General features: G+C 40.5%; 8 protein-coding genes across 13 annotated transcripts; 4 read left to right on the forward strand and 4 right to left on the reverse strand.

Annotated features, from left to right (window-relative positions):
* The first annotated feature begins 634 nt into the window (after positions 1 to 634).
* Positions 635 to 17,868, forward strand: LOC106909980 (uncharacterized). Its single transcript, XM_014976523.2, has 5 exons — positions 635 to 1,277; positions 14,946 to 15,137; positions 15,289 to 15,442; positions 15,517 to 15,702; positions 16,279 to 17,868. The coding sequence occupies exons 1-5, from the start codon at positions 983 to 985 to the stop codon at positions 16,613 to 16,615; spliced, it is 1,164 nt and encodes a 387-aa protein (XP_014832009.2). The 5' UTR covers positions 635 to 982; the 3' UTR covers positions 16,616 to 17,868.
* A 4,796-nt stretch (positions 17,869 to 22,664) lies between these two features.
* LOC106910002 (P2Y purinoceptor 4-like) lies at positions 22,665 to 24,742 on the forward strand. The gene is made up of 4 exons (XM_014976560.2): positions 22,665 to 22,900; positions 23,104 to 23,212; positions 23,869 to 24,084; positions 24,226 to 24,742. The coding sequence occupies exons 1-4, from the start codon at positions 22,700 to 22,702 to the stop codon at positions 24,612 to 24,614; spliced, it is 915 nt and encodes a 304-aa protein (XP_014832046.2). The 5' UTR covers positions 22,665 to 22,699; the 3' UTR covers positions 24,615 to 24,742.
* A 2,727-nt stretch (positions 24,743 to 27,469) lies between these two features.
* LOC106909962 (basic helix-loop-helix ARNT-like protein 1) lies at positions 27,470 to 43,722 on the reverse strand. 5 transcript variants are annotated; one of them, XM_088003155.1, is made up of 18 exons: positions 43,667 to 43,722; positions 42,962 to 43,072; positions 35,872 to 35,986; positions 35,694 to 35,732; positions 35,576 to 35,617; positions 35,256 to 35,413; positions 35,097 to 35,179; positions 33,559 to 33,651; positions 32,952 to 33,069; positions 32,717 to 32,866; positions 31,417 to 31,654; positions 30,856 to 30,962; positions 30,586 to 30,736; positions 30,449 to 30,504; positions 30,153 to 30,267; positions 28,994 to 29,072; positions 28,803 to 28,905; positions 27,470 to 28,196 (listed from the first exon to the last, which is right to left on the reverse strand). In XM_088003155.1, the coding sequence occupies exons 2-18, from the start codon at positions 43,002 to 43,004 to the stop codon at positions 28,048 to 28,050; spliced, it is 1,839 nt and encodes a 612-aa protein (XP_087859281.1). In that variant the 5' UTR covers positions 43,005 to 43,072; positions 43,667 to 43,722; the 3' UTR covers positions 27,470 to 28,047. The 5 variants fall into 5 exon arrangements, with proteins under 5 accessions (XP_087859281.1, XP_087859279.1, XP_087859278.1 ...); XM_088003153.1 differs by lacking the exon at positions 43,667 to 43,722 and having other exon boundaries at positions 35,890 to 35,986; positions 42,962 to 43,548; XM_088003152.1 differs by lacking the exon at positions 43,667 to 43,722 and having other exon boundaries at positions 42,962 to 43,547.
* Positions 43,723 to 49,850: 6,128 nt separating this feature from the next.
* Positions 49,851 to 64,091, reverse strand: LOC106909957 (serine/threonine-protein kinase 38-like). The gene is made up of 14 exons (XM_014976466.2): positions 63,704 to 64,091; positions 57,124 to 57,263; positions 56,688 to 56,739; positions 56,255 to 56,377; positions 55,690 to 55,773; positions 55,487 to 55,610; positions 55,258 to 55,412; positions 55,068 to 55,170; positions 54,892 to 54,953; positions 54,154 to 54,271; positions 53,878 to 54,001; positions 53,648 to 53,743; positions 53,468 to 53,559; positions 49,851 to 53,163 (listed from the first exon to the last, which is right to left on the reverse strand). Exons 2-14 carry the CDS (start codon positions 57,255 to 57,257, stop codon positions 53,039 to 53,041), a joined length of 1,392 nt encoding a protein of 463 aa, XP_014831952.1. The 5' UTR covers positions 57,258 to 57,263; positions 63,704 to 64,091; the 3' UTR covers positions 49,851 to 53,038.
* Positions 64,092 to 68,280: 4,189 nt separating this feature from the next.
* On the reverse strand, positions 68,281 to 72,455 carry med21 (mediator complex subunit 21). Its single transcript, XM_014976455.2, has 4 exons — positions 72,344 to 72,455; positions 71,855 to 71,969; positions 70,851 to 70,951; positions 68,281 to 68,894 (listed from the first exon to the last, which is right to left on the reverse strand). The coding sequence occupies exons 1-4, from the start codon at positions 72,383 to 72,385 to the stop codon at positions 68,715 to 68,717; spliced, it is 438 nt and encodes a 145-aa protein (XP_014831941.2). The 5' UTR covers positions 72,386 to 72,455; the 3' UTR covers positions 68,281 to 68,714.
* fgfr1op2 (FGFR1 oncogene partner 2) lies at positions 72,453 to 76,515 on the forward strand. The gene is made up of 6 exons (XM_014976449.2): positions 72,453 to 72,704; positions 73,502 to 73,638; positions 74,000 to 74,117; positions 74,207 to 74,349; positions 74,437 to 74,550; positions 75,802 to 76,515. Exons 2-6 carry the CDS (start codon positions 73,504 to 73,506, stop codon positions 75,937 to 75,939), a joined length of 648 nt encoding a protein of 215 aa, XP_014831935.1. The 5' UTR covers positions 72,453 to 72,704; positions 73,502 to 73,503; the 3' UTR covers positions 75,940 to 76,515.
* Positions 76,516 to 76,654: 139 nt separating this feature from the next.
* tm7sf3 (transmembrane 7 superfamily member 3) lies at positions 76,655 to 86,816 on the forward strand. Of its 2 annotated transcripts, XM_014976439.2 has the most exons (12): positions 76,655 to 77,247; positions 78,603 to 78,757; positions 80,461 to 80,611; positions 80,717 to 80,837; positions 82,208 to 82,379; positions 82,455 to 82,632; positions 82,712 to 82,798; positions 83,976 to 84,056; positions 84,150 to 84,302; positions 84,408 to 84,508; positions 85,336 to 85,498; positions 85,571 to 86,816. In XM_014976439.2, exons 1-12 carry the CDS (start codon positions 77,181 to 77,183, stop codon positions 85,822 to 85,824), a joined length of 1,683 nt encoding a protein of 560 aa, XP_014831925.2. In that variant the 5' UTR covers positions 76,655 to 77,180; the 3' UTR covers positions 85,825 to 86,816. The 2 variants fall into 2 exon arrangements, with proteins under 2 accessions (XP_014831925.2, XP_087859638.1); XM_088003512.1 differs by lacking the exons at positions 83,976 to 84,056; positions 84,150 to 84,302.
* Positions 86,817 to 87,449: 633 nt separating this feature from the next.
* On the reverse strand, positions 87,450 to 111,263 carry gas2l3 (growth arrest-specific 2 like 3). Its single transcript, XM_014976415.2, has 9 exons — positions 111,100 to 111,263; positions 98,850 to 98,905; positions 94,588 to 94,774; positions 93,715 to 93,833; positions 93,494 to 93,635; positions 91,704 to 91,767; positions 91,481 to 91,622; positions 90,257 to 90,361; positions 87,450 to 89,920 (listed from the first exon to the last, which is right to left on the reverse strand). Exons 2-9 carry the CDS (start codon positions 98,871 to 98,873, stop codon positions 88,583 to 88,585), a joined length of 2,121 nt encoding a protein of 706 aa, XP_014831901.2. The 5' UTR covers positions 98,874 to 98,905; positions 111,100 to 111,263; the 3' UTR covers positions 87,450 to 88,582.
* Between the last annotated feature and the right edge of the window lie 6,702 nt (positions 111,264 to 117,965).

The following is a 117,965-nucleotide window of genomic DNA, read 5'->3' on the forward strand; positions in this document are numbered from 1 at the left end:
TGCACTAAGATTTTTAAAACTGCAAAAGTTAGTCTTGTCAAAGGTTGAACAACACCAACAGCCTAACTCCGTAGTGCTAGCATTAAAGGTTTTGGACAACTAGCTATGACTTGTGGAACCGTGAAAAATGTGATTCTGTCATGATCCCAAACAGATGTTGATGCTCAGAGCGGCCTAGCTAAGGTTTAGGGCTTCACACAGAGCCAGGCTAGTTTGCTTAGCTTCTTTACTTTTGAAAACTTCCTTTTTAGATGTTCTTTCATAAGATTATGTCAGGATTGTATTTGGAAACAGAAACTGACTCAGACTTTTCAACCACGAACCCCTCATGTTAAGTGGTTTTCAGCTGCTGTTTTCATTGTCAAACCTCCTTCCACCAGGTGAGATCGCGCCTTCAGGTTGCTATTGAGGAAGCTAACATCTTCTCGATCTACAGTCTTCCCTTACAAGCGGCAGTTTGCACTGTGCTCTGAGAAACAAGCTTCAAGGGTAGACAAGGGACCAGGAATATCTGGACTTAAGGTTGCATGAGTTACAGCTCAGCAAATGAGTTGGTGTTACGCAACAGCTCAGTCAGCCCAGCTGGAGATCAGGAGGGAGAGAGTAAGCAAGCTGAGCGAATGAGTGAGCCCAGGGACAAAGAGTAGAAGGCTGGAGAGAGAATAACAGCGAGTGAGCAGAGAGCGGGGCAGATTACAGCTGGATGCGGCTCGTACGCGGACGTGCTGCCGTCTCTTACATCCCTTCTCTCTCTGTCATGCAGTGCAGCGAGATGATGAGGGGAAACACAGTTTGCTTCTATCCACAAAGGGTTTGAAGTGAAGGGCATCAAGAAGAATAAAGAAAAAGAAGATAAGAAGAAAGCAACCAACTTCCCCCCCAGTGAAGGATTTTTCCCTTTTTGTTTGCAGCCAGACGATGAGGCTGTGAGTTCAGGTCCTCGTCCCTCTTGCAGAGTTCTTCTTCTTCACTACCTGACACCATGCCACCGTGGGACAGATGGAGGAGTGGAGGCAGCTGCCTCTGGATGCTGCTGCTCCTGCCCCTGCTCTGCTGTCTGGTTCTGGCACAGGGCTCCACTCTGAGCCCAGAGGACAGCCGGTCCACCACTGCCGCGATGCTGCCAGAGGACTGGACCAGCACCATGGTGCCACTGCAGCCGGACCTGCAGACCGTAGCTCAAACGTCCACAGAGGAGCCGGCGGAGGTACCGACAGAAGACCAGACGGAGACGCCAACGGAGATGCAGACTCAGGTCTTCACCAACAACTACACAGGTGGGGTCTTCCACTAGTCAGCCACTCATTGAGAGTTTTCTGGGATTGTGTGAAGCTTTTTTTTTTTGTTTTGTTTTCAAACTTGGTTTAAGTTTATTTTAAAATGTGTTGTGACTTTTGACTGTCACACTAAAACGATTGGTCTTGGTGTGGCAAAGCCCGGCATTAACCTGAAGTAGTCTGCAGTCATGGTGATGCCAGCCGGGAAAATCAAGTTCTGATCGGGGAGTTCAGCAAATGCAAAACTTTCCACAGCTGAAAACAAACACTACATGAAATATAAATACACATTTATACATTTGCCTGAAACATTTAAACTATTTCTCAACAGAACAACACTGACTGTTTCCAGTGCTGTGCTGAGCAGTTTGTCCTCTAGAATGTTGCTCATACAAACATCCTCCCACTTTCCTCTGTAAGGACTGTCAACTCATCCCTAGTTTTAACTCATTTATTTAAATATCTGCATCTTTTTAAGGGTGCATTCTCACAAGCCCTGTTTAGACAACTTTAATCAAACTCTAGATCATTTGTTTTGAAGTCCAGTTTGTTTGGCGAGGTGTGAATGTGTAATCAAACTCTGATGCGGACCAAAAAAAGCTAACTGATCCAACTGCAAATGTAAGTCTCTGTTTGGCTGAAGTGAACTCTGGTGTGGTTTGAATGCGCATGTGAACACCAAACTGACCAGAGACCCCTTAAAAAGCAGGAAGCGGACTACAGTGCAGGGCATTCTGGGTAAATACAACCAAAACAAACGTGCAAGTCTAGCGCTACATGGAGAAATGGCTTGTGGTCTTTTGCCAAAGACGAAAGAGAAATCCTACAAGCACTAAAATCTGACGCCACTCTTATTTTTGTTTGTATTTCATGAAGAAGGAAGTTGCGTTCAGTGTCATCTTCAGAGATTTTAGTGTTGTTTCCTTCAGTAGTTCTTGGTGCAGCGCCACCACAGCCCAGGAGGTGAACAGATTTTTTTATAGGGTTCGGTTCATTTGACAGAGTGCAGTGTGAAATTGAACAAATATTATAATTTTGGTCCCCGATCGAACCAAATCTACCGACTGTCATGTGGGAAAAACACCCCAACAACCAACTTCCATCATAAACCTGAAAAGCCGAGCTACTCTCTAACATCTGGTTAATGCTATCCATTTCTGGAATTAAAAACAGTTACTTAGTTACTAGGATTGAAAAAAAGAACTGCAGCGCCTCACCAGCACTTCAAGCAAAGGTATGAGCCGAACACAGCTGGGTTGTATCTGGACAGCTGCTCTGCAGTGGTGAAGTCAAATAACTTTTAAAGTACTTGTTTATATTTATGGCATTTTTATAACAAATGAAGGCAATAGTTACTTGATTGTGCTATAAAATGGCACAATGTGCCTAGAAAACATATAATACCCCATTTATGTCGTAATCAGGCCATAAAAAGTATTAAAATGTTCCTCTGTAATGTCTTTTTGATTTTGACTCTGAAAACAGATGATGAATAAAGACTTTTATCAAATTATAAAAGGAAACACAAAGGGAAAGTTTTATATAAAACCTGAACATTTCTTAGAACCAAACACTGAATCTAACTTCAAACGGTACTCCACAAACACTGATTTCTTTAAAAACGACACAAAAAATGTCACAGAAATATATACTGGCTAATACAACTTTTATCCGTGTAAAAAAAAACAAGTGTAACTGACTATTTTAAAAGAGTTAAACATCTATTTTTGCTTTGTAATGCCACGCCATGATGATGTTTTTAGAGCATCGAACAGCTTTTAATCAAAACCCAACAGCTAAGTGAGTTTAAATTTCACCAACAGATTGATATTTCACATGTAAGGACACTTGCTTATATGCTAACTGGGACAGCAATGAGTGGGAATAAGTTGGCGTGCCGTCGGACCTGAGTGCTGCTTACTTCTTAATGAGGTTCCTTCTTAGTTTTAGACCTGGATGTGTGTGTAGCTGAAAGTGTTCAGCAGTGAAGTTGGAGGTGAGGCGCGCAGGAGCTCGCGTGCTTGTTGTCGGCGGCGGTGTGCTTCAGGTGTTGCCGTGGAAAACAATTCATTAAAGCTGGAGCTGTTCAGGCTGAAGGGAACGCTGCAGCGCCGCTCGCATGACTTCACTTCCACTGGAGCATGAGCTTCCACTCTCCTCTGTCGATGTGACTCGTTTTTCCTCCTTTTCCGTCATTTATTCTCCTGTCCTGCGTTTTTTCCGCGGCCACATCGTCACGTGCTTACGTGAACTGCCCAAAGCGGATCACAAAAAAAAAAAAAAAAACGTGCTCGGTACACACTCGTTCACTCACAAACACAAGAAACGGACGCTTAGACCGCAGAAATCTTCTTAAAGGTTTAGAGAGTAAACACAGTTGCTTATTTCATAATGGCAGCTTTCTGTCTAACCGAGCCAAAGTAAGCACTTTATGCTTTAACAGCACACACACACACACACACACACACACACACACACACACACACACACACACACACACAAAGAGATCAGCTGGCTTGCCACATTGCACCACATGCGTGAATTCCACCAGACCGGAGCTTCGGCTGTGTGAGGGCATTTCCGAACATTTCAAATCCCGAAGCTGTGATTAATATCAAAGTGTTCGTCGGACGGTAAACTACTTTGCTTCGTTCAGATTTCATTTGATTTGTTTGAAGCCGTTCTTTGGCTTTAGAGTTGGGTTGCAGCAGCAACACCGGGTTTATGTTTGGGACATTTTTGTCATTTTTAAATTGGCTTCCTGTACAGAACAATTAATTCCAATTAAATAGGCTGTCAGAAAGGCTTTTTCACCACCGGACCCCAGGGATTCTGTGACAAATGAAAGGCAGTCGGAGCTATTTCCCAAGGAGCCGGAAAACTTTATTTAATAGGCCTACATTTATTTTTAAAAAGCAATCATAGGGTCACGCAGTACTATTTGCACAACTTGGACTCATTTATTTGTGGTGGCTTTTGTTACAGTTTACAAAGCAGTGAAGAATATTTGCTCTGTTACAGATTTCTTTTATTCTTGTTTAGCTCCATCAGATTTGGATGCTTCACACCACTGACAATTTGGATTATCTGATTACTGCCTGTACTGTAGAATCATGACACCTGTTAAATCAAACTCGTCTGACGACATGATGTCGGCTCAAAACTTCAAAAAGTGACAAATCAGATAAAGAAGAAAAAGTCTAAGTTTTGGTGCTAGGATGAGGTGGGGGGCAAGGGGGTTTGGCCGAATCAAAATTAGTGTATTTTGAAAAACTGGTATGGAAACACTTAAGATTACATGAGTCACATGATCAACAACCAGATTTTAATACTGGTGGAAATGACGAAGAAGACAACAGGAAGTGGTAGGAGGATGATGAGTCAGCATGTTTTAATGACTCATCATATGAACAAACTTATTCACATGTGATTTTAATTCTGTTCCTTATTTAATGGAAACACAGCAAGTGTGAAATTGTGTTTATTTTTTACTTTAGCGAAACACTGACAAAGTTTTGAGCACGTTTGCAATGGAAATGCAGCAGCTGTTGTTCAGTGGAACTGACACAACTGCACACAAACTCTCATATTGGTAGATGGTTGAGGAACCTCCTTCATTCTGAGCCAGAATCCAGAACTTCACATGGCATTAAAGTTATTTTTTCTGGTTTGGAATGCAGACTTTCACACTTTTTGGAGAAAATGGACCATAAGTCTGGGCAAAGCTAAGATTCTCAGTCACAAAACGATGAAAGTCTCCTTCCAGGCTAGGAGTCAGTCTATTCCAGCAGGGGGAATACACTGCAGTAGAGAAAGGTTTGGTCTGTTGTGATTAAAGCAAAGCTGTCAATGTATCAGACTCTCTAAATTTTGATGTTTACTTATATTCCCAAGAGTCAGATCACGACCAAAAGAACCAGATCCCATATATAAGCAGCTATAATGTGCTTCCTTCGTTGGGTGGGTCCTTATAGATAAGGTAAGTCACCCAGGTAAGTCTCGGGGCAGAGTTACTGCTCCTCCACATCAAAACGGGTCAAGTGATGATGCTATGTCGGGTTCCACCCTGTGGAAGTTTTCCAGTACATAAGGCAGACCCAAAACTCCATGGAGAGACAATGAACTGATGGACGGACAGGCAGATGGATGGACGGATTGATGGGCGAACGGACTGGGGTTCTTCAGATAACACCTCAAGAGCCACAGTCATCCAACTTTTCGATGTATCCCTGTTCTAGCTCAAATCAAATAAATCAAATGAATGACTTATTACCAGGCCTTAGTAAAAATTCATAAAGTTCCAGGAAGTAATTTCTCTAAAAGTTTCTTGTGGATGTCTAGTTGGTAGAAGCCTCGGTTGGTGTTGGTTTGCTTAATGTCCTGGTGTTCCAGATTAGTGGCAAGCAACCTTCTGATAAGTAGTGTTTATTTCAGCTTTAGAGATGCGCTAAGCTGCGACATTAACACGGTAACACAACCTATTGACCTCAACAGTGTAGGCGAGAGGTAATGTTAGTGCTAATCCCCACATGAGGCCTCTCACTGACTGAACTATCTTTAATCTGTCCTGGCTGCAGTTCACTCATCTCTCTTTTACTTTTTTTATTTATTTTATTTCAGAATTTATTTTCCTTAAACATTATTTTTCTGTGTCTAGATTTTAGTCACCCAACTCCTCTGCTGATTCTAGATTCTAGGCATGACCAGGTGCCCTGTTATTGCTGTTAAGAGCTGAATAATTTAGCAGTACCATAAATACTGACCAAAAAAAAAAAAGAAAAAGAATTCAGATTTAGATTCATCCGCATGACAGTAAGCTGCTTATTCTTCGCTCCGAGTCCAGTAGGACGTTTGGCCAAAAGACTTAAATGTAGATGCTAACCCTTTACCGGGGTTTCAGTCAAATGAGTTTATGGTTAAAGCCAATTAGCCTTCTCTATTTCAGGTTTTTTCTAGCACTAACTATCCTGCTGACATGTTAACACACAGCAGAACGGATTTTCTCTCTGGAAGCAGATATATGTTAAAGCCAATTACCTTTGTCCATTCAAGGTTTTCTATTCTTGGTGCTGGATGCAAGACTTTGTGCGTGAGTTTCACCTTAGCGTCCAAAACAAGGACTGTAGACCAGAAATTTTGTTGCAACATAACTGGGAATGTATATTTTTTTAAAAACCAAGAAAACGGCTTCTGAAAACCTATCAGGAGATTAATTCTTCCCTTTGATTTTTACCCGTTTGTTGCTTTTACAAATCAATCTGTGTGTGGAATTGGTCTCAATCAGGCAGCATCACCTTGTTGATTTCAAACCATTTCTGTGTAGCTCTAGCTGGATGTTTTGGGTTGTTGTCTTGCTGGAAAATAAGTGTTCCCTTAAAAACTGTGATTGTAGCCAGAAACATTAATGGTGTGATAACACCAAATGCGTTTCTCGCGTCTGGTTTACATTCAGAGTTTATGTGGAGGCACAATGAGGGCCCGTCATGGCATTGGATGTGTCAAGCGGATCCAACGCGTCCGATAAATAGGCCAGCAACAGAAAACAATGGCTAGAGGGATTTTGACGGACCCTCAACACGCCTCCTCCACATAGACTTTGAATGTCAGCCAGACGCGCCTGACATGTAAAACGCTAGGTGTAGAGCAAAATGTCAAGCATCTGCATTCAAAGTGCATACCGGTCGAATTTGAAGCGTCAGACATGTTTTTGACACGTGTAACCCATTTGGTATGAACACACCACAATGAACCAGTGAACCAGCTGTCTTTGTATTAGAATCACTAGAAACAAACTCATGGCACTCAAGTGATTTCCACTCCACTCATCTTGAGACTAGCACCAATTAGTTGGACCTCTGTTGAATTAGGTCAGTTTTCACTATGATACTTGAGTTATTTTTGTCAAAAAAAATTGTAAAAAGTAACAAAAGGGTAAAACATCCAAGGGGGTGAATACTTTTTGTAGGCATTGTAACTGAACTTTAACCATAAACTTAAATTGTGAAGTTATACAAAGCTAATTACCCTATGGATGAACCAAAAGCATGGATGGACAGGTTTTCCTTTGTCCACTTCCCAACCAGAAACACACATAATCCGGAAAGGATTTTGAAGTGTGCCAGCTTAAAGGATTGTCAAGCCTCGGAGTGATGCGAAAAATTTACAGCAATATCCTCTGGTACACCACAGAGCAGGCGACTTTACTTAGACAAGAAGTTGCACCAGCCAATTCAGTCTCTTTGATGAGAAAAATCCTCATTGGTTAGACAAACAACATAACATGCCAGTTTTGCAAACCCTGCACACCAAAACAGAAGAGATGGCTTTCTATGTGCAGGAACTAAAAACTGTCAAGAATCATAAGTTAGGTGTAGTTAGTGGCCTCTAGTCCAGAACTTGTGATCCGTAGTGACAAGTTTACTGAATTGTGAGTTTTTAAGTTGGTAGCGATTTCTCATCCCTATAAATATCCTTTACAGCAAAAAAAAAAATTAATAAATAAAATCAACTCCCCCCCCCCTTTAAACGACAGCGTTGGGATTTCTGCCAGCCTGAATGGCGGGTAAAATTTCTTTGGATATAAACACACATGCCCCAAAAGAGCCGGAGGTATTTATGTCAGCAGCTCACACTGGCGTCACTTCAGGTCCCCGCCGGCTTGGAGAGCTTCGGACAAAGACGTCCCTCTGTCTGCTGTCTGTCAATCCAATATAGCTGCTGGCAGTGACTCCGCTTCGTTATTACCTTCCCACAGTTTAAAAGTGGCTGCTGAACAAAGACACTTAGTGAGGGACTGAATTGAGCCTTCCCCTTCCTCACTTCGGTGAGGCAGCGAGAAATTAAATGAATTGCAGGAACCAGGAAGGTAAAGATGTAGCACAGTTAAACTTGCGTAGAAAGTTGTATACTAACATGCCACAGTTCAATACTAGACTTAGGTTGATTGACTGTATAGGACAGATTTGCCACAATTATTACATCAACTCTCGATCCAAGTTTCTGTGCATGGAAACATTGATTTTTATTCATGGCATTCAGACAGGAAACAGGCAGTGACGTGCTAAGGTTAGGAATCTAACCCCAGACAACTGGTTCGTGTACTAATAGCCTATGAACATGTGGGTCTCACTCTACCACCATGCCAGCAATGTCACCTTGTATGACATTTTAAGTGAAACTTTAAAGGTCGGTCTACTAGTTTGGATAGATCAAAGTTTTCAGTGCATTTTCCAAAACCTTAAATGGCTTTGGAACCCTCTGATGTCAGATTGATATCAATTACTTTGTTTTTGGGCCTTGATGTGTCGCTTTCAAATCTCCTTTTAATCTACTTTATATTTAGTCAGGCAGGGTCTGTTAAAGTGAAATCTTCATTCTACAAGTATGGCAGCACACAAGCTAATGAAACTGAAACAAAAATACCTTTAATATTCACTGTACGTTTATTATTTAACCAGGGAGACAATTACTGTTTTGCTTCTCCTGCAACTTTTATATGTTTTTTTCCCCCTTTACCTCCTATGCATTGTTTGACTGATGTGTTAAAAATTAATTCACAAACCAATGAGTAAGCATTTCCATCTGCAACTGCAACGAAGGCTAATCACTGGCTGGAAACAAGATGGGCATTTGAAATATTCGCTTGTCAACAGTGCAGTTATGTTTCCACAAATTGGTAGTTGCCAAGGAGATTAATATTAACGTCTTTAGAGGTCGGGACTTTGGAGGTAGGTTCCTCACAATGTGGGCGTGAATATGGGTGGGAACATGGGCTGGACTGTGGGAACCTGGGTGGGCCAAGAACAAGGAGGAGCTGTACTCAACTAGGTCACCTGGCATAGTTGACATTGCTGGCTAGTTTACACTAGTTTCTCCAATATCTCTCAGTATATTTGATCGTTGCGGGTTTCCCAGTCCAGTTGATGCTGTATGTGTTCTTCCGCCACAACTGACAAAACCATTTGGACCTCAAGGTTCGACCACGGAACAGTCAATTTGCAGTTCAACATCTCGCCAACTAGTATGGTCTCACCGCGATTTGAAAATGGTGGTTGAGGTGTTGATGTAAATCCACGGGCCAATCAACAAATTTAGTCTGCTGCCAATCAAATTGCTTGTATTGTATACAAGCAATTTGGTTCAGCTTGTACCACCCCTGAGGTGGTTCCAAAAAATGGGGAAGAACTGCGCAGGATGGAGATAAATCTGGCTGAGGTTTACTGGAGAAGAACAGATTAAAGCCAGGCCCGTTGTACACACACCCTGTTACCAAGCTCTGGACCAGAGGACTTTGGTTTGCTTGCAAAATATAACCTTGGAGGTTTTCCTGGGTGAACCTGGCCCATAGTTCCCCTGGTTACACTAATTAAAAGCTCCAGGTCACTTTACACCGTCTGCTGCAACAGTGACGTTGGCTTTTTAGCTTGTGCTCTATTTACCTGGACAGATTATCTTCTGTCAGTTGAAGGTAAAGCTGTTAGTTAATGGAGAGAGAAAGTACCTCTTTCTCTCTCCATTGCATTCATTCTCTGTGTATGAAAGAATGCAAAGCATAAGAAGTATAAGGTGTTGTTAAATGGTACTGACTTCATGTTCGTAAATGAAAACTCCAGAGGTTGTAGGCAAAATACCCACGGCTTCATGTGTTTGCTTGGGGACATCCACTACGCAAGCAGAGACAGAGCTGAGGGGATTAGGTAATCAGTTGTGGTACAGCGCATCGGCGAGTGGCAACCGAAATAGATATGCGGATGGGGAGGACACAGAGAAATGATGTTTGAGGTCAGATCACACAAGAGAGCATCTGGAGCAGAGGGAAAACAAAAGCTGAGGAAGGGACACGTGGCAGGGGCACGTCAGCAGTCAGCCATGAATGCCATCATTCATTAGCTTCAGTTCCGACTTTCAGCGTCTAGTAAAGGCTGACTCAGATTATTTGTATGTTGGTGCATTGTTTGTTTGGAGTGTTTCAGATCTGTAATGTCCAACTTTAAGACATTTCTAGAAATCTTTTGAGTTGTGGCAGAGAAAGGGGAAATAAAGGTTTTTCAGAATGCATGTGATGGAAGAAGTCACGTGTTTTTAGACTTTACATTGGTATAAATATGTTCAGGTCGAACCATAAAGAAGAATGGAATATTCTGTAGTACGTTGCAAAAGTACAGCCTGAACTTTTCCACATTTTAGCAAGTTGCAACCGCAGAATGCCGTGCATGCTTGATTTCTGTTAGTCCAATACAATGTGGTGCATAATTGGAAAGTAGAATGGAAATGATACATGCAATTCAAACATTTTCATCAATAAAAAGTGACATGTATTTGTTTTCAAACACCTTAAGCCTCCCACAAACCCTCTAGGTAACCTGTTTCCCTCCTCGCCTGTGGTGGTGCTGTTTCTTTCTCGTGTTAAAAGAAACAACACAGAAGCCTCTGAAGAAGACACAGAGTTCACAAAATGTTAAACAGTAAACTGTAACTGAAATCCTACAACTGAAATCCAGATGTTATTGGTTGTAGGATTTCTCTTTTCTCTTTGGTAAAAGACCTGCAGGCATTTCTCTCGCTAGCGCGAGACTCAGACGTTTGTTTTGTGTATTTGCATTTACCCAGAATGCCCTGTGCTTTCGCTTGCTTCCTGCTTTCCCACTTGCAGTCACATATGTATTCAAATCACACCAGAGTTAATTTCATCCAAATTGAGACGGAGGTTTGTAGGCAGATCAGAGTTTGATTACGGATTCACACGCCTCCAAATGAACCAGACTTTCTAAGCAAACAGACTGGAGTTGGAGTTGGTTACTCTGAGTTTTATTTAGGAGCATCGGAGCAAAAAGACCTGCAAATGCACACCAAGAAATTTGGAAAACTATGATTTTCCTCCACCACTCTTTGTTAAGTTTGCCTTCTAAAATCCCATTAATGTTCATAAAAGTTATTAGTAGTAACTTGGCAAAATGTGGCCAAAAAAAAAAAAAATCAGGTTTTGAGAAAACTTTAGCAAGGTTCTCTGGTTTATCTGTGAAAGGTTTGTGGGAACAAGGACTAATCTTTATTTAATCACAGATTAGTCCAAGTGACTCTCCTGACAGAGACAAGTGGGGATAGTCATGAAGAAGAACGGTGCAGAGTGAATGTTTGGTTGGCACTACCGGGTTGCCGGGGTCGGATGTGTCAGAGTTGTATTAGTGAAGCAAGAGGATTAGGCAAATAGACCAAAGAGCTAAGTCAACACTCACACACACACGATGCTTGAGCTGATTTCAACCACTTGCTTTTGTCATGGACCCACAAATTGGTGTGAAGGAAATGTTCTTTAAATAATATTGGCATGAGTTTTAGGTTTTATTACTGCTGCTCCCCACCAGGAGCTTCAACCCTCAGGGAGACTTTGTACCTCTTTCTCTGGCCACTAAGGTATGGAATTGGGAATGTTATAGTTTATGTGATTAATTATGTTGTTTTTCTTCATCTAAACACACAAATAATTTTTAGTTCTTTTCCACCTACAGCCTGTATATGTGTCTCACTCTACTGCATTTTTCCCTAATAATTACCCAATATTAATATGAGTGATAATAATACCCACTGTACATAAAATGCACTCATGGAACATTAAAATGTCAATACAGTAACTCAACAGTAAAGCAGCGTACCCATTCACACTGATCCAAGTATACACGCACTATTCAGAACAAGCATTCATCAAAAGTGAAGAATGCTTGACCTCAAAGATGTGACAAGAGTATTTAGCCTGAGGAGAGGTCTCCACAATCGATTGCCCTGAGTTTCTTTTGTCCAGCTCACGCTCTCAGGTTTTCTACACTGAGTTAATGCATCAGGCAATGGTCCAACTCTTTCTGTCTTCCATAGGGTGTGTGTACCTTACCCTTACCCTGACCCTACCCTAACCGTAAGGCACAATATGAGAGCAGCAATCATCAAATTTACAACAAACTTTGAGATGGCTGTAAATACGTGACAAAGAAAATTCCAGCCTTTTCCCCACTAAGTGTAGATGAAGTCCAAGTTGCCAATAGTGTGTATGTATGAATGTGAGAATCAGTTGTTGAATGTGACTTGCATTACTTTGAGTGGTTGGAGTACATAACAATGCAATCGATTGTCTACTGTTGCTGTATGCCAACACCTTTAGGTGTTTTTTTTTTTTTACTTGTGTGACTTCAACACGTGGCATGGGACAATTTTTTATGTGTCCCATCTGAAGTCATGACAAAACAGCACTCCATGATGTTACTTTTTAATAAAAATTGATCAAGGCAAAACAACAAAAACTCTAAGCACCTGGCCCATATCGTTTAAGAGTTGCTTCTTTTTATTTCTGCAGTGACTAAATTATCCCATCCATCCATCCATTTTCTTTACACCCTTGTCCCTTATTGGGGTCGGGAGGGGTGCTGGTGCCTATCTCCAGCTAACGTTCCGGGCGAGAGGCGGGGTCACCCTGCACAGGTCGCCAGTCTGTCGCAGGACTAAATTATCTGTTTGCTCTATTCTTTGGTTGATGCAATAATCTGGTGATGGATCTAAATAAAATCCCAATAAAAGTAACAATAAATGGGGATTTACTGCACAGTCAGATAACCAATACATGAGCTCCCCGTTTGCCGAAAAGTGGAACGATAATTTACTCGGATGAATGTCACCTCCTTTCAGTTTAATATCCTGATCTTATTCAGATGCAAATTTCAGTCATTTTTATCCTTTTGGGCAGGTTTTAGATATGTCAAACACATGAAAGAGAATCCTAGTCTGTTTTCAGCAGTAGGAATTATGGAGGTGATGCACAGACCTACAAAGCACACCCAATTCCTACTTGAGTAATGATATTTTCTGACTGGAAAATCAAAGTGCGGAGAGTCATTCTACAAGTTAAAATTTTTCATCTCCGCTCCGCTTTATCTGCCTCGTCAGTTTCTGGCTCTGGACGTCTAGGCGTTCTGTTCCCTAACTCCTTAACTCTGTTACTGTTTGCTACTTATTACACCATATAATGCTCCAAACACTTCAAAATGATCAGTCCTAAAAGGTTCTGTCCCAGATACTGCATGTAGGCTAAATAACCTGGTTGAAATGATGCAAAAATGATCGATAATCCCCATGAAATCACTAAAAACCAGAGTTAAATGAGGATTTGGCAGACATTGTCTTCATGGTTCACTACAGTCAGTGATGGGTTTTCATACCGCATGTTATCCCAGAGATACAGTTTAGCAAGAGTCCAGAATGTGACGGCCATTAGTTTGAGGAGGCAATTACTTTTTTTAGGGCCAGGTTCACTCAACTTTTTTCTCCTGATAATGAATCTGCATTGTATTTTACTCAGGGTATCTTTGTCTAATGGTAAAATCGGTTTGATGATCTAAACCAGAGCAAAGAAAATAAAAGAAGAAATATGCAAGGGAACAGAAATGGGTTATAAATCCATCTTTAAAAAAAAAGAAGAAAAAAAAAGACTAAAACAAAAACTAACAGCCTGCCCATTTTTTCCCAGTGCTCTATCCTGTATCCCTATATGCACGTGTCTGGTGTGTGTGCTTTGACGTGACTGCCATCATCTTTGCACAAGATCACGGGATAGTCTCTCTCGCTGTCTCTAGCATTGCAGAAATCCTCCCATCTGTCACTCCTAATCAGCAGAGAGCAGCCTGCATGTTCACAGGGTCTTACAGTGGGATGACATAGGCCCACAAACACACTCATAAACGAGCACACACACTCCCAGATTACATTCATGCTGACACAGTAAGTAATAGAGAAGAATCCTGCTCCCCTCTGGCTATTACTCATTATAGCAACATCTGGAAACACGAAAAAGCCATTAGAACATTTACAATCTGCAGAAAACTTCCTTATTTATGATATAATTCATTACTTGTTTTTACAGTATAAATATCATGACGTGAATTATGTAAATTCAAGCTTTGCAAAATCATAATGCAATATTGCTACACAGGCTGGATCGGCATAAAAAATGGATTTCAATCTACTCATCAGTCCATCCATTTCTCCATCCAACAGTCACTGAGCAAGAGGTGGTATCTACAACTTGCATAGATCCCCAGTAATGTGGGAATATCCACAATAATTTTATAGAAATCTAACATATTTTCAAACGAGGAGGGAGTGGAAATGAAAAAGGAACTAGGAGAGTTCATGACAGGTTAGTGGATACAGCTGGGGTAAGAGGAAAAAGAGGAAGTGATTAACAGCTGGGAAGGGGATAATGATGGGATGAGGTGAGGTAAAAAAAAAAACAAAGAGAACTAAGAGAGAGAAAGACACCTGAACTTAACAGTAAACCGAAAGGTACACTAACCAAAAGAAACAAACCTAAAACACATTGAGACTAAACTGACACAAGGGATAAACTAAAGAAATAACCAAGAAATGATCAAAATATAGACTTGGATGAAGCACCAAGTCCAAACACTAATAGATCATAACCCAGTTTTAAAACACCCATACTTTCTTTGACATCTTGTCACAAGGACTTCCAACCACAAGAACAGCAGAGAAGGTCATTATTACCACTTTTACCAGGTATACCAGGTATTCCTGGTATACCTGGAATATCATCCACTTTACAGAGTAAAAATAAAAACAAGGGTCCACATGATAATGCTTGGTCTTTGTTTCCCTTTCAATCAGGTATGTCCTGCGTCCCCGTCCTGCCACCTCGTCGGGGTTCCTTCTACGTGGAGAGTGGAACAGGCATGTCGGTGGGCAGTGTGCTGGCCTTCTGGTGCAGGGAGGGATACCAGCTGGTCGGCAGCGACAAAATCTCCTGCCATGTCAGAAGCGGCAAAGCGCAGTGGAGCAACTACCTACCCGTCTGCGAAGGTGCATAGATCCATCTTTGAATGTGGTTATGTATACTGCATTATTAATGGTCAACGTCATTATCTTATGGCTCAGCCTTGAAGTCAATCCAGTCCAGAGGGAAAACAAATGATCGGAAGTGTTAATATAAGCATGTTTTATCTTATAACAGCGATCCCCAGACCGGAGGACCGTGGACTGAGAGTGGCCGTGTTGGCTTCAGTTGTGAGTGGCATCGTCATTTTCGCCATGTCCTTATCCTTCCTCGTCTGCTGCCTGCAGGAACGATCTAGCCGGGACCGTGCCAAGAAAGACTGCCGGAGCAGGTGGGCTTGGGCATTTGGCTGAGAGACATGTTGGCTTGTTCTCTAGTTAGCTGAAACACCTTTGTCTTGGTCAGACGCAGAGAGAAGAGATCAGGCCGCCGCAGTGAATGCTGGCTGGAGACGGAAGAGGGAGAGTGGGAAGCCTTCCCTCCACCCAAGATTTTCCACCTGTCCCAAAGGATGAACCCCCGTCTGGCACCCGACAGTCCCCTTTACCTGACAGGAGGCCTCAATGGATATGAGAACAGAGGATACCAACGGTAAACCACCATAACAAACCAAATCAAAATGATTTTAAAGTTTACATAGAATAATACCCAAACTCAAGATTTTCTACACCTGAACATAGTGTATGATAAACTACTTTGTCATACACTACCTTGTTGTCACACATTTGGCAATAACTGGTTTAGGTCTTTATTTTAGGAAGGAGACAATATACTAAAATATTAGATTTTACTCCTTGACTGCTAATGGTCAAATCTCATTGGCATTTTATGATCTGTTCAAAGAATGTGCTTCTGCACTGGAGACCGTGGTAGGAGTCTATTCCACACTCTGTCACTGAGTCCTTGGACCTACCTCTATCAGTGTGCCCCAGAGCAGCTGTAGCAACTATCCAGTAGCTTTCCACCATTAGCGTGTGACAAGCTTGAATTGATGAATGACTTAATGTAATGTGAAGAGCTTTGGGCTCCTCTCGACTTGATATAATGCTATGCAAGTACAAGCCATTTACCATTTGAGTCTTGGAACCTTAGACACTTTGAACTCAAACATTACATTGGCTTGCATTGACTAACCGTGTTCTTCTCGTTGTTCTGTGTCCTGTTCAGGAGTCAGGAGAGTCTGCTGAAGACCTCTCTGCCTGGACTCTACCGGTCTGAGTCCCAGCTGTACCCACATGTCGTCCTCCAGAGGGTTCCTACTCCTACTGCACCCTCTGCTCCTTCCGCTCCATCGGCTCCTCTGTACCTCCACCTTCCCCCGTCTTCTTCGGCAGGCTCCTCCCCAGCCCACACCATTACCCAAAGCCAGCCACGGATCATGGCGCAGTACCCCACGCCAACGTATCCGCCCAACCCCAACACAGCTGTGCCTACTTACCCCCACCCAACACCAGCTCCTATTTACCCCAATCCTAACCCACCACCTCAGAGGCCGTGGCAGTAGTTTTGTCTTCTGTTGTCCTGCTCTACAGGGTGTTCTAGCTGGCTATGCAGAAGAAGAGCAAAGAAAGAAAAGGCCCGAGTCACATTCTGAAGAAGTCCTTTTAGGTTTTCTTATTCCCGTTTTCTCTGTTGAAAATGCCCTGCTCCAAAGCAGACATGAAGGAAATGCAGCAAACAACAAAGTACTCCTTGTTACTGCATGCTTGAAGCACTTTTCCTACCGCCAGCACTTTACCAGTGAACAGTTGAGTTTTTTTAGTTCTACCTGAAATGTTGGTGAAACAGAAGGCCATCAGCAACATCTCTGCTTTCTTACAAGGAACTCTATCATTCCAGTAAACAAAGGACCTTGGGCTGGGGTTGTAATTTGTGCACTAACCTAATTTGTAAGAGAAACCTGCTGTAGTAGGTGTGTTTAGGCAGCTCTAAGCCATTTAATGTATTTTCTATCATTAACTGCTTTTAAGGAAGATCCCTATCAGCCTTTTTTCAGGTGTTGCTGATCTAATTAAGTTTTAACTAAGTGAAATGATGCTTATGTATTGACTAGAGCTGTGAGTAAGTTAATGATTGGAGGTCTTAATATTCTTGTACTTCCTGGACCTATGACTACAACCGGCACTGTGACTGAATGCTGCTGTTGTTCCAGCCACTAAACAAATCTATTTTGCACTATTTGTATGGATTTCAAAATATAGAGAGATCTTCTCAGTTGATCTTCAACACCAAAACAGTTCTGTTAATGTTTTCTCTGTGTGTTATCTTACAAAAGTCAGCACTCAAGTGCTTGACTGACTAGACATTGTGACATTCCCCAACAGGGGGACAGTGGTTTGCTTAGATCGAGTATATAGAGCTTTCTTTGAGTCCTACAGCACCAGAGTTCAAAGAGCAAAGTATATGTTGACGATGATCATTTTTAAGATAATCTCTGGTTTTATATAATAAAAGTGGTGTAAAAAAAATGCAAATCTATTGTTGATCCATTGTAAACTCTGTTGAGTTTGTGTATAAAGTCTAGCAGTATAGATTACAGTCCCTTGCAAAAGTAAACATACAGTCTCTCTTTCATCCTTCCACATTTTGGGTGGCAATGAAGTACAAGTTCACGACTGTCATACTTTTGGGGTATCTACTAGCTTTTTGTCTGCCCTTCTGTGCACAAATGCTCAAGCTCAATAGGAATTGGGAAGCAAGCATAGGATTTAGGTTGGGACTCGACTGATCTAACAAATAAAAGTGCTTTGATCTAAACTGTTCTGTTGTATTTCTGGATGTATGTTCAGGATCATTGTACTGCTGGACGGTGAGCAAGTCTTTTGCAGCCTCTAAGAGGTTTTCTTCCATGATTGCTCTTATACACTTATCCTCCGTCCATCTTTCCTTTAACTGTTAAAGTTGCATGAATCTGGAGACGGTTTGTTCAGGATGCTGTGCGATATTAAGCCCCTTCTCCATTGTCAACTTTCAGTCTAGCTGGTTAATGTCTGGTTTGGGTCTAGCCACATGCCTGTTGGCAATGTGTATCTCACTATATTGGGTAGGAATGTGGGAATGTGAGCGGACATTAGCTCTGGTCAATATGTCGATAATATCATTTTGTCTCTCTTTATATTCGTTTGTTACGCGTTGCCCTGAACCATTTACACTGTAAGCGCTATTCCGCAAGTACCGCCTATGCCTATCCAGTGACATAGAACTATGAGCCAATCAACGAATGCAGTCTGCTGCCAAACGAGTCGCTTGCATTCAATACCTGGCATGACCCGGCTAATCTTGGATCCGTCCAGGATCCTACCCTGACACGAATCTGTCTGGAACCGATTGAGGAAGAACCAGTTAAAGCCACGCCCATGGAGAGGAGGCTTTATCAATCTGACCAGAGTAACTTCGTCCATGTTTCCTGTGTCCCCAACAAGAGTTGTGGCAATAACTTCCTTCTTGTCATTCCTCCATAAAAGTCTGTTTGTCTGTATTGACTTATAATCATTCTTCTGACAGGTTCTCACAGCTGAACTGTGGATGTCTGCAGCTCTTCCAGATTTTACCACAGGCCTTTCATTAATCATGCTTCTCTGCTTAATATTTCCTATGGCAGCACATTTCTGCCAAAAACTCTGAGGAGCGTATTCATTTATTATTAGTAATTGTTTTACCACTTGTTGTGCTGCATTCACGGGTCTGTGAATAAGTGGAAATGTCCATGGTCAAAGCATGCTCTGTTGATTAATAAATGATGCTCTGTTGTGTTTCCTTAATACACCCCTCAGGATTTTTGGCAGGAATGTGATGCCATATTCTTCTTACCTGGCCAGTCATTTTATTTGCAATTACTAAAAAGCTAAATTTGGCACAGGTTGACTTAAATAATTAGATATCATTTTAAGGCGATTTGTTCCTTTAAATTTCATAATTGGTGTCAGAGTAAAGAGGCTTAGATGCAAAAGACAAAATTTTCTTTGTAAAAATTTAGCAAAGTCTTGTCTTCTTTTTCTTCCACTTTATAGTTATAGCCTACGTTGTTCTTGGTTTTCACATGAATTCTCAATGAAACATATTAAGGTTTGTGTTTATACCATGGTGAAATGTGCAAAAGTTCAAGGGGTTTAAATAGTTTTGCAAAGCACTGTAGATAAACTCCATAACCTTACGCTTTGTTTTGTTAGCTATTAATACATGTACATGCATTTAAGTTATATTTGGAAGTTTTTTCTCTTCTTTTTATTATGTTGGTACATCTTAAAACACAAACAAACCTGCTGCTTTCAGCTTTGAACCGCTTGAGCTGGATAGTCTTTAATTAAGTCTTAAAAGTGAAATGCTGTGTAAGATAAATAGACATAAATAAAACCATGTTCATTTCATTCATTCATTTCAAGTTATTATGTTCACCTTGTTTTTATTTCTGACAGTGGCAAACAATGCGGTTGGTCAGGCAATGGTTATAGCATCAAATATAAGTTGCTCTTCAAAGAAGTACCAAGTTCTACAACACGGCTCTACGAGAAAAAGTATTCACCCTCTAAACCTAATGACTAACTGTGCCACCTTTGGTTGCAAAAATTTCTGTCAATGTGGAGAAACATTTTATCCTGTCCTGTTTACATTCAGCCATATTTTCAAGCATGAACAGCCTGTTTAACGTCAACCCACAGCAATGTTATTCAAGCTTACCATGGTCATTTTCAGGATTGGAAAGCTGCAATTGAAAGCCAACTTCAGCTACGTATAATACAGTATCGCGTATCTATGTTTATGCTTGGTGTCACGTTGGATTACAGTCAATACTGTCAAAAGAACATGTCAAAGCTTCTAACGCTGACTCCTTCCAGATATTTTTTTACAACCATTCTCAAAAGAAAAATATCCAATAAAGCAAATGACCAGCCAGGCATGCTAGTGTATAGCCTCTCCAAAGCTAATATCAGCCTACCCAAGCTAATGGAAAGCAGAGGAAGTAGCCAGTCCAGTGGGTGACCAACCTCTGCATGCTAGTCACTAGCTTCTCCAATGCTAAACCAAGTGAGTAGTTGCTTTCTCATTTGTCAGCCCTGGTCTCTCTGCTTAACAATTTAATGTTGTCCCTAATGCTGTGCCATTCTTAATGATTTGCCATTCCTATGCTACAATCTTTTACAGCTCATCCATATTTACACTGATGTGACCCTCAGACACTGCTTTCCTTTAGTACACACAACCCGCTATGTGCCATGCATCAGAAAATACAAGGTTATAATTCTATCACAATGGCTGTCCATCTTTTCAAGCGACCCTATCTGCTTTCAGACATCTTGTGACTTTGCTTTGGTCTCCTTGTAGAGCAATGGAATTATTGTTTCCTGAAAGTTGCAGTCAAAGCAGCTCTTGTCCTAGTTGTTTTCTCATCACCACACAAGTTGCTGGTTGTATTTCTTCTTCAGGCATACTGCACCACTTTAAAGTCTAAGAAATTCTCTAAAGTTATCACTGAAAATGAAGAGTTTAGGAATATAATTCATAATCATTATTCAGTTTCCGTTTGGGATCAATAAAGTATTTTTGAATATCCATACATCTAAAAAGAGATTCCACCCCCAATCCCAATCAATCCAGACCAAATCTGCTGTTCCTCCAGCTCAAACGGGAGCGCTTCATTCCAGGAGTCATAACTTCACTTCACGCAAAAAGTTTTGCTTACAAAACTGTAAATTTGACCTGTGTGATTAAGTAACATCAGTCCATTAGAAATGGTTGCACTATTGCTTAGTTTTGATTGCAACATGGCAAAAAAAAAATCAACAACATTGCTACTTTATTGCTTTGTTATTTATGTTTTATTAAAATAACTTGCATTTAAGTACCATTATCTGAATGTGTGTGGATGTTTCATCTTTAGACAGACAAAACAAGAAGATGATTTTTGCATTTGGGGTGGGGAAAAAAAATCAACAGTGAACACCTGCTCATTTGTTTTGTGTCTGCTCGGTTCTATTGTGTTTGCATGATGTAAAGGCTGACAGTTTTGCAGGAGTGAGAACCGGCTGGTTAAAGATTGAGAAACATTTGAGAGGTAAGAGATCCTGTATTATTTTTTTTCCCGTTCACTTGCAAACAGAATAAAGAATTGCAGTATGAAAATCTGATTAAACTGCAAGTGATCAGCTGGCTGGTTATGTGTAATTTAAAGCCAATTTTTTCATGAATGTACTTTAAAAGCATTTTAAAGTAGCAGGTTAGGCGCTACTACTTAAACATAAACTTCATGCTAAATTAATGTTGCAACATTTCACAACAGAATGTTTTCAGGTAATTTTGGTTTACACTGTTTTGTCAAAACACTCCATGATATTTATCCTGCCAAAGCAAATTGTCCCAAAGACTGAAGCGCACCAGACATCCGGTGAAAAGTCTGAAAATATCCTCAAAACTCAGCAGGGAGGCTCAGCATGAGCGGTGACACATTTCTGCTTCCAAAAATATTTCTGCTAAATATTCTGTGCTGCGGTGGTTCCCAACCTGTCAGCACCTCGCATTTCTGATGCTACTGCCAAAGATCACGAGACTTTCAATACAAAGAGGCAGTCAAGTTCAGAATCGAACATGTGGGGAATCGTAATGCATGTAATGGAGCACATTATGAAAATTAATGTTGCGTGGGAAAGTACTTACTATCGACTACTGCCAAATGAGCGAGAACTGACTGTCCTGAGAGCGGGGGACGAAGGGATTATTCGACCTAATTTACGGGAAATTATTAATACGGGAGAACGATGGGGCAGAGGAGTAAAATACGGTAGTTTCCCTTCCAAAACGGGACACTTGACAGTCTGAATCGCAAAAATAAAAAATAAAGTTCAAGATATGGAGCAAAAACAGCCCTGTGTGGCATGAATTGCCTCCTAACAAGCAATGGCTTCAACAAAATGGCGCCTTAACAGCCTCAACAGCTACACGACAAACTGCAATAAAATGGTACATAAAACGGCAGTAGCACCTCTAAAAGAGAAAAAACAGAAAGTGACAACGGCATCATTACTTTAGCTTCGTACATGGAAAATAATACATTTCAGACATTAATTACCGAAAATCTTGACTCTTTAGCCATGTAGCCATCAACTTCGTCTTAGCCAACCAGCCCTGGCTCAAAAATGTCCTTCTCTTCCGTCTTTTCCCAGTCAGACCAAGTACACCTCGCTGGTCCTTCTCAGTCAGAGTGAGCCACAGCATACTCCAGACATGCAAGAGGTTTTTTTCAATTTTATGTATTACACCTAGCTGTATCACAACAGCACGTATGCTGACAAAAAAAACAACTACATCCTGTAGGTGAAATAAAAGCAAAACAGGATTTTCAAAATATATTTTACAGGTACTCTTTTTTTTCACCTGGTTACATATTGGTAAGGAAATTGTGGACTGTTAATGTCTGTATCCGGGGAAATGCTTAGACTTGTGTAGTCTTAGTCTACTTTGAAGGGAGTGCTAAGTTACATGACATATTTCAGAGTGGTAAAGTGTATGTTTGTGTTGCTAGTATCTCTATTATCACAACTTTTTGATCTAACAGAACTCTGTTTGAAGCGACCCTGGACAAAAGACTGCCAGCATGCTTCTTCCTGACATCTTCAACAATGAGAACTCCCGGCAGATTGACTATTTACACGCCATGATGGTGGACTGCAGTCGGCTGGGACTGAATAACGTCTGGTTCGCCACTGACATTTCCATCCTGATCATCGGGTTGGTGGCCAACGCTGCTCTCCTTTGGTTGTTTTTTAAAGAAAGGAGAATACTCTCTGCTTCACAGGTAAAAGAGATTTAACTAGTTTACAGTGAAGTAATTATGCATGTTAAATTAAACCCATGTTTCAGGAAAGGAAAGAAAAGTAATCCTTCATGCACCTTTGACTTAATGAGTTTGGGACTTGAAAGATTATTTTGCACCTGAAATTGAAGGAGAATTTCAGATTTTCTGCCTGAAGACCTGAACGAAACAACTTTGTTTTCAAGGTTCTTGGCGTGAATCTTGTCCTTATGGATCTGCTCTACCTCCTAATTATGCCTGTTGAGTTGCTTTACAATGGAATGATGGAACCAGTCAGCACAACTAATTATTCAGGTGAGGAAATGAAGACAAAGTTCCCCCTCTCTTTCTGGCACTCAATCTCTGTGTAAATAGACTTAAAATAATTTCATAAAAATGCATCCTTTAATTTGGATAAATTCCAGCTGTTGAGGGGTGCAGGGGGAAGACACCCTAATTGTCAAAAGTCTTACTTGACTTTGTAGGTTGGTCAGAGCTTCTAGGAACTAATTCATAACTTCCTGTTTCCCTGAGATGGAAATATGATGTGAGACAAAAGTCGTTTCTTTTAGCTACTACTGAAAACATGAAAGACAACAGTATATTGAAGTGTAGCCTGGGATCCATTTGGAATAATTTTGTGTGGCCCAATATCATAATCCAGCATGATAAACTGTTAAATGGGAAACATACCTGCAGTCTTTATAGGAAGAGACGGGTTATAAAAAGGATTTTACAAAAATTTTCACTTGTAGAATATGCAAATACTTAAAGGCCTTTTGCACATCCTGACAATGGGTTACAACAGTTGTTGAAGGTAAGTATTTGTACTGATCTGAGCATATGGTTGATTCATATTTAATAGAAGTGTTTTTTTTTCTGTTTATCCTGGCATTGCATTGCCTCAATATACTTCCAGCCTCCCAAAGGCTCTTATAAACCCATAACTCTCTTGCCATCCACTTTTTCAGTGTCCAGCAGGTCACCGTATGCAATTAAGATAACAAAAGACATCTTCAGTATGTTCAACCTGATTGGTTGTCCACTGCTGTTAGCCTGTATGTGCATTGAGCGCTATATGGCGGTGGTCAGACCGGTGCTGTACCTGAGGCTGAGCAGATGGGAGTATCGCATGGCTGTTTCTGGAACGGCATGGACGCTCACCATGTCTCTTTGTTTGGCCATTGGTAAGTGCTGGGGTAGAGCAGAAAAACTCTAGGTGTCACATTTACCAGAGCAGGAGCTAGATGCATTTTGGGATCTCAGATTTTGTCTGAAAATCTTTTCCCTCATAAGTCTTGTTAACTTTGCTTTCTTGCATTGCTCAGGTTTGATGCAAGATATGGTTAGGATGATGGTGCCTGTGTCTATCATCATATCCTGTCTCTTCCTGATAATGCTTGCCTCCCTCTGGGGTGTGGTCCGGTCACTATGGCTGAAAAGTTCTGCCCAAAACCAAGCCCATGGTGTGTCCTCCTCGAAGAGACGGGCAGCAAGTAACGTGCTGGCTGTGATGGTGCTTTCAGTGATGTCTTTCCTCCCAGTTCTTGTGATGTTTCCTGTTGTCCTTTATGAGTATTACCGGCATTCAACAATGAACAATGTGATGTGTACTCTCTTTGAATTATCAAGGCTGTTCCCTAAATTTGGTCTCATCATAGGTCCTCTGTTCTATCTGTCCAAGGCAAGACGAATAAATGTCCTTTGTAGGAAATAAAGCTTCTACAAAGGACAGTGAGATGAATAAAGGCAACTGCACCACAATCAATTAATTGAATTTGCTTGGTTCCCCTCTGATGTATTAAAATAACTTTTGGTGTGAAAATAAAACTGGAGTGAATTAAATATTCTGAAAAATTCTTTTTTACTGTCAAAGTGTTCATTGCCAGCCATCTGAATACAGCATACAAACATCAGAACATATGTTTTTTCATCGCAGGATATGACCAGTATCCATTAGTGCTCTACTTATATGACACATGCCAACATACATCATGAATCAATTTTGTTTTTGAATTGATGAAGAATTTCATTTCTGTTGATTTACAACACAAGCGATGTGTCTTCAAGGCAATAATGTCATGTTTTCAACATTTGAGGATCCAGTGTGTCACAACTGCTGTTTGTTTGCTGGTTGGAAAATAAAACAGATTACATCTTGATCCCAAATATTTAGCTTATTTTCCAACCCAGGAATCGTATTTGCAAATGTGAATTCAAACACCATCTTATGACAGATAAAAACAATCTGCAAGACAAGGCACATGAAAATAAACACAAAGCATCTGAGTGCTTGACTGAAAAAAACAAAAACAAACAACAACAAAAAAACATTTTTGCTTGCATGGCAAACCAAAGGAAAAAAATTCTGCCTGTAAGCGAACTGGAAAATACGAGTGAGACTAGTTCAGTGTTTTTCAAAGTGGAGGACTGCTAGGGGGCGCTGTGGGGCCTTCAGAAAGCTGGAGGGAAGATAAGGAGGGGAGGAGAATGCCGATTTTTTTTTTTTTTTTTGCCTTAATTTTTTCATCATAATTTTAGTTTTGTTTGTCAATATTTGTGTTTAGATTAAAATATAACTTAAAAAATATATTTAAATGTTATTTCTGATGCTCATTTTCTGATTGGCTGCCAGTCAAATTGATCAAACTGCTTTGATCCTCAAGCTAGCTTAGCGTAGCAAGAAAGAAATAGAAATGTTTCTGACAAGAAAAAGACGAAATGAACCGTCCAGCAGCCCAACTGTGGAGAACATAAGAACTGTGTGAATAAAACAATATATTACATATTTTCCAAAGGATTCAAATGAAAATGTGTATTATTTGGTAATAAAGATCTTTTTTGCAATATAATTTGGAGATGTGTTTTAGTTATATTATCTTTATCATTGCATTACAGCTATGTGTTACTGTTTTGCTGCAGCTGGCTTCTACTTACCCTTAACATTCCACTGACAGAAACGTATGAATGTTTTATAGAAAGCTGGTACAATTTGGCTTTGTTGCATAAATAAATGACAGTACTTTCTGTGCTGTGTCATTGTTCATCTGCCTTCACCGTGTCACCAAGATTTATTGGTAAAGATGTCTAAAAAGTCGTAAAATGAATTATTTAATGAAGTTGCATAATCTCACAAATAAGAATTTAGAATATCCCAGCCTTTAAATTGGATACATTTATTTAGTGGGGGGCATCCATGTCAAAAAATATAACTGTTTACATCTACGTTCCAGACAAAGTTATTGAAATTCCTAGTAATCCTCTAAAATTAATGCCACTGAAGTATTTTAAATTTGATTATAACTTCTAATTAGTAAAATATGACACTTTTTTCACCCTGTAGGTTTAAGCATAACATGACACAACAAGCTTGCTATGTAAGCTAGCTATTTGCTAGCTAGCTTAACCACCATGGGATTCAACTTACACCTCAACTGGTTGTTTTGGGAGTGATGTCACATAAAAGCATTTTCTGCACAACCATCACAAATGTAAACGTGGAGTTTGCTAAGCTTTTCTCGAACCTTTACTGAAGCCCTGTGTTTTGGTGAGACAAAGACAATGCCAAAGTCTTTGTTACAAAATGAAGAGTGAACATGTGGAAGAGCGCCTCAGGCCAGGTGTTGAATATGGTGGAGGATCTGGGCTGCTGTGGGTCAGATTCTCTTCCCAAAGTCCAGAGAACACTGAAAAGATGCTGTCAAGCCGTACTCTCCATTATCCAGGTATGTATGCTGCTTCTGATGTGCTTCCATTGTGGAATAGTCCATGTCTATTGGGAATAAGTGTGTGCCATTCACAGTGTGTCTGTATCAGGATTGGGATGTTATTCTTTGCGCTTACGTCACTGTCTCATTTTCAGTTTGTTTTCTTTAGGCTTTATGTGTGCTCCTGAATGTTTAGATAATTATAACAACTAAATGATTAGCTGAATCAATCAGTAAGTTGGACATGCCATCAGTTTCACTTTCAGTTTCAAGTATCAAGACGTCTGCATAGCACAGCACACAATATGGAGTGGCATAAAAAGGGTTAATGTAACAGATTTGTGAGCCATAGTTGGATCATTTTTGTAGCAATAGTGGACATGTATATGTATTTATATGTGGGGTTTTGTGAACTGTGTCAGTAATGTGGCAAAATCTTCCGACATGCCCAAAAAAATTTGTAGTAGCCAGTTTGTGTATGGTACAGTGTCAAGTGCGTAGTAAGGATGTGTGTCCAACCTGATCAGTGAGAGAAAAAAAAGTATGGAAAAGAAAATTGATAAAAAGCGGCAGAATATTTTCCTACAAGCAAGACAGATATACAAAATAACCTCAACCCTAGTCAATTGGGTTCGTACCCACAAGTGACTGTCCTGTGCTAATAACGTTGGGGTTTATTGTGATGCTTTATTGTTACTCATTTTAGAATAACAACAAAATTAGTTTCAGAATTTTTATGTATAACTAAAACTAAACCACATGTGGGTGATTGAGTCTGTCTTTTTAAACACCAAAATCTAGGGGAGCTAGAAGGATAAATATTCTTATTTCAACAATCTCTGAACACAAGTTTGCACAAAACACCTCCTTTTAGAACTTTTACTTGACAGTTGTTTTGCAAATAGGGCTTCAAAAATGCAAATAAAAACAACAACAAAAGAAAGACAATCATCCATGTAATGGAAAACATGACCGTTTTCACCGTGTACCAGTGGATACACGACTGTTCAAAGTTTGAGGAGTTTCTATAGCAGCACTCAATTTGTCAAGAGTCTCGTTCTTCTTCTTCCACCTTGGTAACTGATGGCAGCAGAGCAAATACTTTGTTCCTTTAGTTTTCTGTAGAATGTGTTGGTCTAGACCCCCCTTAGGTGCTAACGTCTCGCTGAGGAAGACTCTGCCTCACCACTGGCTCCAGGGGCACTTTACCCTCAACATGCTTCAAGCAAGAACCAAGAAACCAACAAGACGATCAGTCACAAAATTCTGTTCTCAAGTAAGACATGTTGCAACCTTTAGGACAAGTCCAGCACCTTTACTTGGTTGAGGATAGGTAAGTCTTCAGATAACAGTTTGTTAAACGGTTCACAGGTTCGTGGCATTTGGCAGAAAAAAAAAAGGGCACAAGAACTTTAGAGCGGGTGCTGAGAGTCCAAGCTCCCTCTAGAAAGGCCAGTGTAAATCCTCAAAGTCCCCTGATTGGCTCATGTTCACGTCCGTCTCCAGCAGGCTCATGATGACCGCCATGGCTGCCTCGTCGCTGCTGAAGCTACTGAGCCCTGGGACATCCAGGTCCAGCTGGGACGGCTCACCTGGGGGACAGCGAACAGGGATGAACTTCAGGAACTCTCATCGAAAACTTTCAGCAATGCTGAGGGCTTTGTTTTCAAGGCAAGTTATTGTCCCTGAATCCTGTCTTGTTTACTTGTAAGCAGGTACTTGTATGCTTTATTGGGTTTATTTGGGTGCTAATACATAATGTGTTACATTTGAACACAAACTAATACGTCTCAAGTTTCAAATCATGGCTGCCACCCATCTAAACACAATAGTTGCAATAGTAACAATAGTGACAATATTATAATAATAGTAATAATAGTAACAATAGTTACAATACTAATGACAATATTAATAATAACAATAGTTTACTTTCACTTTCAATGGTCTGAATTTTTTAAAATCAGTACTGAACATCTACTGACAAAACTTTGCAGTTGTGTTTAAATGCATACATTGTTGAGAAATAAAATATTAGCTTATACTGCTAATTGTTGCTAGCCTGATTACCTGATTACTTAAAACAGGTCGTTCAAACTATTAAATACCATTTTCCATCCATTGGAGTACCAAACATTGATTTTCACACAATTTTGATGTACTGAAGTTGTGTTTGAAAGTTGCCAACAAACTAAAACTACCTTCACTCTCAGGAGCTCCACTGCTTTTAGCAGCTTCCTTACTGGAATCAGCCTGGGACTGGGAGGTTGAAGAGCTGCCTGCTTCCTCTTCTCTGCTGGGAGTCTGCAAAAGTCAGAGGCACCTTAAAGCTCAAAGTTAAAGCAGAAATACGCTGTGGTTGACGGTCTTTAGTAGCAGTGAGGCAACTTACGCTCCTGCTGGTGAGTGGACATTTCTCCTGGACAGAACCAAATGGACTAGAAGCTCCACTCGATGGGGACGAGTTTGCCCTGTTAAAAATAGACATAAAACTCTGGTGATGTGTGCTTAAGGTATTCATACCTTGAAGGTCTAGGGCTGCTTGACTGGGGACCAAAATTGCAACATTTCTTACATTTTCAGTGCGGTTCACTTTCACACTGCACTATGTCAAACCAACCAAAACAATTGAAAAACCTGTTCTCCTCCTCGCCTGTGGTGGCGCTGCACTAAGAACCGTGGAAGGCAATGACACAAGTATATTTTGGAACACTTTCTAAAAGTATATATATTTTTTTGAAATATACTTTAAGTTCTAATTAAAAATATTATTAAAATTATACTTTGGATAATCCTCTAAAAATTACACTTTGCATATATTTGCAAAAATTTATATTTTTAATGTACATTCAAAGTGTACAAAGGATACCTTTATTTGTTCCAAAAACACATGTGATAGTACACTTAGTACACTTCAAACTGTGATTTTCTACAATTTATTTACAATTAAAATACACTAAGCACAAAATTCATTGTTCCAAAATAACATACTTCAATCATACTGATGATTAGTCTGGCTTCAACCATGCTCGAATATGCTAAAACTTTATATTCATACTATATTTATTTTTCACAAGGGAACTATCATGAGCCATTTCTCCCACTAGTTTTAGACTCGTGCATTTGTTTTCATTGTATTTACCCAGAATGCCCTGCGCTATAGTCCGCTTCCTGCTTTTGGAGCAGTCTGGTGCATTTGAACGGCACCAGATTTCACTTCAACCGAACCAAGACTGAGGTTTGTAGGCGGCGGATCAGATTTTGCTTTTTTTGGTCCACATCAGAGTTTGATTACGTATTCAGACTTCCTCAAGCACACAAACAACCAGACTGGAGTTCGATTAAAGCAGACTAAACATGGCTGGTGTGAATGCACCCTAAATCTGCCTTTCATGTGATTTTCTGTCACAACAGCCTTCATGTCTTTCTACATGGCTTATTGCTTATTTGTATGACTTGTTTGGACTTTTTTAATGGTACCATCCAATTATTCATGCTAGTTTTAAAAATATTAGCATTATTTCTCACATATCATACCAAATGCGTTTTACCTGTATGTGTCGCTCAGTTCGTTTGCGATCTGGGTCCCTATGCTGCCTGCGTAGATCATGGTGCCCACACCAGTGGAGAGGCCAGGAATCTCCGGGATTTGCTGTGCTTCTTCTGCTAAAGCAAAGCCTCAAAGAATTAAGTATTCATTTCCCTGGAATATTTTCACTTAATTTTATGAGGCATATCTATTCAAAGCTTCCTGCTTTTGGGAAGGGATGGAAAAACTATACATTCAAGTGTGAAAGGCAAGATCAAGAAAACATCTTGATTTTACAGTTTTGAATGAAAACCTCACCCTGAGTCGATTTCGAGCTGCCAGCCTCGTTTTCGTCTTTTGTGTGACCAGGCCCCCTGTTGGTGCAGAGCAGCATTGCAGCTTGCAGATATAATACATGAAACACGAACCCAATCTGAGCGGGGAAACACACTTACGAGATAACTCTGTTCGAAGAGACGATGAACTCGACTTCTTTGGTCCACGGATTGGTGAAGCTAAACCACTGGCTTTGGAGTGTAACATAGGGGCCGTGTTTTGTTTTGAACTTGTAGCACTGGGTCTCAATCTTCTCTTTGCTTCGAAGAACTGCACAAGACATTGGACTTCATCAAAAAGAACTTCTAAGGACTTCTAAATGATGCGTGAAAACCTTCTTCCAGGTGTTGAAAGTTGGGGATTTCTACGATTACAGTTTGCTCCATCACCTTGCCGGTGCTTCCCCGCCATGTGCTGCAGGTCGTCCTGGTGGAAGTACTCGTAACAGGAGGTGCCAAGAACTTCCTGCGGCAAATAACCAATGACTGTCGTGGCTCTGTGTAGGAAACAGAAGGAGTGGAATTTAACTATTCAGGCATTCTCTGTCTTTCCTACAACCACCCAAGATTGTGTCCAATAAAATGCATTCTAGCAAAAGCTGAACAGCAGCCTCAACATTTCACACCAGAAATTGGACAAACTTGAATCACTTTACATTATTGGTGTTGTGTAATTACTTCCCAAAAAAGTGAGAAGAGATTGTCATGTGATGCCATCAAGACGCACAGCTTCTTCTGAGAAACAACGGCAAAGACAGAAAGGATTATCTCCACTGACAGAGGAATCGACGCCACAACAAGCCTCTGCCATTCCTTTCTCAGCTGAACCGTGGCTTCAGAGCAAACCCGTAACCGACGGCGAGGGTGGTGGTGGTGAAGGGGTTTGTAGGGGATGGGGGGGAGGACAAGATCAATGGTGCGGATGGACGTAGTTAGAAAGTGGAAACTCACTGTTGATCTACAAAAGTGAACTTGCCGTCGATTGCACAGCGGGTTACGAACTCGGTGGCCTTGACGTTCACGTCGTTAGGGGGCTGGTGGGAGACGTGGGGGTGGAGGCGGCACACCGTCACCAGGCAGTTCAGGCTGGGCGTCTCCTTGTCGGCGGCGTCGCCCTCCGGGTCCAGCTGGCCGCTCGGCCAGGTCCGCATGTATCCGGTGCAGTGGAGGGTGCAGTACCTGTAGGGCTCTGTGGGCAGAAACAACGCGTGAGGTGACAACGCTCGACGTGTTTTAGTGGGAGTTTATGTTTGTTTGTTGGAGAAAGTTAGTGTTTAAGCAGCATCAAAAAAAGGAACAGAGATGCTTAAAGCAGGGTTAGGTTGGTTGGTAAGTAACCTCAGAGAGTTTGAACACCTGGTGGAGGCTGAGAAGGAGTTAGTGGAAGTTCACCTTTCAGGAGGACAACAACCTGAACCACACAGGAAGATTAATTAAAGCAAGAAATGTTAAAGAAAATAATAATAATAAAAAATATCAAAAAATGAAGATGGAAAGAAGAAAAAATGAACTCGAACCCACATATGTTAAACAATTACATTTTTGTCTTTGTCCTAGATCCGTTTTAATTTGTACCCATTTTTTGTTGTTTTTGGTGTTGGTTGTTCTAATATTTAATTGGTTATTTTGTAGATTAATGCCTCTGTTTGCTAGTGTACAATGTTTGTTTTGCATGAACTAATTGGTGAATTGAAAACAAAAAGAATCCTCCACATGTGCAAAGCTGATAGAGACAAAATGCAGCAGTAAAGGCAGTGAAACGTTGTTGTATGAAGGATTGGTGTTGAGTACAGATGCACACAACATTTTAAGCTGTGGTGCAAAATAAAAGCATGAGGCACCTGGAAGGTTACCGATTTCCCAATGTAGTGATCAGGTTGTACCACTAGATGGCGCCAGACCTCGACTCATGTCATTTCAGCAGCTCCTGGACTATTTCACTTGTTTGTTGTTACTCAGACCTACTTTTTGTCTTTTAAATTGTCTCTTTTTATTTTTAGTGAAAAGAGACAAAAAAACATTTTTTTAATATTTAGAGTCACTCACAAAAGTGGAACAAAATAGTTTTGACTGAAGAATATTGGGTTGTTTTTTCCCTTGTTTATGAACTGATGGATCCTATATTTTTATCTAGTTCCTCAAACTTTACTAACTCTTACTTCAGGCAGTTTATGAACATTTAATCCAAATGCAATGCGGTGCAGGCGTGCAGCAGATCAGCCATTTCGGAATCTGACAAACTGGAATTCACCTTTCTTCTTTGAAGCGGCAGGCAGCGAGTGCTTGCCTTCGTGCTTCCCTGTGACCCGACTGTGCTTCATGCGGCAGAAGAAGGATCGCCTGGCTCCGGTGGTCAAGTGGGACGGCCTGGCCGGGGCTTCGGCCTGGACCTGAACCCCCGCTGCACAGAGAAAACCACAAGTTCTGACACAAAGCACCTGATTCCCGTCTGGTTTGCTCTAGTTCGGTTTCGCCTGCAGTCTTACTGGAGGCGTCGACGAGGCACTGCTGGGGGAGCATCTCTGAGGACGAGAGCTGTTCCTTCACCTTGTGGATGTCTTTGGGGTGGATAAAATCGAACAAACTCTGGCCGGTCAGCTCCAACTGGAAGAGAAACGCATGTATTGATGATATTACTGACTTCATTTTGTAAAACTTATGGTGCGAGTAATTCAGCATTTAATCAGTACATATTCAATTTAAAGTACGACAGAGTTTAGGCTTTGTTTTAGTGGTTGAGTGAGTCTAACTCCAAATCAAAGAAATCAAAGATTATTCAGGGTTTGAAACAGATTGTAAAAGTTTGCATGCTCTTTGAATTTTCAAATTTTTCACGCTATAACTACAAACTTCAATATATTTTATTGGGAATTTGTGGGATAGAACAACATAAATTGATGCCAAAACAAGAAAAACTTCTTATGCTATGAATATTTTTTGCATGGTACAGCTGATCACTGCATTTTCATGGGCTCAGTGTAAATTCTCATTTGTGTCAAGACTTTATCAAAATTCTAGTTTTTTTTTTTAGTTTTTTTTTGTAAATCAAGCATAAATACTGACAACAAACTGTGCAGTATAGACTGAACAAACCTTGCTGAAGTTAAGGATCTTGGAGACAGACTCTGAGATGAACAGGATCTTCGCTCGATCGCACCTTACGACTAACAGGAAGCCATCTGCTGCCTTGACATGAAGACACCAAGAACATTGAGAAATAAAAAGCCGGTAAAAAGAAAAAAAAAAAAAGAGGAAGTGGACATGTTGTGGGAAAGTGTAGGCTACAGTTGAGGCATGTGACCGAAGCCATAATCCCAGACTAGGAAGACTGGCTTTAGTAAATCCAAGCTACAACATATGGGCTTCCTGTTCTGAGGAGTGTGAGAACAGATGTATCAAGCTTTTAAAGTTCAAAGGGGGAAACTGCCAATGTTGTAAGACAATGGAAGGGGTATGATGCAAGCGAGGAGAACTTATGGAGTGAGGTACAATGTTGCTGCACCGCCATTGAAAATAATCTGGTTATGGCGAGGGTTTAGGAATATGCAATACATGACTGAAAAAGCAACAACTCATGTCTTGGCTGTTCAACTGAAGACCAAAATTGCAACATTTGTTAAATTTTCAGCTGCTGCGGTTCACTTTCACACTGCACTGTGTCAAACAAACCAAGCCCATTGAAAAACATGTTTACAACCTCACCTGCGGTGGCGCTGCACCAATAAACACAGAAAAAAGCAACACAAAAACTTCTGAAGAAGACACTAAGAGTAACTTCCTTCATTCCAAAATGCAAACAAAAATGAAGTGGCGTCAGATTTTAGCTGTTGTTGGATTTGTCTTTGGCAAAACACAGCAAGATATTTTTCCATTTAGTGTTAGACTCAAGAGTTTGTTTTGGTTGCATATACCCAGAATGCCCTGCTCTTTAGGCTGCTCTCTGGCTTTGGATCGCTTTCCGGTCCGCTTTTCATTCACACATGCTCTCGAAACGCACCAGAGTTCACTTCTATTGAACCTAGACAAGAGTTTGCTTCTCCACATCAAAGATTGTGTAAACATTCAAACCTCCCCAAACAAAGCTAACTTTTTAGGCAAACGAACTAAAGTTTGGCAAACAGGGTTTCTGTGAATGCATCCCAAGTTGCTGTTTTGAAGCTAAGTATAGTTAAACTGAATGTTTTAATAAACTTGCCAGGAGAAAACATCAACTCTGAAAGGAACAGAACAAATTTTGGCTTTAAAATTTCTGATGAAAAATTGATAGTTGTAATGGAGCAATGTAACTTGGACAGAGAAAACCAAAGTGCAGATATCTGGACATAACAAACACAAACTCCTAATAACAACTATCAAACACAGTGGTGGAGGGTTGGTGATGTGTGTTTGTTTAAACTAAAGTAGTTTATAGGCTGTTAGTCAAAAATGAACTAAGCAGTTTTCAAAAATATTCCAAAAGTAAGTGAAAGGCCCATTGCTTAAGTGGAGTCATTCAAGGGGAAGCTGATCTCACGTTATCTAGTTACCTAGTTTTAAGAGCTAAGAAGTGGGTGACTTCATGTGCTGTCCTTGTAAATTGCACCAAGACTTTCCAATAATCAAATCAAACTATTTAGCTTTTAGAACTTTACCTTGAGCAGAAGGTGCCGAAGGTCATCCTGAGGCAGGATGGAAGGCTTGTGCTTGGCATCGGCAAAGGCACCGCTCGACCCAGCTGAAACCAAAGAGAATCCACTATTAGACCATCTTTACCGACATTTTAAACAGCAGTGCGAACTGTTATGAAGTACCTTTGAGGGCTTTCAGGTGTTGTACAGCTTTCCGAAGAACAGTTAGCTTGTCAAGTTTTCTTGCCATGGGCTGGCACGCAGGAATCATGGCGGAAAGCTCGTCAATGAGGTTGTTCATTTTGTCCCTCCGTCGTTTTTCAATCTGTCGGTGAGGCTCCCTGTAGGTACATATTTCCATCATTACTATCTAAATTTTGATGATTGTAAAATAAAGTGATAAATTCAGTGAAGAACCGATTAAGCTCATAGAACTCATTGAAGAGCCATTGACGTCAAAAGTTCCTTAACTACTCAGATGATCCACATGAATAGAGATTTACCTGAAGCATTTCATTTTGACTTGCTGATCCTCTCCCTCAGATCTACAAATGAAATGATCAAAATCAAACTTGATGTATCATCCATAATCAACATATATAACCTGAAGGCTGTGTGTACCTGCTGAGGTCATCCTCTAAGTTGAAGTTGAGGCTTTGCCTGTGAGATCAGAGACAATGTGAGTCATTTAATACTCCACAGAGACAATTTGTCCATTGGACAGTGTCACGTTTATGATACTACATAGGAGTAAAATGACACCAAGGTTGTTATTGCCATAGACAACACCCGCTCTTACTGTACACGGGTGTCTGACCTCTCCTCCACCTCCCCTTTCCGTTTCCTTGGCAGCTCGACAGATGGCATCGTGGATCCTGCTTGGATTGGGCCCTCCTCCTCTTCTGCAGCTCGATCTAATATGTGAGGACAAGCAGGACACGGATGTAGCTGCAAGTGAACACTGCAGTCTGGAGCCCAAAAAGGGCCCAGGCTGTGACATGGTATCAGGGTAACAGCAGGATGCAAAACGCAAATAGAGACAGTTGGGAATTTTGGGCAATAGTCTGATGGAAGATCTTGTGTTTGACATTCATTGGGAAAAAACTTTTCCGGTATCACATATTTAAACATTGTTGTGTCCTACTAACCATAGCGGTTTCTCATGCCAGCTGACTCTTGGATGTCAAGAAAAACATAAAGCAGAAAAAAATTAGGTACAGTTTTTTGCCTGCTGTGGTTCCTATTGAGGTTTATTCCAGGGTGCTTGAAAGTTAGTTAAGACCAACTGTTCAGTTTGATTTTCCAGTTCACAGGTTTGTAGCGGCTTATGACAGTGTCCCTAAAGACATGCTGTGGGGACTGTTGAGTAAATTGAGATGAGATGCACATATCACTTCTAGAGGATGTCTGGTCTCTAGTTTCCAAAAGCAAAAACTGTATGCTTGTTCAGGGTACAGAGTCAAATTTGTTCCTTCGGCATGTTCTCCACCAGGGCTGACCCTGAAACTGGTGGTGTTACTGGTGTTGACAGACAGGACATCCAGGTCCAAGTGTGGAGAGGAGATGTCCTGGTTTGAGAACTTCTGAGTCTCGTCGTTCAGAGGAAGCAGTAGTGTTACTGTCTTCAAGCAACAGCGCCCTGCAGTTACTAATCTCTTCAATTAAATAAACAACTTAACACATTGTAGTCAGGCAAGTGGCATTCTCCTGGCAACTGCCAAATCCAGACTTGCCCAATGGAGTGCCAAACAGAGAAAGATGATTAACCACTCCAGAGAACTGCTCTAGAATCCACTGGTGGTGTGCTTTGCATTACTAAATCCAATACTTTGAATTTGATGAGGTAAAGCTTGGATGCAACTTTTGGCCATAGAAACCTATACCAACAAGCTGTCCAAGCTCTCCAACTGGACTCACTGCACAGTCCAGTTGTGAAATTGTGATGCTTGAGAGCGTCCCGTTCTGTCATAAACTTGTGTAGAAGCAGATCGAGCCCGAGGGCTGTAAATAATACATCTGTAGCCATGGAAATGATTGGGTGACTCACTACTTTTGAAAATTTAGGGTAAATTGTCTTCGAAAACCCGCTCATGTTTATTACCCATCTCCCTCCAGATGTATTTCACTTAAAAAACACTAACTTCTCAAGAATCCTGCCATTTCCCCTCACCCTTTTACTCTTTTATCCTTCAGCTTCCAGCCACGCTACTTTCTCAAACACTCAAACTTATATGCTTTGCCTCAGTCTTGCTCTGGAGTCATCTGTTTCCAGGCGAACTGTGATGCGCCGACTGAACGCTGCCATTCAAAACCTCGAGCTGTGCAGGTTTGGGCTGTTAAATGGCACGTGTGCGTAAATAAGGTTTGCTCTGTGTCTTGCCTAATCCTTATATAACCGTTGGAACGCTGACCTACTTACAACTCTCGGGTGGACTCTTTAAATTGTGACATCCATTTACAAAAAATCAAACCTGCACGTGAGGAACACTTTATAGTGAGATAGCTGACTGCGACTGACCGACATAGTACCTCGGTTGAATTATTGACTGGATTTTTCATGGTTAATTGTAATTTATTAGGTGAATTAAGAAGATTGCCTTCTTTTTGAGTTTAATCCTCCAGAGAGGAAGCAGAGTGTCCCATCAGACTGTCAGTTCCCAAAACAATGTGTTCTGGAAACAAGATCGTACAATCGACTCATTTGCGCTTAAGAAATAATTTCAGGTCATTCTTAAAATGTACATCAACAAAGTATAACATATTTATTTATATAAATTAAAATTGCCTTAAAATTTGTTATGAGAGAACCTTTTTTCCCAGACAATGTTGATATTCTCTAAATTAATCAAATCATATTAACATGAATAATAATTGTCATAATTTAGTTCAAAGATTATAAGCATAAGACTGGACCCACTGGACTGTTAGCTAGTAGCTACCATCAAAGCGACCTGTGGTGGACTCATCACGGACAAAAAAAACACCTTTATTTTTACAATAATCACGTTTTATGAAAATAACTAAAAGTGTTATTGGACCGATACTATATACCATGTGCTCATGAAAAACTACTTCATTAACCTATCTTTCCTTAGGGTTAGGGTTGTTGTACATAAATTTACTTGATTATTTTTTTCAGAAGCAGTCTTACGGTTAAGTCGACTTTCTTTATTTCTTGTTATTCCCCTTAAATCATATTCTATTTTTATGATTACATTGTCACACAAAAAGGAAAAAGCAATAAAAACATACCCTTCCTGGAAATATTTCTTTTCACATGAGTGCAAATTAGCTCATGGTACAGATCGTGCTTTCAGGACAGATTTTGCAGTAACAACTACACGCATACACACACAGACACATGTTTGCGTGGCTATCTTTGTGGGGACTTTCCATTGACTTCCATTCATTTCTACAGCCTAAGCCTTACCTTTACCCTTTCCTAACCCTAACCAAAACTCAATTCACACCTTAGTCCTAACTCTGACCCCTGGCCCAAAACCAGGGTTTCCCCTTGTGGGGACCAGGTGTCGGTCCCCACAAGTGTCCCCACAACATAGGTCCCCCAACATAGTATGTGTCAGGAAAATCGTCCCCACAAGGTATTACAAACAAACGCACGCACACACACGCCCACGCCCACACACACACACACACCCACAGAACCTCGTAAAAGCGAACATGAGGTCAGTGCAACCCGATAGACATCACACACGGTAAACAGCTTGCGGAGTTCAATTGAGGCTGTCTCTTAAGAGCATGGGAGGGCTAAGTAATTGCTTCAGAGCAGCAATCTGAATAAAAATGGATTAATTATGAACTAAACATAAAATAAATTACTTTGAGATGTCATAGTGACCCCTCTCTGGCTCAAATGACACCTGGAAGTACACAGGAAGATTTAAACCAGCAGCGGGGAAAAAACTGAATTTCACTGACATATTTTCTTTAATCTTTCCGGTGCCGTTTAGTGGGTCACTGATGCACTAGTGGAAACACCAGCTCTCTCCTCCACCCAACATGAATCTGTGCAGCTGATCCAGCACAGCACACTGCGTCCTTCATCAGGTGGTTTTACCACCTTTATGTCATTCAGCTAAGGCTCTGTTGAAGGTTTCGTGCTTTGAACGAACATATATGGGCAACACTGAGTCACTCCAGCGGTGACAGGAGCACTGTGGAGAGGCCAGGCCTGCAGGGCGCCATGGTGACGACATACAGGAGGGGAGCGACGGGATGAGGCGGAAGCACGATTTTCGGTTTAATTCCACTTGAATACCTTGAGAGAATTTGTTGGTGGACAATAAACGACCTGATTTGGGTTTAAATGATGCACAGAGGAGTTAAAAATCCCTTTTTAACACAATGCAGCAACTCACTTTAGAATCAAAAGACCTTGGAAAATTGTCTAAGCTGCTTGACAACTGCCTGCACATGTCTTTAACTCACTTATTTATGCTAATTCACAAACAAACTTGCATAAGGTCCCTGCAGATAAAGAGACCCAGTCATGGGTAGAAATAGTCTCCAGTTTAGGAAGCTGTAAAATTATAACAGCTATAGCTTCAAGCACACAGCCAAGCTACAGCAGAAATACAGAAAATGGTAGCTTAATATTGTAGTACTTTGTAGTCAGGCATTTTTTTGGATTTTGAATGCTTGTTTTCCCATTTTCTGTCCACAAAGTGATCATGATCTTTACAGAAAGTGCTTGGAAATGAATAAAATAAGCAAGAAGAGGACAAAAACTGTTTCAGGTCTAAAGGACATTATTTACACCAGAACATTATGTGATTCCTCCATTCTAAGAAATCATAAAAAATGTTAACTTACGGTGAATTTATCATTTGTTCTTAATTAATACTTTACATCAAACCCATATAATGGGCCAGCAGCTATGAGTCCATTCAATTGTCATGCCAATTTTGACTGAAATTTTAACATGTTGCAAAAAAGAAAATGTGAATCAGGCATGTTTCCTTATAGTAGTTTGGAGAGAAATCAACCAAGCTACATAAAGCGTTATTTTGACACTACGTGTGGCTGTTATAAACCTCAAGCTGTGCAGGCTTGGACTGTTACATGGCATGTGTGTGTAAATAAGGCATCAGAACTTATTCAGCAAATGTGTTTCAACCTTCAACACGATGCTTCAAATGTGCATGAGAAAACGTGAATATAAGCACAGTTAAAAAGGGTTACACTTACTTTTTACAGTATAATCACACACTAAAAATTTGTAAAAAAAATCAGCCCTTTAATTTGACGATGGAGAAAAAAAAACATTGGATGCTTTCTACATATGACCTCATTTTTTCCCCTCAATTATTTGGTCGTAAATGTATTCATAGTCCGTGAACTTTTTCACGTTGCATATTAAAATCTTAAAAGTCTTCTTCGTTAAAAAAAAAAAAACACATTTAAGTCCACGTGACATGTGAAAGGTTCTCTTGGTTGAAGAATTCTGCGAGGCATTATACACAGGAAGTGCTAAGCATGAAACAATAAGCAGCGTTCTGTCATGGAGGTAGTGTAGATGTTGAATGCTTTCTTTCATTTATGCGTTGCTGACGTATTTAGCCTGATGTTTGATTATTAGTAATTTAAGATAACCAATAAACTAATAGGCTCTCTGCGTTTAGATAACCTTTAGATATTTGGCACTTAGCTTGCAGCTCAAACCAGTTTGATCAGCCAGTAGTTGAGTCTGCTTTGTTTCCTAGTAATTAAGTTTTTTCTGTTTAACAATTTGTTTGAGTTCTTGTCAAGTTGTTGTTAAGGCTTAAGAAATTGTTGGGTATTTTTTGGCATTTTGCTATAAATAAAACACACGTTCTAATTTGAAATTATCACCATTTCCTAATGCCAAATCTGTCTAATCTTTATTATTCCTGAATAATAAATTGACAAACGTTTGATAATATTAAGGTTGAAGGATTCCATGTAAAATGAGTGACAAAAGCAGCCAAAGTTGTTGTTTTTTTTGCTCTATTCAGACAGAAAATGGGCAAAAAGAGATAAAAAATACATCAAATGCCCCAAAATTAGGAATCAAACCCTGGACGGCTGGATTGAAGAATAATAGCTTCTACAAATTCAACAAGTTTAAAGTTATTTTTTTTGAAAACAACAAAAAATATGGATCAAGACTGAGATTTAGCTGACTTTTACACTCACTTCTGTTAAGAAAAACAAGGTTCTGGTGAAACATCAGGAAGAGTTTGAGTTATTCTTAGAGCTGCTATCTATGCGTCCAGGAACTGAGGCAGCAATTCCAGAGCCAGGTCTGTTTTAAGGTCATTGTAAACATGCTGCGAGACTCGGATGACTCATTATTCTCCAGCCCAGTTTGAGGTCATGATTTGATATCCGTGATGCCGGGAGCTGCTTTTGCACGACATGCAAGACTATTACGGAAACTAACACCAGTGAACCTAATTTATGCACAGGATACAAGCAAATTATAACTTTGGCAATCCGCTGTATATATTCACAGTTTAATTGCGGGTGAAGTTTCAATGCTTGAACAAGGATATGTAGGGGAAATGCACCTGAAAATGTTAAGTTAAATTATACTTAAGTAAAATATTAAAAATAAGCACAGTGTTTTTAGGCACTAGTTTCCTAAAAACACTGCTTTACACAGCTATTGGACAAGACACAGGAAGGAGAGAGAAATGGAAAACATGGAGCAAACGGGATCAATCCCAAGACAACCCTGTTAAAGACAACAGCCCATATGCACATGAAAAAAACAACCATACAGGCTTTTTTTTTGTCCAAGACAGACAAGGAGTTCAGCTTATTTAATTATTTTTGTCTATTTAAATCTTAATTTGCAGACATTTGAGTTGTTCTGTCATAAATGTAGGGTAGGCAGAACGTTTTCAACTTACAACTATTTATTTCTAATATGCCTGAAATAAACAAAACTCAACCAAACTTAATTTTTGGAACTGTTCATTTACAAGCACATTCCATTTATTGAGGAAAAGTCCATGTATTTTAATGCCAGGCTTCATTTAAACACTGCTGTTGAGTTTTGATATGACTTATACCGAATTGAGTTTTGAGTTGTCAGAACGTCACGTATAAATTTATCAAAACCCATTTTCAAGGGACATTCCTATGCCTGGAAGTATTGTGGGACTTTCTTCAGTCTTTTCATGCTTCACATTCCTGCACTCTTCCCTGAGCTGATTCAGCGGCTCTCGGCCACCGCAGGAACCAAGCTGCCTCCCCCTGCTGCATGGTGAAGGCAGCGCTGCTCTACTGATCTACTGACCCACTTTCGGGAGGAAGCCTGAAAGAGAAACAGTATCTCGTGGAAACACGTGACGCAGAGTAGCTAAGCTCTTGTTGGGGCAGTTCTTGGTGACGGTCGGGTCAAACATGAAGAAAGGCTCACCGCTAGCTTCGAGATAAAGACAGATATATAACAATGATTTAAATTGTAAAACTTGGGAGGTGCTATAAATTTCGTCATAGCGGTGTTGACGTGGTTGTTGCTGGAGCGTTGCCTGGTGAAGAGCCAACAAAGGCGCTTCATGCGCGTGCTTGCCGTTGGTCGGACATTGAATGAAACAAAGTGCGTGGAGCGCGCGACGAGATAACTCAACAATATAGTTCAGCAGTGTTAGTTTCATACGGAAAGCTACTGTGGCTAAACCCTGACATTAAGAGGGACACTAAACCTCACTGACAAGTAGCTGAATTACTCTAAACAATAAAAGAGTCAAAACAGACCTTTTAAATATTATGCATCTCAATTTAAATATGTTTATCGTTAGAAATTGGAAAGAAGGTGAAGCAGTTCAACAAAAATAAATACATAAAACTGTAGCATCAACTCAAAGTAAAGTACTGACAACCAGAGCATAAGGGCTAACCTGCCGGTTTGTCCGCCGTGCTGTCGGAGCCCCCGGTTGACATGCCTGCGGACTGGAACCGGTGCTCCCGGTGAAGGCTACGGAGAGCCGCCGCGCATGTTGAGACACCAGCTGTTGTGGTGTAATGCATAAAAGAGATGGTGGGAAGGAGGGAGCTTCAGATAGCCGGGGTGTTGTATAATTGACTTCATTTTTTTCAAACCCCCCACCTCCATCACCCTTCTCCTCCTCCTTCTCCTCCTCCTCGCGTAGTTCCTTTTTTTTTCTTTACACAGAACGATGTGAGAGGAGTGGAGAGGAGTGGAGTGGGGTGGGGGTAGAAACGTGAGGGATGTGTGAGAGAGGAACACCCATTTTCAATAGCGGACGGGGAAAGGAGGAGAGAGTTCACGCTGGTCTTGTCCTCCATTAGCTACCTATATGGTTTATTCAGGTCCATATTCGAAAAAGCTGCAACGTTCTGAGGATATATATTTTTTTCAAATGTAATTTAATAGAGTCAGTCACAGAAAAACGACAAAGTTTCTGCCAGTAGTTATTATTCTATGATTAAGCTGAACAAAATACATCTCTGACTGCAGTTTCGTGTGACAAGTAATCCATTTGAAGGGAAATTAAATGGCCTGACAGGAAGCGTGCAGTGAGCGTGCGGCAGTGCTGATAAATTCATTTTTGATTCATGCCGAATAGAGCCAGGTCACTTACGACAGCGCAGAGGGAAGATTTCCTCTTCCCCTCCCCGTGTAGTAAAACGTTTCGGTGACCTCAATAAGAGCCCCGAGCGCGTCACCCATCTGACGCCGCTGCAAGCTTTCTCGCTTCCTTCCTTTCGGAGCAACGAATGAAGTGATGTCTCACTCTGTTTCTTTTTTCAAATCAATTTTCATCCAAAAAAAATTATATATTATAAATCATGTTTGTTTGTTGTTGTTTTTTTTTTTTTTTGTTTGTTTGTTCTTTTGTTTTTGTCAAACTAAACCATTCCTATACCTGGTCATTTAAGATTGTTAAAATATTTATTTTACTAAATGCCAGTGTAATGACAGAAAGAATTTGTTTCACAATTACAAGTTCGGATACTTTGGAACAATTGACTACGGAAGAGGATTAAGGGCACTGAAAAAAATTGGCTTTTCTTTTTCTCAGAATTTTGACTTTACTCTCAGAAGTGTTTTTTTCTTAGATGATTAAATTCAGAACAATGAGAAAACAAATCTGAATTCTGAAATCCGAATTTCCATGGCCCTAATCCTCTTCTCTGATGAAGCGAAGATATTCACCTGTTTAGACAATGATGTGCTAGGGCACCTTTTTGGTTAGAAATGTGCAATTCAACCTGCTTAATAAAAGAAAAAAATTTAAAGATGCTTGCCGAAGCTACTAAGAGGCTGTCATTTTGTCATTTTTAGAGTGTAAGTCTAGTTCTTTAATATGCTTAAAGGAAGAAGTAGTTACTTCAAAAGCAACATATGGAGCTAGAGTACAGATTACAAATTCACCTGACAGGCATGAGACAATTTTTTTAACGTTTTTAAGTTTTAAGAGCCATAGCAACAGTTTTAATTATTTAATGATAGATTGTAGCATATTTTAACTAAATAGATTCTGAAATAATTACATATATCTTTAACATAATGGATTCAACTTTTAATTCACCATCTACATTTGCAATACTGCACTTAAGTATGTTTCAAACATTGATACATTACTTAATTATTTCACATATAAAATGTTTTTGACAGTCTGTTGGATTATAATAATTTTAGCTTTCAATAGTTTCAATCTAAGATTGTATCCATGCTAGGTAGACTGTAAAAGTAATTTTTTTTCGTCTGTTTGTGTGCTTTAGCAAATCCACAAACACAGTTACACAGGAGTCAAACGTGTTAAAAAGTTTTAATATGGAGTTTTTAGGTCTGTAAATGGGGAAGTACACAAAACAACGTGCATGGCAGCAAATAACAAAGATTAAATAGAAGAGCGTGGTCTGATTTAAACCCTGCTGTGGTCTGGAAGCAATAAAACACAACCTTTGAGCCACAGGAACATTTGGAAGGTTCTGCAGGGGTGGCATTGAATATGAGTACTTTGCAAATTGATTTATTTAGTGTTTTATAGTAAGCCTGATAAACTTAAGGACTTTTTGCTGGAGCATTTAGATTATTTCTTTTGAACAAATTCTAAAACAAATGGTAAACTGATTTTATATAGCAAATTCTAAAATATGAAGAATAATTGGGGGGGGGGTGGCGGGGAAACAAAAGTAGACTATTGTGTGGTTTAGTGAAAGCATTTACTTTGAGGAGTTTTGTAGGACAAAGGATCAGGAATATATATGAGGAGTGATAGGTCATCACTAGTATCGACGATCTTCGGCGCTCACCTACATAGTGTTATTCGAGACCTTTGCACGAGACTTTACGTAAGACAGAAGGCTGCACGTGCCAGCGAGAAACGTGCTGACCTATATATTATATAACTCGAGGGTCACGTGGCGGCGGGAGGCTCATTAACCCATTTATAAAGAGTCTGTGGAGAAAGTGCGGCGATTCCACGCACGCACTTCAGCTGCCCATCAGAACATCAGCGTGGTCAGGTGATACCGAAACAGAGACTTTACAAACATATTCTAATGTTTCAGAGTAGCAATGCTAGGAGTCAATACCAGTATTTCTTATAGGTTGACATATATAATAAATATTTAACTTATATCTAATCTACCTTCGTATTGAAATCATCAACATTAACATGATGATTTATGATTAAGGAGTGAAATGTTCTTTAACTGTCCTCATGACAGAGGAATGTTGCCCAGCAAATATTTCAATGTGGTTATTTAATAACTGATGAAGTAAATGTGAAGAAATTTGACAGTCAGTGTTTAAATATTAGGGAAAACAGCAGCCAACAACTGGAAGACAATGATAACTTACAAGCTCTACAGTGTTCTTCACACTGATTATTGGCCAGGAACAGTCAGCTGCTGTTTTTGAAAAGTTCCTTACATGAAGAGCCTTAGTGGAATTTTCTGTGATTTACTGTGTTTGAAACTCTTTTGAACACAGGGGAGGTTCCCTGAAGGTTACATTCAGCAACTACAGTGTGACCTTTGCGGAATCTTTCAGGAATCTTCTCTCTAAAGTAACTTGAATGTAAGTTAAGCAACATTCATGATGTTTCCCTGTACAAGCCTCCAGGGAATGTTCGAAAGTTTCAAAAATAACCTTCAGGGAAAATTCCTAAATCAGAAAGTATGTTAATTGCAATATTCATTGTTTGATTTCATTGCAGTCTTTAGGTAAAGTTCTTTGACAATTAGCTTCAACATTTACAGGGACATTTAGAGGACATTTCCTAGATGCCCCAAGAATATTAGCTTCAACAGTGTATGACTTTCTGGGCACCTTCAGGGAACATTCCTAAAGGTTTCCAGAAGGCAGCTGCAACACTGATAGAATGATGCTCCCTAAAGGTTCCCTGATACCTTCAACTTTCACAGTGCAAAATCCAAGATGTGATATTTCAGGAACTTCTGAGAAACATTCCATGAAACTTTACTGAAGGTTAGCTTCAATATTTACAGTTGGACCCTTTCTAAACCTTCACAGAATATTCCCCCAAAAGTTCCTGCAGCTTGGGGACCTTTAGGGAACACTCTCCAAAGATACCTGGAGTGGGAAATGTGAATTTTCACACCACACATAACCTCCACAGGGGATACCTAAGACTCTTTAAAGATTAAGTTCCACATTTACAACAGGGTCCTTTGGGTACATTACCTAGAGTTTCACAGAAGATTGGCTTTAAAATTCAGAGTGTAACCTTTTTACTGACTTCAAGGAATTTTAATTGGAGGTTATTGGCGATATTCACAATGTGACACTTTGAGAACCTTCACAAAATGCTCCCTTACTGTCTCTTGAGGTTCCGTGAGAGCCGACATCAAATGTTGTACTTTTTATATTATGACCTTCAAAGAACATTTACTAAAGGTTCCCTGAAGATGAACTACTCCATGATGTGACTCTTTGGGAAGTGTTGAGGAAAAATGAATATTTTTAGTGTTTAATACAGTTAATCTTACGACATGAGAAAAAGGTATATTGAGCATGGTTATTTTGAACAAAATTCTTAATTTAGAATAGGTTTGTGTTAATGATTTAATCTAAAACTATTGATGAGTAAGTTTTCAACTTACAGGAAGGAAAGATGGATAGAGATCAAATGGGAGGTCTGAGTGAGGCATATTGTGTTATCAGAGAAGGACAGGAGGCCATAAAATTAGCATCTGCAGGAAGGCAGTATCACTTGGATGAGCGTGGGAGAGAGAAGTTTGCTCTGTTCACTGAAGATCATCAAAAGTCTTCCAAACTAGCATCTGGGATGGTGTGAAGATTGGTGAAAATACTACAATATAGAATATCTAAAAACACTATCTAATTTGTAAGACATTTTTCTTAGTTATTAACAGCATACTCTGATTGAAAATAGTCCAATCATAGTTTTAGAATTAATCATTTTAGTTAGTGACTAATTCATTCTGAAATTGTAATATCTGTTAGTTTATCAGAATCAAATAGAAAATGTGTGAAAGAAAATGTTTTGTTTAGTATTGGAAAATTGCTCAGGTATACGGTGAAAGGTTCTTGGAAAATGATCGTGTTAATTCTTATACTCAGGATTGATTCTTTCATTTAATAGGTTAGAAAAAGGAATTTCACCTCATTCTGCCCCGCTGACTTTTGTGTTACTTCTGGTTTACAGCAAGAGTGATTCTTTTGAAGTGCTGAATGACAGGAAAACAAATGAGGTTTGTGGAGATAACATTTGCTTCAACTTCCTACAGGATTTTAAGTTTTTCTTTGAGGTATCTGAGTAGGGAGAAGATGGGAAAGATTCCAGATTTCACACTTATCTGTGAAATACCTATCTCTGTTTTTCTCTGCTCAGAAAGTCATAAATCAACAGGAGTTCAGGACAGTTAATGAGGAACTCTGTTCTTGGTTGTTTAGAAAGGGACAGTTGCTCTCTCAGAATTTAACAGGTGTCGAGGGAGGATATAACTTGAAAGAAAGTTTGAGACAGCTTCCAGTTGAACAAGCAGAGATACGCCTTATTTGAATATATTAAAGACAAGAATACGCCTTTACTATAAAAGTTTGTACACAGGAGTAACAAATCAGATTTGCTTTTGCAAATCTCCAGACGTCTTTGCTTTTCTTTCTTTCTTCTTCTTTTCCATTTGTCTCAGGTAAATGAATGTCTGTTTTAGTGTGTTTGAAGTGTCTGTGTTGTTGATGTCATGTCATACTTTAAATAAAAATAATAAACTCTGAAAATGTATGATGTGGAGCGTTGATTGTCATCTCTGTGTGGGTTTTGTTTCCACGCATGGAATCATTGAATCCTGGAGCACAAGAGAATATAACGAGCCAGAAGTTGATGATGTTATTCTCTTAACAGAAGCATGGAGGAAAGTTCCTCAAAGCTTTCCTTGAACATTAAAAGAATGTTCTCTGAAGGTTCCTTGAAGTCCTGCTTTAAACATTCAGTGTTACTCTTTAGGAATTTTGGGGGGATATTTGCCTGAAGGTTCCAGAAGGTAACAATCACAGTATTAAAACCTGGAAACCTTCAGGGAAAAGTCTGTAAAGGTTCTATGAAGTATGAAGTATGTTGTCAACTTTCATAATTTTCACTGGGTGGCATTCAAAGAACCCTCAAGGAACTTTTTTTGAATACTTCCTGGAGATTACCTCTGATATCCACAGTGTGGCCCTGGGGAACCTCCAGGGATTGTTCTCTAAAGGTTCTGTGAGTCAACTTTTACTTCCACAAAATGACCTTCAGAAGACCTTTTATCAGTGTTCAGTGTTCCCTAAAGGTTACTTCCATCTTCATGCGTTTAATTTTCTCCGCAGCTAAACTGAAAATTGGATACCACAGAATAAGACCATGACAACAGGGTCATAACAACAGGGTCGTAGCATAACGGCCCTATCACTTCTTCCTTGAGGTGAGTTTTTGAGTGCGCAAATAACCCGCTTGCTGTTGGCTTTCTGTTGTAACCTGATTTCGTGGTCCAAACCAGAAACCCAGTTTCCTAAATGGGGGTAAGGGATTAAGAGAAACCCGGTTAACTAGATTTGCAGGGTGGGATGGGACAGCGTGAATTCTTGGCCAATTCTTGACATAACATATTGAAGACTCACATGGAGGTCTGCTGCGTTTTCTCATAGCTGCCGGTTTACTACATACGGTAACTTGGGACACGGTGTCTTTTAAAGAACAAGAAATCTGTCTGGGAAAATATTTTTTAATACTACTGACTTGAAAATACCACTATTTATAAAATAAGTTGCATTGATTAACGATTATAAATGCTTGATTTTACTTTGATTTTGTAATTGAATCTCTACCATGCCTGGATTAAGTTGTTCTTATCCATTCATTCTTTCAGAAGGTCTTCACAAACAGAAAATGAAATAAAAGCTCGCCAAGAGCTCCCCCTAGTGGCTCAACAAGGAGAAAGTAAAGAGTTTTGATTCTTCATTGCGAAAACTTCATCTGCTACAGATTACGGTCTCATTTCATTCGGTTGGAACCTGGTTTCTGTTTATTGTCATTGCTTAGAAGGTAGAAAGGGTTCAAATTAAGTCTCAAGTAATTCATTTAGGACTTAAGTGTAAGAGAGATACTAGGAGACATGACCCGGTAGACAAGGCTAAGTTAAACCACATCACATTGTTGATCCCTGTTGACTAGAGTGAGTTTGTTTTAACAGTTGAGATGAAGAAGGAAAAGACTAACAGCTGTATCAATTTGGACAGTGGTGTTTGTTACATGGCCTGTGCCAAACAAAAAAAAAGGAATTTCCCAGAACAGTAAAGACATTGAAAACTTCAAGTGTTTATTTTTTATTTTATTATTTCTGAACAGTGTATCAACATAAAAAAAAAACTCAGCAACATGAATGAATATATTAATGAGCATCCCCTTCTCTTCTCCACAGACAGTAGCCTTCCAAGTGTCTACTGCAGTATGTACACATCATAACTCAGTTCTGAGCCGTGGAACCGGGGGGGTCTTCCTTCAACAGGGAGGGGAATACGGATCATTCACCTTTTCGGCTTTTATGTTGATTTTACCATACGATATAGTTGCGTTCATTGTCTCTTGACAAAAATGAAACATGCAGCATTACCCTTTAATAATCTGCCGAAGACTGTTTGTTACTCGGCAGTAAACTGGTTTGGTCCATCGCAAATGAATTGTCTTGCTTGATAAAAAAAAAGAAACATTTTCCTGAACCTTTTACTACCTCGTTGAAGAATCCCTTTAGTTAAAGTGACACCGTAATGGATTTCATGTCAAGTGTGGCTGTATGAAGTGAAATATAGCACGTATCGCAACTATTCACCCTCCGTTTTTCTTCTTCATGATAAATAAAACAAACACTGTCAATCCTAGCACAAAACAGACATTTGACACTAAACAGTGAGACACATCACCTCACAACACAAAAAGAGATCTTCCACTTCATGAACAAATTTCCCTTTCCTAGTCAGTCTTCAAGTCACTTCACTGTTTTCCCAGAGTTTTCTGGAAGCAGTTTTTGTTTCTGATTTAGACACCTCCGTGGGAAACTTTACCAGATACTGACCAAGAGGTTTGAATTTTCCAATTTGAGATTGTTTGACTGTGTGATACTGCTGGGAACTTGCACCTGGTTCGAAGCAAACACCCAATGCAACCTCCAATGTCATCAATTGCCTACACAAAGCACTCATTGTGTCTGGTGACCTTCTTCCACTGTTACAGATTGTTGGGTCCTCCATCAACTGCCTGGTAAAACTCGCTCTCTCTCCTCCTGAATCCACTGCTCCTTACCAATCACATCATCTACATACCAATTTACGGCATTTTTTTGTGGTCTACTTAAAAAAAAAAAGGGCTCGCAAACCTTAATACCCATAAGAGATGTCCGTGGACGTTCATAGGATTCTGAACTTTCTTTCTGTTTGTTGTTTACATCAGTGGCTGCGATTTCACATAAAACGCAGCCAATTAAAATACAGTGAATGTCTGTAAAAGGAAAAAGCCAATTTATACATTAAAAAAAAACACGAGCAGCATAAATAACACAAAAATATACAGATATCTGCCTTTAAAACCCTCATCAGTCCAACGTTGTGTAGCATTTTCGAGTGTAGTCGGCCAAGGCATTTGTAGCTCGACAAATAAATTACTTACATAGAAAATGTAAGAAAAGAATTAACACGGGGGCATTACAGAGAAATGATCAGAATGCTGAAGAACTACTTTTCTAGCAGAGGCCTTCAGAAACAGCTAGGAATCTTCCGTACACTTCCCAATTATAGATTTTCTCTTAGAACTCTTAGCGGACTTATAAGAAATGTCACTGAAATGTCACTGCCCGAACGCACATTTTGCTTTAGAAGTTTAGTAAATGGAAATGACTTCCTTTTCAAAGGTAGTTTCCTGTTAAGTGCAGAATAAGCGACGGCTACATTCGAACCACGGCACGTGATGATTAGAGTTCTTTGGTAACTCTGTAGTCTCCTCTTCTGAGACTCCATGGTTAAAGACTGGCTTTACGGGGGAGTGTTTTGTTCATTTGCGTGCTTGTGAGAGGGATCAAAAAAAAAAGTATTGAAACGCATCCTACGATGGACATAAAATGAAAAATTAAAAACTCCAAACCTAGAGAGATCACTCTCATGCTGTTTTTGACCTACTTTAGTTCCATTTTTACTGCTTAAAGAGTCTCCGGCTTTATTGTCTCGTCCATAAAAACCTGCCTTTGTATTATCACAACCCTCATAAATCACCGAAAAGACACCAGCTTATATATTTGCTTTTTGTTATACATATAATTCAAGCTGCCCCTTTACTTTTCTCTCAAAATCAATCAGCTTAATGCTAATCTAATCTTAATGAATGCCTCCTAATTAATGTTTCCTAAACTACAGTGATACATCTAGCTACTTAAAAAGGCACTTTTGCATGTTTTGTTGACTTAAGAAGCAAGAGGCCGAGCCTGCGACTCATTAAGTTGACCGTTTTACATCTTAAAAGGACACACAGCTATTTGGCAATGCTTCACACCAACAGATGCTAAGCAGAAGAATTATGAGTTTCGTCTTGTTGCTTTGCAGGGAGTTACAGCATCTAACCGACAGTACGCCAGTGTACCACCTTTATAAAGGAGGATTCCAGCAGGATTTGGGTATAATATTCCTAAAATATTATACCCCCAATGTGATGCTCTTACTTTTTTGATATCCATCCTCAGATGTTACATAACTTAAACAGAGGACGCTCAATTAAACCCCAAATAAAAGATAAAAAAGTGAAACTCACAAGATATAGACAACTCCAGATGTCTTCAGGCAAGACCGATTGTGAGATTCCGATTAAAAACACTTTAACGCCTACGCTGCAACAGCAGGCGGCGACAAACCGAACATCAATATCAAAATCGAAAAACGGAACTTGCTTCAGGTCGGAACTATAAAACTCACTGGAAATCGTGCTGGAATTCTCCGTGCAGCACAGCAGCGTGTGTGCTTCAGTAGTTCTGATTCTCTTCAGTCAACCAGATTTTGATTACAGTGTTGAGAGCTTTTAAGCGGACTTCAGTTTGCAGCTGTGTTAATGTAACCGCCAGTGTATCAACTATCAACTTGAGGATGCAGCAAGCAGGGATTCGTATTCAAGCCCCATTCCTGCCGTCAACTTTTAAGCTGGACATGCAGATATGCTTAATTAGTGTCCTAGTCAAAGAGCTGGCCCGAGAGCTATGGCTAGAGACAGCACACGTGAAATATAAACAACCGAGGTAATGCGGCGACGCTCCATCGTTTCCCAGCTCCTTCCGGCGGGGCGTTTTCTTGGCGGCAGAGCGGACCTATATAACTTGTGATGATGGTTACGTTTAGGCTGAGGGGCCGACGTCGCGGCGCGGCACCGGCGTGGCCCGCAGGAACCGGCGGGGGCCTGGCGGCCCGACCCTGTGTCCGTTAAACGTCTCTGTGTTTGTTTCCCTTGAGCGTGTCAGGCCTTTCCTGCCTTCATGTACGTGGGGATGGTGCCTCGCTGAGTCAGGCCCTCGAACCGTTTGTACGTGTAGTTCAGGAACACCCAGTCCTTTGATTTGAAGTCAGGCTCTGTTGCATTGGCTGTTCAAAACACACAGAAAATTTATTCAATGGACTTAGGTAGGCTAGTGATAAAGATCCAATGTTGGAAAGTAGGAGTGATGTCAGGGTTGTATTCTGCAACATCACCACCAGATGTCACCAGATTCTTCACACTGTGCCTTTAAGTTCACTTTGTTTTCAGTTAAATAATAATAATATTTACAACAGAGGTGACCTCATGCATGTGTGAAGAGAGGAGCCGCTGTAAAACTGAGTTTTACTACTATATAAACAAAAATAGGCTCTCATAACTGGTCAACATGAGACATCTGATATGACAAACCTGGCTGAAGGATGTCTGATTCAGGGAAGTCGTCAAAGTTTGAAGTGTCATCAATACTTTTGATTTCGATAGAAATGGCTGCCGGTCGCTCCCTGTGGACGGAGACAAGAGGTGTTCTGTCTTCTGATAAAAGTTTCATGTAAAGTGAGTCCGCGTTTAGAAAAGCACGTCTGTTTGTACCTGATGTGTTCCCAGTCCACGGACTCAAAGAATGGATGACTCTTGATCTCCTCTACACTCACAGCTCCGATTCTGTTCTCCGCATCAGTGCAATACCTTCAGTAACAGCCAACAGAAAATGAAAAGTGAAAAGCGAAAACAGAACTGAAAACTTATAAAAAGACAGCACATCCAGTTTCGGGGTCTGATCTTCCAGTGAGACTGGAATGTAGAAAAGTCAATGTTTGAACCTTAAAATCAAGTCTTTGGCCTTCTCTGAGATGGGGACTTCAGGTGGGAAGACGAGCGTTTCCTTCCAGTTCATGACCTTCCTGTAGGTCTCCTGCGGCGTCTCCGAGCAGAAAGGCGGGTAACCTGCCAACGACCCGAACACGCAACAGACAGAAGAAACGACGGTGACGCCTCAGCACCATCGACAGAGGTTTGAACTCCTACTTAAAGTCGTAGAGCGAGCTCAAACGTAAAGTGTATCAATCCCACAACACCAAGAAGAAGTCTGTTCTTACCGATGAGCATTTCATACATGATGACGCCCAGAGACCACCAATCACAGAGCTTGTTGTACCCTGTCTGCATGAACACTTCAGGAGCGATATAGTCCGGCGTTCCCACAGTGGAATAAGCCTGTAAGTAAGCCGCAACATTCAAAACCCAGCTTTCTAAATGGAAGATATGAAAATCACATCTAAAGCAGGGAACAGACCGGTCCGACTCACTCCCTTTAAGTTCATCGTATCGATTGAACAGACCAAACTTTTCTTGTTTTAACTTAGTCGGAATTACAAAGATAATTTTTATATGCTAAATGCCAGAAACCTCAGTGAGAACAGATTTTAGAAATGTTTTTGTAACTTTCCTTGAATTAAAAAGTTTTTATCTGTGTCATTGGTATTATCTGTCTTAAAAATGTATGACGTTACAAAGAGAAATTCTAAAAAGCAGTTCTCGCCATATTTTCAGGGATTTAGCAAATAGAAAAAAACCTGGTAATTCTAACTAAACTAAAACAATAAAAGTTTGATCTAACTTCAGACAGTGAGAAAAACATGTTTGTGTCTTTTTATTCAGTGTATGTAAATATCTGGTTTGAAATGTATAGACAACATGTGAAACCATGCTAGGAAGACAGCGATTTTAAATTAACTCCATCTGGAAAAGAACTGATCAAATTTGACATTTGCACAGGATGAATGCATGAAAACACCAAAACTACACATCAGCTTCAGTCTATGAAGGATCCGTACCAGCTGTCTCCTGTTCTTCTTCCAGGTTTCTGCTTTCCTCTTTGAGTTCATGTTCTGGAAAGCTGGGGAACAAAGAAGAGAAGCATTGTGCAAAACAAAATAGAACAATCTCAATTACATGTTGCTGCTTTTACTGATATTTGGTTCAGTCTACTTATGACTGATATGTGGCTCACAGAAATCACTGGGTGGGTTGTGCGTCAGGTTCCTGTAAAACTCCGTGCGATGAGCCTTCTTCAGTCCGGTGCACAAACCAAAGTCAGACAACTTCACGTGACCCTGGAAGCAAACGGACATTCAGTGACACTACGATCCTCGAACCGTACAACTCTGGAGTCGTTTGAGGGTCATGCGTTTGGTTCTGACCCTGGAGTCCAGTAGCAGGTTGTCAGGTTTGATGTCTCTGTGGATGAAGCCCAGCTGGTGGATGGAGTCAATGGCAAGGACCGTTTCTGCGATGTAGAACTGTGTGGCCTCTTCCGACAGGGTGTCCTTCTTCATGAGCAGCGTCATCATGTCGCCTGGCAACAGAAGGGCAGGAGATGTTTCTTGCTTATCGAATATCATCGGATGATGTGTAGAATGGGGTAAGCACCTCCAGGCAGGAATTCCATGATGAGGTAGAGGTTCCTCTTGTCCTGGAAGCTGTAGAACATCTTGACCACCCAGGCGCTGTCTGCCTCCACCAGGATGTCCCTCTCTGCGCGGATATGAGCCACCTGCAGGGGGAGCCGACCATGAACTTGAGAACACAGCAGGGTGTAATCTTGCATTTAGAACGGCAGAACCAGGAGTCACCTGCTCTTTCTCCAGCATGTCTGCTTTCCTCAGGATCTTCATGGCGTAAATGTGTCCTGTGTCCTTCTTCTGCACCAAACGGACCTAGACGAAGAAAAAGGTCTTGTTTTATTTAAACTTATCAGTCATTCAAGTTTTTTGAATAAAAAAATCAAACACATCATGTAGTCAATAGTTGTGAAAACCAATAGCAGATTTGCTTTTGATGATGTCAAGTCACTTGATCACTTGATATCCTCAAGTGCCATCTTGTTTCTCAATTGTTGACTGTATGATGTTTTTATGACTTTATTTTTGTGTTTTTATGGTGTTAAGCACTGTGAACTGCCTTGTTACTGGAATTTGCTATACAAATAAACTTGATTATTTCACTGATAGATATTGAATAAGAGGGGTCCTAGGATTGAGCCTTGGGGTACCCCATATGTGACTTCTGTCCTCTTTGATGAAAAGTTATCTACTGAAACAAGGAAATCCCTGTTCTTTATGCAAGATTCACACCAATTGAACTAACTGGACTTTTAGTTTCACTGAACCATTTCTGGACTAAAAAAATGTGGCCTACCTCTCCGAAAGCTCCCCTTCCGATAACCTTTAGAGACTCGAAGTCGTCCAAGCCGAGCCGCGTCCTCTTCAGACGCAGGAACTCCGTCTCCTTACGGGCGTGCTGGGAGCGCCGCATCACTTTCTGCAATGGTACAGAGACGCTGAGTTGGCCAAGTGGCTTCAAAAATTACAATTTTGGGTTTCTGAGGTGATTTCGTGTTTGTACAGTGTCTGAAGTAATCCAGCCCCTTGGACATCTTTACTGTCTATTCAGTTCATCTACAGCTGAATTTATGTAAAACGTAGGAAGCCAGTTGATTGTGCTGGATTTAATTTGTGGAAAAAATACAAATCCTGAGCTATTATAAGTTGGAATATCACATAAAATCCCAATAAATCTATTGAAATTTGTGGATCTAATATAAAAGAACATGAAAAAGTTGGATTTGTACCTCCTCGTCAGGCAAACCCTCCTCTTCCATGGCCTTCTCTAGCTTCTTCTGCCTAAAATGAGGAAGACGCCACATAAAACAGGTCATTCAAAGCATAAAACTCACAGTAAACATACATGATAAAACATTTCCAGTTTCTAGTTTCCTCCAAATAAGCCTGTGGATGTAATTGTTGGAGTGGAAGCTTCCAGAGAGCGATTAATGTAGGGTGTTGGTGTAAACAGAGACTCAGGTGTCTCCTACAGGAGTTCCCTGAGCAACAGATCAACCCTCAGGTAACAGGAGAGTGACAGGCGTTTGTTTTGTTCACACAGTCTCGGGGACGGTTGCCTTATCTACGAGCCCGAGCAGTGAAACTCGATGCTGTAAACAACAGCTCCGTTTAGCCTCAGCGACTCTCCCGTCAGCCGCTTGGAAGCCTCGTCCGGGGGCTTACCTCATCTCCCGCTCCTCGTGCTGCGTGAGGAGGGTGCTGTAGAAGTTCTCCAGTGTCAGCTTGGCCACGGTCACCCTCTCCCGGGTGTGGTTGCTCATGGGAAGGGCAGCTGCCGTCCCTCCCGTCATGGCCATGCTATCCTGGTGGACAACAAAAACACAAACAGATGAGTTGAGGAGGAAGCAGGTTTTGAGTTCTGGCAGGTTACCACGAGAACGGGTTAGGGCACTTGCTTGTGAGATTTGGAGCACTGGATTACAGTGTAGAGGTGTTTAGGCTACGTTCACACAGCACGTCTCGATGCTCAAATCTGATTTTTTTTTCGCTGAAATACTTTTTTTTTTTTTGCCTGCATGAAATAGATAGTCACATGCTGGATGGCTCACGGCCCATGAGGTTTTATTTCAGGAGTGCACATTTAAAAGTTTGAATAGAGTGGACTCTTTCAATTTTGATGGTCTTCGTTTAAACAGGGCAGGTCCAAAAAGAAAAAAGAAAACCCGGCAACACATTTGACAGCCAAATGATTCCCTTTCCCCTTCAAATACAGGGAAAAAGTGTTTGCGGCATCAGTTTTAATGATAAAATCACCTGAGTATTGAGGAAAAAATGGTGAACAAACCATGAACAGACATGCTAATCAAAAAGATCTTGATGACACTATTGGGAAAACATCCTGTTGACTAGAGTGTAAAGAGGATGGTGGAATCATAATGAGGCCAGCTGATAAATCAGTCAGTTTTTACATGAGAAACTGATCGTATTCACAGATCTTATCTGCCTAACATCAGCATCAGCAGGTCAGGCTTTTTGAAATATCAGTGAAAAAGAAAACTGCAACCGGTGCAGCCCTGCTCTGAAATAGTCACCATGATAAATTGTTGCAGAAATTATTGCGATAATATCGTTGGCTTGAGACCATTTTCAAATATTGTGTCGATAATGGCATAACAGTGCAAGTTCGCCCTCTCAAAGACAAATACAGGACATTAAAAAATAAAATATAGCCAAAAGCAATGGAAAAAACAAAATCAGCCTTAAAAAAGAATCATCAGAATTTAAATTGAGTTAAATTTTTTTTGCTGCAGTAAGAAAAATAAAATATCATCATTAATAATCAGTATGTTGCATTATTTTTGCAGCAGCATAAATAATTGTTGCTTTTCTATTTTACATAAATTAAAACCCAACTCGAAGACTACAAGACTGCTTAAAAGACAAACTAAGGAAATAAGTTGAATTTTCCTCCTGTTGAAGGAGCTGAATATTGATGAGAGCAGATTATGCAAACGTTACGTAAGAGAGGGAAAAAGGGACGAGGGTGGACGTGTATATCGCTAAAACATTTGGCGGCGCGCCATCAGAAAGGCGTGAATGGGTTAGATTAGCTCACAAAGACATTAAACAAGCCCTGCAGGACGGAGATAGGAGCCGTGTTTCGTCTATTCCCCCAGCCCTTTTCCCGTTTCGGCCCCGACGGTCCCTCAACAACAGGACACTTCCTGACTTCTGAGGGAAAAATCTCTGAATCACTGCTGCAAAGTCCCTGATTTGGAAGGAAAAAACGGGCTCAGGGTTCATTGAGTTTTGTCAACCTGGGTTACTGTAAGAAAGAAGCACAGCCCAACACTTCTTCTTCTTCCTTGGTTTAGGTTGTCAGTATACAAGAAGAACTAAAATCCTGCCGTTTTGATTGGATGCTGGTGACTGAGGGAGGTGAGTGGAAGAGCGGAGGCCTCTGAGGGGAGTGGAGCGATGAGGCCCACATCTAATGCACAGCAGAGGGGACAAAGCTGGCAGGAAAGGTGCTAAATGCAACCATTTAGGGTCCGACAAGGAAGCTGTGGCCGTAACAGCCGGTTTCTAGGCTTTTCTCTGCTGTCTGGCTAAGTCATGAAAAAAAATATTCATTACATCCTTCTTTGAAAGACTGAGCCCTTTATCCAATTATGACACCCTTTCTTTTCCTTTCAAGATAAATGTGTTTACATTTTCTAAATGTAACAAAAATATTACAAATTGCTTACTTTGGAACAAATACTGTTGTATTTGGAATTGAATAATTTTCAGTTTGGGCAATCATTGCTCGAGACCGGCCGATAAATTGAAAAATCTGATATTCTACCAATCATGACACAGGCTTTGGTGAGAGACGATGCCCGTTTCCATCTGTCGACTGGGAATGAAGGATGTGTCATCAACACATCAACAGGGGGCGATACGCAATACCCAGAGAGAGTAGAAACAAGATGGCAGATGTCCTCCTTGCCTCTGCGGCCCTTGTTCGCAATCATGCTCATTGTTTTTATTTCCAGAAAATGTACTTTCTTTTGAACATCCATCCATCCATCCATTTTCTTCCGCTTCATCCGGGATCGGGTCACGGGGGCAGCAGCTTCAGAAGGGAGGCCCAAATTTCCCTCTCCCCAGCCACTTGTTCCAGCTCCTCCAGGGGAACCCCAAGGTGTTCCCAGGCCAGCCGAGAGACATAGTCCCTCCAGCGTGTCCTGGGTCTTCGTCCCACCTCCTCCCGGTGGGACGTGGTCTTTTGAACAGATAATATTAAATATACGCTTACTGTTTTTATCTTCAGTTTGGTGAAGATAAAGGTGGAGATGACACCACAGTTCATGCTGAAGAACCAGGTATCCATAGTTTCCCATTAGAACCAGATTTGGCGCTCGGGAACTTCGTTTTTTCTGGTGATAATGCACAACACATCAGAAGCCATGACAGTGGGAACATTTCACCCCAGGCCTGTTTTTCTACGAGCCCGCCGCCGACAGTTTCCGGTTTTTCCTCATTAGGTGGATCCTGGCTGCGCGAGCCAAATAAACGCAGCTAGTGCGAGCGCATGCAGTGACGTTTGGGAAAACCTTATGGCTTCTTTCCATTGGGGAGAAGTGCGTACCTTCCTCTCATTCACGTTAGCGGAGCGGCTTGCGTTTCAGACTGACATAATGAGGAAAGTGTAACCGACTGGCTGTGGCATGACAGATTTTCCAGGCCGGGTTATGGGTTTATTTGGAAGTAATGCACTGCGTAATGTATGCTAACTTCCTATGCAGACAGTGTGTCTCTAGGAGGGCTACCGGTTTTTGCAGCCCTATGAATTCTGGTAACTCGTTGCAGGAGGAAAATTCATTATTGGGATCAATATCATTCTGCTTATTAAAGAAATATGATGCTCTTTGCTGCAGCTTGTTTAATTTCCACCGTTTACTCTTGGTCTGAGCATTGTTTGATGAAAACAGCCATGGCTCTTACCTGCCACGTGTAAGTCCGGGTAGAACTTGATTATTGCATGTGCTGTATGAGTGGAATTACATTTAAACTGAATGACTTGAGTAAAATAGAATGGTTATTATGGAATTTGGAACAATTCCTCCTGAAAGAACTGGTGTAACTGAGTCAAGTCCACTAATAGTTTAGTTTTATTTCATTGTGACTTTTTGTCTTATTCAGTAAGTTTTAATTAGTCTTTACAGTCGGTTTGATAGTTTTTGTTAGTTGTTAGTAAAATATTCTTTAGTTTTTATTATTTATACTTGGAGTTTAAGTTTTTTTTATACTTCGGTTCATTTTTAGATGCAGAATTCTAAAGGTCAAAGCATTGTGTTGTGATCGTGTTTACGTCGATCCGCTTTGAGGACAAAATGTGCCCAAGTCTTCAGCTGTTGTCTCGATTTTTCCAGAAAATGTTCTTTCCTTGTGATACAACCTAATTGGTGAAGTGCACCAGTTCCTCCCACAGCAAACCAAACCACGTGTTCTCAGGCTACCACTCTTCCCCTGCTTTTCTTCCAATCAGTGAGGTCCGACATTTCTGGTTTAGTTTTCACTGTGCAACTTCTACATTCAGGTATCTAAAGGGATTTATTTATCCACCAAACCCTTCACAATGCATTCAAAGTCAGCTCATGATGTTTGAAATTTAAATTTTAATACATTTACTTTCACATACAAGACCATGACGTGTATTTATGGTAACAAAAACCTTGCATTAAGTGTTCTCCTTTACAGAAATCCTCCATTTTTGATGTTTTCATTTCAACTGAGAACAATAATGTAACAAAAACAACATGGGCGGGTCCAGGTCAGATTGGCTTTTTTAGTTATGATTCAACTGTAAACAGCGGCTGCACACATTTTCTTGGGCGTTCAGTTTAGCTCCGCTGACATGCCATGATGATGTTTAAATTATTCACTCATCTAAACTTCGTTCCTGAGAAAGTTCGTGAGCAACTTTCCTGAGAAAGTCTGGAATCTGGAAAACCATTAAAAAGTTAATTTATTTCAGTTATTCAATTCAAAAACTGAAACTAATCATACAGACTTGTTACATACATAGTAAATATGTAACAGTAACGCATCGCAAATATATTTTCAAAACCCATACGAAGAAGCAAGACACACAGGTGGAAATGGTTACGAACTGGTCAGAAGGTGTTATATGGACGACCTGGGTCCAGCAGGATGTAGAAAATGAACCGGCTGTAAGCTAGTTGCACTCCAGCTGAGCTGCACGGCCCTTTAAATCCATCTGAAGGGACTGAATTTGGCTTGAAGTTAACCAGATCCACCCTGTAGCTAAACAAACAAGGCTGCACCACTCAGGCAATAACAAGGAAGGCATTATGAATGCAAGCAGACTGTTTAGAAGCTCAAGCATGCAAGCTTGAAGCAGCCCATTAAAACTAAAAACGACAGGAGCAGGGAGGGTACGGCATTACTGCTCTGACGGAACAGTTCCATTTGTTCAAGATGGCAACAAGACGGTTGTTCTGGTTACTCTGCAGAACCGCAGCAGTCCCACAGATTAAAAAGTATTTCCCCCTGTAACAAGTGCTGACACTTGGGGAATTATCTAGTGCAACAACTTTTTGACAGGATTTTAAAAAGCTTCTTCAAATCGCTGAGATCCACCGGCTTACGGGTAACCAGCTGAATCTAATTCACAGCAGTTTTCCCCCCTCCCAAAAAAAACATACAACAAAACGAACAAAAAGGCCTTTATCCTTGTAAAACCCGGATTTCTCAGAATGTGTAAAATTCTCCAGTCAGTCAGACGCGCTCCACCCTTACAGCACTGTTTTCCGTCTTGAATGAGGCGACTCATTTGTGACGCCACTGAGAACACACACGAGCTCACACGAGCAAAAACTCCCAAAACACCCAAACAAGAAAATGATCATCAGTCAGACCTGCTTCATGCAACCCAACCTACTGCTGTCTGAAAAAAAAAAAGAGTCCTTAATCATTTAATAAGACAATGATTATTAGGCTTATGCTCAGGAATGACAACTTTGTAATTCATCCACAACAAAAGCAACAGGAAACAGGCATATTTCAGATTCTAACCAAGTTGAACAACAAACATATCTGGTACATTTTGAATGTGTTGCACAGTTGCTTTAACTCGAATGATGCATGTTTAAGTTTGCATTTGTAGATTTTGACCTGCAGAGAGAATTACATTAACGTACCTGACCAGGTTTTGGTTTAGCAGATGGTTCTGCAACTCCTCCAGAACAACGCCACCCTGACAACGCTCTGCTGCTGTCTGTGTTCTTTATACATTAGACACAAAAATGTGTTTGCATTATGTTTTTTATTAATCTTGATCTCTAACTCTAAAAATATTTGCATGTGGGGTTCCTCAAGGCTTTGTTGTTGGGTCACTTTTATTTAGGGATGAGCCGGCTGCCAAAATCAAGATTTACACAAATTAAACCAAAAAAGAAAACCTCGAAAAAAAATAAATAAATAAAAAAATATGCAAAATTTTCTAATAAATTGTTCCTGTCAGCCACAGTCTATTGGCTGAAAGAAGACATTGTCTTTTTCCCTTAAAAACAGTGATTGTTGTTATCTTAAATAACTGTAATAATCAATATGCTGTATTATTTTAGCTGGAGTAGAACTGATTTGCTTTTGTTTTAAATAAAATTGGTCTTTTAGTACTTAACGTTGTATTGCAAACTTGAGGTATTTTAAGTGAGAAAATGACTCAGGCCCTTGTGTACGACATTTTGCAACACCTTATCAAAATCATCCTGTCTGAGATACAACTGCATTTGCGTGCATCTGGTTATTTACATCCATAAATACACATGTAGATCAAAGGTCCTCAAGGCTCCACTCTCGGGTCACTTTTTATGTAATATCCACACGGTTCCTCGAACTCAGACTGCATAAGATTACATCTCATACTATATGCTGATGATACAAGTTTCTATTTGAGTACCCTCATGCCCACAGTGTTTTATAGTGTCTGACTTAATGTATCTATAATATCAGTGAGTGCATCAGGCATAATGTTACACAGCAGTCATTGTTATTGCTTAACTAACCTACCAGCTTCTTCAAACTAGAATTAAAGCTATTCTTTTTGGATTTTGTTCATTTTTTTTCTTGTGTTTTTAATTTTATTTTATTTTCAGAGGCATTCGAAATTGCTTTGACGTCAAAATAAACTTGCCCTTACCTTATGGAGGTTCTATTACAAATAAGCACTGTTCAGACAGTATTAACATGGTGTATTTTACATTTCACATGCATTTTATTGTATTTTACCTACCTCCGTGTCCTGCTCCAGAGTCAATTATTGGCGTGCCGCCAGCACACAGCAATATAAGGGAAAAATATGTAAAATAATCCGGTCTGTGCCTAATAAATAGGCAGCTTCAGGCTGGAGGAACCAGTTAATATTGGCTATCCGTCAGAGACCTATGAGGATGAACAGTAAACATCACCGGTATCAACGCCAAAATCATAACAAAGCTCTTCTGTCGCTGGCAGCAACCTAACCTAAAATTATTAGAAAATATTTAACCGTCTTTAGCTGTCTACCCGACCCCCTCAAAATATCACCAGTCTTCCCGTTTCAGTCGCTACAAAACATAAAATAGGGACCGCTGCTTCCTGAGCTCGTCGGGCTCATCAGACGCTCTGGGCTGACAACGCAAACACGTCGACATGAAAAACGTGAGTGTCGGCCAATCAGCGGCGTCCGAAACCCGACTTATTTTCCTCTAGCCAATCACGACGCGGACACAACGTAGAGGAGCAGGTGCTTCAACCAATGAGAGTGCCTCTGCCGTCACACAACGGACGCAGGTTTATTCGGCTAGCTTGCTCTCCTCTAGGCAGCTATGAAGAATATACTGTACTACCTCCAGTTGTGAGCGTTGTTACATCATTTTGGGGGCTGTGGTTTTGCGGACCCCGGCTAAAAATAGCTAATGTGGCGTCACTGTGTTTAAGTTCAATACATAATTTAAAAAGGGATCGTTTTTCCATCTTACAGTGCTGAAAAGATTTCCACCTAATATATCATTTCACTGTTTGCTTTGAAGATATCTCACATCCTCAAACTATTTGAAAAACTATCAGATAAAATAGTTCAAGTAAATATTTTTTTTTAAGTTTTGAAATAATTATTTTCACCTATGAAGCAAAATAACCCAATCTGATCCTATGTGAAAAGGTAACTGTCTCCTTTATTAACTCAGGTATTAACATTTGATTGATATATGTTTTTCATTTACATTTTATTAGCTATATCCCAGCCTTATTAATGCTAGATGTGTAGAATGAAGAAATCATTTAAATAGAATATGTCTGACAACACATGAAATAGGCTAAAAAGGCAACACATTGTTCCTGAAGCTAAAGATCTAGACGTCTGGAAAGAGTTTCAAAGACATTTTTTAAGGTTTGGAACTCGAGTCAACAACAGTGAGAGTCATCAACCACAAATGGAGTAAATGTGGAACGGTTGTGAACCTTCCCACCACAGACCAGCCTACCTAAATTAAAGCAAGATTGCATCAACTACTCACCCAGTTAGTCAAAAAAAAAAAGAAAAAAAAACAGACACACACACACACACACGCACACACACACACACACACACACACACACACACACACACACACACACACACACACACACAAAAACAACAAAATACCAAGAAAATGGCTGACGATTTCTTGGCAAGTACAAAGACTTTCGGGAAAATATTCTATGGACTTAGCTTGGGGCTTAATTGAAAAACAAATAACAGTTTGGGTAGCTCTCTTTTCACAAAATCAATTAAATTGTAGTTGGAAAGCTTGCTTTCTGTTTTTAGAATCTGTTTGATATATGAATAAAATATGAGTGACAGAGCATTTTTTTCATGGCACTGCAAATGACACGGCAAATTAAGATCAGGGATTGATTATACATGTATGACTATTGCCGTTGACTGTAAAAGTAAGGCAGTTACACCAGATGGAGGTTTTGTGTACATTAACCTGAGGAATAAAACCATAAACCACGATAAGACTCCAAGACTTTCATTATGAGAAAATTTTCGGAGAACTTTCACACTTCTGACTACAAACGTATTCATTGTTTTAAACGAGGTAATAAAAATTAGGCCTTCAGTTTAAATCAAAGTGCAAAGCAGAAAGCCAGTTGGAAACCAGCCTACTTCCTCTAAAGGTCCAATGGGAGCGCAGCCACTCTATCAAGGTTGCTTTCGATGTTTCCTTGTAAAAAAACAAACAAACAAAAAAACATCCCAAAGGTCTTTAGGACAGATGTGTACGGAGCAACAAAAGATGGACCTGATTAGTCCTGGGAATCACAGATAAACACAGACGTATCACTGACAACCCAGTTCTGTTGACCCAAACAAAGCACACAGCAAGTTAAGAGTGGACGTTAACATTTTCCTGTCATAAATCTCCTTATTTGGACGGCTGGTTGGCCTTTTACCGTTAGAGCTGTGACGTCGCGGGATAGAGGAAAGGTGGGTGTTCCCTGCCAGCATGTCTGGGTGTGGTGAGCAACAGACAAGGCTGTTTTTATGTTTTTCGTATCAATGGGGCCCACTGAGCTGTGACACAGCATCTATATTTAGATTTGGCCGGTGCATTTTCTGGCCTGCAGCCCATGCTGCGTGAAGTTCAGGTTTAAACGGATTCAAGACACTCAACTGACCCACAATAATCAGTGGGTCATGTAAAAAGGTTGTCATTAAATTTATTAGTTTTAATAATAAAGTAATTACCAATTCCCTTTGCATTTATTGATCATCTGTTTTTTATTACACATTTATTTTACCTGGAATGTCCTGCTGAGATCCACAATACCAAAGATTTGGAGGGAAAAGTTCTTTTAATTCTTTAATACGTTATGCTTGAAGATGAGATTGATGGCTAATAGCATTTTGCTAGCAAAGTCTTTGGCAACAACAATCCCATTTATATATATTTTTGCCAATTGTAAAACACTCAACCGAAGGATTTATGCAAGGATAGATAAGGATAATTTCAGCTAATTTAAAATAAAAAAAAATTAAAAGTAGGAGATGGGACCAGAGACAGTTCCTTGAGGAACACCTAAAGATATTGTAAGCCTCTTGGATCAAATGAAATTAAAGCCCTAAAAATTGAAATAATTTTAGATATAGTCTCATCTGTCTACTTCTCCTTTTCTACCCTCTCAGCAGTTTGTTTTTCTAGCTCTGCTTTGCCCCTTTAGAATTATGAAATCTACCAAAATAAGGGCTCACTTCCCTAAAACTCTCACACTTTCATGATGTAAGTTTTTGTTCTACTTTCTGTAAAAGTCACGAGTTGATGCCCGCCTGTATATTAGGAAACAACAACTTGGAAAGAATCACATCAATTCAGAGGATATAAAAAAGAATACAAACCTGTTATCACTGCAGGGTTTTTGTGATGTAAAAAAACAAGTTAATTTTTAGGTCATTTTCAAACGCTTCCACCTCATTAATATGGTTAAACTAAAACATTGTTGAAGTGCATTTTGATTCAAACACAGCCATTAGTTATTGTATTTAAGTTTTGTAGAAAGTGGCTCAATGATTTAGGTAAATTTACCATTTCTGCAAATATATCATCTTTTTTTTTTGTTTTTGCTCATCCATCTTCTGGTGATGGATCTGATGGATCTGAATGTATGGCTGTAACCAGATATTTACGTATACATGATAAAAGATATGCAACCTTTTTATTCTTAGTTTGTCATGAACTTTTTCCTAATTTAGGTCAATGTGTATTTCCACATGTATTGGTAAAAGCCAAAATGAAATTGTTTCTATTACATTTCCTAGATTTTACTTTGTGAAGGGCGCCAGGAATTCTTCTGACAACAAAACGTTGACACATGATGATGCTGCCACTCCTGTACCTTACAGATGAGAGGCTGTTCTCAACCTTTCAATATTTATTTTCCTTGTAAATGCAACGATATTTATTTTAACAAAAGGTCTTTAAAAACAGAGCATCGTTTAAAAATGGTCTTTGTCTGCAGTGTTTCGCTCCATATTGTGACCTGGCTTTTCGTCTCTGATTGGCACATCTTGGTATTGAACTCATTTCACTGTGGATTAATGACACCTTCACTATCTTCAGCCAGGTTATTTACATGGTTGGTTAAATTCTGGGTTCTCCTTCCTGGACGGCATGATGGCCGCCCATTCCAATACAGCTTACACTTGAACACAACCGAGTAGATGAACGTACCACCTTTAGACATTTGAAAATCGAATAAGGATGAACCAGAATAGTGGAGCTTAACAGTTCTCTTCCTGATGTCTTGATTTTTTCCCCCATGATGTCACACACAGAAGAAGGCATTACCTTAAAACATATTTACAGAAGTGCCTCCTGGTGTTCAAATGGTGTAAATTCCCCTAAATTGCCATGACTACCACAATGCGTAACCTTAACTTTACTTATTTTGTGACTTCGGGCAGCACAGATGAGACAAACTTAAAAGTATTAGAGTAAGGTGTTATTCACTTTCTAAGGCTGTTAAAGAAAAGCTGCATCACTAAAACCTGACATTTTCACATAGGTTTGTAGATTTGTTTTGTCTTTTTAGGCCATTTTTTATAATGAGAGATGTTAGATCCGATACTAAACAGAAGCCATCTCTCAAAGGCATTTTAATGCAACATATGAAGCCATTAAACATGCTTTCAAGCTCTGAAGTTTGTCGTTTAGCACAGTGGGAGTGAACCCATCATTCATTTATAAAAGACAACAAACCCCCCCCCCCCCCGATGCTATTAAGACCTGATCCATGAAGTATTTATGTTGGACATAAATGAGATCAGCTAAAATAAAGTATAGGCTGTTAGTGGAAATGCTGCTCCGTATTTTTAATCACATATTTACATTGTAACCTTTTTCAAAGCAGACTGAAGTGTTTACATTTGTCAAAAAGCATAATATTGTCAAAAAAACAACAAATGAAATGTACAACATAGAATCTACATATATAACAGTGGACGTGTTGCTAGGGTGAATGTCCGAATTAACTTTTTTTTTTTTTTTTTACTTAAGCCAGCCAAAAAAATAAATAAATAAGAAAAACACAATTCAGAATGACTTCAATTATTTGATTTCAAAATAATGCTTTTAACTTTAAACTATATAGGAGAGTCTAGTCTTGTTCATCCCAGACACACGTTTGGCAGTGGAGAGATCTTCACGTTTTTGAAAAATAAACATTGGCCGTGTGGAAAAAAACAAAAACAAAAAAGTGTCCGTTGGTGGCAGGACGAGACGTCAGGACTCGGCCGGTGAAGGCTGGCTCAGCGCTCCGTTTCGGGTGCGCAGCTGCGACTGGGCGATGTCAGCCAGCGCGTTCTGGATCTTCTCCAGCAGCATGTCACCGCGGTACACCACCTCCTCCAGACGAGCCGCCGCGTCGTGGTTCTCCTCCTCCAGCTGACGGAGGCTGGCCGCCTGGCGACAGGTGACAGAGCTGCAGAGTCAACCGCTGCGTCGGATTTTAATCTTCTTTTACTTAAGAGTTAAGGATCTAAAATTGTGTTTTTGTGGGACTTATGTGGGGGGAAAAAACTCAAAGTGGTGTATAATGATGAAGTGGAAGGACAAATGGTACATTGGATTTATATTTTATTTTACAAATACAAATCTTAAACAGTGTGCTGTGCATTAAAACACAGAACATAACCCACTGGTGTCAAAAAAAGGAATTATTAAAAATGTTTTCTTTTTTGTTTGTTCTGTTATCCAATTGGTTGATTGTAATTTTGGAGATCAATACTTGTGTTCAAATAGCCTGTAATGTATTTTATTTTTTTTAAATGTGGCAAACATACACCAAATTTTTGTGATATGTCTGTCCTGGCTGGATTTTGACCTGGACTTTGACTGGGCCATTTCAGAACATGACGATCCAGCTCATGTTCTGAAATGCAGCCTTGGTTGCTCCTACAAAGACAAACGATGCTTCTTAGAGTTGGTTTTATTAAGAGTTATATGATTAAAAGTTTTGAATAAAGATGCATGCCACACTTTTCAGATTTCTACTGGTAAAAATTTTGAAAACCTGGTATTGTTTTCCTTCCATTTCACAATTATGCACTTACTTTTTGTTGATTTGTAACATAAAATTGAATAATTATTTATATGGACATGAATTCAAGAAGGCGGTTATGACTGTTTTGGGAAACAGTCATAACATAAATCTACATTTTACATATTAAAGCCTTTTGCTGGTGAAGGCTACCATCAGGACACAAAAGCAGAGCTCCAGCATACTTACAGCATGATCCCAACTTGATTCTTTTAGCCATCTTGGTAGTCATTCCATAAATATATCAAGCACATGCTCACATGACTTGCATTATTTTTACCCAGCGACCCCAGAAGGCTCAGGCATTCACGTTGGATCTCATGTATCCCTGCGCTTCCAGAAAAGGGAGCTACGCGTTAGCAGCGAGGCTAATTCCATCCACAAGCAGCCAAAACAGAGGCTGACAAAGAGCAGCTGTACAACCAGGAAGTGGCATAACGATATACAAATTTTGCAGAGTGATTGTTGCACAGAGTGACCTCGTATCAAAAAAGTTTACTCTGCGAGAGAAAAAAAAGGAACATTTCACTGGATCCAATTTCACAAGAATTTTTTTCCTCAACTGTCTGGCAACAACTTAGTGATGTGTTACATGAGAACCTTTACATCTCAAAAAGCAGGTAGAAAAACTCAAAGTACTGATCAGATAAGAACGACACAGCATCAGTGATACTCTGAAGAACAACAGTCAACATGGTGAACTTTGACTGTATGAATACTTTTGATGCATTTTCAAAATGAAAATATTTAGAAGAAAAACTGAAGTCTGGTTTGAAGTCGAGAACAAACTATTTCCCTCCCAGATTCTGGGGCTACCTAAATGGAAACCAACCCAGATGGCTCCCTCTGCTGGCCAAAAGCTGGAAATCCCCACCAGAAACCTTAATGGGATCCACGATTAGTTGTAACAATAAACTTTGAGAAATATTTATTTTTCCATGTAAAAACAACACAGTAAAAATACTGTAGATTGGTTGTTTTTTTTATAAATTTAAATAAAATATTGCCACATACACATCGCCATGTTGCTTACGCTGCCATGCAGCGACGTATGTTAGGATCGGTAGTGCTAGCTACATCTCCAACCAAAACAGCGATGAGTAACGCTAAACCTATTCAATTTAAACCGGGAAAAAGAGAACTATTGGGATGGAATTAGCTTACTATATTCTTTCAACATTTACAAACTAATATTTGCCATTTTAATAACTTTTTTTTTTAAAGTTTTTATTTTTTTAGCGAGTTAATCTATTTCCTGGACATACAGACACTCGTGCTAGACCGAATGAGCAGCACGCGAACTCCTGTTTAAAACTGACCTGCAGGGCCGCCGTAGACTCCTCGCTGGGCAGAGAGTCGATCAGAACGTCCACGTCTTTGGCTGTCCTGGCTATCAGAGCTGCAAACAGTTGAGCGTATTCTGGAAGAGAGAGAGAGAGAAAAAGAAAAAAAACATTGTAAACTAAAAACTAAAAAAATCTGTAAACGTTAATGAAGTGTGCAAAGGAGCATTTTTGTTCAACACAGTCTAAACCTTTTGCAGAATCACATTTTGGGATCATAAAGCCACAAACCTCATTGTGGCTTTGCAATTGTTAAAAACACTTGAGAACACTTGCATTTTATTAGTGTGGGGAGGCAGCAAGAGAGGAAGTCAACTCATTTATTTGATGCTCTGTTATCAAAATAAACTATCAAAGATTTACTTTTGAACAAAACAAAAGAAGAAGTAAATTTTAAGGGGTGAACTGATTGCAGTTTTCTGGATGAAAGCCGATTTTTAAAATTTCTGATCAGTCGTTTCCAATTTTTTTTTGTCTGAAAAGTCGCCAAATATAGTGACAAAGTGACTAAGTTAGCAGCAGCGGGACGACTGCTGCTAACTGCACATAGGTTGAAAGATATCTGTGGAGCAGAAGTATTATCCTGTGTTCAGCAGAGCCAAGCCAACATCTTATCATTCACAAAGCCGGTCCGCAGTGAAGCAAAAAGCTGGAGAAGAAGGTTTTGGATCAAAGCATGTGGATGTGTTAGAATGGCCTAGTCAAAGTCCAATTGAGATCTGAAAACTTGTGTTTACAGATGTCCTCCCTCCAAACTGGTTGAGTTTGAGCTACTTTGGAAAAAAAACAAACAAACAAACAAAAAAAAAAACACCAAATATGTGAATGTGGTAGAGACACACCTCACCTTTTAGATTTGTTTATGTTTGCTTTCATGAAATAAAACGTAGAAAACCTTACTTCATTTAGCTTCATATTTAAAACACTATTCTGTGTTAGCTTATGCTTGTGAGGCTGTAATGAACATGTACTGAGCCAACCTTCAGTGGGGTTTGCAGGCTGATCCTTGTTGATGGCCGTCTGGATGTTACTGAAAGAGGCAGGTGGAGCGCATTGCTGCAGAACGCCGATGGCGTTACAGAACTGATCAGCGAGCTGCAGCAGAAACAAAATCAATACAGAAATCGATTAGATTATCATTCAATACAACGCTGCAGTCCACCAACGATTCAGCGCCACCTAGCTTCAACCGAGTCTAAGTAGAGCTTCCAACACGATATGATATTCAAATGTGCCAATCATGTAAAGAAGAATATACTTTCTAAGTAAATTACATATAAACCATAGACTCGTGCATCTAGTGGTTAGCTGTGGCAGCTAGATAGCTTGAAAAGTCACGTATACTGTAGTTTTGGAGGAGTTACTACTTGCTATTACTGCTTATTTAATCAGAGCTATCAAGTTCTCGTCACATAAGCACAAAAAATGTCCGTTTTCTACAGCTTCTTTAAAAAGAGAGTTTAGCGAACCGAATTGACTGCGTCTTGAAGTTGCGTTAGCCGATCCGCCATCTTTTCTGTCACTACAGGAAATCGGGTCCTCTCTCGCGAGAGCGTGAGCGCAAACTCTCGCGGAAGTAGACAGGGCTGTTTCGGAAGAGTTCAGTTTGCTGTAGCTGAAAGCGGCTTCTTGACTCGTCGCCTGACAACAGAGCTAATGTGAATGTTTCTGTCTGCTTCCATTGTCGTCCGTGTTCGAAGGGAACGGGCCCACAACAGAACTTCAGCCGGGGACCAGTTTTAGTGTGTAGCTAATGACAGCCACCAAACGTCAACAGGAAGTAAAGAGGCTAGCTAACACTAGCGTCTACTTGCACTTTGAGCTCTTCAGGTATGACTTTCATATTTTACATATTTCCTGTTGTTTAAAATGAGCACTGAACAATAAGCAAAAACAGGGGCTGCTGTCAAACATTTTTTATTAATTGTTTAGTGTATTGTACCACTGCTAGATGGTATTAGTTTAGTTAGCATACCTAGCAACTGTCAGCTAAAGTCAGAAAATGAGGAGGTAGTTAAAATAAGCTAAGAATAGCAGTTTTTATCTTTGTAAAATATGCTGAGCTGTCTTGTATATTAATATAAAACAAGTTGATATTTCTAAATTGAAATATTATAGATAGATTAAAATTTGATAATAGAAATGGCGATTTCAGTACTTCAGTTCAAAAAGTGAAACTCGTATAAACCCATTAGACACAGTGTAAAATTATTTCTGATTAGTTTAATGATTGTGGCTTACAGGTAGTAACAAGTTGAGCACAGTTGAGCTTGTTCCAAAGTTAAAATGATCTTATGAGTTACAACTATATTAATAGCTCTCGGATAGATAAATAAGTAAATTGGATATGACTGTAACATATATTAATGATATTTTTCAGTACTGAGCTGTACCTGCACTTTTCACTGTGTTTCTAGAATCTGATTCCATCTTTCTTTATTAGATCATATAGTTCAGCAAATTAGAAACGGTTTTAGTAAACAACTTATAATGTTTCTCTTCCAAGAAAAGAGTGAGTTTTGAACATGTAGATGGCTCTGTTGTTAATTGTCCTAACTAATTCATTTTAGAGTGATCTCTTCAGACCTTCTCTGAATTTGTTCTGACTACGACTCGTCTCTCCTCAGGTATGAACTGCTCTTTAGAGAAGGTTCTGGCAGATGCCAAGTCGTTAGTAGAAAGACTCCGTAACCACGACAATGCCGCAGAGATGCTCATCGAACAGACAACCTCCCTCAACAAGCGGGTGGAGGCCATGAAGCAGGTAGGACACGAGTGTGTTGCTGGCTGAATGACCAAAAGCACTTCATTCATGACGGGGTTCACTCAGAAAAGCGGCCTAACTCCATAACTTTTATTTAATATTCTCATAAAACAAGTTGGTTTTAAACTTGCTGCCACCAGGGCGCAGTGTTCTCCCAGAAAGCTGGAGCATATTTTATATATAGTGCATTCTCCAGAACAAATGGGTCTGTGAACATTGGTGTACATATGAAATGGTGAAAGAGATAGTCATGATTTAAAAGAAGACTGCAAAATTAATCGTCAGAACAATCGATTACTAAAATAACGGTTTGCTGCAGCGCTGTATGAAAAGCTGATGACGTGTGATCTCCTGTTGCCAGTACCAGGAGGAGATCGATTCTCTTAACCAGGTTGCACGACATCGACCTCGCTCCAGTCTGGTCCTGGGAATCCAGCAGGAAAACCGTCAGATCAGGGAACTCCAACAGGAAAACAAAGGTAAAACACTTCTGGATTCACGCTCATTCTGTGTCCTCGGCCTCATTCTATAAGAAACAGGACCAAGCTTGTGTCCTCTCCTCCTGCAGAGCTCCGAACGTCGTTGGAGGAGCACCAGTCCGCACTGGAGCTCATCATGACCAAGTACAGGGAGCAGGTGTTCAGGCTTCTCATGGCCAGCAAGAGGGAGGACCCTGCCATCGTCACGCAGCTGAAAGAGCAGCACACCACAGTCAGCACACCTGCTTAGAGCTGATCCGCTGATGAGAAACATGCGTAAAAAATGTATGGAACTTGAATGTCCTTCTGCTCTTTCCAGGAAATGCAGGCGCACATAGACAAAATAAACGAGATGGCCTCGGTGATGAGGAAGGCGATAGAGGTGGACGAAGGCCGGGTTTGTGAAGACGAGGAGAGGATTAAACAGCTAGAGGTAACGCTGGACAACTTTCAGAAATTCTTAGTTTTACAAGTATTTTATACCAGAGTGACTCCTTAAAAACGCATGTTTCTAAAATTATAGCCTTAAAATGTCTTGAATTAGTTTTCAAAAATGTAAATATGCTAATCACAGATCTTAAATGTTGTTCCAGTGCCATTCAAACCTTAATGTATTTTTTTTTTTTGCCAAACTTTTCAGTCAAGTGAAAGTTTGAGTCTCACACAGATGTTTTTATCACATTCTGAGACTGGAGGCAGTTGGTAACTACTTGCTAATATACCCTTGCTAGTTAGCATCTAGTTTTTTTGTGTTCATCATGAGAACAAGTGTATCATCATTTGGCTGGAGGAAGTTGGTTTTTGCCACTGACTCCAATCATCCCCCAATTATCCACTATGTTTATAGGTTTTTTGTGTCTTAAATTTTTATTCAAGTTGGCATTAAAAAAAGATCTTAAAAAGTCTTAAATTTGCTGAAAGCTGCAGCTACCCATAATACCCAGAGGGAGCGGAACCAGATTCAGGGTTCACTGACTGCAGTCTTTTAAAAGACAGATTTTCAGATTCTGATTTTGAACAATACCATTTTTATTTCACTTAAGAAGTCGCTAAATATAGCAGTAAAGTTGCTAAGTTTGCAATAGTGGGGTGACCGTTGTTGGCTGCGCACATGTCAGCCGACAACAGTTGATATCAGTTTCACATGTAAATATCATCCAATCGCTGTTCTTCCAAAATCAAGAGAATCTGAATAATAGTTTATTTCACAGTTAACACAAATACAAAATAAGTAACATATTGTTCCCAAAGAGATCAACACTTGTAATAAATAATTACATAATAAATACATGTATGTATAATTTTTGATGATTAATTGGTGCACGTCTACACCAGATGGTTCAACCTACGTTACCAGATTTCTGTTTGTTTCTGTTGGACTGGGCCGTATGTTCCGCTTTCTGTCAGACAATACTGAATGAAAATGTACATTCAGGAGGTCATGACCTTAAGCTGAGGTCATGAGGTCAATAATCCAAAGCACACCAGCAGGTTTATCTCTAAGTGGCACAAAAGAATAAAAGATGATTTTCTTATGGTTTAATCCAGTCACACAGGAGGATTTTCAAACACAAAAAGCATTTTTAAGGTCTTACCACACCATGTTAGTAAGGTTTAACTCCAGTCTTTGACTAGACCATTACTAGTTCTCACACACGGAACCGACTGTGTTTGTGTGTTCCAGCTGGAGAACAGCGGACTCCGAGAGCTGCTGGGAATCAGTCGTGAGGCTTTCCTCGTCCTAAAGAGAGAAGAGGCCTCCGAGAACACATCGCTGTCTCCACTGCTGACCAGCGCCGACGTCAGCCTGCGGAAGAGCTAGAGCCCCGCCCCTTTACAGGCCGCCGCCGCCGTTCCACCCACAGACTCCTCAAGGCGAAGCCTCCTGCCGCATGTCGCCACCGGAGCCCCGTCTCTGTCTGCTGTCGCTGTAATGTTTTGCTTTCTTGTGTCAGTGTGGAGCCTGCGTCGTTTTAAAGTATGAATGAGTGACAGAATTATATAAATAAATCCACAGTGGTCAAACCGTGTGAGGCCATGTTGATTTAATGTAACATCTAAACAATCGTAGCACGTATTCCCCTGTTTCTGCCTCTGTTTTGGTTTCAGTGGTTGTGTGTGTATTCGCAACTTCTTACTTTCACAACTCCTTGTTATTGTTGTCAACGGATTTAAGGACAGGAAGCGAAACTTTGTCTGCTCAAAACATTGCCCGGAGAAGGAGCAGAAGTTCTCAGGTTCTTTTATTTATGGGGGAAAAAATAATAAAACTACAGTGTAAATATCAGCCTTTTACAGTTACAAAATAAATTAGCTTAAAAATAAGATGAGTTACTTGAAATATGTTCATTTACAGTGCTTTGCATTGTTTGTTTTACAAATAAAAATCTGAGAAGTATGGTGTGAATTTACTCTGATACCTCCAAGTGAAATTTGGTGTGTCTGGCTGCTTTCAAAATGTTGAATGGTCTGGTCAAAGTTCAAGAGAGAATATGAGACTTGGCTTGAACCTGTGTCATTTAAAGAAAAAAAATCTACTTTTTATGTAACCCAAATTCATCCAAGTTATAAAAATATCTAATGACTTTTGTCATTTAAAATGGCAAAATAATTTAATAAAAATAGTTTTAGAAAGGGGTACAAATGTAGAAATATATACCAAAATGTACTGTCCTCACATATTATTTTAGGACTTTTCCCACTTGCGTTCTATCAGTTGTTTTTGTCATTGTTTAATTATTTGATCTATTTGTAAAAAAAAAAAAAAGAAGAAGAAATAGGCATTTAATATTGAAGTTCACGTTAACTCTCGAAGTATCGCGGGATTAGGAGCGAGATTTCCAAGCCAAAACGAGCCTGTTGTTGAACCAGCACAGCGGTAGGGAGCAGAGAGAGGGAAACAAGTCGGGGTTTGTTGCAGGGAGCATACCTCAGCTGTCCACTATGTCACTATCGTGGTTGGTGAGACGAAAACACGGACGAGTTCGCGGTTTCCGGTGATTTTTCAACCACCGGCAGGTTGAAGAGGTTTTTATTTTTGTCGGGTAGATAAACCGGAGGGAAATGTCTCACTGGATGTGGGGTCCGCTGCTGCTCTTCTTCGCGTGTGAAGTACAAACTCAAGTGGAAAGTGAGTACAGTCACGGCTACGGCGTGTTAGTGTGTACTTTCCTCTCTTTTTTTTTTAAAGAATAAATCTTTTCACAAATCATTTTATCTGTATAAATCTGCTGAATTCATTGCGGTTTTTCCTGTTAAGCTAGCAGGACAAGTATTTCCGCTCGTGCAGAAAAGCAGCTGTAGATTAGCTAGCTAAAAAACTACATTTTAGTCCACTAACCTCACTATAAGAAATGGGTCGATAAAAAGTTAATTATAAAAGTTGCACGTGCCTGATGTCAGTGGAATAAAACTAAAGGAAAATCAATAAAATGCAGCAAACCACAGTCTATCTGGGTAAAGTAGTTTTAAGATCATATAATTGCACTTATAAGGAATTTAGAGGCAACAGCAGGTGAAAACAGTAGATTTTACTTTGTTAAACTAGATATTTTACGTAATTAATTTTTTAAAAGTCAAGTTAGTCGATCATATAGAAAGAGATGTTGGCATTGAGATTTGGTTTCTTCAGCTCATTCCTTCCAATCAGGCTGAGGAATGAAAACATCCATAGTTAACCAATTATTCTTGCTGATTTGTGGGAGAAAAACATCTTGGGAGGCAATGGAAGCAGATGATCAGATGATGCACTTAATTAATCTTGGTATATCTGAGGCTTGGCCTGACAAAAAATATATTTGTACTCATTATCAAAGAAAGTCTTCCATCAAATCTAGTCCATTAGCAGCAGTGGAGATTAAGAGAGCATTCAGACTGAACGGATTTTTGATTTTCTTGGAAACTGTTGAAGATCAACAACTGTCAAAGAGAAGAAATGTGAACATCTTGTAGCGCATGACAGCTTGAATTTCTTTGAGATGGGAAGTAATTTTGAATTAAAAACAATTGTCCAATCCCAATCTCTGGTCATTTGTAGTAAAAAAAAAACATTTCAAGCATAGAAAAGCAAACAAAACAATAATAATTAAAATGGATTATGAAGTATTGATGATCAAAATGGCAATGAAAAACAGTAATCCTCTCAGACAGGGAAAACAGGCCAAAGTGTCAGGTAGTTCACGCTAACAGTTCATACCAGGTGTCAAAGTTTTGCAGTGTTATTGTGCTCATTTTAATTTATCATTCCATTAACTGATTTATTAATAATTGTGACCGGCTTACTGTTGAACCCTTCAAAAACACTTCCGTAATCCAAGTGGGAAATTAAATGTTAACTCGTACTGTTCACGTTGTTGACGCTAGCGGGCCTTGCCAAGAGCTATCTCCTCTAGCAGCCTGTGTCGTAGTGCAGCAGTAGAAGACTCTGACTGAAGATTGTGATTCCTGGGCGTCCATGTGACCGTCTGTGTCGTGTTGTGTCCTCAGACCACGTGACCTTCCTGCCGGGGGCGTTCCAGAATGTGAACGTCTCTCTGAACGAGACGGTGGAGGCCGTGGTGACCCGGATCCCTCCGGACGTGGCCTTCATCACGCTGCAGTTCCACACAATGCACCGCAACGCCACGCTCTCCTATACCAGGGTGAGAGGAACAGACTTTTACCTTCATGCATCCGCTCACTGAAGTAAATTACATTTAGTAAAACCCGAGGAAATGGGATTTACTTACCAGATAAATGATGGACTGTTTGTGGCAGGAGCTTTATTTCCTTTAATGTTCCTGTGATTTCAGGTGTAGATTCAGGGAACCAGGCGAGTTAAATCAGCAAAACAAGTGCGTTTTTAATTTCTCCTGCTAATGCTTGGGGTCACGCAGTGCGCTAAAACCGTTCTGCTGCCACGGAATGAATGAATGAGGCTTTGTGAGGCGGGTCGGCTGACCCCCTGAGAGAAGTCCCAGTCAGCTGATGTACAGTCCTCAGGTCATGAGCAGCAGACGCAGCGTCTTCCACGAGATGGAGGGGGGTAATCAATCTTCTGGATGGGGTCCCAAGAGTCTCAGAGGGAAAAAGAAAAATCTCCCTGCGGGGTCAAGGTGGCAGGTCGGGGAATGTTCTGATTATTCTGGAAGAAAACAAATCTGTGATTAATTGCCTGCTTCAGACAGCAGAGAGGAAAACGACTCCAAGTCTGCTAAACTGGTCCAAATAAAAGGGGAAGTAGAGTTTTTCAGCAACAAGACAAAGTCATTCTAAAGATTTTAACTTCTTGTTTATGATATCTTTAATTAGTTCCCCCTTTTTTTTTTCCTTGCTTTGATTGATTACTTTAGTGATTTTTTTTTTTTTGGTTGTATCTACACCTTTCACGATAACAAATATTGCTGTACAACTTATAATTTTAAAGTAATGGCATAATAATGCAAGAACACATTCTCAAAGACCAACAAACTTAAAATTCTAATGAATATATAACAGTGAAAGTGGGACACAGTTAAAATATCCAAAATAAATAATGAAAACAGAAACAACAAATGAAATTATTCTTGATGTTTTGTATGCAAAATTGTTCTTCAAAAAAAGCTCTAATTGAGACCCAAGCACCAGACTGAAGACTTTAGTCATCCAGTTTTTGGAAATGGAGAAGAACAATAAATCATGCAAATGGAAATGATGAATCTCAAAAATCGTCTCTGAATCGAATTGTGATCATGAAAATTGGAATCAAATCCGTTGACATGGAGAGCAATCTGAAGGCGACACATTAAACTTGATCAGTTCTGGATTATTGAGTATTTCCTATAAATGGAGCCTCTGCGCTGGATCCGCAGTAGGCTGTGGTTGTTGCTGGAGTTACAATGAAGCTGTGAAGGAGAGGAACAACAACAAGCCGGTTTTTGTTGAGTCGCAGTTAAATGTTGACTGGTTTCTTTGTGGTCTGACAACACAGAGCCAGACTAGTCCCCAGTTACTGCTCTGGTGAAAATTGCGGTTTAAAAATCTCCTGATTGGGATACAGTTGTGATGGAAAAATCTTTCTGTAGGCTAAATAACTACCCTTTACTTAAAGTTATATTATTTTGATTAATGAAGAAATAACCAACCCTCTTCAGTGTGGAAGTTTAAAGAAGACTCAAACTCATTTGTTTTCAGTGCCAACAATATGGGGTTTTTTTTTATGTTTTTTTTTAAATTATTTTTATGCAGAGTTTGTTGTTTAAAACAAACTCTAGTCCATAACTTTAAATTTATCTTCAGCCTAACTGCTACTAACTCTGCTTTTTTCTTTAACAAGACTGATTAGTGCGTCTGAATAGAATGGATGAGCTTGACGTCTGTGTTCCAGATCCCAGATGAGGGTCTCTCCCTAACGGCCGTGGACTCCGGCCTCCTCTCGGCTCTGCAGCCGGCCCAAACCCTGCTCTCCTTGTTTCTGTCTTCTCCTGAAGAGGAACCCGTCTCTGGGACCGGAGTCTTCCTCTCTTACTCAAGCACTGGTAAGGAGAGCAGGAAGTTGCGCTCTCTCAGTCACAAAACGCGTTTCTGCAAAAGATTTGACCACAAACTGAGAAGCAAACTATTTATTTGGTTATATTTCCCAGCGCCGGTCCCTGGAGCCTGCAACCTGGAGTCCAGCCTGGACGTGGATCCTAACGTCTACATCAGCTACAACCTGTACGAGACCACCGTCCGCTTCGGCCCCGCTAATTTAGGATATGAGAGGTGAGGCGGAGAGAGTTTGCTTCACTTCCTATTTAGCCATTCTGGTTGCAGGCTTCAGTAACTCTGCAAACACACAAAGCAGATCAGTTTTTTTTTTTTGTTTGTTTTTTTTCATGAATATTTCTGAGTATTAAACCTTGATGACTAATTCCTTGGAAACATTTCCAATGGTTTGTGGACTGTAATGCTGCATTAGATCGAAACACAGTTTTTTCTTTTTTTTCTCTCAACTTGCCATGTCACCGAGGTTTAGCAAGCAGCTACATTAGAAACTACTTATCTGATTTGTTTTTAGAGAAAACAGGAAGTCAGTTTTAATTTAGATCAACATCTACACTGCAAAAAACACAAAATCTTACTAAGTGTTTTTTGGTCGAGTTTCTACTTCAAAAGTACAATTGAAATAAGAGAAAACCAACTTAAAAGTAACTTTTCTGCAAGAAATAGGAGCTTGTTTTAAATGAATAGTTCCTTAGTTCCACTAGAACTATTTCACTAATAACATGAGGAAAATTTCTTGCTATGAATTAAATAATCTACCAGTGGAACTAGTGCTTTATTTACTAATATGAAGGAAATGTTTACCTAAAACAAGCTCCTATATATTGTTGAAAAGTTACTTGTAGTTAGTTTCCTCTTTCTTCAAGTGTACTAAGATATTTGCACTACAAACTAGACCAAAAGCACTTGGTAAGATTTCTGGTTTTGCATCATAACTCATCACAAAGAATTAAAAAGCTGCAATTTTAACTCTGAAATGTTGTAAAACCGCCACGTGTTGGTGTCAGGAACTCGTTTTGCTGTCGGTTTGTGACTTCCAGACGTCTTACTGGTGCAGGAACGAAAGTAGAGCAGACTGATGCATGCCAGCTGTTTATCAGCGCTCGCATCGCGTTTGTGTCCCGCACTGACGAATGAAGTGAAAAGGCTTCAGTCAGTGTCTGCTTTGTCTGCACATGATGCACCAAAAATAATTAAACAGCACTGTTTACTGTGGGTAATGAGATCCACAATCACTTTCATGTGACAAAGATGTAAGGAAACTTTACTGTTTTCATATGAGGCAGCAGTCAGATCAAAATCAGTCACTGAGATTTTTTAGAGTTTACATTTCTGGGCAAAATGTGGTCGGCCTCAGGCTTCTCTAGTACGTTTAATTAGCTCAGAGGAAGCCGAACAAAACTGCACGATGTAAAGTTGTGTTAATTTGCTTATTAGTCTAAATTAAAGGTGCAGAAGAAAATCTGTTCTGTAGAGAATCTGCCATCAGAGAAGCATTTGTATTTTTAATAATTCTTTGATATTTTTTATTTTTATTTTAGGTAGATATAAGCTCTCATGTGTCTCTGTTTTCTTTTTTCCTTTGTCAGAGGCCAAACCCCTGCAGCCTGTGACGCATCAACAGCAAGCAACACGCGCTGGCGCCTGGAGTACGATGTCTACCAATACTTCCTGCCCGAGAGCGACCTATCAGAGAGCAGCCTGTTCAGCGGCCTCCAGGCCGTCGCCAACACCCGAGGCATGGCGGCGAGCGGCAGACTGGTGAGAACCAAAATGTGACGAGTAAACTATACGTTTAGCGACGCATCGACAAACAATCAGCCTGTTTCCTGTAAGGTGGTGACGCTGAAGTCGACGGATAAGACGGCCATGGCGTTCAACTCCATCCCCGGTCAGGGGGTCATCTACTCCGTCATCGTCAGAGACCCCATGTTGAACACCTCCGCCTCCTACGTTCCCGCCCACACCTACGCCTGCAGCTTCACCTCCACTCTGGACGGCTGTCAGACGCTTGGTTAGCATCTGTCGTAGCCACTGATTTAAAATCAGTGTTTTAAAGAGTTTATTTTAAGTTAGGTGTGAATGTGTTGCAGGAAAAATATCGACAAAAATCTTCTTCACCATAGCTGGCTTGGCAGGCTTGTTCGTCTGCTTCTTTGGCCATCGATTCTTCAAATGTGGTGAGTCGACACACTAACAGATGTATTCTTATCTTTGGGTGATGTTGAACCTGCTTTGTGATACTTAAAATGGGAATCCCTTGATGAAACTCTAATTTGGAGATCTAACAAATGGGCACCCTAACCAGGGATTTATGAGCGTTCTGCTGAGTCTACTGATTACATCTAAAATTCAAACTGCATTTTTGCAGAATTTGCAAACTTCCAGTTCTGGCCAGCATTATTACTCTGAAGACCTTATTTGGGGTTTGTACAGATGCTTGAAATCCTTCAAAATGCCTTCATTTCAATTAGGCCTCTTTAAGGTTTGGAAAGTTCTTGATTTCTGCAGAAAGTCCTTCAAATTGCTTGATATTCAAACTGAGCAGTTTTGTGATAAATTGTAATCAGATGTTTGATTAAAACCCCACATTTGGAAAACATTTACAGTTGAAACCAGATTTTTACGTACACGTAATTAAAGACATGCACATTTTTTTTCTCACATTTAAGTTAGATTGAAGTAAGTTTATCTTTAGGTTAGTTAGAATTACCAGTAATTTTATGTGACGTGAAATGATAGTTTAGTTTGCCATGTCACCGCTGTAGAATGTTGAATACTGCCACAAGACTTTGTTAATAACAGTAATAAATGATGTCATGTGGTAGGGATTGAAAATGCTTGACAAGTGCTTGAATTTTACTGTGTAAAGTGTACGAACCCTGCTTATCTTAGCAGGCAGTGAAGGAGTTGCACAAAACGCAGAAGTGAATGGAAGCAGCTAGAAGTCTTACTTCTCAGTCCATAGCTTGTTTTTCTGGTTTAGGAGTTAATTCTCAAGATGCTTCATGCCTCTCATCACATCCACCTAATGCTACACAGTGAATGGAAAGGGAGTGTGAACACAGATGTTTTGTATCAACAGAGGGCTCACGCTTATAAAAAACCGCTATAAAATGAGCCTTTTTTTAAACTGAGAAACAATATGCTAACAAACAACATCGTTGGTTTCACATGCTACATCACCATTCATGTATGTTTAAGAAAATTTTTAAAAAATAACTTACAAGCTATGAAAAACAATAGAAAGGCATGAACATATGATGAGGGTAACACTTTAGTAAGCCAACAGAGCCAATGTGAGTCAATCTACTTCCTGTTTGGGTTAATTTGTACTTGTCTCTTCCTGCGGTTCAGAGCTGTTCTGCATGGGATTCAGCTTTGCTGTGTTTTTCTTCTTCGTCCTCATCACAAGGACCACGCAGCTGGACTATGACAGTAAGACCCTCCTCCCAACTTCCTGACCCATTAACACAGTGTCAACAAGTTGGGATTTACTTATTTAAAAAAAAAAAATTTCTCCGCTCCCAGTCCGGCTGACCGTGTCCGCTGTGGTGGGCGTGGTGGGCGGCGTTGTCCTGGTGATGAGCTGGTGGCGCTTTGGCTCCGTCATGGCCTGCGTGGTCGTGGTCGGCCTGATGCTGGGCTTCCTCGTCGCTGCCGTCGTCCTCTTCACCCCGCTGGGTACAATCCCCCCCTCTCTCTCCGTTACAGCGCAGCCGTTCCTTATTGCTGTTTTTTCTCGTCTTGTTTTGATTTTTAAATCTGTGCGTTGCCGTTTGGACACAGGAGACCTCGACTTGTTCAGGAACTCGGACGTGGTTTTCTGGGTGACGTTCTGCTGCATCATGGTCACACTTCCGCTTTTCTTTGTGCGGTGGCCCAGAGAGGTAACATATTTCACACTCTGGTTATCTGACAGCACCTTGGTCTGGTGAGCGTTTCCTAGTTACCACAGATAGTGCAGCAAAACACCAGCCTTTCATTCACTTTGCCTGTGGCAGATGGAGAAGGAATGTGTTTTATAAATAAAAATGTGTGCTAATGTGCTAATTATGCTAGATTATTTTTAGGAGTATCAGAGTGAAGGGGGATTTGTAAAGATGTAAGCCACACTTTTCAGATTTTATTTCTGCAATGGAAGATGCTGTGGGAGAACTCGTCAGAGCTGTTAGGGAAGATTAATATAAATAAGTATGGGCATTGGTTTATTAAATAAACATGAAGGCCAACGTTTTTTTATTTTTATATGAAGCACCACCTTATGAAAGTTATAGGGTGTGAATACTTTTGCAAGCCAATGTATGCCTTTACTAATAACTTTATTAGTTTAGTGGATCAAAGTGGATGTATTGGTTTGTTTGTAGCTGTAAGCTACTGAACAAGTTGGTGCCATGCTGCCACCTGCTGGTAATTATGGTGCTACTGCAAGACGGTGGAAAAGGGATGAGATTATCAGAATGTACCGCTGGTGCCCCCTGGTGGGCAAGCAATTCATAGTCATTTGGAAAAACTGAACGTTTATGAAGTTTAGTTTTGTAGCTTGTAAGTTAGATGCTTCTAGTTTCTGTTTATCAGTGAAGGCAACATGAGTGCAAATCGTAGCTCATTCTTCTCCCACCCAGAAGATGTACAGAGGGTCAGAGGGCCACCAACCTGGCTAGATGTAAAAATGACCACCATGTTTGAGCTTTTCCTCACTTCCTGTTTGCTCCAGGGAAACATCGTGACGTGCGGCGTCGTCGGGGCCTACGCCGTGGTGCTGGCCGTCAATGCCTACGTCTACACCAGCCTCTCCTACATCACGCTCAACATCCTGAAGCGCTTCCTCAACAACAACTTCAGCGCCGCCTTCACAGACACACCGTTCCAAACCATCGGTGAGTTTTCATCGACTTGTTTCGGCACGAGCCGTGATCGGATTTTAACTGCATCGCTGTGTTCTCCTGCAGACTACGCCATGATCACGGTGTGGGTGGTGCTGGGTGTGTGCGGCGTGGTGCTGCAGCTGTACCGCGAGCGCTCGCGGCCCTTCTTCCCGCCCAGCCCGTACCTCATGTGGCTGCAGGAGCGCGAGCGCCGCAAGACCAACGTGCTGGACCCGAGCCACCACGTGCCCTCGCTGCCCGGGCGCCTGGTGGAGCGAGTGCGGCAGCTCATCAGGCGGAGGGAGCCGGCGGGCGAGCACACACCGCTGCTGCTGTGACAGACTGCCACCTGCTGGCAGTTTTGCAAAGTCGCGGCGCAGACGGACAGGAAATGATTCGATTACTTTTAACACTGACGATACGAGACTGAAGATCTGCAGAAAGACCAAAAATCCTTCAACCACTACCTTTTTACTCAGCTCTTTTTTTAAAGCAACACAGATTTTTACCTGTACAATGAAACATGGGAGCTGCCATCTTTCTTTCCTTTACTTCCTTTTAGATCAGGATCCAGAACTCTGGAGGCTTTGAAATGCTTCCTCCAATCAAGACTAAACATATAAGCAGGTTCTCCATCTGCAGACTTCGTCATATTTTGCACACTGGATTATATTAAATTATATGATGTTATATTGTTTAGTGCTGTGATGCAGTGTTTGAAACTTTACAGATTTGTTTTTGTTCATTTAAATGTTTTAATATCAGACAAAGGTAACCTGAATCAACAAGTGCTTCTCAGATCATGACTTCATTTATTTGCGGAAAAAAGATTATCCGAACCCAGCTGGCCCACAGCATCTCGTTCGCCAAGACTTTGACCATCAAAACATTACATTTTTTTCCCCTTTTGAAGTAACTTTGACAGGTCAGTCACCTCGGAACGCTTTCCTCCTTCTTTCTCTCCAGACTGAAGGATGTTATCTGGTCCTGATTGTTTCTGTCCTACTTCATGTTGCTAAGCAGGTTCTAATTAAGTTCATATTCAACAAATCTGACAAAAAAATGATTCATTAGGTCGTTAGGTATTTCCCCAGGTTATCTTTGATATTTGATCTGAGATGTGCGAATGTGACAACAGTTCATCGCAGCACCTGGTTGCCATGGCGTTTCTCAGGGGTTTTTACACACAGCTTTTCGACTGAGTACTGATGGTCAGATTTCTGAAGCAATTGAATATTTTTTGTTCAGACAAGCCAACATGTTTGTAAGATTAACCCATTTGAATTTTAATGTATTGATATTTAATAAAATACCTTCAATGTTTTTTGAACAGATTCTGTGATGTGATTTAACTGCACTGCCTAATAATACAGGAGTCGACACCATTTGTGGCCGTTAGTTGCTTTTTAATAAATGGGTGTTTTCCCTTCAAATTTTCCCAGTAAGGTTCACTTTTAAACTTTACCTAAGAACATTTTACAAAAAATATTTCATCCTTTGCTTTCTAGTACTTCAAAAAAAAAAAAAAAACTCATAATGCTGCCAACACCATGCTTAACAGTGGGTATTGGTGGTGAAAGAATTGTAATTTGAAAATGGGATTGAGACAACTTCTTGACTCCTTGGATTGTAGTCAATTTACTATTTAAGTCTTTAGTTAAAACATTCATCTTTGGTTTCCTAGTTTAAAATTTTAATGATTCTTACAATCCTAACTTATTGATCTTAAATGCTAAAGTATTGGCTAATCCAAAAACTGAACTAAATACATTTTCATTACCGTTTTTTCTGTACTATTGCAGTTTCACGTTATGACCACAAGAGGTCAGGAAAAATGCTGAAAAATCACCTGTAAAGGTCAAACTCTTCAGCTTTCTATGACCCCATTATAGAAAGCTGAGTTTATCGTTATTCTAAATCTCATGTCAAAATTCTCATTTTGAGAACAAAATAGTCAATGATCTTAAACCAACATCCATTTATTAATCAGACAAAAACAGACATTCAACATAAGTTTTATATAAAGTGCCAAGAAATAAATTTTGATAAAACACCATAAAAAACTAGAATTTTAGACCACAAAAAGAAATTAAATGACAAAAAACGTTTTACAAAGTAGATTCTGCTCTCAATGTTTGCTCAGTGTTTTTGATTCAGGAGAAAGAAAAAAAGGCATCTGATCAGTAGTTTTTCAAAAAGCAAGTCACACACCGTCCAAAGTGAGTCAACTGCTCGATGCGCCACCTTCTGGCCTCTGATACATTCTGCAGCCACTCAATTGTGGGTAAGAGAGAAGGAATGGAGGATTTCTGTTGAAAGGCACAAGGCAAGAAGGGGTCTGCAGTAACAACCTCCAGTAAGAGGATCTGGTGTTCAGAACATCCAGAAAGTATTCACAGCCAACTTTCCACATTATGTTGCAGCCTTGATCCAGAGTAAAGAAAAAGGCACCATCTGGTTGATATTACCCCATATTGTGAAGCACGGTGGTGGCAGGTTCATGCTGTGGGGAGGTTTTTCCTGTAACAGCAACTGGGCAAACAGACAAGTTAGAGTTGAAGCCAAATATGAATAATGGTTAATTTTGCAATTAGGTTGAGACAGAATGTGGAGAAACTGAAGCATCGATTACTTTTTAGGTGGCCTGACATCCAGTCGTTTTCACAAGCTGAAAATGGAATCTCAAGAAAAAAATAAAATAAAATTCAAGCATAATTTCTAGTCATTTTTCCAACTTTGGTAACCTGCTAAGGAAAGACAGAAGTTTATGTACAACTTGTGTTAAGCCAACTATATTCATGAGTTGGGTCTAAAAAGTTTCATGTAGTATGTTGAACACAATTTCCCTCTAAAACCCATTTATGATTTAAATCTTGTCAGAATTAAATGTAAACATTGTGCAAGTTTGAGTTTATTAATGTAAATCTGATCTCTAAAGAGACCACAGTTAGATAAAAAAAATTAAAGACTATTAAATAAACATTAAAAAGAATAATCAAAACAAAATTACAAACATGATCAGATTAGAGATATCAATGTAAAGTCTGAGCTCCAACAAGTGCTGCTGGTTTCATGAAGCCTTTAGATGGCGCCATTTCAGGCTCTCTGCTTCCTCCTAGTGGTCAATTCAAAGTACGGCTTGTCACTCCTGGCCTTGCTCTGTGGGACCTTCTCTGCAGCCTTCACTGGGTTTCTCTGAGAGGTTGTGGTTTGAGTCGTCGTTGCTTCAGGTTTCAGCATCGTCTTTGTGCTGGGGTTCCCCAGAGCTGCTGGTTTTTTCACAGTCCTCTGTGCTGTGGGGGGGCCCTTCTGATTACCTTTAGAGGAAGAGGAGGCAATACCTGGGACCGGCCCAGGGATGGCAGAGGCCACCTTGATTTTAACCTTTGATATGGAGCAGATAGAAGTTACTGTTGCTGGGGGCACAGCTTTGGAGCAAGGGGTCGGGGCACGGGAGGAGCCAGCCTGGGAGCAAGGGGTCGGGACACGGGAGGAGCCAGCCTGGGAGCAAGGGGTCGGGACACGGGAGGAGCCAGCCTGGGAGCAGGGGGTCGGGGCACGGGAGGAGCAGGGCGTCGGGGACTGCTGGGGTACCGTTTTTCGTACCGGCACAGTCCTTGTGGCCACCCTTGCCTTCCTGATCGTCTCCAGACGGAGGCGTGATGCTGGAGAGCCAGGGCGCCTCTGTGCAAGGCGGGAGCGCTGGCTGGCGCTCGAGGAAGGCTTAACGTCTTTGGGGGCAGATACGGTGGTGGGACGGGACATGTGCACAGCAGTGGGGGAGGTACATGGGCTGGAAGGTTTGGGGCATTTGGAGGAAGGCTCGGGGCAGACCGGGCTCCTGGGGTGGGCGGTAGGACCATGTGGCCGGGGCTTTAGCTTAGAGGCAGAGCTTGGTTCCACAGGGGAAGCTGATGGAGTCAGGGCTCTGCGGTGACTGCCCGGGCTGGGGGCCTGCCTGTAGGAGCTGCTCAGAGGTGAGGAGGGCAGAGAAGAGGAGCCTTTGGTAGGGACAGGCAGGGGGAGCTGGGTGGGCTTCCTGGGAGAGGACAGCACTGTCTGGAGGTTCTTCTTCGGTACCACAGCAGAACCTTTCCTTGCCAGGATGGGTGTGCAGGCAGGGGAGGGAGTGTATGACCGGCAGCTCTGTCCTACAGGGGGTCCAGATGCCGATGAAGAGCAGGACGAAGAGGAGGAGGCAGAGGAGGAGATGAGGCCATTAACTGCAGCAAGAGGGTCCATATGAGGGGGATTGGGTGGAGCGTTGTTGGCACGGTGACCCCCCAAACCAGGTGGGCCCTTCTGGAAGGCCAAGATCTTCTGCTCCAGTGTGGTGAACTGCAGCACCCGCAGAGGGTCATACTTTGTCAGGAAGCCCCTCAGGGTGTCCCAGCCCCCACCGACTCGCACCATCACGTGTTTGCCGTGCAGCATCTGAGGGAACAAACATTCCCACATCATCCCAAAGTCCACACCATGAGCTTTCAGGCAAGCAGTGACCGTTTTGCTTCAGCTCCCAAAATAGCAGATGCAGATTAACCCGTCTGCACTGAGGCGTTGTGCCCTGAATAGCAGCGGAGATGTGATGTAATCACCTTCCACTGCTATTGGCTAATGAGCTTACATGTGTCCAGCCACGGCCTGCGGCGATGAACTTGGCACCGCTGCAGCTGCCAGAACGCAACAGCTAGCAGCTAATCTCTGACACAACAACACAAACACTCAGAGCCGAGTTCAAACTGACCGGGACAGACAGACGGAGATACTCACTCTGATGAAGATGGTCTTATCGCCCAGTCTGTAGCGTCCCTCTGACAGGTACTCTATGGACACCTTGTTGGAGCAGTTACAGGGTGGGTCATCCATGCCGAGCTCCTGCAGGGGCAAACCAGCAGAATCATTGATCATCTCTGATATACACAGAAACGGTTTAGAGTCAATAAGGAAGATGGATCTTCAAGTGTCGGAACGAATCTCAGGACAATAGCTGTGCTTCCACCAACCATAGGACTGTGCTATATGACATTTGAGGTGTTTGTTGTTTTTTTTTTTTTGTTTTTTTTTTAAGAGCACCAAAATTGGTTTATTTGACAAAACTGCCATGGAAACACCTTTTTCACATCACACAAGTCACATGATCAACAACCGGATGATGCCCCTGGAGCAAACCACGAAGATAGGGAGTATTTGGAGGATCACGGTGCAGCACACTTTTCACTGACTCAAGTGAACAAACTTGGTTGTGTGATTTTTATCTGTGATTTTAATTTTCCGGAAACACCACAATTGTGAAGTTGTTGGTATTCCAATATTAGCGGAACATTTGACATAAAAACGCAGCTAATGCGAATAATGTCCAGCATTCCCCTCATTGTATCCCATAATGTCAGCACGGTTTGTTAAAAAATTCATTAAAAAATAACAGTGTGGATCTCTGCAGCTCCTCCAGTTCCATCAAGCCTTTCAGCTCCTATGAATAATCCTCCTCTTGATTGACCAATCAGTTTAGGCCATTTGTTGGGTCTTGATCACTTTAGTACAGGAAATGCATTACAGTTTGAAATTGAAACCTGACAAAATGTGCAAAAGTTAATAGGAAATAAATACCTTTGGGAGAAAAAAGAAAAAACCTTTTAAAGTATGAACAGCTCAGTTTAAAGCCAGATGCATTTGGGAATATGATTAATCCAACTGTGTCCGTTTTTAATCCAAGCCATTTCCCGCTTCACTGACTCTGGTTATTTTTAGAGCGGTCGTCTCCTCTGGGAGGAAAACAATCAACCCGACTGTTGCTGCTGCGCTCTCATCCACTCAACCAGACTAAATACGTAAACTCATCCAACCGGTTCCACAGCCCCCCCTTCAGGAGCGCTTCAACGTCTGCGCCCGCATGTGTGCGATGACGTGGCTCTGCACATGTGACTGAGTCAGAGCGCCGGCGGGGCGTCACGTGGATCAGCCGCTGTCGTCGGGGGAAACGGGGCCTGATCTCACCTCTGGCTGGTAGAGCGCCCCGTGCTGGCAGCACACGCTGAAGGTTTTCACCGCGGCGGGAGGTTCCTCCGTCATCAGCAGCGTCTCCTCCAGCTCGATCTCCTTCTCCAGCTTCACCAACACGGGCGGCTCCACCCCATATCTGGGACAGGCGGAGACGAGTCAGGACTAGGTGGCGCCGAAGAGAGACTCAAAGGGTCTACGTTCAGAGGGGCCAACTCACCTGGAGACGATCCGGCCGACCTCCAGCAGACACAGACACACCTGCCGAGGATCCTTGTGCAGAACTAGAGCAGAGAAAACACCCGTTGGCAAGAGGCGGCAGACAAACATTCAGGATAAAAAAAAAAAAAAAAAAAAAAAAAAAATGATAAAAATTATTTTAAAAATTCAAAATCAGATCAGGGCTTTCTCCAGTGTTTTATAAGCCTGGCCATCAGGCTTTACTCCCCCACCTGCATCATTTGTCTTTTTGTTTCTTTTCTAAATATACATCAGTGACATTAGCCGCATCTCCATTGACAATATCAATACGTAATTTGATTTATGTCAAATTCACTTAATGGAAATGCACCAATTTTGAAAAACTCATTTTTCAATAAAACTTTTTTGGTCATATCAAATTTACTTTTGCAAAGCTGCAATGGAAATACTTTTTTCCACCCATCATACGAGTCACATGGTCAGCAGCCAGATGTTGCCAGTGGCGCAAACCACAAACAAGAAGACGACAGGAAGTAGCTGCAGGATGACTGTGCAGCGTGTTTAACTTATTGTGTGAACCAACTTATTCACATGTGATTTTAATTGCGTTTCTTAACTACTGGAAACACAGAAACTGCAAAATTGTGGGAGGGTTTTCAATATTACCAGAGTATTGGCAACGTTTGTGCACATTTGTAATGGAAACTGCTGTACACACACCTGGGGTGAAACAAATGAAGTGCAAACAGTTTAATTCAATTTCTTTTATTTTTGCCATCTTTAAGACTTTAAAGCCGACAGGAAATTTGAAAATATTACTAGGTATCTAAGCGTTATTGGAAGACAACAGTACCTAAAGCCCAATGATAAACATTTAACTCAAAAACACGGCGGGTCGCTGGCTGGCCTTCCTAACGCCTCTACCAACAGGCCTAGCAGGTTCTCTGGTGGGAAACTCTGATCAGGAAAAAATAATTTGAGCAGCAGATGTTTGGGTTTCCTTCCAAACTGGGATTTGGAGTTTGATCAACTCAAATGAAGTGATCCCACTCGGAGTGATTGCTCCCGCCATCAGATCCCATTTAGCCACTAGGAGGTCCAGCTTAACCGGACTCTGCTGCTCAGATCTGTAGGGCTGAAAGCTTAAAGCTCAGATCTGCTCCGTTTGATCAGCTGATGCAAACCGCCTTGGTGCCGTTTTGTTCACCAGTGTTCTCTTTAAAAAAAAAAAAACTTTTGACCCGAGTGCAGATATACTTTTCAAATAAAAATCAGAAGTGTGGTATGATGGCTAACATTTTCACTTGACAATCAAGCATTACTTGCTGTTGGTCTCGCTTATAGAAACCTACTTTAAACTTTGCGGCAAAATGAGAAAAAGTGCAAAGGAAATGAGTATTTCTGCAAAGCAGGTAACGTTTAAATAAACTGATACATGGAGCGTCGAGAAAAAGTTTTTGATTTTCACTGTAACTTCTGTTACTTTTAATGAATCTACAAAAAGATTTTTAATCTGTGACTAATGTTAAAGATTATACCTTCAATTGGCCTCAAACTTGAATCTTTTCTTTACAGCTGCATTTTAATAAGTTACTCAACTTTCTTTGTAAAAGCCACAGCTAATTTTAATAGTTCACTAAATCTGGTGGGCAGGTCATTTCAAACGTCAACCTCAGAGGTCATGTCTGCAGGAATCCAGGCTGAAGCCTTCTTTCCTCTCCCGACTAGACATTAAACCTGAACATTTGTCTAAAGGTCCCAAATGAAATGAGAGTTTAGTCGTCTGGTTGGACGTGTTCTGGTGTTTACCGAGGCCCTCCGACTCAAACAGGTAGGTGTCGTCCACGCCGACGTGGCGGCACCAGGCCAGGAAGTTGGCTGTGTTGTCCCGGGCAAAGAAGGAACCTGGGGAGGCGTCGCGCTTACAGGCCACCTTCCTGGTAGGGAAGAGCTGGACAGGAACCGGACCGTCAAACTTATGTGGAAGCGGAATGCTAAAGTAAACATTTTGATGCGTTTTCACGTCTTACCTTAGGTAGCGCTGTGGGGCAGGTCTGGGCGACCTTGGTCTGCAGGGCGCCGATCAGCTGGCAGAGCTTCACGCCGTTATCCAGCTCCTCCATGAACAGCTCGGCTCTCACCTCCTCTCCTGGAAAAACCACAGAGCGGTTAAAAGCTACAAACCAGCGGAACATCTTCCCTTCTCTGCATGTTCCTGAACAGGAGGCCACATTAAACACCGCCGCTTCCTCCTCCAAGGGGCTCAAGCGCTCCCACGCTGCCTCTGCTGTAAATCAAAGCCGGAGGGAACAATACGGCCGCACTAAGTGACAAAGATTGCTCTGTAAAAGTCGACTTCCACCCAACAAAGGGCTCAGCCTCAGGGCTAGAAACTTTATCCCACCTGTTGGTTCGCCATTTAAAACGTCTAAAAACCTGAAATGCAGGCCATCCTGTCCACGGGAGCACCAACTCACGTTGAGCGCCGAGTACCTGCCCACATTCCTCGTGCTGGCAGCCAAACATTAGGCTGTGAAACCCTGATTCAGCAACAATAGAGTCAGTTTCGGGTTCCTCACTGCTCCATTGTGCCACATGGACAATGGGTGTCCGTATAATGACAGCAGCAGAGAAACTGAGGGATTCTGTTCTGCTCTGCGGTTTCCCCAAGAGACGCTTGGAAATTGAAGCGTCGAAATCTGATTACACACGAGAGCCGCATTGATAGTTCATCGGTACGTTCCTGGCCTCTGGGGGGGAACTGTTGGCATGCAACACACACACAGCTACTGTTGAAGGCAGATGGAAAACTGACTGGATCAAACCTTGTTGTGTCATAACTAAAAAAAACAAATTAACCGCTGAGGAGTGTGAGGAGGAGCTGGTGTGGAAGTTAAACCCACCCAACATGCCGCTGAGCCAGATGGCCAGGTCCTCCTGCATGGGGACCAGCGTGGCCTCGTGGCGGACCGCCAGCCACTGGTCATACTGGAAGACGTTTGAGAGGCCGGGGCCGTGGCGCTGAGCCAACGGGCTGCGGGGGCACCTGGGACTCAGCAGGGGGGCGTTGAACTTCTCGCTGAACCAAACCTGGAGAACAAAAATAAATCAACTGAGCTGGGGAAAAAAAAAAAAAAAAAAAAAAAAAAAAAAGGAAAAACATGCAACTAAAAACACCGTAAATCTAAAGAGGTCATTTTACAGACAGAAGGTTTTGGTGGAAATTAAGTTTGCGTCTGTTAGCCTCACAGCAAAGCTGGCAAATACAGGAACTTAGAAAAGTTAGCATCTGAAAAGAAAAGCAACCAAAAAGAGAAAAAAAAAAAAACATACCCGAAACCATTCCATTTTTCTAAATTTTAGTCATTTTATAAACAAAGGCTAACTGGTTTGGTTGGCCAATAATTTCCTTTTAGTGGTCGTTAGCCTTGTTGCACAGCTAGCAAATACAGGAACTTAAAAAGTTGGTATCAAATAGGAATAATAAAGTTAAAGTCAACCTTTTCTTGTGATCCAAATTTGTCTGTGGGAACACAAACGTCACAAAAACTGTAGATGAGGGCAGCTGAATTTTACTTCAGTGCTTCTTTTCTTCCATTAGCCATTTTTAACCCAACATTCTCAGACAGGCATCATTTTAAACAGAGTTAGTTTATAGCATTTATTTTCCTAATGCAGCATTACAAGCAAGCATTTCTTGCATTGATCATCATGATACTAAAAGCAGTTACTGTGTGCAGTTCAGTGATACAAGTCATCATTATGACTCTTGAAAAACATTCCATCATCTGTGGGGCGATGACAGCCATACAGTTACCTAAAAATGAAACAATGTTTATATGGTCAGTTTTATTATTGGAACAGAACCACAAAATGTTACTTCTTTAAGACGAAAGCACAAATGATGTTCAGTTTCCTCCTCCTTGTGTGAGGAAACGCTAGTGGATCATAATTAGTGTGAGCTATCCATGCAGAGTGAAGCCTTCACACAGTGCTGCATGTAAGCTCTACTGAAGATCAGTGCACCAACCTGACCTAGTAACCGTGGTTACTCCGTCTTAAAGCCACAAATCCATCTTTATCCATTTATAATCAACCGTATCATAAGTTTTCTGCACAGCCTCGTGTTATTTTTGCTTCTAATCTGGAAGTAAAAAAAAAAACATACCTAATGCTGCTGTACTTTCCTAACATGTGCTCCTTTGTGCCTGAAGCCAACGTCTGATCATATCCATCCCTGCCGTCACACACTGCCTCACCCAGTCAGCATCCTCATCTGGTCACTCAAAGTCTGTCACACAGGGTAACCAAGTGTGTGTGCGGGGGGGGGGGGGGGCAGGGTGGAGTTCTCAGTTTTATGGCTCTGAACAAAATGTATAAAAAATTAAATTAAATTAAAAAAGTACATTCTGCCCCCCAAAAAACTCCTAAAACTTCCCCCCCCCCCCAGAAAATGTCTGAGATGCATCTTAAAATTTGAATTTAAAAAGTCAAAAATTTTCTAGAGAAAGAAAAAAAATTCTGAATTTCAAAAAGTTGACTTTTGTAACTCAAATTTCCAAATGTTAAAAAATAAAAATTCAGAATCTTAAAATTTGAGTCTTTTTCCAACTACTTTCTGACTTTGGAGCTCAAATTTCCTTGCTTTTTTTCTAGAATAGGAGTTTTTCATGGAAATGTACTCCTTTTCTTCCCTTCCTTCCATCTACAATGGCCCCAATACAAAGTTGTAAAACTCAGACTGAGAAGCAGGGGACCTCCACATTCCCAAGCACTGGCTGATTTTCCAGTCTCCAGGCGGTCCGAGGGGGAAACCTGAGAATCAGCTGCAGATGTCCACTCTGACATCTCCGTACGTTACGTAACCAGCTGCTGATGGACCCCTCCCTCTTCCTGCCATGCAGCTTGTTGACATCTGCTGCAGATATGGCCTTTAATCTTGGTGTCGTTTGCATGTGATCAGGCGCTGCTGAGACGCGCAGCTCAATGGATGGTTGTGCTGCGGAACAAGGCGGCGAATTCATGGCGTGGCCCCGGCCGACAAACCGGAAACTTTCTGGGCAGAGGAACAGACGGTCCGTTCTACACCGACGCAGCCCTGCTGCAGATTGTTCTGTTCCAGATTAATGGACTGGGAGCGACTCAGGCCTCAGTGGAGCAGAGCCGTGAGGTCGATATGATGATGGCTTTAACCTCAGTTTGTTCTCCACGATGACGCTAAAAAGAACTTGTTGCAACTCAGGATTACAGACAACGCTTTCACCCTAGGAAGTAAACCTTTGTTTCTACTTTTTCAAAGTTCAAGTCAAAACCATTTTTTTAATAATTAGATGGGCCAGACTGTGGAGATGTTTAGGAGATGCAAAGTAGGAAGTTGCACTAATCTGCAACTTCCTACTTTCCCTGCTGTAAAAATGACAGGACAGATGGCAAAAATCTTTTAGTCACTTTTAAAACTGAACCATCTGTTTGAGATAAGATTTAATAGATATTTTTTAGTTTAGTTCTAGATCCAGAATGGGTGCGTTAATTAACTTTTGAGGCTGTCATCTCATTCATAGTGCTTTTTTGCAAACGATGCACGTTTTGGTTTTAGCATTTCGTTATTCAGGGTTGAGGATGGTTTGAGTGCGTGTCACATCATTTCAAAGAAGAAAAGCAAATGGAAAATCCAACCTGTGACAACTCTGCAGATATCCTCAGTGAAAGTGAGAACAGCTTAACATTGGGATCTAAATGCCCATAGAACAGAGCCGTTCTGAGTTAATCTCACTGGGTACAGGAATGTGGACTCGTAATCCACAAACACCCCAGATCCTGAAACATTCTGACCTTTAATCACTAATTAAAGGTGGTTTAATCTTAAGTGGCTCAAGCTAAGCACATCAAAACTTTCTAAAGGGAAACCAAGCCATCAGATGGAAAAGAAAAACATGACAAAAAAAAAAAAAACATTCTCATAAGCTCCTCCCCCTGCTGCATGTCTATGAATCATCTGAACAGCAGCGTCAACAACAACCAGTTACATTTTTCAATGTGACACAAATGTTCCACCTCCAAACAATCTGCTTCCAAAGTAGCAAATTCACAACTTTCAAGCTGGTTTCCTCCCACGACCTGCTAACTGACCTTTAAACTAAGCCTGAGCTGTTTACTTTAGTCCTTTTCACATCAAGTCCTAAAATGCTCATTACAGACGAAGGCATTCATTGTAAAGCTTTGGATTTCGTCGGGACAGATGTATAATTATAAAGGTTTTAATGTCTGGAAATGCCGAACGGAACCCAAACTAAAGCTTCCGGTGGATTCTGCAGCAGTTCTTCCCTTTACAGATTGTATTTATACTTCCATGAATGCATTTCACGTTCAGCATGGCTGAGCAGATATCTGATCTGACTGTGCTCTACATGTGCAGTGAGGCTGCAGCATCACTGCATCCTCACAGCTCACCTTCCAGACCCAGAATAACCGAAACATTCAGCCACTTTCTACGCTCACTTCACTTTAACACCCCCCCCCAAAAAAAAAAAAAAAAAAAAAAAAAAAAAAAAAAAATCGATTAGTAAAATCAAAGCTTCCATTTCGTCCACAGAGACTGTTTGTAACACGATCTTGAGGATCCATCTGCTGCGTTTAAAACTGCAGAACATCCGCGCCGTGCTGCGGCCCTTCCCGCCACACGTTATGCCATCAGCACTTGGGAAGCATATTTTACATTCCCACAAGCCAACAGTGGTGGGAATGTGAGAGTCCTGGCTTTTCCAGAGCAGATGAGAGGAGCGCGCCGGTCGAGGAGGTGTCGAACGGGGACAAGGCTGTAACTCGATCCGCTTGTTGTTCTGGGTTTGGGAACGACTTGCGATTCATCGCTGGGAGGGGAAAGGGAAAAAGTGAGGAGCATTCCGCCCACTCCCTACAAGATGTGGAGGGGGGAAAACAACTAAAGGCTGGGAGCTTAGGAACGCCAGACAGGCACAACAACAGCAGCATGGCATGCTGGGACACAGGTGGTTTTGAAGCAGCTGCTTAATTCGTCTTTACTACTCCGATGATCGGAACTGAAAAACCCAGATGGTTTATGAATAGATTTGTTTTTTCCCCTTTACTAATGTAACAGTTTGTGGTCGTCAAACTGAACTTTTGAGTGAAGCAAGCAGGCTCTTACCTGGATGCCAGTCTGGACAGCCATGATTGTGTTCACCAGAAGTTCACTTCTTCATTCTGTCGAGATAAAGACAAATCTTTAGGGCAGAGTTTCCCCCAGAGAACCTGCTAAGCCTGGAGGTGTTAGCAGGGCAGTCTGAAGTCAACAGCAAATCTGAAAATATCACTGGGAAATTATGCATTACTGGAAGACATTGTCAACAATGCCCAACACCTACTAAAAGGTCTTAAAGGCAAATGTAAATAACACAATTCTAAGCCTGGTGGGCGCAAGTAGAGTCTGGTGGCCCGCCAGGCTTATAATACAGCAGCTACAAAACATGAAGAAACTTATTTAGATCAACTGCGTCCAAACTTTCCAGCTAAAACAGTCACGTTGAAATTTATTGAGGTCCACAAAATGTAGATATTTAAAAATAAAATAATGTCTGGCTTTTTGCAAAAAAGTTTTCCCACTTGCCTGTAAACAAAACAATACTTTAATGAAATAATGAAGTCTGATTTCTATAGAACAAGGAGCTATAAGTCATCGTACAACTGAAACGCAACATCTGCAAACAATACGCACCAATTTCCGATCATTTTCTAAGATACTCGTCTGAATTTTTTGCGTGTATTCTCAAAGACGAATGTTCAAAAAACACCTTTTATTATTTAGTTCAGTTTTCCGTAATGGGTGTGGCAAAATGTGACTGAATGAAAGTCACAGGGTGTTTGCAGTCCTGTTAACTAAGACAATTAATGAAAAAATAAATAAAACTGTGTGTGTGTATATATATAACTTTGTTTTGTACCTTCCACTTTCAAAAGACTTTCAATTGTAACTTTTTTGTTTTGAAAGGCAGTGAAAATTCCTCAGTAAGATTATTTTTTTTGTACAAAAATAAGCTCGACTTGGAAAACCGAGTTTGTCCATGTATCAATTTGTTTTTTTAATGAGGTCAAAGGATATAAATGAGCACACTTTGTTTAAATCAATTAATGACCAGGAAGGAAGTTATTTATTAAAATGTTTCAACACATAGCCGGATGCATCAGATCTCAAAGACAGATAAAAAAAATAATTTGACTATTTGAGCAGTAAGCATTCAGTAGAAGCCCATCCCAAACTTGGAATCTGCCACATTAATCATTCAAAAGGTTATAACAGCAGAAAAATCATTTCAATTTTACAGCCTTATTATTCGTAAATGTACCGATCAGGACAACCGGTTTGCTGTGACACTTCAGGGTAGATGCTGTTGCAGAGTGAAAAACTCAGTTACCTTCTTCTAGAATCGCAGATGTGCTTAAAGTGTTCAGAATCATGTCATCAACTCTGAATAATTAGTAACTACAATGATTAAAAATGGAATAAATTAGTTTAAAACTCACATCAAATGGTGCAAGGAGCATCTGTTTTTACCGAACCTTCAAACTTTTCTCAAAGGAAGTGACACAGCTGGTTTCTCCAGTTTTCCCACACAAGTCTTACCCCGACACTCAGCGGTCCCAGTGGGGAGTGTGTTTGACACAGAGGGAGTGGGTGTGGGGAAGCAATCACAAGCACACAGATCCTAATAACAGAGCTGATTTGGTCAACACAGCTGAGACAATAGTCCTGGAATACCAACCCCCTCTCCACGATCCGCTTTCACCCCAGATTTATGAATATCAGCAGCAAAAACTCTTGTGCTGCATTCAGATAACATGTTTTCTACTGAAGCACAGAGTGACAGGACTAATAAAGTAAAAACTAACCTAAACAGAGTGCTACATCCAGAAAAGAGGAGATGCAAGTAGACGGGAGAGTCTGACATCATCTCACTTACCGCAGAACAGAAACAACTCAAACTACTGAAGAAACCTGTCCAGCGTCCAACTCCTGTCAGCCTACTGGACACATTGTGGACTAACAGAATCAGGTCCCTGCACCGTGTTCAGCTAGAGCAGCTCCTGCCTCCGCTTCCACGACTGGGTGGAGGGAACGCCAGCGAAGGAATGACGGGAGGGAGGGAGAGAGAGAGAAAGGGATGAGAGGAGGAGGTGCACGAGGAGAACCCTGATTAATGAAGTGGCTACGCTTCACTAAGCCCTGACCATCTATGTGCCCCCCACCAATCCTATCACAGCGGGACCCCAACACAAAGCAGCCATTGTTTTCTTAACCAGTCTCATCTACGACCCAGGAACTCCCCGATCGGGATGCAATGAAACGGAAAGAGACGGGGTAGAGGAGGTGATTTACTGCCGCTTCCTCTTAGACCCCCCCCCCCCCCACCACCAACAACACACCTCCCGGTTTGAACTCGGTCTGGACCGAGGAGTCAAACAAAGCTGCTGCGGAACGAGCAAACTTGAGGCGCAAAGGGCAAGCGCACGTGACGTCTTACGAGTGAGTCAGGTGTTTGCTTTGCCACAGCTGTTTCAATGACCGCGGGCTTGTTTGAGATTCACCGCTCAAATAAGCCAAGCTGACTTCCAGCAGCCTTCCTTTTTCAGCCACATTAGTTGTGTTTCCATTAAACGTAGAATTGCGCCAATTGAAATAACTAAAATAAATTTGCTTAATTTTGTTTTCGATAAGACATTTTTTTGCAGTAGGATGAGGTGGATTTTCAGCCACATTGAAAAATATGCATTTTGCAAAACTGCAATGGAAAGACTTTTTTCCACATGAGTCACGTGACCAATAGCCAGATGTTACCACTGGCGAAAAAGACAACAGGAAGTAGGAGGAGGATTATGTTTTTTTTTTTTTCCTGGGCTATTCATCTAGTTCCACCAGAAATCTCAGTTCATAAAAAATTCTGAGTCTTCTGTAAAACTGCAGAAAACCAGTTTCCTAAAATGCTGTAAGCTCTCAAGTACAAGGGGTTTGTCACTCCAATGTTTGAATAACAGCTGAAGGCGTTTGCACCATGGCTGGATGATTAAAATCTCATGTAAATGTTTGCATCTGTCCCTGCCATGATTTTTAATCACTTATCGCGTGAACACGCTCATTCAAGTTTGATTTTCGTTTACATCCTTATTAACCGGAAACACAGCAATTGCACAATTCTGTTTTCGCGACATTTGCAGAAAATAGACAAAGACTTGCACACATTTGTAATGGAAACAGCTACTGATGATAACGCCAGATAAGTCTCTGGAAACCTCCTCAGGGCTTGCAGTGGTAGAAAGACCTTTAGAGTTGCAACAGCGAAGCATCCAGAAAGCTCTGCAGGCTTTCATGAGGGGTGACCGCTCAACAACGGAAAAGAGGACGAATGTTTGGCAAGATCTCCAGTTGTGTGCATCTGGAGCATGAAAGGGGCCCACACATGCGGTCAAATGTCAAGAGCAGAGGAGGGTTGGAGAACTGAAGCCAAGAGAGAAGACAAAAACAAAAAATGGTTTTATTATGCTGCAGAAGCCGAGAATGGTACCCTAGAAAGGGCATTGATTGACCTGGAGATCTACCACGCACATTCTTCAACGGTCATTTGACAAACATGTCCACACAGTGATAGCTTTATTCTAAAATTCATTTCCCTTTTGACACTCCAAAGTGATTTCCCATGACACCCCACCCTTTCCATTCAGCAGTTACGGCTTAAGTCGAGCACAAGAGATAACCAGTGGGGTTAGACTAAGGTTGGACTCAGATAAACGCTCAATTACCAATAGGGGTTAAAGATAAAGTTCTCTTTAAGTTCTATACAACTCAATTTGTAACACAAAATTGTTACAAATTGAGTTTGTAACAATTTATCCAGTTATCAGAAGACAGCTCATCCTGCTTCATTTCCCCCATGCTGGCAACAATGTTTCATAATGTGGCTGGAATGCCACTCCCTGGCAATCTGACTTCAGCCATCAACCATAATCATTTGAAATCGTGGCATACCTCATACGTCTACTCTACTGCAAGGATACTGAAGAAAAAATAAATTCAATACAAAAATACTATATATATATATATATTCAAGTATCTTTAAAAAGAGTTATCATGGATGGTGCTGCTGCTGGCAAAGCAGATCTCTAGCAGTCTTCCAGCGAATCTGAAGAAGCCTCTGACTGAATACTGTACGTCAATCTCAACAGCTCAATATCCAGGGAGCAGACACTCCACAGTAATATGCCCTAGATGGCATCAGTTGTTGGCAAGCGGTGCTAATCCACCTCATTTGCTTTTGCCACTCCTCCTCAAGTCTGTCTTGTCATATGGCTAAATAATTTGCAAGCAGAAACAGTTATTTTAATTTTAGCATATTTGATCAGAATCAAATGACTGGGTTTCTGAGCTACAATCAGTGCTTAGAACATTTAATACAAAACATGAGATCTTACAACTGATCTCCATAGTTCACAGAAAATACTTCATACATACTCGAATATCATTATATACCTTAAGGCTAAAGTTGCTTTGTCCAGAGAATAAATTAGGAAGGAATGAAACAGCAATGCTTGGGTAAAAAAGAGACAAACGTTAAAGAAGGAACGTGATGAAGGGCAGGCTGGAACATTCACAAACCAGATCACACCACATTCCTAAAGATGAAGGGTTTGCAGAGTGGACTGTGCAGACAAACCTGCCAGAGAACAACCAGAGTCAGGTTTAGTGGGAGGAAGCTGTAGTTCACTCTGGGAGTGAAATTACAGACATTTTCAGACTGAACCGTTCTAAGTTTACGGTAGAGTAAGCGGCACGAGCCCCGGTTTGCCCTGCAGCCTGAAGTAAACTTAGATCCCGTCTGTGCTTTTTAGCGTTCAGTAGGGGTGAAGACATGTGTGTTCCCACTTCACACACGCATACGTCGCACTGCTCTCTAGTTGTAGCCAATAATCATTTAAGAGGATTGGGGCTATTCCAGACAGCAAAGCACATCCACGACGCTACGTCATCAAAACACGCTGCACGTGGCACGCTCAGGGAGCCCGCGGCGCTTCGCTGAAGCATGCAGGCGCTCGTGCAGAAACTCAGGAGAAGAGGGGCATTACGTAATAAGTGAAGGTTCAGGCGGTGACGGACTTTTGATTTGCCGCTGAGTGAGTTAAAGATAGAAAAATGAATACAAATAAAACGCAAGCCTGCACCTGAGGCTCTTCATCCCTCCAGGGATTTTTTTTATTTATTATTTCATCCTAAAACACTTGAATTGTCAGTGTACTATGTTATTGTGCAAGTGTGAACGTAAAGTAGGAAGCAAAAATTAGAGCAAATTTCCTTAAATCACTTACCGTTTTGTTAATGATTAGGGTCATGCTAAGGAAAAATATAAATTACAATAATAAAGTCCTGCTTTTATGAGAATAAAGTCGATATGTGTGAAGTTGTATCCCGATTTATGTCTGATATCACGAGAATAAAGTCGAAAGAATAAATCGCAATAATCTGAGAATAGAGAACATTTCAAGAAGTCAAAGGCATATGAAAACAGTCGTAATAATATAAGAATGAAGTCAATATTTCGAGAATAAAGCCGTAATATGGTCACTATGAGAAATCATGAATAAAATAGAATACAAGTGTAAAATCATAGCACTACAAGAATAAATTCATAATATTATGAGAACGTAAGTCGAAAGAATACGAGAAGTCGTAATACAATGAAGTCAATATTTCGTGAAATCATATTTTGAGAAGTAATACAGTCACAATATGTCTTGTAATACGACTTTATTCTCGTATTATTTCGATTTTGTTGTATTCATTTTTTTAAAACTCTTTAGCGTGGCCCTCATACTCCGTCGTAGTCTCTCCAACTTTTCAGCCATACTTCCAACGTTGGATTTAATCAGTTCATTGCAAATGCAACGATTTTCTTCTTGATTAATAACTTGAGGCAACACAAAAGCTGAGCGACATCCCTGTTAAGTGGCAGTGGGCCAGTAAACCCCCTTTGTTGGAGTCCAGAGGGGTCCTGCTGGACCAAACTGGTCCCTAGAGAATAGCAGCTCCTCCTCTATTAGACTCCTTCCTGCTGAGCCCTTTGTGTCTGGACTTAATTACTCGATCAGAGCAGCAGTTCGTTTAGAGCCAGGCCTGCTCCTTTTCACTGCAGATGGGGCCTGGCTGCACTGTGTCCATGAGGAAACTCATTCATTCATTCAGGAAGGAAATAATGTCCCTGAACTGAACGGCTCAGCTTCAATTACACCGCAAAGTTATTTAGCCCCCAGGTGTTTATATATCTGCTTGAAGTTTTTAATAGAAATGTTAGAGGATTAAATCTACTGGACTCAACCTTCCCGTCCTTATTGGAGCGGCCTCTCCTTAGAGGTGGGACGTTATGAGTAAAGCCCATCTTAAGGGCTTGAATGAGTGGACCCCACCTGCCAATGAAATTTTGATTTGATGACACTAATCCACAGCTTGCTTTACATCAGTCAGCTCCTGGATATTAAAATCTCTCAGTGCCAACTCAGGAACAACGAGGCCGACTCCAGACATGGTGGTGTGGAGTAAACCCACCAGAGACGGCCTTGTAAACAGCATCCTGCACAAACAAGTTTGAGAATGAGTCAGCGTACAGATGATGGAATCGGTGAAAGCGTCAGACATAAAAGCTGCTGGGATTCAGACAACGAAAAAAAAAAAAAGTCACTTTTTTTTTTAGTAAAATACCAAACACATCTAGTTCCCCCAGGAGAACAGTTATCTTTGTTTCACGTGACAGTCTGTTGAGATTATGAACAGTGAACATCTTCCCTTTGAAACACTTTCCAGATTACAGCTAGCTAGAGAATGTTCATAGAATTCAAGTTCTGCTTAGACAAAATGGTCTCAAATCCACATTTTATAATAATGAAGAGCAGAAGTTCTGTTTGCCCTGACGAGCTGTTCAAATCTTCACTTTGAGGCCTGTAAAATGGTGAGCTCTCAACAGAACCTGACTTTCAACATTGGGTTGTCATGGACACCAGATAGCAAAACCTGACTTTTACACCAAACATTTTCCAATTCTGAAGTCATTTTTCATCTACCACAAAGTTATGGGATGTTTCAGAGTGCGACAGGCCTGGGAAGATGTCTGCCATGAACCGTTTCTGCTCTGAAATGCCACAGAAACAGCAGGTCGGCCATTTGCAACACTGGAACAAATGCCTTGACAACCACTACCGTTTATCTTTCCACTGGTATTACTTCAGCTGGTTGGTTCTGTTTGTCCATCTATAGAGAGCAAAGTGCATCACCTTGTGTGTTTAAAGATAAACACGAACACAAAACTGGGAACTCAAACATATCCTGGAAGGAAGCAGAAAGTTTGCAAATCAACACAACATTTGCCTTCAGTTAATTAAAAAAGAAAAAAAAAAGAAGCTATTTTATCCCTTCATGGCAGCTTCAGGTGAAGAGAGACAATGTAAATGCTGTTCAACTGGGCCTGAGCTCTGCTAGTAATCAAATGTTCAAACAAATAGTTCCGGTGTTGCCAAGTTACCAGCTTTATTAAGGTGAACTCAAACTGCATCTAATCAAATCCTCAAAGGAGTCGTAGGCGCTTCTTTTGTAGGGAGGATTTAACCTTTACTGTAATTTGTTTTGGAAAATGGACAACTGTAGGTCAGTGAGCAGAAACTGGAGAATATAAAAAAAAGCACCGTCACAGAATAGACTGGTGGTTAATCCTGGTTCTGGGCAACAGAGGAGCTCCTGAAAATGGCAGAAATATTTGAATTAAATGTTTGCATACAGCTATCAGGAATTGGCTCAAAGCTCCAGAGTCAAGCATTCAAATGACTCATTCACTGGAGAAACGGCACATTTAGCCAACCTGCACACTGCCTGCAAAAAATAAAATAGGAGAGAAAAATATCAATTTATAAAAAGTTGCAGCTGATTATATTTTTAATTGGCAATTGTTTGGAGACTTCAAAAATTCAACAATGCTTTATCAAACCCAGAGGGAAATCACCCTTTTGGTGGTATGTGGTTTTTATTTCCCATGTACAGTTTCTGTTTTATTTTGGATATTTAAAATGTCTTCCAATTGCAGTGATCTGTACAAAATTAAAAGTTTTTTAGGTCTTTGAGATGGACAACTTGCATCTTGTAATATATGCTCTCATAAATATATTACTATAAAATGGTTTCAAAACAATATTGTTTATCGCAACCATTTCTGGGACAATTTGTTACCATGGCAGGCCTGCCAACTATCGCCAACGGAAACCGACAATATGCGACAGTAGCTGCGTTTCCATGACAAATGTGCTTTAATTTTTGTTAATATTCTGCTAATGTCAGAAGGAAAAAAAAACACAATTTCACTTTTTCTGTTAAATATTAAACAACTAAAATCATGTGAATAAGCTTGTCCACTCGAGACAACATGCTGCTCCATGATCCTCTACCTCATGTCGTTTTCTTCTTTGTGGTTTGCGCCATCAGCAAAATCCGGTTTCCAGTTGTTGATTGTGTGATGCAGTTTTGCAAAACAAACCAATTTTGATACAGCAAAACAAAACAAAACAAAAAAACCCTCATCTCACCCTAGCCGCAAAACTTTTTAATTGAAAAGCAAGTTTTCTGATTTGGTGCGATTAAGCCAATTTATTTTCGAAATATCGAATTGTACAATTTAATGGCCAATGAAAACATGGCTGGTGAGATAAGTTTAACTTAACAGGCTTTGACAAATATAAATATTGTTCAGTAGTATAATTCCAGTTTAACAAGACTGGAATATAAACCCAATTTTGCTAAATCAAATCAGATTAAAGAAAAAGCCATAGATGAATATTGGAAGCGCCAGTGAACAAATGGTTATGGATTTCCTGTCTTAAGAATCTGCGAGTCTTTAGATGATATGATTTGTACTCGAAGCTGAAACTGTTCACAGAAGCTACACACATCTATCAAACCCTTAAGAAGCAGCACCAGATGAGACAAAGACGACTTAATGAGTTAAACATGAACACAGGGACATATGGGCTGCAACAGTCAGCCAACACAATGGGATGATAATGAAATCTGGGATTACCCCTCATTTATTTGGGATTTCAGCCCACAGGAGGAGAATGGTGGTGGGGATGCATTAAGGGTTAGTGTGTGTAAATGTGTGTTGTAGCTTTGCAGAGCTTTAGGAGGTCCTACATGTGAAGCCCGATGCCAAAGATCAAGCAGATGGCGATTATGAAGATTGATGGAAATGAGGTTGCTACTCATTTATTATGACGAGGCGACCAGAAGCAGCTTTGTCTCAAACAGTGACTTACTGTACAGAATCTGATCTGGAGGAGGACCTCGCTTGGAAACATGGAGTAATTTCTGATACAAACATAAAAAGGCAAGAAAACTCCAAGTTCTTTAACCAACTAAGAATGTGTTGTTCTGACAAACTCATCAGTTTCCACACTGCTACTACAGTGAAAACCCAGGAATAATGTGCAGAGGTACCAAGATCCTCTCAAGGCTTGGTTTTCTTTGAAACCCATCATTTCAGTTTTGATCTCCAACCAACAGGTTTCTGTCCATGTTCTGTCAAAGCAGTGCGTTAAAGAGAAGATGAGACGTCTGTAGTTATGCAGGTAAAGTCAGCAGCCAGCGCTGTGCATCCATCAGTCTGATAAAGCTAGTATGACCATGTTATTTGTGAACAGAAAAGCATCCAAATGCCAAAAACTCTGTGCTTTTTGTGATCATTTAAACATCGTGGTGGCCTCTTTTCAACCAGCTGACCAACAGTGTGCAGAAACAGGTGGGTACAGGGCAGCGCTGCATTACTCTAATGAAATGTTTATTACATTTAAAAGTACAAATTGTGCAACACATTTTGATGTTAAAGGTGTAACTTTAGAACTGACCCATTTGAAATTGGGTGGCAATTAATCATTTTAATAAATGCAATATTCTGAACATTAATCAGATAAATAAAAATGTACATTGTGCTGATTTTGTCATTGTAATGGAAAATTTGATAATGTACTCCTCACCCCTCTTGTGCTTTAGATTGTCTGATGAGATCATTGTGTCTGCATGATTTTATCATGATTGGTCAAGCTGCTCCTATAGACTTCCACAGTGTGACGCAATAGTAGAGAATGTCTGTGATCCAGGAGACAATCGGCGTGATACTTCATCAACCCAGAACTGAGACTGCATTTCATACATTAAGTAACAACCTCCGTTCCTTAACAATAGACAAATGGCCAGGCCATCAGGGTTGGGCCCCACAGAATTGTTTGTACATCAACAACAATCAGGGATTCACACCTATTGTCCAATCAAGTCTCTCTTCTCTGACCAGAACCTATAAAAGAAAGCAGGATCCACTGTTTTCCACAACAGTCATTTAACCACTAAAATATTTTTTTTTAATCAGAAATGCGCAAATGTTTGATTTCATTCTTAAATAATTTTTTTTGCCCAAAATGCTATGACATAGCATTCTTTTATTGAAATAACCATCAACTTTATTAGTAACTGAATAACAGTTAAAAGAAATTTGAGTCTGTACTCAAAAAAATTACCTTTTTTGAGTACAGACTCAAAAAAGGCAATTTTGTGAAAGTGTAACACTCTGTGTAGCACTTTGAGATTTGTTAATGAAAAGTGCGTTATAAATTAAATTTATTATTATTATTACTCAACAGTAATAAATAAGAAAAACCCACCAAAATACACATTTTGCACTAAAGATAAAAAGCATCTGCACTGATGTTAAGTCAAGCAGAAAGGGCTGAGCTTTTCACATGTTGATGCCAGAGGCATTTCTTTAGCTACAGATGCATCATTTGCTACAAAATGGTGACGAGTTCACTGAAGGAATGCTGTGTTGATGCAATTTAAAAACAAAATGACCTTCCCTATCACCATTTGAAAAGATGGAACAGATTTCTTTATTTTTGATGTTTTAATACAATTGTTATTCTGGATAAGTTTAAATGAAAAATATACAGAATGTGCCTTTTTTTCTCCCATTGACCGTCAGAAATAATCTATAGAATACTTTATCATTAGTTGCAGGCCTTTTGACAAGTTCAGTAGAATGAACAAACCTGTTCCATGTAGACACAAACAGGCCACCAAAAACAGGATTTCTGTACATTTCCAGTCTCAAACTTCCATAGAATTCAATGAATCAAAGAAATACAGAAATCAGCTTTTGATTTGTGGCAGATCGTTTCCCAGTGGTCAGACTTTAAATATGCAGTCTGCAAAAAATAAAAACTGAAAGGAGGAAGGTTGATGGATGGACTGAGACGAAGCATAAATGAAAGGTGGGATGATGGACAGACAGGAGAAGGAATAATAATCTGTTTGGATGGACGAATGAGGGACAGACGTCTGGGTGGTTCAATGACAGACAGATTAGTAAGTGAACATCAGAACAAACTTTCAGACGAGTCTCGTAGGCTTAGTGTCCTGCAACTTCTAGATGTGTCCCAGCAGAATATAATGACCAAATTCACATTCAATGTGACACTAACCAGGAAGGCTGAGACTCTAGCTTATAATGCATGTCTAGTATTTCCCTGAAGACAATCTCTTTGAAGGAAGCACCTGTCGATACTTCATCCTCTTTCCTCCAACAGGAAACGAGGATTGTCACACAACAGTACTTCATCCATTTAAAACAGCCCAACTTCATTGTTCTGGAGCCATAAGTGCAGCCGCAGGAAGAAACATACCAGCCACTGTGGGTTTGATCCAAAAAAAAAAAAAAAAACATCTTCCATGATTACAATTCCAGACTGCACATCATCATAGAACAGCTCAGCAGAGACTGGCAACAGATTAAACATGCACTAGTAAACTACTGATCCTCTTACCCATTTATTTTTTGCCAGGGATAAATATGTACACGCTTCAGACAGCGGCTCAGACTCAACAGAAGCAAGTAAAGACGTGTCAGAACCAAACAGCGAGGAAGCCGTTGGATAACGGAGACGGCAGGGAAATATGGATGGAAATTGGGTTTAAACAGAGCATTCTTTCTTTAAACGTCAGTCATTTTCAGTGTTTAGTCAGTTAGTTAGGAAGTCAAGTCGCAGATTTTTTGGAATAAAACCAGATAAACCCCTTCAAAATTTCCAGAACTGTTCCAAACTCATCGAATGTTCCATTTTGTATGGACACAAAGTAACACGTTGAGACAAACGCGTCTCAATATCATGGTAAACCCAACGCAAACTTTAGCTTAGCTTTCGACTCTTCCTCAGTATTCCAGATGCTACAAGTCTCCACGAGGTTTCCTCGCGAGGAAACTTTCACACAGGCGAAAATTCCATCATCTTCCCAACCGTATCCTTTTCAATCGAAAAGAGTAAAATAAACTCACCAGCAGAACCGTGAATTAGCAGTGTGTCGCTTAGAACCTCCGTGTCACAGTTGGTAGTGGATGCTCGTTTGCCTCACTGTAAGTTTTCGGTTGGAGCTTCAATTATAGAGAGTTACTCACATTCTCCCCTCTTGCTCCAGCTGTGTATTTCTTGGAGAGCGCTGTTCGAAACAGCCAATCAGAGCGCAGAGACTGACTGTGGGCGGGACCTCTGGCCTACCTGAGCGTCGTTTTAATTGGATGATAGAAACCCATTCGCATCAATGAAATCCATTCAGCTCTTGTGCTATGCCGCAAGATCAACGTGAGACAATTAAATAAATAATATAGATAATTATGCAAGTAAAAATATACAAAACAAGCCAGTTTATGTGCTCGACCCACGTTTCTTTTATACGTGACACTAATTTTATCTGGACAGCTACTACGAGGTTAGTAAAAAATCAATCAATCAATCAATCAATCAATCAATCAATCAATCAATCAATCAATCAATCAATCAATCAATCAATCAATCAATCAATTTAGAGAAACATCTTTTTATTTGTCCTTAATTGAAAAAAAGAAGAAAAAAAACCAACAGAGAAATTAGGTCTCCAAAAGTGTTAGAAAACTCTTGCTAAAACCTGTCTGCTCTGTACCATAAAAGTCAGTGGGCGGAGCTAACACGGTTATCGGGGACTATGCAGTTAAACTGCTGCACAGGCTAACCAACTACATGATAGGAGTTATAAGAGTTAAAACTAAGTAATAAAAAAATCTAAATGGCTGTCGCTCACATTAAAGATTTTGTTTTTTGTTATTATGTTTGTCGCATTACATCAGTCATACACACACACTATTATTCATTCTCTACTTGTGAGTGTTGCTTTTAGTCAAACTCCTTTTCCACACTGATCGCCTTGACTTTCAGCAGGACTCTTTATTGCTACAGAGGCACAAACTGTGTCATGTAAAATGAACTGCTGTTCTACTTGACGTAAACAGAGGGGAGGTTGGTTCTATTCACATCAAACTCTTGTGTTCATGACTGTTTTGTCCTGAGGGGAAGAAGTAGGTCAGACTTGAGTTTCAGTTGCACCCTTGCTATTGTGAGTCTGTGCCAACCTGAAACATGGTGGTAGTAGTGTGATGGTCTGGTTGCTGCTTTGCTACTTGAAGGCTTGGACAACTTTCACCTATATTTATCCAACAGATACCTGTTCAAAAAGGTGTGATTCACATTATGTCACATAAAAACTATTCAGAAACTACAAAGAAATCATGAATTCGGTCTGAAAAACACCAAGGAAGTGTTGGATTAGATTAAAAGAGACAAAGAAAATACTTTATTAGTCAAAGTCAATGAACTGATGTAGAGGCTGATGGCTGAGGACAGGAAGGATCTCCTGTAGCAGTTTGTATTACAGCGAATCTGAACAAGCTTGTGACTGAAGACAGGTTGTCGTTGGTCTCACAAAGAAGATGCTAAGGTTTAATTTTCTTGATGTCATGTTCTTCTTTGTGTGTTTTTAAACATGCACAGTGATATTTGCTTCAGTGTTATATAGAAACTTTCTTTTATTTATTTATTGTTTTGGATAAGTAAATGCTGATTAATGTGATGGGACAACTTTTTTAATATAGGAAAATCTGGTATCACATGTTTCACTTATGTAGCTTGAAGGGGGGGGGAATGGTTAAAAACAAAAAATCTTATATGGAATATGGAATAATATGGAACAGTGTCATAAAATTATTCATTCTGTTATATGAAAAGGATGATAATGTTGGAAAATGTATTATTTCCTAACAGTGAACAGTATGTAAATGGGAAATTAAATGTTCTCAATAAATGTGAAAAATGAAACAAAAGTGCCATCTACTGGACTCAATGGATATGCAAATTTACTGTACGTCAAAAATATTTGTGTGTGTGTGTGTGTGTGTGTGTAAGTTTTCTAGTTTAAGTTAGTTATATAAAATATCTACAGGACAGATGTAACACTGAGGCTTTGTTCTCTTTATTATATATATAAAAAAATCAGCACAAAACAGTTATGTGAATTATTTTTATATATAACACGTCTATTAAAGTTTAATTCACACTCGTTGACATAAAGTCCTGATCTAACTTCAGAAGTACAACGACAGAAGGCCAAACAACGAGATCCCATCAAAACAGAGAACAAAATAGTACACAGAATAACTTCCATCTGCGCGCGAGAGGATCCCTCGCGGCCACCTGCTGCCTCCTCCAACCGGATTCCCAGCATGCACTTCGCTCCAGCCGTGACAGTATCAAGTTTAAAAATCTCCCAACTGATCTGTCCAAGTACAATGTGTTCCTGAGGCAATAGTCCATGACACGAAGTGGAAGCTGTCGGCCAGAAGATGGCGCTGTTTACCAGCAGGTAGGTGAGCGTCGACGCTCAGGAGTGAGGCTGTGGAGGCAGAGGGGGGTGTAGGATGCAGTTCGGACCGTTTGTGTCTGGGTGTTTGGGGGTCAACTTGGGCTTTCTGCCCCTTCCATTTGCACCATATGCCAGACCTGACTGTCACTTCAGATGAGAACCTCTGCAGTGATGGTACAACCGTCTGAGATGCGTTCAAGTGCTCACTAACAGCAACTGGACAGCATTTGTTGATCGGAGCATCAGAGGAAAAAGGAGTTCATCTTCACACTCATTTCTAATACCTACTATACAAATGGAGTATAATTATGAATATTATGCTTAAATTAAAACAAATGATGATTTGTACTGGCTGCACAGTGGCGCAGTTGGTAGAGCTGTTGCCTTGCAGCAAGAAGGTTCTGGGTTTAATTCCCGGCCCCGGTCTTTCTGGAGTTTGCATGTTCTCCCTGTGCGTGGGTTCTCTCTGGGTACTCCGGTTTCCTCCCACAGTCCAAAAACAAGACTGTCAGGTTAATTGCCCTCTCCAAATTGCCCCTAGGTGTGAGTGTGAGTGTGTGTGTGTGCATGGTTGTTTATCCTGTCTGTCTCTGTGTTGCCCTGCGACAGACTGGTGACCTATCCAGGGTGTACCCCGCCTCTCGCCCGGAACGTTAGCTGGAGATAGGCACCAGCAACCCTCCTGACCCCACTAAGGGGTTGGGAGGGGTGAAAGCAAATGGATGGATGGATTTGTACTACCCTTGATTAGAACTAGTTTCTAAGTTTTGCTTCACAAACAAAACAAATGCTTTATAAAATTGTTATTGGGCACAAAGAAGGCATCAAGATACACCTCATCAGAACTGATAACGTTTTCCATTATACACTTTAAAGTCCAGATAAGATAGCATTAAAATACTTTTTTATCCGGCTCATAAAGTGCAGCTTTATGAGCCGGATCACATCTGAGGCGGTGTGAATGCCAAAACAAGCGTTGAACTCACATTTTTGTGTTTTGATAAGAATACTAAAGGTTTAACAAATCATGAACTGGCTTTTGAAGAATTTGGGGGGTGATGGAAACATCTAGTTCATAGCTTACTTCTCTGAAAATGGCAGTTTTCTAGCAAGACCCTACCTTAGGCAGTCTAAATAAAATTTGAATAAAAGACATTAAAATTTTACTTTAGATGCCTACAGAGACATAATAAGCGTAGAATATTTTATTACGTGATTTATTTTTCTAATAATTAACGACTAAAGTGGTCAGGAGTCAATAATAGTGGTGCACCGATTGCAGTTTTTTGCCGATCTTTAAAAGTGCTGACCTGTCAATTGCGATTTTGGCAGAATGTTTTGTCTGAAAAGTCACCACATTGGCAACAGAGGGGTGATTACTGAAGACATGAGCTAGTAGGTGATCGTTGAACACATTTTTTTGGTGTTTTCAAATATATTAAAGCCTTTGCTGATAATAAACAGTGTGTAAAAGAATCACTAAGCAGTACATTATTTAATCAAGGTTTGACTTGCCAAAATAAAAGCATTTTCCAAGCTTGCCCCATCTAAGGTGATGTAAATGCCAAATATAAATGTCCTTGTCATGTCTTTTCACAAACAGGGAACACATTGGAAATCATAAACTATGCTTTAAAAATGTAGATAGTATAACATATTTCCAGGTTTAACCAGTCAACATACTCTAGATTTCAAACAGCTGACCGCTTCACTGTTTTAATAAACAGCCGTTTACTATAATTCCATATCAGATGCTAACATGATTGGTGTCGTGCCACAGGTACCTCTAGGGCCTGCATTACATATTGATTACTACCTATAATTAGCCAAACATCCAATAAGACTGTTACCAACAAAACAGTGTTATCGCTCCACAGCTGTAAACAAACCCGCAGCTAACTCGCCTGGTAGTACACACGGATACCTTGGGGGATTTTAGCAGACATTTTAAACAGTTTCGCGTTTACCTTATGTATAAGAGATATCACAGTTTAATACTAAGCAGCTAATAAATAAAAAAAAGTACTTCTTAGTCGCTAACAGACTGTTGTAACCTTATTAGCAACATTAGCGATGATGTTAAGGGATTGGAATTTAACACGCTCGAGAGCGACGCCACTATAGCTAGCTTCCAAACGATTAACTATCAAGAACAGTTATTTCCTCAATGCAGTGGGTGCCATTCGCTAAAAATAGAAGAAAACAGACGATATCCTTCTCCTTAGTGTGAGGTTTCAAGGAGTAATTGGATTAACACGGATATCTGAGAGCACTGCGGTTGTTATTTTGCTAACATTCACCAAGCTAGCTAGCTAGCTAGCGCGAGAGCGTGTCCGTTAGCCCAGAAATGGAATTGCAGAGTGGGGAGCCCAAAGAGGCGCGAGGTGAACTCCGGCGCGCCGCAGTTTAACGGCGAAAATAGCACACTTTTAAAAACCGCACGAGGACGACAAGCACTTTTTTGAGTTGTATGGTGTCAATTCCTCAAAATGGGGTCTGCTAACGTGCGTCTCCGCCATTTTGTGACAGGTTTTTCATTGAGCAAAGGGGTACGTGTAATGGTTGAATGTAACCCCATCAAGAAGATATCCGCTCGCTTGGCAGTTTCTGCGAGAAGGGATCGGGAGCAATTTTCAACCGTCCCCCTCGTGAGATAAAGTCGTTTTGAGGTGGTCACTAAGGGGTAGTGGCAGTTTACCACTACCGCTGACAAGTATGCAGCAACAGATTTCAGAAAGGAAAATAATATATCTGAGCTTGACAAAAACAAAAAATATATATATATAACCTTACATAAGACTATTTATATAAATATGCCAAATAATTCAGATTTTCAGAAAATATCCAGCCTCAACAAAAATTGTGATAAGTAATAATAAAAAAATATGATTAGTGTTACATTTTAAAGTGAAATATTTGTATTGGAGACAGGGCTATACTTAAGCAGGGGCAGCAGGCTGGGGCAGGCAAAGTTTTGGGGCCCCAAAATTAACTTACATTTTTATTTATTTATTTTTATTATTGAATTAATGCTTTAGAAACACAGTATTTTATACATTTCTAGAATGAAAGTAAAAGATTGTATGAAATTATGTTATAATTGATAGAATTTAATTTCAATAGCTACCATTTAAAAACAATTATGCCATACTCTTTCTTCTTTCTACCATAACTCATGACATATAGCTTGACAAATCTTTCAGCAAGTTTTATTGCTGCGTTACATCTGTACTAATGAGTGAGATTTTTGAAGTTACCATTAGGACACTCTCCTGAAGTAATAGTTCTTAATGGAAAAGATGGGGATCACTAAACTGGGTTTAGTGACAACAGTCACCCCTAACTAGCTAAAATCCATAAACACTCTAGTTCCTTATGATAATGCTTATAATGCCTATTTGAATAGTACAAACACCAAAAATACCTTAATATGCATTACTTCATACAGCGGAAAAAGTTGGCCCTACCGTAGAAGCTGGCTAACATTTATAGTCTTCTTTATGTGGGCTCATATAGCCAATAACCACTGAGGAAAACAAATGGTCCTCCTGGATGGGCTGGTTTGCAAGCGCCAGAGCAATAATCTGCCAAGTAGCATTGCATGTAAATACTTTAGCTTCCCCATCTGAATGTTTGTCAAATATTCTTAATATTCTCGACAGAAAAATAGGTGAATATTCTGCAAATAATTAGAATATACCTACAAATAATTCCATATACACAAGGACCTTTTTTAAAGAAAGGAAATCAATGCAAAAATTGTTCCCAAAAATATATATTTTTATGTGGGCAAGGCTTAAAGACCTTGATGTTACAGTGTACCTCATTGGATTGTAACAAGATCTTGTGATACTGAACCATCACAGTGTCTCATTTAGAAGCCCCAAATATGTGTTTTCTGATTGACAACCTGTTGTGCCTACAGATGAATCCCTTATTTTGAAGTAACGTGGGAACTAGTTGACAACTTAGGCTGCGTTAGGCTTCTCAGTTAGATAACTGACAGTAGTTTTTGCGTGAGCACTGAAATAGCCTTTTAAATAGTTCATACTCTGTAGAAAAAAAAAGAAACAGTGACAGACAATATGGGCATGACTTGTAAGCACTGTGTAAATACTACAACTAGCTAGGTTAGCATTCAAAACTTCTGATTTAATGAGTCTGGACTGTATTTAATCTATATAATCTGTCTATAGTTCCAAATCTAAAATCTACTGTTTAAACCAGAGTTGGATTCTTTAAAAACAGCAATGTTGGAAAGGCATTGTTTTACCTTTCCAACAATTTTGTGATTTGAAAAACCTCTAATTATGAAGACAAAAAAAAAGAATTCTTAATATTACCCAAAATATAAAATCTTATCTTTATTGTAAACATAATATTATTTATTGTCTTTAAGCTGGGTGAAATGCTGCAGTCCTATGTAACTTTTAATCAAGTATAATTTATCTGCATAAAATAAACTTGTGTTGA

Source organism: Poecilia mexicana, unplaced genomic scaffold (assembly GCF_051168715.1).
Source record: "Poecilia mexicana isolate PSO_F unplaced genomic scaffold, ASM5116871v1 scaffold_23, whole genome shotgun sequence".
NCBI classification, from domain to species: domain Eukaryota; kingdom Metazoa; phylum Chordata; class Actinopteri; order Cyprinodontiformes; family Poeciliidae; genus Poecilia; species Poecilia mexicana.

Excerpts from the sequence above, each read along its gene's own strand:
- LOC106909980 (XM_014976523.2), top strand. The coding sequence starts at position 983 with ATGCCACCGTGGGACAGATGGAGGAGTGGAGGCAGCTGCCTCTGGATG. Across the intron at positions 15,443-15,516 it reads AAGAAAGACTGCCGGAGCAG|ACGCAGAGAGAAGAGATCAG; the intron begins GTGGGCTTGGGC and ends TGTCTTGGTCAG. Across the intron at positions 15,703-16,278 it reads GAGAACAGAGGATACCAACG|GAGTCAGGAGAGTCTGCTGA; the intron begins GTAAACCACCAT and ends TGTCCTGTTCAG.
- LOC106910002 (XM_014976560.2), top strand. The coding sequence starts at position 22,700 with ATGCTTCTTCCTGACATCTTCAACAATGAGAACTCCCGGCAGATTGAC. Across the intron at positions 22,901-23,103 it reads GAATACTCTCTGCTTCACAG|GTTCTTGGCGTGAATCTTGT; the intron begins GTAAAAGAGATT and ends TTTGTTTTCAAG. Across the intron at positions 24,085-24,225 it reads GTCTCTTTGTTTGGCCATTG|GTTTGATGCAAGATATGGTT; the intron begins GTAAGTGCTGGG and ends TGCATTGCTCAG.
- LOC106909962 (XM_088003152.1), bottom strand. The coding sequence starts at position 43,091 with ATGCATTACACCACAACAGCTGGTGTCTCAACATGCGCGGCGGCTCTC. Across the intron at positions 35,733-35,871 it reads AGGTCAGACACCCGTGTACA|GCAAAGCCTCAACTTCAACT; the intron begins GTAAGAGCGGGT and ends CTGATCTCACAG. Across the intron at positions 35,414-35,575 it reads GTCAAAATGAAATGCTTCAG|GGAGCCTCACCGACAGATTG; the intron begins GTAAATCTCTAT and ends ATGTACCTACAG.
- LOC106909957 (XM_014976466.2), bottom strand. The coding sequence starts at position 57,257 with ATGGCCATGACGGGAGGGACGGCAGCTGCCCTTCCCATGAGCAACCAC. Across the intron at positions 56,378-56,687 it reads AGGGTTTGCCTGACGAGGAG|AAAGTGATGCGGCGCTCCCA; the intron begins GTACAAATCCAA and ends GTACCATTGCAG. Across the intron at positions 54,272-54,891 it reads AGAAGAACAGGAGACAGCTG|GCTTATTCCACTGTGGGAAC; the intron begins GTACGGATCCTT and ends GCTTACTTACAG.
- med21 (XM_014976455.2), bottom strand. The coding sequence starts at position 72,385 with ATGGCGGATCGGCTAACGCAACTTCAAGACGCAGTCAATTCG. Across the intron at positions 71,970-72,343 it reads TTCAAGACGCAGTCAATTCG|CTCGCTGATCAGTTCTGTAA; the intron begins GTTCGCTAAACT and ends TTTCTGCTGCAG. Across the intron at positions 68,895-70,850 it reads AGTCTACGGCGGCCCTGCAG|GCGGCCAGCCTCCGTCAGCT; the intron begins GTCAGTTTTAAA and ends ACCTGTCGCCAG.
- fgfr1op2 (XM_014976449.2), top strand. The coding sequence starts at position 73,504 with ATGAACTGCTCTTTAGAGAAGGTTCTGGCAGATGCCAAGTCGTTAGTA. Across the intron at positions 74,118-74,206 it reads ACTCCAACAGGAAAACAAAG|AGCTCCGAACGTCGTTGGAG; the intron begins GTAAAACACTTC and ends CTCCTCCTGCAG. Across the intron at positions 74,350-74,436 it reads TGAAAGAGCAGCACACCACA|GAAATGCAGGCGCACATAGA; the intron begins GTCAGCACACCT and ends TGCTCTTTCCAG.
- tm7sf3 (XM_014976439.2), top strand. The coding sequence starts at position 77,181 with ATGTCTCACTGGATGTGGGGTCCGCTGCTGCTCTTCTTCGCGTGTGAA. Across the intron at positions 80,838-82,207 it reads GCTAATTTAGGATATGAGAG|AGGCCAAACCCCTGCAGCCT; the intron begins GTGAGGCGGAGA and ends TTCCTTTGTCAG. Across the intron at positions 84,057-84,149 it reads CACGCAGCTGGACTATGACA|TCCGGCTGACCGTGTCCGCT; the intron begins GTAAGACCCTCC and ends CTCCGCTCCCAG.
- gas2l3 (XM_014976415.2), bottom strand. The coding sequence starts at position 98,873 with ATGGCTGTCCAGACTGGCATCCAG. Across the intron at positions 93,834-94,587 it reads CTGGCTCAGCGGCATGTTGG|GAGAGGAGGTGAGAGCCGAG; the intron begins GTGGGTTTAACT and ends TGGTTTTTCCAG. Across the intron at positions 91,768-93,493 it reads GTTTGAGTCGGAGGGCCTCG|TTCTGCACAAGGATCCTCGG; the intron begins GTAAACACCAGA and ends TCTCTGCTCTAG.